Genomic DNA, 126829 nt, shown 5'->3' with positions numbered 1-126829 from the left:
ACTCTCTCCGGCTTTCTCCCACTTCACCCGGATAGTGCCGGAGGACGATCGCGCGTAGAAAGATACGGATATTTTCTCGAATCTCTTCAATCCAACCATCATTTTCTCTGAATGATTCTGAAACACTGCAGAAGCTAAAACAAAAACAATCAAAACACGAGTGTTCAAACGTGAAAACTGAGAGTTAATAGTTCAACATTTTTATTCGTTTTGTTTTTATTGCCTTCCATTGGAAGACAACTTGAACAGCATTCTAATCTTTATGAGGGTGCACAAGTGTTTAGCGAACTGTCAGTAAACAAAACGACATTTAAAACCACTATATATAGTACAAAATGTGACATTCAGAAATATGAGTTTGGAGTTTCGAGAACTATTTTTGTCGTCAAATGTAAAAATCGTTCCATTGTGCCGTGTGAATGATGAAAAATGTGAGGCAACTGAGTACAGACTAATTTACTAATCACCTCTTTCTATTTAAGAGGCACATATGACAACTATTTCCTCTATGAATTTCTCCAGATCACACAACGTTCAGACTCTCAATGTTCTCTTTCATTCATCTACTGCAAATAGCTTTTCATGACACATTTTACAGGCCCCCATTTTACAGTGAATGGGATCAAAAATAGGCGTGTGTCATCTTTAACCTGTTGCATTATGCAGTTGATTTTTTTTCTACTTTCGATGATAAAAGAGTTCGAACTCAAACCTCCTGTTTTGATTAATCTCAAAATCACAAGCGATAACAAGTTCTGTATGCCATGTTTGTTTGATTGATTTATTTATTTGATTAATGTTTTACGCCTTACTCAAGAATATTTCTCTTATACAACGGCGGCCAGCATTATGGTGGAAGGAAACGAGGCAGAAAACCGAGGGAAACGCACGACCATTCGCAGGTTGCCGGCAGACCTCCCCACGTACTGCTGCCGTGTTCGTTTGTACGGCGTCGTTTCTTTAGTTTGAGTGACGTCAACATGTTAGTTTGTGTGACGTCATTATGTTAGTTTGTGTGACATCATCATGTTTTCTGTGTGACACCCCTTACCTCGTGCTGAAAAGTCTCAGATGTGACCGATCTTCTATGGCGGCTAATGTTAGAGAGCTGCCAGTGTAATAAAAATGAAGATAAAGGAAAGATAAAGCACACTTTGAGCATGCAAGACTTCCATTAAACGGGGTTATGTCATACAAATCATACAACACTTACTTAGAGGAGCTATATAGAGCTGCTCTGTTTGGGAAGACTTGACGCCGTTTGTCGCTGAACACACGTAATCTCCCGTGTCTGTGTACGTGAGTATCTCAGGCAGAGTGTAGGTGACGGAGATCCCGTTTGTCTGGGTACCCAGACTCTGTATGTGGGTCGCTCCCAGGCGATGTTCCCACGTACTGAAGGTGTGGACATTAGGAACACCCTCGGCTGTACAGGTTATGGTATGGGCGCGCTGGTCATACGCTACTTTTACATCGGATGGGTCTGAAGTATTGACAGTTTTATATCGACATATAGATTCTTGTATAGACAAGGAAGTACAAACGCTGGAATTTATTCCCCGTTTAATGGTATTTGTTATATTTGTTTAAGTAAATACAAACGTCGAAGCTGTCTAGCTGTCGACTACAATATGCATACTTACACTGTACAATGAGCTGTACAGCCGTTTGTCGTGTCCCGACACTGTTATTGACGTTACACGTGTATTCGCCGACGGCTGCCCTCAGTACATTCTCTATCCTGTAATCAGCTGATGAACTCTTGACCTCTGCACTCCCTGACTTTCTCCACTCAATCGCGGGTAGGGGATTCCCTTGAGCAGAGCACCGTAAGGTGACTATTTCGTTCTGTATTACCACAACAGGAGTGGCAGTATTTGGTGAATCCAAGACTACGACACAAAAGAAAATCTCATATAAATACTTTCAACGGAGTCAAATAAAACATAACAGGAGAGTTGGTCTGGTTTTTAGAAAATACATGAATGTAACTCAGCATAGAAATCCCGTCAGGGCTCCTGCTTGTATGTCGAGTGAAGAAAACATATGTCTGTATGGCAAGTGAAACAAAAACATAACGTATCTGCCATGTATATATTACAAGTTTGAGAGGAACACCGGCAGCAATCTGAAAACTTAACTCTAACCACAAATTTACACCGCCTCCGATATTTCCACTTGGAGTACATGGGAATTTGTAAAATAATATAAATACAAAGACAAAATCATTGATACATGTAAAGGGTCGGTTCAAACTGGCAACATGAGACATCCAACCTATGATCCAATCTTAACAGATATTACACCTTTGCAACACGTAACACCACATGGAAACTTCGAGAGTTCAATGCAGACTGAGGAAAAACGGTGTTTTTATACGAGTTACATATTAAAAGATAAAATAATGTGCCGAATATATTATCACTGAATTCATTCTTGGCTTTTAACTATTTAGACACAAGTCTAACTTACAGAAGACATTTAGTGTTACAGTGGCCGTCGATGTGCTCAGGACACTCCCATTACTGTACTTGTTTATGGCTGTACAACTGACGCTCCTCATGGATCTGTCTGCTGTCAGATTGTAGCTTGATCCCTTCCCAGATCCACTGCCATTATCCAACGTCCAGCTGTAGGATGGAGCAGGGTTAGGCCGTCCAGTCACCGCACATGTTAATGTTTTAGGTGTCCCCTCTGTCAGAGTTACCTGCCCCTCACTGGCCTGCTCGATCATGGCCCCTGTGATCCTGACTGTTTTTAGTGGATTGATTCATGACAAATGTCTATTTTAGAACCAAGATACCAAAGACTGAAGTACAGAAAGTATTCAAGACGCTATACCGGAGATTTTTTTTTGGCAAAGAATCTATATGTGTTAATCAATAAAATTGTCTGTATTTACTCAAAGTAGTTGAAATTATTACCTTTCTGTAAAAATCAGACTCGTCCTTATAATCTTTATTGTGCTAAAATGATTCTAATGGCTGAAAACGGCCTTAGCAATTGTGAACTGTAAGACGCACACAGAGAGGACTGATGTTTTATGAAAGAAAATTATATGGGTTATTCTACAAATGTAGCAACGATTTCACCGGGTTTGCTGTGATGAATTTTTTTTTTTGGCCCCTTTAAAGTTACATTTGAGTAATCAGAAAAAGGTTTAAATTGATACAGACAGGGAGTGTTTAGAGCAACACATTGGTTTTCAATGATATAAGATGATTTTACCAACATGCTGGGCAAGAACTGTCACAAGAACATCCAAAAATTTGTAGAATAAAGATTGTTGATCAATTTTTAATTTTCAGTCACCTAACACCCTGACAGTTGTCCTCTGTCTACCCCTTTCTGGTCCTGTAGCGTAACACGTGAACGCCCTGCCGTCTTCTCTCTGACGACTGAGGGAGCTGATGCGCAGGTTATTGCTGCTCCCCACAAGGCTAATTACATCCTTCCAGGGATGTTATCTTTGAGGACTTGACCATCGGTTCTGGTTAAGAGGGGATTATTAGCAATACTCCACCGCAGATTCCCCTGTATACTGACAGTACAGGGCAGGACCACCGCCCCTCCCTCAAACCCCTCCACGACCCTGTGAGCCAACGCCATGTCCACGGTAACTGAACACAGTACTGTTTAAACATAAGGTTAATTGTATCATCTTTAAAGGAAAGTTACAAAATATGACAACTTTCTTCAATCGGACAAGCCAGAGGTATGCATAAACACACTTGTATTTGAATTGGTTGTTAGACTTTTGAACATACACAGTTCAATGTATGTGAGTGTGTGGATGCTGTGCTGAGAAATACTAACCATGTAACCACCGTTTAGGTCCGCTCACCTCACAAAATGTTTTTACTTGAAAGAAAACATCAAATACAATAGTAACAGTAATACGTACGTAAGTGATGTAAATCTGTAGATCAGTAGAAAAAGAAAAGTTGAAATAAAAACACATAAATACAAAGATTTACTCCAGCTCAGTTAGATGTCATTCACAAATTAGGTGTAATTTTTTAAACGTAACGATTTTTGGCCTCGTCAGCTTTACCGTGTACAGCGCAGGCAAGCTTCGTACGTGTACCAAAAATCTACGTCATTTCTAATCTGTAAGCTCAATTTGTTGGATATGTGTTACCAACGAGTGTTACCCATTACACATTTGCACCCATGAGGCCTTGCACAGAGCCCATTGATCAGAAAAAGTCAAGGTTATCAACAGGTTTTCACCCAAACCATACGAGCTTACTACTGATGTGCTTATGACATCAGACTGATTAGAGCGCAGGAATGGGTTAATAATATCTTCTCACGTTCGGCCGGAGAAGAAGCCAGCATAAACTTGACTTGAATTCAGAACTACCGCATTGGTGAGAGGCTCGCGGGTCATTGCGACGCGGTGACATGCTAACCACCTCGCTCACGGAGGCTACGGACATACACCTAATGACTCTTCGTTGTACTTAAATTGTTAAGTACGGTGTGAACTTTCAAGAGTACGTACATACGTACATGCCTTATTTGAACATCTTAAGGAATGATGAGCTGAGTTAGTAAATTTGCCCTAGGTTTTCACAGTGAAAGGATGCCTTGGTTTGAACAAACCGAACGAGGCAGCAAAGTGCCATTTTCGTCAAGTCTCATTTTTTGTCATATTGTCATATTTTTGTGCTCTTTTTGCGACATTCGTGGTGCGTTAATATAACATATACTGATACACCATATAGCTACATTCTATAGTTTACGGACGTATTGAACATAACAAACTATAATTACGGTAACCTAAAACATTAACCTCACATCTTGTATACATTCACCAAACCAAGTTTAACGAAAAATCACCGAACACCGACACCTTCTCAGGTGATATTCACCAGGCCCAGAGCTAACAAAAGTGATTATTGTAAATGCCCTAAAGGAGGATAATTTAGCAATAAATATAAACCTTTGTTGAGCAGGTAGGAATTTTTGTGAGGATATGTCGGCAGAACTGGGTGTATAGTATCAAATGGGCCTCTAAGGCCTAGTGGTTAGTTTCCTAGCGGAGCAAATGTACAATCACCTTTCACCAATCTGATCGCTGTGAGTTCCAGCAATTGTCGGCTTCCTCTCGATTGTCGTGTGTTTCCCCCGGGGTTTCTCCCCAACATAATGCTGTGCGGCGCGGTATATGTGAAATATTCTTAAATAAATAAATATACCTCAAAGGAGGTGATTTGATTTTATTTATTGATATGATTGGTGGTTTACGCCGTACTCAAAAATATTTCACTCATACGACGGCGGCCGGCATTATGATGGGTTGAAACCGATCAGAGCCCGGGGAAAACCCACGACCATCGGCAGGTTACTGACAGACCTTCCCACGTATGGCCGGAGATGAAGCCAGCATGAGCTGGACTTGAACTCACAGCGACCGCATTGGTGAGAATGGTCATTACGCCGCGCTAGCGCGCCAACCGACAGAGCAACGGAGGCCCCGAGGTGATTTGAAGTGTAACAGGGTTCATTGGTTACACAGGGCTAGACAACATAAGCATTGCATGCGAATTGATTTGATTACCCGCCCAGCTTTCCCGTACAGACGTGCCGCTAACAATGTCTCGTGGGCATCCACAAGACACTCCGCCGCCTCAACAACCATTCCGCAGTTCACCAAGTACAACTTTGCAGCCGTGAGGAATTCTTCTCTCATCTTGGAAGGGTTGGCCTGTAGTCCACGGGCCCGGCGGGACGCTGCGTGTGCCATAGCCACGTGTTCTTGAGCTCGATCCCCAGCTTTCTGATAACATTTGATGGCCATGTCATATGAATGGCGCTCCATGAACTGGTCGCCTCTCCAGGTCCAGTCGGCCGAACTGGACATTTGTGCGAATGTTTCTTGTTCAGAATCTGAAAATATTTTTTGTGAGTAATTACAAATGTTGGTTAGGTGAAAAATTGGGGTTTTTTTGGCATAAAAAAGGGCCATTTCAACCTTTTCTTTCTAAAAACAAATGTAACTTGCACATTCCATGTATACATAGCTGAATTTGAAATTTGAGGAGTATACCTTCGGCTGAAGTAATCGTTCGCACCAAGCCTCTCGCTTTGAAGTAATCGAAAACCGAGGCACGACTTTTCTCGTCTTCATCGTAAATCCACAGATTGACACGGGCCCGGGTTATCGCTGTGTACAGCCGCTTGAACTCCGAGCACAGAACCCTGTGCTTCATAGGGTTAAATGCCAGTGGTCGGCAAGCTGACGTCTGTATTGCTTCTGAAAACCAGCGGTAAAAACATATTATTATTATTATTATTATTATTATTTAGTATATTGATTTGAATGCTGCTTGTCGATTTTTGGTTTTGCATGCACTAGTAATGCTCGTGTTAATTGTTATGTACTAATATTTTATTCAAATAAACTTACGGCCAAAAGAAACTTTACAACTCCGTGAGTTAACTTTAACCAGACTTTTTAGGAAATTAATACCAAATTATTGTAGGAATGTGCGACAAGCGTCATATACACCCACACGAATTTGTTTTGAGACAACGAAGAAAGTTGAAAAATCACGTAACCCATATATGGCCGCAATTTCACATGTAATAAGTGTATAAAAACGTTATACACGGTGGGCTGGATTTCCACACTGACTAAAAACCACCAAAGTAATGCCTCGATTGACTTCACAACAACGCAAAGGCCCTGGGTGTGGTATCCATGGGAAACACCCAAGCCCACATTGCAAGGGCCTTTGACTGCTCTCGTGTAACTGTGTTAGACTTGATGCAAAGTTACAGACAGACAAAGCAGACATCGGAGCGGCCAAGAACAGGCAGGCCTAGTGTAACTACACCCAGAGAGTGAGTGAGTGAGTGCTTGGGGTTTAAAGTCGTACTCAACAGTTTTTCAGTCATATGACGACGAAGGAATCCTTAGGGTGCATGCACGTGTAATGTGCCTCCTTGTTGCAGGACGGATTTCCACCGCTCTTTTATTTAGTGCTGCTTCACTGAGACGACTTACCGAAGGCAAGTAAGCCGCCCCGCCCGAGCCATTGTACTGATATGGGTCAACCAGTCGTTGCACTATCCCCTTCATGCTGAACGCCAGGCGAGGAAGTTACAACTTCCTCTTTTACAGTCTTAGGTGTGACTCGATCAAGGATTGATCCTGGATCTACCGGTCCCGAAGCGAACGCTACGCCCAGAGAAGACGGGTAGCTGCGCACCTTACACCTGAGGAACCGCTTCTTAACAGTGCCGTCATCGTCAGTCAGCGCCTTAGGTCACTGGGTCAGTCAGTAGACCGTGTCCAGGAGACTCATGGCTCATGGAATTAGGGCCTATCGACCATTCAGTGGGCAGTTCTTGACAGCCGAACATTGTTGCCAGAGACTGCGATGGCTCGATTTGTACGCCGTTGGCAGCGACGTCATTGGCAACATGATGTTTTCACGGATGAAAGCCGCTTCGGTCTGTTTCGAGTCGATGACAGACAAGGAGTTTACCGTCGAAGAGGCGAACGAACGGCTGCATCATGCATTTAGGAGGTGGTACCTGGTGGCGGCAGTGTGATAGTGTGGGGTGGGATTTGTGGAGAGGAACGGACACCACTGGTCATTATCTACTGGAACCTAACGGCTCAACGTTACGTGGAAGAAATTTTACGTCCTGTTGTCCTGCCATGCCTTCAACAGCAGCCCCGTGGTGTCCAGTATGCCAACGCCAGACCCCATACAGCTCGAGCTGTGCAGAACTTCCTGGACGCCAACGACGTCAAAGTCTTGCCGTGGCCTGCACGTTCCCCAGATATGCCCCCCATAGAACACCTTTAGGATATCATTGGTCTTCGATTAAGATAGCGGCCACACCTTGCAGCCAACAGACCAGAACTGACGTTCGCTCTCAAAGATAAATGGCAACGAATGCTACGTCATCTCATAAGACAACTGTCTTTTTCTCTGCGTCGGAGAGTTTTCCCATTTATTGAAGCAAGGCGTGGCCACACGCGATATTGATGGTTTTGATATTGACTGATTTTAAAAAATAATCAACTTTTTGTATACTCTGCCCATTGTTAACCAAGATGTAATGGCTATTTTTTTTACCCCTGCTCTGTTTGTTTACTTGTGAAATGATTTGAAGGCTGCTTTGTCCGTTCTTACTCAAGACTTTCAATATCTGAAGTCATCGGTCTTTTCGATATATTAAGCTTCAGTCATCCTGTTTTTGGAATGGGCAAAAGTAATTGATTTGAGCTCTTTGTAAAGTTTCTTTTGGCAGTTTAATCAATTGGTATAGCGTAATAATTACTCATGGATTAAAGAAAAGCTATGACTGTTTCCGAAATTAAATGGTCAGTGAATGAAAGCATGCAGACCTAAAGCATGGAAAAGCTATGTTTGTTTCCGTGTTACAGGTTAGTAAATACAAGCATGCAGATCTAAAGCATGGAATCTAACATGGGACGAATGAAAAAGATCTGGTATCTACAGACTACCGTGGATTATAGTAAAATTTCACCATTTGACATATACTGTAAAACATGACCCTCCTATATTACATTCGTCTTACCGCGATTAGATAGTCGTATGAAAATAGAACAATTATAATTTATTTCTATTTCGTCAGCAAAGCGTTATGTTAAACTCTACATATTGTTCTATTTGATCGAACTGTGAAAACAGGGTTGGAAATAAATATGAAAAAATACCATTCTTTAAAACGATACCTTGATCGATCTCTACCGGTGCAGGTGTACTGGGCCCAGCGGCCTGGGGTTCGTCTCTAGCAGTCGCCAATCGGTGCAAATACGATGTGACAATTCTCCATTCATCGTTAGCCTGGTATTAAAAGAAAGTAGGCAAAGAAGAAATTATATTTCTACTTCAATATGTCGATTGCTCTTGATAAAATGATATTGCACTTTATTGTCATGACGTGATGTACGTCATGCAAACATGTACGGCGTGTCAGGTGGTACGATATAAGTGTCCACATAGCTGTGACTGTAGGAACCAGTGTCTGTCTGTCCATCATAGTTTTCTTTGCAACCGTTGATCTGATCAGATATATTCTCCATAGACGTAAAACAATTAGTCAGAACAGTACTCATGTCAGAATCTTTAGAAAGCTTGAAGAGGAGAATGTCGCCAAATTCCAGACCCTTGGCCTCTTCACTGGTCAGAGCTATGCCAGCTCGTGGCATGTTACGGTATAAGTGTCCATTTAATGATGAATATAGGAACCAGTGTCTGTCTATCTTATAGGTTTCTCTGCAACCGTTGATCTGGTTGATTTCATAATTGGCATTTTTTAAAGACTAGAAGAAGTGCACTGTCGAGTATCCGAAAATTCCGCAGGCAAATTAGGCATTGCATTCAACATGCTGGCTTTAAGCACAAAACCTACGTTCGTCAGATCTTGAAAATGGCATTGTGATTTGCAAAGGGTTGTCGCGTTTCTACACAATAACATGCTTCCATGAGGTCCCCAAAAGAGTTTAGTCATGGTAAAACAGTTTCTGACACAGATATTCTGCAGAGATGTAGAACAATTATATAGACCAGTACTCACGTCAGAATCTTTGAAAAAGTTGTAGAGGAGAATGTCGTCAAATTCCAGACCCTTGGACTCTTCAATGGTCAGAACCAAGCCAGCCCGCAGCTCTTCTGGAATGCTCGAACGTGCTGCTTCATTGACAACCACGATTGCTTGGTGTGCTCCAAACTCTATGGCTGATGTCAACCGCTGGTTATCCTTTAGTAAAACCGCCAGATCTTTGGAGCTGCAAAATTCCAGAAGAATCGGTGAAGGACCAGGAAACACACCCTGGTCTCTGTCCAAAAGATCAACTGATTCAGGGAAGAAGTCGACCATGAGATCAACAATGCTGCTAGCGAGAGAAAGGATTCCTTGGTGGGAGCGATAGTTGTCTGTCAACTGGAACACTTGTTTCGGAATTGTCACGCGACTTGAAGGTAAGGCGTCGTGGGTGTGGTAGAAAAGTGATTTGAGGTCAGCGAAGCGGAAGGATATCCCTCGCATGATGGCCTGGGCTGTGTCACCTGACAGAAACATATTGTTAGGACTATCACAAAGCCTAATAAGAAGGCTCAGTTCTGCTTGAGTGAAATCCTGCGTTTCATCAACGTACATCTCATCGACTTTCCAACCAAGCACATTCTTATCTAGCCTCCTGTGAAGGTTAAGTATGAGATCGCACTCGTCGAACAATCCGTTTCGCTTCCTTTCTGTCTCGTAATTTGTAAATATTTTGTAAATGTCACCTCGATTACCTGTAAAGTTTGGGGCACATTTTCTGCCTACTTCTTGGTATTGTGCTGATGTTAAATAACCTTTCTGGCTGAGAAGGGACTGGAATGATCCCTTGATAAACGTGAAGATTTCTGTCCATACCAAAGATGGTTGGAATTTTGACTTTGCCCTGATCTTCGGCCAAAGTTCTACTACAAACACATCGTAAGTAACAAGTCGCTTACTGATTTTGCCCAAAGACGTTGCGTTACCAGAAGGACGGGCTTCCAAAAGACATGGTGATGAGCTCTCAGCACCGGAGAGACACACGTCGTCTGCCGCTGAGGTACCATTCTCTGATCTCTCAAAGAAGGTCTCCCCAGGCAAAGAGGCATCTAACATCAAAAGGAGTTTGCCTGACGTTACAAAGAGTGGGTACTTGCGACTGGGTATATCCTGCAGTTTATTCGACAGAAGACTGTCTGGTCTGCTATAAAGACTGTTTAGATCACAACCGTTCCTCAGTTCATTGAACTTCTTGTGGACTTCTGAGAGCAATATTCCATTCTTTGTGACAAAGAGCTGCTGAAGATGACCTAGAGTTTCATGATGTGACGCTTGTTTGGCGAGTCCGCTGCTAGAAGCACTATTCTTCATATCGACTCTGTAGTTAGCCGTTGGCTTCAAAGAAGAGCCGCAACCTTAAATAAGCAATGAGATAATGGGACATTAGAATCGAAATATGATGTACAAGGGTATTACACTAAAACAAAGCAGCCATGCGGTCACGAAAAAATAACCCACGTATACGAGGCAACAGTCAACGACAGCGTTCAACGACTACGTGCGATTGTTTCACTGCAGTTACCCTGTTTAGTGGGATCTTTTGACGTTAGCTTCTTTGTTTAGTAATTACCCGAACAATGGCTAGCCACGCTAACGGTGTGCACATCATGCGATTTATAGTACCAATAAAGACGCACATATTTTGCACGATATAATAAAACATAAAATGTATGATGAGACATGGGATATCAAGATGTGTCACCGGACTGGTTAAACATCATTTCCCTCGAGCTGACAATTCCTGACTTCCCGCAGACCTTCTTCAGCATGCACTATCTGCATAATACAGCGTTTATACTTATTGGTATCGTTCCATGACTGTACTGGCTTAGTTACACTCTTCTAAAAATAAGGTCGTTAGGTTACGCCGTCATCTGTTTTACTCTCCCACGCTTCAGTCAAATGTAACAACCTAAGCGTCAAATCTGACACCCGCAACCCACACGTGAACTATAAATGGCATTCCAAAGGAATAATGCGCAAATAGTTAATCCACTAGGTAACGTGTCGGGAAGAATAGTTTTCCAGGATGCAATCGGTCGAAATTCAAGGCACGGCATTTAATTCAAATTTTAAAAATTCAGTAAATAATTCCCCGGTCAAATGCAAATATATATTTCTCTGTCGGGTTTGGAATTCAAGTGTGCATAAGAGCATCACGTTGATGTAATAAACAGCATTGTGTACAGAGCCAAAATAATTTACCCGGTATTCAAAAATGGGAGGAAAATTTGTCATACCTGAAGCTTCCGCTGGATTCCCCCGCGGAATAAGGGGTTCTTCGCAAAGTGCCTGGCTCCAGTATGCTTTGTAGCTATGCCAAAGACGGTACAAACAACATGTTGTTTTCCCTGTCCCGCTGCGTCCTGCCAAGAGAAGGACTGATTCCGGACGGAGACTGATAATATTTTGTTCAACAGCTGTTACTTTAAACGGAAAGTCAATGTTTTCATTCGTTTGCTGTAGGATTCGACGGACAACATCTGATGAGAAGTCGTAGAATTTTAGTACATTGTACTCGTTGTCGTTCGGATTGGCTGCAGGTGAAAGGACCACTTCTGCGCATTCTTCCTCTGGCGCTTCCGTGAACCTTTGCGGAAGACGATACCTAGTATTGTCTGTCTTAGACGGTCGTGACGTTGGTACGCTCACAAGTTTCGGCGAGCGGAGGTACGTTTGTCCCTTTCTATGAGACTTTTCCACTCGCCGGATCCGATGGGAGAGCTTGTCGTGATCCAGGACAATATCCCACACTCGAATAATCTCTAAATAATAGGGCTTTTGCTCGTGTGAAAGCCTGGGCGAAAAAGAAATTGCCAACTCCCAAAGAATGCGGGCGTCTTTGGATATCTTAGCCTCGAAAAGTTTGAGATCTGCAGATACATACTGGACGCGTTTAGATAAGGAGTCAGTCCATTCACCTTCACCCAAGCGCTGAATTGCATCAATAGCTTTCTTTTTCAACCCATAGGGCCATTTTCTGTCTTGAAAAGTTCTCCGAACCTCAGCCGTGCATTCCACTTCCCATGCCAAGTGATCAAATACTCTGGTGTCAAGTTCAAAATCTGTCTCCAACTTTAGTGGTTTATTCGTTTCGTTGTCGACCATTTCTGCATTGCCTTTTTCAATTTTGTGGGCAGGAAGCGAAACAATGCTATTCCCTGAATGTGCCTTGTAATCCAAATATGATCTTTTCTTCTCCCCTGCTAGTGGTTCATCTTCTTTTGTCCAATCTTCACTTTCTCTGTTAATAAAGTCTATAATAACAGTTTTTGACGATGAACTGGCGTTTGGTTTGTCTGCAGCTGACTGCCTTGCTTTTACGACCTTGCTTTGAGCTGTTTTGATGCCTTTTCGCAAAGTTGTTGCTCTTGAAACCATGGTTAATCTGTCCCCTTGCACAGGCGACATCGTTGGTTGATCGTCACCCCTGGTTTGCGTCCAGCGCCTCAGGAGATCGACAGCCCGTTCTGTATGGCAGCTGGTTCCGTACTTTCCTATCACATCTAACAACGTGTTGCCATGTTTATCTGCAATTGACGGACTAATGAGCTGTACGCCGGACCACCCTGAACAAACAGCTCCAGAAGCTTCTCGAATAGTTCAAAGTAACCTGAGGACATGAAAGTGAAACATTTGAGGGAGGCGATCGAGCAAATAAAACAGGAAGGTAAGTTAAAGGACAATAGTTGTCAATACACCAATAATTACTTTTTATGATAACAGTAATAATAGTTTTTTTGGACATTGCGGACAGTGAATCAATTGATCTTACAATATCCGTGGAGTGATAACATCCTTGGTCAAAATTATTCAGAGTATCTTAAACAAACTCAGATAAACAAATTTGAATCTAAATAGCTACATGTAGCAAAATTTGAAAACGCCACTTTAATATCTTCTCTGACGTTTTTCTAGATAATGGAGTAATGTGAGACCTGTGGGCTTTGTTTCATAGCTGTGTCTGTGACTGTTGGCCAACCATCACACTGTCGTCACGGCACCAGATTAGCTCTGTGCTGAAGCCTTTTACTTTGTTTCATAGCTGTGTCTGTGACCATTGGCCAACCATCACACTGCCGTCACAGCACCGGCTGAGTTCTCTGTGCTGAAACCTTTTACTTTGTTTCATAGACATCCAGTAGCTCGTGTGGCCATTTGCCAGGCATTACTCTATCGTCACTGCCTTAGTTTGGTTCTGTGTTTTGTTTAATTTTTACATTATTACGTCTAAGTGTAATGCAAGATGATTGGAAGCGGAAATGTTTGCTTCATCAAATCTGTTCGTGCCTTATGACAAGTTGCAACTCTCCTTTCTGCATCAGATAGGTTTAGAGTTCGGAAATATTCTGTTTTCTTCGGGTAAGGAATCTAAATAATGGTAAGATTCACTCGATACATGCTTTTTTGTGACAGTAATCGTTTAGAATGTAACTTCACTCGAATCTTTCTAAACAGTTTTCGGTCACCTAATTTCATTTCCCAGTTGATTTCTTTGACATGTCACCTAACGGACAGTGACGTCTAATAAATTGCAATTAACATCACTTCTTTATTTTACCACATTCTCCTTAAGTCATGGTGCTAGAGGGCGTGTAATTTGCTACTATTAATACATTTACATGAACGGTTAGAATAAAACCGTAACTGAGTTAAATTGATAGGAGGTCGTATTTCACCGGTAACGTTTGAAAATTGGCCAACTGTCACATTAACGTCGCTGCTCTGAATTTACTCTCTATGCCGTACGTCCTTTAGGGAGTATATGGGAAGTATAACTATCCCCATATCATTGTCGCGCCTTTGCCATATTATCGTTTAACTTTCATGTTCATTTTGCACTTTTATCTGTGAATACCTATCGTTATATACATGTTCTATATACTACTGTTATCAATCAAGTAGGTTTTTTAGCCTGTTGGCTCGGGATAAGATCAAACAATCAGTGGTTATGAGAACAGCTTTCTTTGCAGTGATGGCTGGGTAGGTATGACGTATGCCTATTAAGCGAGCTATTTCACATCAATTCCTATATTCTTGGACAAGGACTTAACAATTAGCAAATTTGCATGCTGTTCAGTATAAGTGTAGAAGTCAAGTGTTGATCTGCCATGTGTAGCTTTTCTCCGAACATTGCACGTTGCCTAGCATAAGTGTAGAGGCCAAGTGTTGGTCTGCCATGCGTAGCTTTTCTCCGAAAATTGCACGTCGTTGAGCATGGCGTATGGGCCAAGTTTTGATCTGCCATGTGTAGCTTTTTTTCGATCATTTAGACTGCACTTTGTCTTTGATTTCAAACAATTGAGTCAAATACAGCAAGTTGCTCCACTGTACCTTTATCCCAGTCCAAAGCCACCTTCAGAGCCACATGTAGTGGAGGGTCCCCTGTGCTCCATTGGATGTTTTTCGGGCTTAAGCTATGATCAAGCAAAACGGAAATGACCCGAAATTCTTTCCTCTCAACGGCCACACTGACTGGCTCGTCAGCTCCCTTGCGTGATGGCCTCAGGCGGGCTCCATTGTCAAGCAGTACCTGAATGACCTTGTATAAAGACCAAAGGGGCAAAGCAGTTTAAATTTAAGTGTAAAGTGTAGAGCATTTTCTTTGTTTCCAATTTTATTGTAATAATAATTTGATAAGTAACTCTATAAGTAGTTGAACCGCTTAGGTGGCGTATTGGTTAGAGTGTACGTCTTGATGTCAGTACACCCGGACTCAAATTTATCAACGTCTTAAGACTTAAGTGAACAATTTAAACACCGCTGCGACGGGCAACTCGTAAAGCCTTCTCCCACCTCTAACAGTACGGTTCTAAGCTATGAACCCTTTAGTCCCTCCTTTATTACGTCACAATTATCGGTGCATGTCTGCTCATAAAAAAAAAAATGTGTTCTTCTGCGATTTGGACATTTGTTCTAGCTCGTCTTCGAGTCTACAGGTTAAAGATTTCGCTCCAGAAAGTTATTAACTTGTACAGTGATAAAAAACAATGTATAAGTACCAACCACAATACGAGTTCTTGCTTGTTCTGAATCTGACTGTTTAAAGCACTTGCAAATTATGATTGAAGTCTTAAGTTGTTTGATAAACATGAGCCCTAAGAGCAACTATATCGAGCATCTTAAGACTTAAGTGAAACATTCAAACATGGCTAAAATTAAAATGCTTTGCTTTAGGAAGTTTATCTTTCCCTCTTCTGAGTTTAATTGTAATTTGTAATTGTAATTTTTTAATTTTTAATTTGTAATTGCCTGAAATGTATGACTTAATCCTAGAGTCGTTTTATAAATACGAACCTTGGGATCAAACCCGAATCGGGCCAAAGACTTAGAAAATGATACCGGTTGCAGCCTAACTTGGCGCAAAGTGCTTAGAGGTTAAATAAAAGAAACGGGTCTGTTTGACCACATCGATCACTTTGCATATTTTCGTAACTATTGCATTTGTTTTGTTTGACATGAACTTACCTCAGATTTCATTCCTGACCTCGTGAACAAACTGTTAGAACTAATCACGTTATTAATGTAAAGTTCCTCGGCCATGGTTTCACTTCCTGGATTTGCCTGCCTCCATGCCCTGATGAGATCAGCCACGATTTGCCACCGGTAGCTCTCAGCCATCTTATAAACCAACCTCTGAACTACATTACGCGATAGTTGGGTCATACAGTATGAGATATCTGCAGGGAACAGCGAGGAGATTTAATTCTAAAAACGTAATCTGAACACCGCCATGGAAATCAAAACAAGAAAAAGAATAGAAATATATATATATATATATATCTATTTCAGTGTATCAGTGAAAAAAATGATAAGGTAAATCTTTAAGCCAAATCTTAGTATTATCCCAAAAAGTTATTCTGAGTACAATGTAATACTGTGTCGCCAATTTGAAACTTATTTCAACTGTAATTTTTTTAAAATTTTGAAGAAATTCAAGAAGTCGTATAGATATATACCTAGCCAGAATACACATCATAACTAAATTGATTTAGTGAGCATCGCATGATACGTCCAGATCACTTCAGGCTGACTACGATTCTGTGCTTAGTGACAGACCGGTTGGAACTGAATCGTTCCAATTTGGGTATATTTGGCCGAAACAAGCGCAATTGTACACAGCTGGTATTTAAATAAGGTGAGCAAATGTGAAGCAAGCGAGGGCAACAGCAACGAAAGTAGATGGGAATACGTGACCTGGTGTTTAGCATGTTAGCGCAGCGCCATCACGCAGAAGCCTCCCACCAATGCTGTCGCTGTTAGTTCAGGTCCATCTCATGTTGTCTTGGGAAGTTCTCCCAACAACCTGCGAATGGTCCTGATTTTCCCCCGGGCTCTGCCTGGTTTCTTCTCATCATAATGTGGCCGTCGGCGAATAAGTGAAAAATTCTTAAGTGCGGCGTAATACTCCAATCAAATAAATAAATAACCATACAAAGGTAGGCAAATATAAGTGTTGCTAGCATTCATTCGATTATGACTGGTACATAGATTGATGAGTGATCAACACCATAGTCAAGAAATTTTCCTTTATATATATATATATATATATATATATATATATATATATATATATATATATATATATATATATATATATATATATATATATATATATATATATATATATATATATCTGGTGGTCAGTCCGAGTTACAAATTACATATAATATAATAAATTTTGAACTTGCCCAGGTGATTATTCATTCGGATAGGTTATCTCCCGATGTTTTCTCTGTTAAGTTCAGATTTGATTTTATGAATGAAGTACTGTTCTTTGATTCCTCTGGTTTGAGCGTTATTCACCGATAATTTAAAGAATGGCATTATGTGGAACTTGGGCCCACTGTGTAGGTTAGGGGTACATGATGGGATATACTTGGTTACAGGTAAAATCTGTAATCTTGGCGTGTTAATTTGTTGCCAATGTACCCTAATTTGATTCCTTAATGAATCACCGGTTTCGCCAATGTAGAATTTGTTGCAATTAGAGCAGGTTAAGACATACAGTAGATTTGGGGAATAACGGTTTATATTAGCTTTCATACGGAAGTTAAAATTGGTAACATGAAACAAAAAATGACTGCTTGTTATTAAATGTTCACATCATTCGCATCCCGGGTATCCACACTTGGAATTTGTATAACTGGCTTCTATTAAGTTCGTAGTAAACCGAGCCTTTGTTAGAAGTTAAGATTAGGAACCCGTCTTTAACCGTTTATAATTTTGGTTTGATGAAAAGTTTTTGTGAGACGATCATTTAGTTCTAGTAGTGGTCGGTTGTTGTGGATAATAGGAAAGAAGTTGGCATTGTTAGGGTTATGAGCGCTTACAAATGAAAGCGTATCGGTGTTAAAAATCAGTTTGCTGGTCCGTAAAACTGAAATATCAATTTTGTTTGCTTCGTCAATACCGATGTCTACTACTTCTTTTGGATAATGCCTCATTAATAGAAAAGTTTTTAATTCAGATAATCTGATATTTTGAAGTTATTTGTTAGGTACGATTGTACAAATTCGTCTCGCAAGAGTAAAAGGGACTGGCTTTTTTGTTTGACGCGGGTGGCAGGATATATAAAAAAGATATATAATTCTGGGTATATATAATGTATTTGTGAGTAATTGGACTCGACTGTACTGGTCAATCGGCTAACATTGTCTACTTCCATACCCGACGGGGTCAGCTTCTCCAGAACAACACTCAGCATTTCTTCTGCCTCCTTACACAGGCTGCTGTGTGTTTTAGACTCATGGGACCTCTCGGATACTATTTTGCATAGAACTTCCATGACCATGGAGAAACGACCTTTCCGATGAAGTTCTTTAGCCGAACACAGACGAGACCTACATAAGTCACAAACACTTTGCCTGGTATTTAGGGCTTGGTCTGAAATACAAATGAAACCGACTACCCAAAAGTAAGCCATTTTATTTTGTCACAACTTAAGATAAAGCTAATGTGCTACGTCAAAAAAATAGATAAATGGGTAAATATGAAAAAAAGACATCTTTACGTTTTATGAAAAATAACACTACGACGTATAAAGTCGATCAAACATTTATGAATGTATTCATTTAATTCATTTGATTAGAGTATAACTGTACTTCAGTTATACCAGAGCAGTCAGTGTGATGGTACAGAAAACCCGAGTAAACCACTGACCCCTTTTTTAATGACTGCGGTATGATGGCATATAGATTTTCCCACGCTTTTGGTGAACGGCAAATGATACTCAACGAACCTCATGTTAGGCGACAAGAAAAACCCTGCGAGTTCTGTGGACGGTTCATGACCATGAGGTTAAGTAATTGGCATGACAATGGCATCAGTTACTTGTCATAACTATGAGATTGGCTAACTGTCATCACTAGGCGATCAGCTGCCATGACCATGAGATCAGCTACTTGAGATGACCACGAGATTATTTAACTCCCATGACCATGGCATCAGTTAATTGTCATCATCATGAGATAAGTAAATTTATTCCCTCTCCGATGCTGAGATCTCTCCGCATATTTTTGTGCATGTTTACGTGATCATACTAATTCGATGCTAATGATACTCTTTGAGGGACACTCTCATCACAGATCGAAATTACAATCGAAAAGTTTTATTTAAATGCGTCAAAACAGACATCTGTAACAGCCGTCAACCAAGGTGGACATTTTAGGTCAGAAACATACCTGCCTGTGGCTGTTTCTTTAGTAGCAAATCGTACACCTCATAGGTGGGGTTCAGATATTCAATAGGCAGTTTCCCATATCTGTCTGGGATGTGCAGTCCTACACCGTGATCCAGGAGTAGAGTGATGGCTGACACTCCAGCAGGCGTGTCCGCCATGCCAGATTTCACCACGATGTGTAACGGTGAATCACCAGAACCATTTAGGTATTGTTTTTTCGTGTTGGCTTTATCACCAGGCTCCTCCAAAAGAAACTCAAGAAGACGAAGAGAATCTACGAATGAGAATTATAAGAATAAAAACAGATACACGACAAAATGGAAAAAACAATTAACTAATATGTCAAGGTTTAAGGCCAGATAAATGTGTGACTAAAGGACCAAGTCAACTGTCCAAACCAAGTCTCCTTAATTAACTTTCGTTTAGAATTGGTTTAAACGACAAAAAAAACCTTAATTAAAACTCACATCCCCATGTAAACTTATAATATAATAAATAATATATATATATATATATATATATATATATATATATAAAATATGTAATAATTTTTTATAACGATGACAATAGAGTTGATCTTTTATGGAGTCTGAAAGCTGAAACTCGAGGGCAAATTAATGCATACCTAAACAATATTTTGATATTCTGAACTATCTCAGCAGCAGTTGAAGAATCAGTTAATCGGATATTTTGCCAAAGGAAGTTCAGATTTTGGAGTTACTTCAGCTAAATACAAAAATGAGTTGCACTTGACACCTAACTAAATCTTTTGGCCTATATTTTCAGACGTGCGTGGGAAGTCTTGCAGTAATCTGCGGATTGTCGTGGGTTTACCCCAGGTGCTGCCTTCTTTTCTTACTCATAATGCTGACCGCCGTCGTATAAGTGAGATATTCTTGAATACGGCGTAAAACACCAATCAAAAAATTTATTTTCCGAAAAACTTCTACTGAAAGAATTAGAAGAGTGAAATCCGTCAGTGGTCCATTATACCCTCCGCCCATCGAGATTTGCAAATGAAGTATTATCGAGATTCCCACAATTCACCGTTCGCTGCTGGATCGCACATGAAGACAATATGACAGATTGAAAGCGAATAATAGGTCTACTAAACTTCCTTCCTTTCTATCGACCACGTATTACATAGTATTCGTATTTCTCATTGGTCTGTAGACAGTACCGTGTCTGGCATTTGACTTTCACTGAACATATCTAGTTGTCTACACTACAAAAGAGAGGTGACCCTGTCAAAACAGTCAATCTTCCGCCATCTTTCTAAACAAAAAACTCAAGATCCGATTGTCCAAAGTTAGATATATGTCTCTAATCTGTGTTGATGACGTTCAAAATAGCAGCACATTTTTTTGGTGGTTGGCAAAATGTCTCTTTAAAAAATTCCCCAGATTGCCAATAAATAAACAACCAAACCTTATTACTTTCGTCAATTTCAGGTTACTCACCTGTCCGCAGTCCATATTTTAGAGCCAAGTGGATCGGTTCAGAATCGTTCTTAGTCCTTACGGTATCTACAGACGCCCCTCTTCTCAGAAGGGCCACGGTCACATCCAACCCCCAGGAACTCAAATCCTCGTCAGTTAGCGCATATAAGAGTCCTTTGATATCAACATCGGTGGCACAGCGGCCCTTAGCTGCGCCTGACAGGGCATTGCGAGGTGGTGGAGACCCTCCTACAAGATGGCGAATCGCGTTCCAGTTATTTTCCTCTGACAGTTTCTTTAGGAGCTTCTTCCAGACAGGTTCTGGTCCGTCGATAGATAATCGACAAGGGTCTGGAGTAATCAAGAAAACAGTCCGAAAACGTAAGATAGACAGCGGAACACTCTGTTTCGTTTTATTTATTTTTCTTTTTTTAATATGGTGTTAAATGTATGCAAGTACTAGAAATTAATTGTGGGTCATAACGGCATTTAAGGCTGTGTTTAGATTGGGGAGAACGTATTGTGATGCCAGAGTACTTAAACACTAAATGAGTGGTACGAAAAGTCACCACAGAATTAAAATATCTCCTCAGTCGTTCTTAAAAAAGAAATGACAACTTTTTTCAACCATAGGCATTAGTTGTCTGTCTGATGAAGGTTACTTTGTTTGTTAGCTTTCTTAAAAGTCAACAAAATTGGGCGAGTATCTAAAATGAAAATACACGAGTGTCTGGATGAACAATTGACGAATGTCTGGATTAGGAAAAGCCATTAGACAAGTGTCTGGATTACGAATAGACATGAAATCAGTGTCTGCATTATGAATAGACCGGTTTAGTAATAGACACTGGACAAAAGTCAGGACTAGGAATAAACATTGGAGACTGGATGAGGTTCTGAATAAGGAACGCACTGAACGAGTGTCTGAATTTGGAAAAGACATTTAAGGAGTATCTGGATTAGAAATATAGATTGGACGAGTGAATGAATTAGGAATGGACATTGAAGGAGTGTTTGGATTAGGAATATAGATTAGACGTGTGTCTAGATGAGATATAAACATTGGACAAATGTCTGAATTAGAAATGGCCATCGTATGAATGAATGTAATACTAATAAAGAATAGACGAGTCTGGATTAGTAATGGATAATTCCACAACTGTTTTCAATAGGAATAGACATTGGACGACTGTCTAAATGAGGAATAGATATTAAACGTGTTTCGTGGATTAGGAATACACACTGGACGAGTGTCTGGATTAGGAATTGACAATGGACGAGTGTCTGAACTGGGGATAAAGACTGGGCCAGTGTTTGGTTTAGAAACATACATTGGACAAATATCTGAATTAGGAATGGACTTAAGTCTAGATTACAAAAAAAAAACGTTGGATGAGTGCGTGGATAACAGACAGACGTCGGACAAACGTCTGAAATGGCCAGAATGGAGTGTCACAGAATGTCTAGAATTGGAATACGAAGAGTTGACGAGAGTCTTGATTAGACATGGATGATACACGAGTACTTTCATTAGGAAAGGGACTGAAGGAGTGCTTGCATTAGGAAAAGACTCTGGACGACTGTCTGGATTAAAATTAGACCTTGTACGAGTCTCTGGAATGGAGAAAGATATTGGACGAGTGTTTGGTTGAGAAACATACATTGGATGAATGTCTGTAATAGGAATGGACATTGGACGAGTGTCTGAATTAGGAATAAATGTTGGACGAGTGTCTGAATTAGGAATGGGCATTGGACGCGTGTCTGGATTAGGAATGGGCATTCGACGTGTGTCTCAATTAGGAATGGGCATTGGACGTGTGTCTCAATTAGGAATGGACATTGGACGTGTGTCTCAATTAGGAATGGGCATTGGACGAGTGTCTGCATTAGGAATACATATTGGACGAGGGCCTGAATTAGGAATACATATTGGACGAGTTTCTGAATTAGGAATGGGCATTGGACGTGTGTCTCAATTAGGAATGGGCATTGGACGTTGTCTGAATTAGGAATGGGCATTGGACGAGTGTCTTAATTAGGAATACGTATTGGACGAGTGTCTGAGTTAGGAATACATATTGGACGAGTTTCTGAATTAGGAATGGGCATTGGACGTGTGTCTGAATTAGGAATGGGCATTGGACGTGTGTCTGAATTAGGGATAGACATGAAATGAGTGTTTGAATTAGAAAGATACTTTGGACGAATGCCTGAATTACGAATGGCAATTGGGCGATTATTTGAATTAGAAACGGACATTGTACGAGTGTTTGGATCGGGAATACACACGGGATGAGTGTCTGATTTAGGAATAAACATTGCACGAGTGTCTGAACTAGAAATAAATATTGGACGAGTGTTTGGATCAGAAACATACATTGGAAGGGTGTCTGGAGTAGGAGTGCCTGGTTAACATAGACATTAGGTGAGTGTCTGCATTTGTCATACACTTGCATCTTGACGGTTTCACGGCTGTGGAGCATTTATCGAGGTGAAACCACCCGACTTGTAAGGGTATGGGGCATATGACCAACCACCGGGCACAAAAGTGCAATTCTCGGGATATTGGCTTGCAACAAAAGGTATTCCATAGACAGTTTGGTTAATAAAGGCTCCTAGTTACTTCATATTTGAAGTGGAAACAAACGTTTCGTCGAGACAGAAGAAACAGCACTTACTGGGGCATGTGCAGACGAACCGTGGTTGTGTTTGGTACAGGATGAGGAGAGCTTGGAGATTCTGCAACAATTCTTCCTGACATTCCAAAAGAGGAAGGCTATTAAAAACACTGTTGGCAAAATGAAGTTTGTGCATAATCATGTGGACTACGTCTTCCGGAATGTGTGCTGAATAAGCCGGATTGACTGCCAGAAGGTTTTCTCTCAAGGCAGGGATATGAGCTATATCTCTCGTAAAACTCCGTTGACCTACGAAAAACAAGGCGCAAAATTTAACGTATAAAGTTCATTTATAAGTGTCTTATTATTGAAAGCAATGATAATTTCTAGGCGTTGATATGTCAGTAGAATAATTACTTTTGGTTGCGGTGATTATTATGGAGAGACGCCCATTTATGAACTATGGTTCCTTCATGGAGTTACACTCTTTGGTGGGTCACAGCAGTGTGTTGTCATTTATAGGGTAAACATAAGACACTTAGTGTGACCCGGCTTCAAGAAAAGAGAACCGTCAGGAACCTGAACAATTAATGAAGACTTAAACTTGTGTAAACGGAACATGCCCGGTACCTCGAAAAAATGTCGGTTTAGACAAGATGTCGGCTTTGCGACGTTCCACGTGCAATATTCTACCCCGCTGTTTGTTGCAGCCCTGCTCAAATATACATATTAAACAGAGACGACCTTTCAAACACGACCATATAGCCTTGCCAGTGTTAGGTCATTTCATGGATTTGCCCGTTCACACGGTCAAAATGAAGCCGGTTTAGTAATTACGACGTCATCCTGACCTCCACGTACCCAGACATTTAATATATTTACTGTTCACACGGCACAGATAAACCAGCTCAAGCCCTGAAGATGGCTTAAAGCAACGTCGCTAGCTGGGGCAAACAATTGAGGATTAAATGCCCCCACGTCACATTGGCGACATCAAACTAGCTCAAAGCCACTGTCGCAGGCTAAACCAGTTTAACTTTGCTCTTGTTAACGGCGTATATTACGCAATATCACTATGTGATGTTTATGTCTAAAATTACATGCTGTGGATCTGAAGCGGTGGCCCGTTCCACGTGTCCAGCTGTAGCGGTGTCTGCACCACGTGCCCTGTTTAGAGCTGTGGCGGTTATCTAAATCCTGTGTTCTGCTGCAGAGCAACGTGGACAGAGTAACAGCATCTCCCTCTCGGTTGTCGTTATTCGTACACATAACAATGGTGCAAAGTGCACCTATTCGGATTTTCCAGGCTTTCTAAGTTGAGAGTAGGTACAATATAGGTAACTAGGCTTTCACGTGTTACAACATTGAGATTTCATTCATAGTAAATTTGTTTACCTTTACACTGACAAGCTTTCCAAGCACCCTGCTGATACAGAATGGTCAGTTGGCTCAAGACGCTGCATGTCTCCTCATTGTGGATGTCAAAACACTTAGTCAATATAATGTAGGCAGTCTGGAATAGATGCAAAGCCAGGTGCAGTCGTCCGTGCATTTTCATCTGTTCTCCATAAACGCGGCATTGAAATGCCACCCCGAACCTATTGTAACCTGGTAATAAATTTGATAAGTGTATCAGAAATTAGTTAATACGTTGTATTAAAATACACGCTTACCCGCTGTTCAAAATAGCCACGCTTCGAAGTGAGTTGCACAGCTATTTCATGGAGTCTGAGCATTGGACTCAAATCACAATCAAAGGCAAAGAAAACATTATTATAAAAGTGAAATTAGATAAAAGGTCATTAAACACCGTCCAGGGAAATAAATTTTATTTGTTGTTTTAGAAATCATCCACGAGAGTAAAATAGTTTTAAAACATCCGATTCTATTGTGGTCTGTAGTTAAGCGGAGAGTATCAGTGACGTCATTTTGAATGATGACATCTGGCAGCCTGTGTGTCAAGTGACATCTGATGTGACGTCACTGGTCCCAACAGGTTGGGAAAATCCACCGTAGAATCAAACATTTCAAAGGCATTTATTATTTGGGAAAAAAATTCTATAAAAATAATTCGAGCTATTTTTCTGGACAACGTTTAAAGGTCTCTTGTCTGGCATGTAAATCAAATCGATGATTTCTTTGCCTTTCATTTTCCATTTCAGTTACACACCAATAAGTAGGTTCCAAATTCAAGAACACCAAGCTGTCTTGGCCTGTTGTTGTCCGACCTCTCAGACACTAGTGTTAAAAATGACTGATGTTTTTTTCGCCAGAGACACGCGACAAGTGTGAAGTCAGTTTGACATCGGGGATACTGACAGTTTACAACATTTTCCCAGTATGTGGATCGGCTCATATTTCAACTAATACCCCTCAAAACACACCACAGAGTAAACTTCAAGGCTACTTTTCAGAATGATTGTGACGACAACACAACATTTTAAGTAATTCTAGAGCTGTGAGTTTTATAAACTGCAGTAAACATTAAGTATTTTATTACCTTAAGCCATTGTTCTAGGGGGTGAGTAAATCGCTATCATTTATGCATTAACATGAACAGTTAAAATAAAATAAGGCAATTGACAAGAGACCGTCTTTACAGTTTACGTGTGACCATTTTCCCGCAATCACACTGTCGTCACTGGGACGTTTCATTCTCTATGCTGCAGGTCTATCACATTGTGGTCGCTGTTCTTGTTTTATTCTCTGTGCCACATGCGTTTAATTATATTCAGTTAATACTTACCAAATCACATTATACAAGAAACTTCAAAGTCTCTTCTACAAACGAAAGCATCTGCACCAAGTTCAGGAACGGACAAACAGTTGCAAAGATTCCTTTCCCAAATATAATCCAAACAAAATATTGCTAAAAAAAGCCTGGAACGTTATGTAAAATTGGTAGGATTTTGCCAAAGTAGTAAATGTTAAGCGTGATGTGTATATGTATCCAGGCTTTTATAAATCTTAATTACATGCTCTCTAAGTTACTTTTGGGATAAACAGTGTATTGAACTGAGATAAATCTACCCCCAATGCTCTTAGTGAAAATAGCAACGTTGTCCCCGTAAATACCCATTTTCATCAGACGCAACAACAACAACTGCGAAGCGTAGTGACATTTGAATAGAACTCTAATGTTGAGAATTTTTTAATTTCGAGCCGAGGAAGTTTGGCTACGCCAAACATGGAAACGTTGAACCGACTGCATTTCTTATGTAACTCTATGGTAGATACATGCACAACAAATTCATCCTGTGACTCCGTAGAGGAATGCAAATATAATGTGCAGTTGTGAAGGTCTTCACCGATTGGAATAGGCCGACCGAACGTTTAATTGGCCTTTTTCGATCAAAATATCGCTGTAAGCGCGACAATAAAATTTATTTATTCATTTGGTTGGTTTTTTACGCCATACTCAAGAATATTTCACTTATACGACGGCGACCAGCATTATGAAGGGGTGAAGGGGTTGCAAGTTACCGGAAGACCTTCAAAGGTACGGCCGGAGAGGAAGCCAGCATGAACTCACACCAACATTATTGGTGAGAGACCCCTATGTCATTACGCTGCGCTAGCGTGCTAACCAACTGAGCGACGGAGGCCCCACGACAATAAAAGGTTATCAAGCATGTACATGTACACAAATATTGCATGCAGTTTACAAGTAGGCCCAATAAGACAGACATCGTCTTAACATGAATTTTGTGACAACATTATTTAAGAAATAAGGATATTTGTATACTACGTGTGGTAAGGTAGAAATATTAGAATGGGGCTCAGTTACAACATCCGTGTGTCCGCTGTCACAAATTTCGCGAGCCTCAAAGGCAGATCAACTTCTCACTCGAAACAAGCCGGTAAAGCATGTTGGCGTCTATTATACATTGTTGTTCGATTTTTTCTCAAACTTAGTTCCTAATTAGTTCCTTTCACTTCCGTATGCCCCATGTTATCTTGTGTTTTTCTCTCCCCCCCCACCCCCCCCCCCTCCTCCTTCGCAGCCAAAACACACTCACCCTCTGGGCGCCTTACACCAAGGCCCCATTTACAAAACCATCTCCTCACTAACTCCTTCCAATGATCCCATGAATGTAAGATGGCTAATAATTCTGTATATTTAGGCCATCTATCTCCTCCCAGGAGCACAGTCGACAAGTTTACAAGAACTTGAGAAAATTCATCGTCATAAAGTTCGAAGGGTAGATGACGAAATAGCCAGAAACAGTCTGTCAAGACTTCTACTGCTCTGTCAGGATCTCCCTGTATCATGTGAACTTCACCTATCCTCGCAGTTGCACGAGCTTTCCGCAGGATGCACGGATGGCATGGACACCCTGACAATACTGAAAAGAAAGTTCATCTTCAGGTTAATGGTGAAGGAAACGTAAAATTGAAGTAAAACTCACATGAAAGATGTTGTTTTCGTATCGACAACTCGAAGGACCCCTTCCTAAACATGTAGCAAAGCAGCGTGAACGATGATTTTACCAGTAATGCAGTCGATGACGTAACTAGGTTATAAGGACGCTGCGTGTTATAATGGATAATTATCTCCCCTTGGTTTGGACCTCTTGGTTATATATTTAAAATGCCCGAAGATTTTTTAAAATACATTCACAAGTCATAAACCTGACAGAAATATAATGCACCTTTACATTTATAATGTTAAATCTAATTAGAGACTGGCCGAAGGAAATATATCTTTTTAAAACGTTTACGTTCGTTTGAAACTGGAGCGACAGAGGGTCGTTTTCGAAAGTTATGCCCCTCAATGGACCGGGCACCTGACGTTGTATGCACGTCAGTAACTTATCCAAGGCACTCTGGTAGTTTACGTCAGGCTCTCCGGTTTTCTCCATCGCTATCGTATAAGTGACAAATTCTTGAGTATGATATTAAACCTCAATCAAATTCAAGTATATACAATGATAAAAAATCGTAGTATATATCCAGAGAATTATCAGTTTCCTTTCACAACTTCTTACCCAGAACAGAATGTAGATACCGCCGATAAGCCATGATAGAGTCACCAAGCTGTTATATCTGTAACTATTTCAATAAAAAACACTGTTACTAAAGATACAAACTTTGCTTTTGTAATTCATGTTTCAAAAATGGAGTTTTTGTAATTATTGATTAGAAATACTCAAGATCTACATTTCAAAAATCAAGCGCTGTTTAGGAATTTCATTATCGGCCAGCTCGTGGGGAAAACTGAAGGAAAAAAAATGTAAACAGTCAGCTGATAAAACTGAAAAGCTTATTGGAACGTCGGGAACAGAGATTTTGTCAGTCAGTGAAATAATTCTATTGTAAGTTTATTTTGAAATCATTCTTGTTAGCATTGTTGGTAATTCTTGTTAGCATGCCAGGTGTTGAATTTAAGTAGCACTTACTACTGGTAATATAAGTTCCTAAACTAAAAAATGAAGTTCAGTGGACATAACTTTTCTGTACAGTTTAATCTATGGTGATGATACATACGCTAAAGGATGAGATTAATTACTGCTGTAGAAAATGTGTACTGTGGAACGTAAGTGTCAAGAGAGAATTGTTTTACAGTATATTATACTGGGTGTATAGTTTTATTAAGAGTAACTGGTCAGTCTTATTGGTAAAATGATAATTCATATTGCATTATTTTGTATGTTGGAGTTGACAAATTCTGTTTGTTGATTTTACTTGGGAATTCACTGTATTCGTATGTCAAAGGGAGTAATTTAGTCTTAAAGCATGCTTGCAATAGGTAGCGGTAATACTGGTAAAAGTAGAGACTGTTAGTGTTCTAAGAGTGTTGTAAAATAGGAACGACTGTTTATTACACAAAGACAGATTTGCAAGTCATCAACCATTCTTAAATTGACTATGCTGTAAGGGACACTTCCAACGTTCAATACAACTCTTCACATCAAATGTTGTTAGATCGTCGCCAATTCCCTCTTCCAGGTCAAAACGCCATTAAAGTCAGTTCTGACCGGGTTACACTGTCACCGTTGGCAGATTGGCAATTGGCATGAGTGACGATGGGATATAAGCGACAATTTGCCATTGAGTTGCACTGGAATCTTTAATGAATTGATCCCTGGCCTAAGGCCAAGATGTGCACAAATTTCATCACAATGCATACATGACTTATTTCCTTAATGACACATCCACAGAAAGAAAAAAAAAACGTCGGCAATACATACCCTCCCCTTGGCATTACTGGCAAAATGATAACTCATATTGCATGTTTTTGCATGATGGATTTGACAAATTCTGTTTGTTGGTTTTATTTGTAAACTCAGGGGATTCATATGTCAAAGAGAGTAATTTAGTCTTATAGCATGCTGATAAATGCAGTAGGTAGCGGCAATACTGTTTTGAAAAAAGTAGAGACTCCAACATCGTTTAATTGTCGTGCTGGTGGCAATCTGCAGTCAATACAACGAGTATATCGTGCTTGATGGTATGACATGAAGCTTATAAAAGATCCACTTACCACCTATACATTCAGCATACACCTTGATCACGTTATTCTGTGTACGATGTTAGTAGTCATGTTTATCAGTAACCTGCATGCCAATGGCCGTTGAGTACTGCGTGGCGACTCGATAACAGTCAAACCCAAAGCATCGTGACAAGAGCAGCTACTGTACCATTACTCTATATTTCAAGTGTGTGGGTTGTTTTTAATGCGATGGCTCAAATCCATTCAAACAAATGTCTATACCGCTATGTCCATCAGCATGTATTTATTTTTGCTCCAGGTTTTCAGCTTTAAAAATGCTTTTCGGATTTAAACTGAATTTTATGGGATTTGTTCAGCTGACTTAGCTGACAGCATAAGTTTTGCTTTTGTTCTGCTTTTGGGTGTTGCCATTTAATATCTAGTTCTAACACTTTTCATAACGATCTGGCGTTAAACTCTAATTACTTATTATTTTATTATAGTTTATATTTCAATGTAGATTTACAATTCCTTCAGTTCCTATTTCAATCCTGTTACTGCTATTAGCGTAACCCTGGCCTTTGGGTCAAGGTTGTTTTGTTCAGAAAAAAACTTTTTTATTCACAATATATATTTCCGCGTTAATACTGGTACCAGTGTACTCTTTTGTGTGCGCTTGTGCAGTAAAAGTAGCTTAAATATCAGTTTTAGCAAAACTCTGATATGTCATGTTGGCCCCTGTTGATATCCGGTATATCTTGTTGGACCTCTTTTGGTATCCGCCTTCGTCATCTGTGCTCAGTTGTGTCTAAAAACAGAAACATTAAGCACAGTGAAAATTACACTCAAACTCAAACATTAATCTGTTAATTTCAACAGAAAACTTTTCTCCGGCCGTAAGTTGGAAGGTCATTCAGCAACCTGCGGATGGTCGTGGGTTTCCCCTGGGCTGTGCCCGGTTTCCACCCACCATAATGCTGGCCGCCGTCGTATAAGTGAAATATTCTTGAGTACGGCGTAAAACACCAATCCAAGAAATAAATAAATAAATAAATCAACAGAAAGCATGTTGTCTGCGTGATGCTAGAGTGTATTCTGTTATTATAACACTATGTTCTGTCATATGCAACATAATATCCTGTTATTCTAATAGAACCTTTATGTTGAATTAATAGAATATGATTGTTATATCTAACAGAACAAGCTGGTGCAATAACTGAATACATTATAGCATCACCCAGACAACAGATCTGTTAAAATTAGGTGTAATTTTTTTTAATGTATACATACTGGTGGAAAGAAGTTGCAGGTGGTCTCCAGAGAACTTCTCGTAACACTTTCTGTTAAAATTAATTTTTAGAATGTAACTGCCTGTGAATGGACCTGTAATAGACAGATGATTTAAATTATGTTTGGCGACATTTTGTTGAAAGAAAATTAAGAAATATGGAAAATGTTGCAAAGGGATAAACTGAACAAGACGAAGTGGAAACTCAAAACATCTAGTGTTTATTAATGGCTACGTATTCGAAACCCAGTGAAAGACTGAATGAGTTCTCACGGAAAGGATGTCGCCTCAAAATAGACAACATCGTTTTGGTAGACCACAAAACCTTTACGAGAAAATAAGCAGTGATATTTATATTTTCATATATTTTTATTGTGTCTTAAATTTTTGTAAACCTCGGTAAATTTGACAAATTTTGCGCACTATAAGGTAATCTTTGTGTCCTCACTGACCTGCTTATCAAAGCCGTCCCAAATTGCTTTTAAACAGTTTTGTACAAGGGGTTTCCAAAACATAGTTTCGAGTCGAAAAAGACATATAAAATATTTTAACTCATCTAAATACTAAAATACTCGCCAAAATCATCTCAATTTGCAAAACAGCCGTAAACAGATTTGTGCTTTTGTCTGTCACCCGCATGACATGTTCTGAGCATGCGCTCAATTCTTGATGCACCTCTCGAAACAGAGTTCTGGCTTACAAAGCTACTACCCATCATTTATACTTCTTTAAAATGTATTTTTTGTACATTTGACGATTTCGCTGTAAGATATGGTGCGAATGTCACCAGAAGGATATTAACAAGAATATAAACATGATGAGAATGTAACTATGCTGTGTCCGTTTTTTGGGGGACGAAACAAAATAGACCAGTGGTGTATTTGTATTCTGGGGCTAAAGGATGAGCGATGGACGTATTTGTTAGCACGTACTTGTTATGTTGTAAATTGCCTTGGCTTAAATTCCAAAATTCCAGGAATTCTATCCAAAACGTTGGCAGTTTTCTTACGAACGATCCCTGTTTATACTTGTTTTAGATCGTGTTACAGCGCAGGCGCCATCTGCACCCTACTTTCTCTGCAATACATGTGGGAAATCCTTCACTCTAAGAACAAGCCTATTCCGTCATCAACGTACGATTCACGCGCCGATGACGTCATGCAACTTGTACACATGTCATATTTGTGGGAGAGTGTTTCGACGAAAGGACAACTACCGCAAGCATTTAAAAACAAGACATAAACAGTCATTGCGGTGATAGATGTGAAGGAGAGATGTACCAAACCCCTTTGATTACAGCCACTCAGAGCATTTTTAATAGCGGATTCCAAAATATTTCACATAGAGAACGGCGTTCATTTTGGGCAAAGAAACCCGAAGTAACGTCAGTACACCTGGCGAACTTCTTGACGTTACCGGACTGAAAACGAGGCTGTATCCACATGAAGCAGAGAGTGACCTAAATGTCGTTGTAAATAAAATTCATTTGTGTTGAATAGGTGTACTATTTTATCGGCCGAGAAATGCCACACAGTTTAGAATTTAGTACTCATAATGTGCTTGTATTTCTGTAATAAGTAGGTTTTCATTTTCGCTGTTTGTAATGCGATTTTGTACGTTGGCATTCCGGTAAAAGTAAATATATGCTATGCGAAGCAAAAACAGATTGTGGTCCCCCCCCAATCCCCCCCAGTAGCAAATACACTTCGATTTACGTGGACAGTTGCGGTATGCTCGGAATGAACGACAACTGATTTTCCAAGTGTCAAGCATCGTTTACATGTATGATGAAAAACTGTAGTATCACTAGTTATGTGGGCATGGAATTGATTCTCATACACATAGCATTACAAGTGGTATACGAATGTTGGAGTTCGTTTTATCTTTTATCCTGTTGTCTTTGATATTTAATACCGATATAAACTAGACATTTATTGCTAGACTAAGCATACCCGATGCAAGGGACCGTGTTTATCAAACGTCTTAAGGCATAATTCAGAATTTCAAACACAGCTGCAATTAAAATGTTTTACCTTAGGAAATTTAGTTGATTCTTTACGGCAGAACAATATACCAACCAGAGAAATGAACCCACCACAGTTTGAGTTCTTTCCTGGTCTGAGTTTGGCTTTTCAAGCACTGACGATTCATAACTTAAGTCTTAAGTTGCTTGATAAATACGGGCCCCTTGTACGCATACTGTTTATCAAGTTCAGACTCAAGTCATGAATTGCAAGTGCTTGATTTGAAGACTGCCTCGCTTGGCACTCACAACTTGGGGACTAAAAACATTACAAGATTGACCGGACCGTTGTTAGTATAATGTGACTGCGTGTGGTGTCATGTCTGGTGTCTTCGGCAAGATACTTCAGTGGCGGCAAGGACTCAGTGACATAGACTCGCACTGCCATACAAAGACACATTATATGGAAACTTACTTAATAACTCTTCGTCCCCATATGACTACAAATTGTGAGGTACGACGTACGAAACGTACATGCAAACTTTTAAGACTGTGTTGTTGTTGGCCCTACTTGCGGCAGTATTTATCACGTTTGCGATATTTTTTTTTTGTATTGTTTGTGTGCAGATTCCCATGCGTGTCTTTCTTGTTTAAGACTCCCATGTTAATTATTCTACATATTCCGATGTACCACATTTTAGACATTGTAACCAAAATTTTAACAAAAGATAATTTTTTTTCTTTCTGTGTATTTTACAGATGTTCGTAGTCATTCTCGGACACAATTTTCCTGCCATTTCTGTGGCAAAAGTTTCACTCTTAAGCAAAACCTGCGACGTCATCAACGTATTCACGAGCCAAAGACGTCAGCGAACGTGCTCACGTGCGAGGAAAGCGGGAGGGAGTTTTTCCGTCCTGACACTTATAAAGATCACATGATCGCCAAGCACCGACATGCCCGGCGATGACCTTTGGCAGGTTAAAGCGGCCTAAACGAGAATACCTGTTGGTAACGAAATTGACGACCGAGTGTGCTAAGACGACTTTTCTGTACTTCTTACCCAATGATTGTCAAGGTGTTGCATTTGTAATTTTCCATGTTATATTTTTAAACTAAACTTTTTATTAATACTTACCCCTGCACAGATTATGCCGTGATTCGTTTTATTTTAATTGTTTGATATTACGTAGTCCAGCCTATTCCTAAATGCTGAGTGAAACTTGAATCCTTTAATTGGAGTGTAACTGTTCTTTAAAGGAAAAAAACCTCTGAAAATCGAAGCAGACATCTCTTAATAGATCACTGAAAACTATGCATGAATGTGCTTTTATTTTTTATTTTTTTTAACTTGTTTGAAGAAAGTTAAGGAGCTCAAACGTTTGAATTCTACGGTGGGCTTTATTAACCATCCTATCAGCGGTTAGGAACTCTGACGCCAAAGGAAGTTTATCCAACCCTAGGTATGACACTGGATGTTGGAATAGCTCTTTTTACCCATTACTAAACGATAACTGAAATAATGACTCATTTCTGCTGGTGAACATCAGGAAAAATGGTGATGTGACGTCAGAGTTCCTAGCTACCATATAGACCACCCATGAATTAAAATATGGGAATACCTTTACTCTTAAAAAATATAAACGAAAGTATTTTTACTCATAGTTTTCACTTGTATGTATAATGTACCTTACTTTATAGTGTAGCTTTCTTTTACTTTAATACTCAGGGAAGCTGTTAGTTTATTTTGAGTTAACCTACCCCTTAATATTCTGTGAGCGTTGATTCCTTTGTTTGGAGTGTAGCTGTTCGTTAATATTTAGTCAGCTTGTTCGTTTGTTTTGAGATGACCTATTCTTTAATGTTCAGTGAACGCAAATTCCTTTTGTTAGAGAGTAAGTATTCGCTAATGCTCAGTGAACATATTCGTTTATTTTGAGAGAACTGTTTCAGTGAAAATTTTGAGGAAAACTATTAGTTTTAAGGGGCCTCTGTTGCCCAGCAGCTTCTCACCAATTGATCGCTGTTAGTTCCAGTCCAGTACATGCTACTTAGGAAGATCTGACATAAGCCTGCGGATTTTCATGGGTTTCCCTTGGCCCGGTTTTCTCCGACCATATAATGGTATTCTTGAATTTGGTGTAAAACACAAATCAAATACATGCAAATAAATAATCATAACGTATATTCGGCTTTTTTCAGAGGACCCATTCCTCAGTACTGAGTGAAGCTAATTTTTTTTTCTTAAATGAACCTATTATTCTGTCTTGAATGAACCATTTCGTTTGAGACAATAGGTAAAGAAGTTCCAAGGAAATTTGGTACTTTTCGTACCAGCACAGCAGTTAATCATATACCGCTTTTAATTTATGTGCGAGGTCCTTCATGTAAGGAGGCTTGTTGCTTCGCGGCAGTTCTCTTTCCTCTACCATATAAATGTATAAAGATATGTAGAAACCTGCTTTGATGTTTCGCCAAAAATCTTGATATTTTAACACATTCACAAAAGCTTACATAACACTAGTAAATACTGTATTAATTCTCTTGAACTGTGTTTCGGTTTTATAGTTCATTATGACTGTTTGATAAAAGTCTCAATGTCACACTGTAATGCTTGGGTATTCACTTTTGTCAAATACCCACAAACAACGTTTGGCAGACAAAGATAACGGTGAAAGGAAACAAGCTTTTCAGTTTTATATTATATACTTATTTCCTCACTAATCAACATGTCGGTGTATTTTGCGCGGTACATGTTTAAACTATTAGTGACAGTCGATTTGCTTGTATTCAGAATTGCAAGGTTTACCATACAGCCAGTTTTATCATGCAGAAGTAATACTCTGGTATGTTCTTTGGTGTGCGGAGGACTACAGCATTAACCGATAGCTGTTGTCATGGATGTAAATGTAATCATCTAACATTAAACAAATTGTGTTTATAATATTATATGTGCGATGTATAATGTAGAATGTCATAATGGTTACAGACATATTGTATAGCTAATCTACCACAAATAATCCGCTGAAACTAGAAAAAGCATGTTTTATTATTAGATTCTGTATGGCCAATGTGCATGGTTTATTAAAAGAAATGAACACATTTATACAAACTATTCATTAAATGAAAGAGCTATACAAAATGTGCGGAATTCTGTTGTTTGTTTGTTTTTTTTTTGTTTTTTTTATGTGGGGTGGAGAGGGGGGATAAAGTATTCGCAAGAGAGAAAAAACTTTTTATACATTGTCATTTTCTATAAAATCCACCGATTCGAGGTACATTGAAGTCCCGCCATGTTTTAAAACCTTAAATTTAAGCCTTAAGCACATTGACGTGTTAATGAATTCTCAAGAAGAAAGGAGTCCTTTCATGGGACAAGCCGCCTTTCTTCTTGAATATTCATTAACACGTCAAGGTGCTTAAGGTTTTCCTCCCGCATATGATTAATGTGCATTTCCGGTCTGAGCTAAATGCGTACGTATATCGTGATAACCGTGGATTGTAAGTCCTGTGAAAGCCAACTCTAAAAAGGAAGAGTTTGGGATGTACTAGAGGATCACATCATGCCCACATTCGTGGCTGTTTTCTGCCGAACTGTGTCTGGAATGCCATGTCCTGATCGTCTACTGGGCAAAGCTAAGCCGGGTGACGTATGTAATCTGTTCAAATGGCGGTGTAAAGGAAACTTCTGAGCCTTTGATGTTTAACTGTTAAATACTCAAAAAAAATGTTTTTTTTAAGGTTTCATTTAAGGTATAAGTTGTATAAATGTGTTCTTTTCTTTTAACTCAATTTAAATTTTATAAAGGTTGACTGTTTTTAATTCTGTAAAATATATTCTTAACAAACGAGTGTTTCGAATTATATTTCTTAGGAAGGTTGCCTACACTTCACATCTTTTTCCACGGTGTTGTATTTCCAGTGCAGTCTGAGTGATGTTAACTAACTTCTTGACATTAATAATCTTTATATCCATGTTTATAGACGTATTGATGTTAGCTTTTAGATAAAAATAGCAAAGACTAGAGACTGATTCAGTCCATTCTCACTAGTCAGATCTGGTAGCCTACACACAAAAAAAAAACAATTTTGCTGATTCTTGGTGACACTCGGATTTAAGCTGTCCTACCGAAGAGAAGCCTGAGAGTGAGCCTCTCTAGCATCACTCAGACTACAGACTTTCTGTTCATGTTCCCGGGAAACAACATGGAGCAAACGCGTAACCCAGGAAAGGCCTTAGTCGTTGTTACAGCTCACAATAACTTAAATTATTAATTTATTGAGCACATCGGGCAATTTCGCTAAACACGTGACATGCAGGTCCCGATATAGTACGGATAATTACGTAACGCAGTTCTACTGTAACAAATGTTTGCATCTTTAAATCAACTGCGCGACTTCTTGCAATCCTGGTGGTTGTAAAATTCACCTTTGGAAGTGAAGTTCGTTCTGCAAGTACACTCAAAAACTTATTCTATCATTGGTCTTTTAACAAAATAGTGTGTTAAACTCAATATAATATCCTGTTAGTTTAAATAGAATCTTTATGTTGAATTAACAGAATACATGTGTTATACATGTGTTATGTGTTAACAGAATAATCTGTTACAATTGCAGAATACATTCTAGCATCACTCAGACAATAGGCTTTCTGTGCAGGGGTAAAATTAATCGAATACATGTGTTATATTTAACAGAATAATCTGTTACAATTGCAGAATACATTCTACCATCACTCAGACAATAGGCTTTCTGTGCAGGGGTAAAATTAATAGAATACATGATTTATATTTAACAGAATAATGTGTTACAATTGCAGAATACATTCTAGCATCACTCAGACAATAGGCTTTCTGTGCAGGGGTAAAATTAATAGAATACATGTGTTATATTTAACAGAATAATCTGTTACAATTGCAGAATACATTCTAGCATCACTCAGACAATAGGCTTTCTGTGCAGGGGTAAAATTAATAGAATACATGTGTTATATTTAACAGAATAATCTGTTACAATTGCAGAATACATTCTAGCATCACTCAGACAATAGGCTTTCTGTGCAGGGGTAAAATTAATAGAATACATGTGTTATGTGTTAACAGAATAGTCTGTTACAATTGCAGGATACATTCTAGCATCACTCAGACAATAGGCTTTCTGTGCAGGGGTAAAATTAATAGAATACATGTGTTATATTTAACAGAATAATCTGTTACAATTGCAGAATACATTCTAGCATCACTCAGACAATAGGCTTTCTGTGCAGGGGTAAAATTAATAGAATACATGTGTTATATTTAACAGAATAATCTGTTACAATTGCAGAATACATTCTAGCATCACTCAGACAATAGGCTTTCTGTGCAGGGGTAAAATTAATAGAATACATGTGTTATGTGTTAACAGAATAGTCTGTTACAATTGCAGGATACATTCTAGCATCACTCAGACAATAGGCTTTCTGTGCAGGGGTAAAATTCACATATTATGTTTTTGAGTGTAATCTATTCAACGCATTATCTTTTGATAACGTATGTACAACTTTTTTCTTCACGAAATAAGAATGTGCATTACAAAATAGACAAATATGCAGCCCTTTAACTTTATCACATAGAGTTATCAATTTATCCGTCTTTACCCAAGATAATATCCATCTCACTATCACCTCACATCCGGTCGCGTTCTAGAATTGTCCACAACAGGCAAAGAATTTTGCACTTTAATTGCGTTAAATATCCGATTGCATTAAACAGATGAAGTGACGTAGGAAGACGTCCTTTTCGTTCGTTACGGCAGTAGATATGATCTTTCTTAGGCTATTTGATTGGTGTAGACCAGAAAACTCTCCACATATATGACTACTGACAGGTTTATGAGTGGTGGAAACTGGAGTGATCGCAGTTATCTACCGCCGTTTGTCAGGTACCTTACAAACCTGCTTGACTGAATGCCGCAGCCGAACCGTCACTAGATGGATTTGAGCGTGTGACTGATCCAATGCATTAGATTACTGAGCCAGCGCGGACTGCCAAATATGAATCTGCGTACATGTAGATCTGTTTAGAGCATTCTGTGTGGCTCTGGGTTGGGTGGCTTCTTGACGTGACATAAATAGAGTATACAGTAAAGATGTGCTTTTGTTTTGTTTGTTGTACATGTGTACACAAAATTATTCAGCCAAATTCAATGAATCGTTATCCTCAGACGTATTAGTGAACATCGCAAATAAATTTCGTCCACAGATAAAAACGTGACCGCCGTAGCGGATTAAAATGAAACATTCTTCAGTATGGCCTTAGAAACCAATTAGACTAATAAGCAAATGACCCACTGTCTATGGACAGGTTTCAAACCTGTATTGTTGTATCTCCAAAACTACAGATCCATTATCAATGACAGTTTATGCCGGGATCCATTGGCAGCTTTTATGCATGGTATTTCAACTAACATTTGTTCTCCACTCTGAGCTCAGAATTCATACTTACCATAGAACGTTGTATATCTCCAAAGCTACAGATCCAGATTCAGCGTGTGGGTCTTAAAGTTCACATTTGGCTCGTTTACCTTTTTCAACATTCTATATATCCAAAACCAGGCAGCTAAATTCAGTGAAAGTTTGTGTATGAATTTACTGGTTCCTCTTCACCCTACACCCATATCGCACCAGACTTTGTATAACTGGTTTTCGATCAAAATCTATTTTCTCAGAACAGAGTTCATGTTCAAATCAACGGCATTATCTGTCCATAACCATGGAGTAAAATGCAATGAAACTTCATATGTGGTTTTACTGGCGTGTCTTCCGGAGCTCACATATCAGAGTTAAAAATTTGTCCCTTGAGATTTAAGCTTGTGTAAATACTGTGTCTAAAATGAACATGGTATTGAAAAGGGTATAAGCCTTTATACCGGTATTATATTATATGGAGAAGAGTTTAGCGAAGTTCAGCATTCAGTGTACGTGCAGTTGTGAAAAGCACACGTGTTAAAGCAGCAGATTTAATTCATATGTATTTCATATACAGTTACAGATCTTTATTATTTTCTGTGCTTAATACAAAATTGAAGATTGGGCGGTGTGGAGAATTGTCGAGCTGCACTACATTTCTCAATAAGAAAGTACGAGGCGCAAAGCACCGGGGACTCAACGTGACTTATTCTCCAGGAATGTACAGTTACCAGGTCTTTCTCCCACCTAAACGGTTGCATTAGTGCCACATAATAAACGATTTTTTGTGTTTAGCGATGAGAGTGGGGATACTGAGCGCGCAGATAGCACTGGCTGTTTTAGTTCTTTATGTGTGGCGACATGGCCAAGGCAAATTAAGGAAAGTACGGCTATCGCACTTTCCCGAGTTAGAAATTACGGATTCTCAACAGAGTGACCCCACAACTAGCGTCAAATAAAGGTTAAGCCTGACATAAGGCCTTTAGAAAGTTTTGAACAACCAGATCCTCGTTAAGAAGGTATATCAAATCTCTGGTTGGGGGAATGAACCAGAGAACCTTCGGACTTTCTGCAGTGCAGTTTTGTTGATCTCTTAGCTCCTTTTCCAATTCAATCGATATGTAAATTGAAAAAAGCTATATGCATAGCCACAGTATCTTAAATGAGAATGCAGAGGTAATTGTTTTTGTATACTACACTTCCAATGGGTTCTTTTGTCAGCGAAATTATTGCTTTCAAAAATGAAGAAAATATGTCTTCTTGTAAGTGATAAGTACAAAAACACAGAGGTTTTAAGACTGCTCATTGTTTTGTCTTTCTGCTTTATTGTAGGTATGGGTAGTTTCGCTCGGGCAAAGTTTTCCTGCCAGGTTTGTGGTAAGACTTTTACTCTGAAAACAAACTTACGACGCCATGAACGTGTTCATAAACCTAAGACGTCAACAAACGCCAAGACGTGCTAGGAGTGCGAGAAACAGTTCCTCCGTTCGGACTGTTACAAAGACCATATGGCCGCCAAACACAAGCGATGACCAACCTGGTTGCCATGATTACGTCTCACAAACTGTGCGTAAGGTTACCCCTAAGTATAATTGCCATACTTATACGGTGTTGGCTATTATGGCAGTTGAAATGACGTTAAGTAAATATCTTTAGCTGGTCTACAGAAATGTGACGCACAGAGAGAACTGCGTTTGCTGGTAATTAAAACCATGTACCATTTGTGCTTAACACTTTGCTATGACGGCATGATTTCTGCAATGCACACGCTCTTTTGACGTTTGGCACAGCGGAATTCTAGAACAGAGGTCCAGTGTAAACTTTTGTAATATATATTTCGAAAAATATTTGGGCAAAGAAACCCGAAGTAACGTCAGTACACCTGGCGAACTTCTTGACGTTACCGGACTGAAAACGAGGCTGTACCCACATGAAGCAGAGAGTAACCTAAATGTCGTTGTAAATAAAATTCATTTGTGTTGAATAGGTGTACTATTTTATCGGCCGAGAAATGCCACACAGTTTAGAATTTAGTACTCATAGTGTACTTGTACTTCTGTAATAAGTAGGTTTTCATTTTCGCTGTTTGTAATGCGATTTTGTACGTTGGCATTCCGGTAAAAGTAAATATATGCTATGCGAAGCAAAAACAGATTGTGCCCCCCCCCCCCCCCCCCCCATCCCCCGCAGTAGCAAGTACACTTCGATTTACGTGGACAGTTGCGGTATGCTCGGAATGAACGACGACTGATTTTCCAAGTGTCAAGCATCGTTTACATATTTGATGAAAAACTGTAGTATCACTGGTTATGTGGGCATGGAATTGATTCTCATACACATAGCATTACAAGTGGTATACGAATGTTGGAGTTCGTTTTATCTTTTATCCTGTTGTCTTTGATATTTAATACCGATATAAACTAGACATTTAATGCTGGACTAAGCATACCCGATGCAAGGGACCGTGTTTATCAAACGTCTTAAGGCATAATTCAGAATTTCAAACACAGCTGCAATTAAAATGTTTTACCTTAGGAAATTTAGTTGATTCTTAACGGCAGAACAATATACCAACCAGAGAAATGAACCCACCACAGTTTGAGTTCTTTCCTGGTCTGAGTTTGGCTTTTCAAGCACTGACGATTCATAACTTAAGTCTTAAGTTGCTTGATAAATACGGGCCCCTTGTACGCATACTGTTTATCAAGTTCAGACCCAAGTCATGAATTGCAAGTGCTTGATTTGAAGACTGCCTCGCTTGGCACTCACAACTTGGGAACTAAAACATTACAAGATTGACCGGACCGTTGTTAGTATACTGTGACTGCGTGTGGTGTCATGTCTGGTGTCTTCGGCAAGATATTTCAGTGGCGGCAAGGGCTCAGTGACATAGACTCGCACTGCCATACAAAGACACATTATATGGAAACATACCTAATAACTCTTAGTCCCCATATGACTAAAAATTGTGACGTACGACGTACGAAATGTACATGCAAACTTTTAAGACCGTGTTGTTGTTGGCCCTACTTGCGGCAGTATTTATCACGTTTGCGATATTTTTTTTGTATTGTTTGAGTGCAGATTCCCATGCGTGTCTTTCTTGTTTAAGACTCCCATGTTAATTATTCTACATATTCCGATGTACCACATTTTAGACATTGTAACCAAGATTTTAACAAAAGATAATTTTTTATCTTTCTGTGTATTTTACAGATGTTCGTAGTCATTCTCGGACACAATTTTCCTGCCATTTCTGTGGCAAAAGTTTCACTCTTAAGCAAAACCTGCGACGTCATCAACGTATTCACGAGCCAAAGACGTCAGCGAACGTGCTCACGTGCGAGGAATGCGGGAGGGAGTTTTTCCGTCCTGACACTTACAAAGATCACATGATCGCCAAGCACCGACATGCCAGGCGTTGACCTTTGGCAGGTTAAAGCGGCCTAAACGAGAATACCTGTTGGTAACGAAATTGACGACTGAGTGTGCTAAGACGACTTTTCTGTACTTCTTACCCAGTGATTGTCAAGGTGTTGCATTTGTAATTTTCCATGTTATATTTTTAAACTAAACTTTTTATTAATACTTACCCCTGCACAGATTATGCCGTGATTCGTTTTAGTTTAATTGTTTGATATTACGTAGTCAAGCCTATTCCTAAATGCTGAGTGAAACTTGAATCCTTTAGTTGGAGTGTAACTGTTCTTTAAAGTAAAAAAACCTCTGAAAATCGAAGCAGACATCTCTTAATAGATCACTGAAAACTATGCATGAATGTGCTTTTATTTTTTATTTTTTTTAACTTGTTTGAAGAAAGTTAAGGAGTTCAAACGTTTGAATTCTATGGTGGGCTTTATTAACAATCCTATCAGCGGTTAGGAACTCTGACGTCAAAGGAAGTTTATCAAACCCTAAGTACGACACTGGATGTTGGAATAGCTCTTTTTACCCATTACTAAACGATAACTGAAATAATGACTCATTTCTGCTGGTGAACATCAGGAAAAATGGTGATGTGACGTCAGAGTTCCTAGCTACCATATAGACCACCCATGAATTAAAATATGGGAATACCTTTACTCTTAAAAAATATAAACGAAAGTATTTTTACTCATAGTTTTCACTTGTATGTATGATGTACCTTACTTTATAGTGTAGCTTTCTTTTACTTTAATACTCAGGGAAGCTGTTAGTTTATTTTGAGTTAACCTACCCCTTAATATTCTGTGAGCGTTGATTCCTTTGTTTGGAGTGTAGCTGTTCGTTAATATTTAGTCAGCTTGTTCGTTTGTTTTGAGATGACCTGTTCTTTAATGTTCAGTGAACGCAAATTCCTTTTGTTAGAGAGTAAGTATTCGTTAATGCTCAGTGAACATATTCGTTTATTTTGAGAGAACTGTTTCAGTGAAAATTTTAAGGAAAATTATTTGTTTTAAGGGGCCTCTATTGCCCAGGAGTTTCTCACCAATTGATCGCTGTTAGCTCCAGTCCAGTACATGCTACCCAGAAAGATCTGACATAAGCCTGCGGATTTTCATGGGTTTCCCTTGCCCCGGTTTCCTCCGACCATATAATGGTATTCTTGAATTTGGTGTAAAACACAAATCAAATACATGCAAATAAATAATCATAACGTGTATTCGGCTTTTTTCAGAGGACCCATTCCTCAGTACTGAGTGAAGCTATTTTTTTTTCTTAAATGAACCTATTATTCTGTCTTGAATGAACCATTTCGTTTGAGACAATAGGTAAAGAAGTTCCAAGGAAATTTGGTACTTTTCGTACCAGCACAGCAGTTAATCATATACGGCTTTCAATTTATGTGCGAGGTCCTTCGTGTAAGGAGGCTTGTTGCTTCGCGGCAGTTCTCTTTCCTCTACCATATAAATGTATAAAGATATGTAGAAACCTGCTTTGATGTTTCGCCAAAAAATTTTGATATTTTAACACATTCACAAAAGCTTACATAACACTTGTAAATACTGTATTAATTCTCTTGAACTGTGTTTCGGTTTTATAGTTCATTATGACTGTTTGATAAAAGTCTCAATGTCACACTGTAATGCTTGGGTATTCACTTTTGTCAGATACCCACAAACAACGTTTGGCAGACAAAGATAACGGTGAAAGGAAACAAGCTTTTCAGTTTTATATTATATACTTATTTCCTCATTAATCAACATGTTGGTATATTTTGCGCGGTACATATTTATACTATAGTTGACAGTCGATTTGCTTGTATTCAGAATTGCAAGGTTTACCATACAGCCAGTTTTATCATGCAGAAGTAATACTCTGGCATGTTCTTTGGTGTGTGGAGGACTACAGCATTAACCGATAGCTGTTGTCATCGATGTAAATGAAATCATCTAACACTAAACAAATTGTGTTTATAATATTATAAGTGCGATGTATAATGTAGAATGTCATAATGGTTACAGACATATTGTATAGCTAATCTACCACAAATAATCCGCTGAAACTAGAAAAAGCATGTTTTATTATTAGATTCTGTATGGCCAATGTGCATGGTTTATTAAAAGAAATGAACACATTTATACAAACTATTCATTAAATGAAAGAGCTATACAAAATGTGCGGAATTCTGTTGTTTGTTTGTTTTTTTTTTGTTTTTTTTATGTGGGGTGGAGAGGGGGGATAAAGTATTCGCAAGAGAGAAAAAACTTTTTATACATTGTCATTTTCTATAAAATCCACCGATTCGAGGTACATTGAAGTCCCGCCATGTTTTAAAACCTTAAATTTAAGCCTTAAGCACATTGACGTGTTAATGAATTCTCAAGAAGAAAGGAGTCCTTTCATGGGACAAGCCGCCTTTCTTCTTGAATATTCATTAACACGTCAAGGTGCTTAAGGTTTTCCTCCCGCATATGATTAATGTGCATTTCCGGTCTGAGCTAAATGCGTACGTATATCGTGATAACCGTGGATTGTAAGTCCTGTGAAAGCCAACTCTAAAAAGGAAGAGTTTGGGATGTACTAGAGGATCACACCATGCCCACATTCGTGGCTGTTTTCTGCCGAACTGTGCCTGGAATGCCATGTCCTGATCGTCTACTGGGCAAAGCTAAGCCGGGTGACGTATGTAATCTGTTCAAATGGCGGTGTAAAGGAAACTTCTGAGCCTTTGATGTTTAACTGTTAAATACTGAAAAAAAATGTTTTTTTTTTAGGTTTCATTTAAGATATGTGTTGTATAAATGTGTTCTTTTCTTTTAACTCAATTTAAATTTTATAAAGGTTGACTGTTTTTAATTCTGTAAAATATATTCTTAACAAACAAGTGTTTCGAATTATATTTCTTAGGAAGGTTGCCTACATTTCACATCTTTTCCCAAGGTGTTGTATTTTCAGTGCAGTCTGAGTGATGTTAACTAACTTCTTGACATTAATAATCTTTATATCCATGTTTATAGACGTATTGATGTTAGCTTTTAGATAAAAATAGCAAAGACTAGAGGGGGGCCTCCATGGCTCAGTCGGTTAAAGCGCTAGCGCAGCGTAATGACCCAGGAGTCTCTCACCAATGCGGCCGCTGTGAGTTCAAGTCGTTCCTTCATGCTGGCGGCCGTACGTGAGAAGGTCCCGCGGCAACCTGCGGATGGTCGTGGGTTTCCCCCGGGCTCTGCCCGGTTTCCACCCACCATAATGCTGGCCGCCGTCGTATAAGTGAAATATTCTTGAGTACGGCGTAAAACACCAATCCAAAAAAAAAAATCAAAGACTAGAGACTGATTCAGTCCATTCTCACTAGTCAGATCTGGTAGCCTACACAAAAAAATAACAATTTTGCTGATTCTTGGTGACACTCGGATTTAAGCTGTCCTACTGAAGAGAAGCCTGAGAGTGAGCCTCTCTAGCATCACTCTGACTACAGACTTTCTGTTCATTTTAATATTGATTTTTTGAGAGTATACTGGCTTGTAACCAGCTAGAGGTGAACGAAGGCTCACTCGCAGGCACCTCTTCGGTTAGACAGCTTAAATCCGAGTATCACCAAGAATCGATATTCCAAGAACAGTTAGAATAAATACAAGTGAGGTAAATTGACAAGAGGCCGTACTTCACCGGTTACGTGTGACCATTTTAATACCATTTATTACACTTTCTCTGGTTTTACTCTCTATGCTGTAAGTCTTTTGTTATATTATGTTTCATTCGTTTATTTCATTGATGCTCAGCATCGAACTTGTGAAGGTTTGACCTATGTGATTGCGATCAACTTTGTGAAGGGGAGAAACCGGAGTCACGAAGTAAACCCCCCCGCCCTTTGCCAGGCAACTAAAACACCTCATTTAAAGCAGCGAGCGCTGCATTCGAACTCATTACCACATTGTCCCGGGAAACAACATGGAGCAAACGCCTAACCCAGGAAGGGCCTTCGTCGTTGTTACAGCTCACAATAACTTAAATTATTAATTTATTGAGCACATCGGGCAATTTTGCTAAACACGTGACATGCAGGTCCCGATATTGTACGGATAAATACGTAACGCAGTTCTACTGTAACACATGTTTGCATCTTTAAATCAACTGCATGACTTCTTGTAATCCTGGTTGTTGTAAAATTCACCTTTGGAAGTGATGTTCGTTCTGCAAGTACACTCAAAAACTTATTCTATTATTGGTCTTTTATTTTAACAAGATAGTGTGTTATACTCAGTATAATATCCGGTTAGTTTCAATAGAATCTTTATGTTGAATTAATAGAATACATGTGTTATATTTAACAGAATAATCTGTTACAATTGCAGAATACATTCTAGCATCACTCAGACAATAGGCTTTCTGTGCAGGGGTAAAATTAATAGAATACATGTGTTATATTTAACAGAATAATCTGTTACAATTGCAGAATACATTCTAGCATCACTCAGACAATAGGCTTTCTGTGCAGGGGTAAAATTAATAAAATACATGTGTTATATTTAACAGAATAATCTGTTACAATTGCAGAATAGACACTCAGACAATAGGCTTTCTGTGCAGGGGTAAAATTCACAGATTATGTTTTTGAGTGTAATTTATTCAACGCATTATCTTTTGATAACGTATGTACAACTTTTTTCTTCACGAAATAAGAATGTGCATTACAAAATAGACAAATATGCAGCCCTTTAACTTTATCACGTAGAGTTATCAATTTATCCGTCTTTACCCGAGATAATATCCATCTCACTATCACCTCACATCCGGTCGCGTTCTAAAATTGTCCACAACAGGCAAAGAATTTTGCACTTTAATTGCGTTAAATATCCGATTGCATTAAACAGATGAAGTGACGTAGGAAGATGTCCTTTTCGTTCGATACGGCAGTAGATATGATCTTTCTTAGGCTATTTGATTGGTGTAGACCAGAAAACTCTCCACATATATGACTACTGACAGGTTTATGAGTGGTGGAAACTGGAGTGACCGTAGCTATCTACCGCCGTTTGTCAGGTACCTTACAAACCTGCTGACTGAATGCCGCAGCCGAACAGTCACTAGATGGATTTGAGCGTGTGACTGATCTAACGCATTAGATTACTGAGCCAGCGCGGATTGCCAAATATGAATCTGCGTACGTGTAGATCTGTTTAGAGCATTCTGTGTGGCTCTGGGTTGGGCGGAGTATACAGTAAAGATGTGCTTTTGTTTTGTTTGTTGTACATGTGTACACAAAATTATTCAGCCAAGTTCAATGAATCGTTATCCTCAGACGTATTAGTGAACGTCGCAAATAAATTTCGTCCACAGATAAAAACGTGACCGCCGTAGCGGATTAAAATGAAACATTCTTCAGTATGGCCTTAGAAACCAATTAGACTAATAAGCAAATGACCCACTGTCTATGGACAGGTTTCAAACCTGTATTGTTGTATCTCCAAAACTACAGATCCATTATCAATGACAGTTTATGCCGGGATCCATTGGCAGCTTTTATGCATGGCATTTCATTGTGGTCAGTATAACTAACATTTGATCTCCACTCTAAGCTCAGAATTCATACTTACCTTAGAACGTTGTATATCTCCAAAGCTACAGATCCAAATTCAGCGTGTGGGTCTTAAAGTTCACATTTGGCTCGTTTACCTTTTTAAACATTCTGTATATTCAAAACCAGGCAGCTAAATTCAGTGAAAGTTTGTGTATGAATTTACTGGTTCCTCTTCACCCTACACCCATATCGCACCAGACTTTGTATAACTGGTTTTCGATCAAAATCTATTTTCTCAGAACAGAGTTCATGTTCAAATCAACAGCATTTTCTGTCCATAACCACGAAGTAAAATGCAATGAAACTTCATATGTGGTTTTACTGGCGTGTCTTCCGGAGCTCACATATCAGAGTTAAAATTTGCCCCTTGAGATTTAAGCTTGTGTAAATACTGTGTCTAAAATGAACATGGTATTCAAAAGGGTATAAGCCATTATACCGGTATTATATTACATGGAGAAGAGTTTAGCGAGGTTCAGCATTCAGTGTACGTGCAGTTGTGAAAAGCACACGTGTGAAAGCAGCAGATTTAATTCATATGTATTTCATGTACAGTTACAGATCTTTAATATTTTCTGTGCTTAATACAAAATTGAAGATTGGGTGGTATGGAGAATTGTCGAGCAGCACTACATTTCTCAATAAGAAAATACGAGGCGCAAAGCACCGGGGACTCAACGTGACTTATTCTCCAGGAATGTACAGTTACCAGGTCTTTCCCCCACCTAAACGGTTGCATTAGTGCCACATAATAAACGATTTTTGTGCTTAGCGATGAGAGTGGGGATACTGAGCGCGCAGATAGCACTGGCTGTTTTAGTTCTTTATGTGTGGCGACATGACCAAGGCAAATTAAGGAAAGTACGGCTATCGCACTTTCCCGAGTTAGAAATTACGGATTCTGAACAGAGTGACCCCACAACTAGCGTCAAATAAAGGTTAAGCCTGACATAAGGCCTTTAGAAAGTTTTGAACAACCAGATCCTCGTTAAGAAGGTATATCAAATCTCTGGTTGGGGGAATGAACCAGAGAACCTTCGGACTTTCTGCAGTGCAGTTTTGTTGATCTCTTAGTTCCTTTTCCAATTCAATCGATATGTAAATTGAAAAAGCTATATGCATAGCCACAGTATCTTAAATGAGAATGCAGAGGTAATTGTTTGTGTATACTACACTTCCAATGGGTTCTTTTGCCAGCGAAATTATTTGCTTTCAAAAGTAAACAAAATATATGTCTTCTTGTAAGTGATAAGTACAAAAACACAGAGGTTTTAAGACTCATTGTTTTGTCTTTCTGCTTTATTGTAGGTATGGGTAGTTTCGCTCGGGCAAAGTTTTCCTGCCAGGTTTGTGGTAAGACTTTTACTCTGAAAACAAACTTACGACGCCATGAACGTGTTCATAAACCTAAGGCGTCAACGAACGCCATAACGTGCGAGGAGTGCGGGAAACAGTTCCTCCGTTCGGACTGTTACAAAGACCCATATGGCCGCCAAACACAAGCGATGACCAACCTAGTTGCCATGATTACGTCTCACAAAACTGTGCGTAAGGTTACCCCTAAGTATAATTGCCATACTTATACGGTGTTTGGCTATCATGGCAGTTGAAATGACGTTAAGTAAATAGCTTTAGCTGGTCTACAGAAATGTGACGCACAGAGGAGAACTGCGTTTGCTGGTAATTAAAACCATGTACCATTTGTGCTTAACACTTTGCTATGACGGCATGAATTTCTGCAATGCACACGCTTCTTTTTGACGTTTGGCACACGGAATTCTAGAACAGAGGTCCAGTGTAAACTTTTGTAATATATATTTCGAAAACGTTTAAATCGCACATTGATCAGTGGCTCGCTGGTTGTATGTGAGAAAACGCCGTAGTGCAGGAGTCAGTCAACAAATTAAATTGAAATAAACCTGTTATTGTTTCGGGAGCCGACTACATACGGCCCTCGTACACATAAGTGTTTTGTTGTATTACTTAATCTATTACTAACACTTTGGTATATGTGTATGAATATTATATAGTATTATCATTGTACACATCCATATATCACAGTTCTTCTTTCAATGATACCGATTCGTGCATGTAGCTGCTATACATCTAATGGAGGCCTATATATCACAGTATTGTTTTATTGGTCTTGTACATACTATACGTCTTACGGTCTTCTGCATACGAGTGTCGTTTTACCGGTTTTCAGCATACGACTGTGGTTTACTGGCCCTTTGCATACGACTGTCGTTTTGCTGTTCTTCTCCACACGACTGGTCGTTTTGCTGGTCTTCTGCACATGACTGTCACTTTACTGACCTTCTACATACGATTGTCCTTTACTGGTCTTCTGCATACGAGTGTCGTTTTTACTGGTCTTCTACATACGACTCTCGTTTCTGGCCCTAAGCATACGACTGTCGTTTTGCTGGTCTTCTGCACTAGACTTTCGTTTTTGCTGGTCTTCTGCTTACAACTGTCGTTTCACTGGTGTTCTAAATACGACTGTCGTTTTCCTGGTCTTCTCCACACGACTGTCTTTTTGCTGGTCTTCTGCATACGACTCTTCTTTATCTCGTCCTCTGCATACGACTGTCGTTTTTACTGGTCTTCTGCATATTACCGTCGTTTTACTGGTCTTCTGCATACTGTTATCGTTTTGCTGATTTTCTTACAAAGAAATACTAATTTGGCCGTCGGCTTCCTCCAGGCTCTGCCCAGTTTCCTCCTACCATACTGCTTGCCTCCATCATGTATGTGAAATATTTTTGAGTACGGCGTAACACGCCAATCATATAAATAAATCAATAAATAAATTACATTATCGAAAGAGCCTTCACCGGTGAGGTCACGTGTTCGAATCCAGCTTCTACTAAAACCAAATATAAACAAATATAAAAAAGTCTGCATCAGAAGTCTTTATCTTTTAAGAATGGCGTTCAGCAACAATCAATTTAATTTCAATTACCAACCACTAAAAAGAATGTCATCACATAAAATGAATCACAGAATATACGTTACTCCACACAAAAACACATGTGTGGACACAAACTTGTGTTTCTATCCACCAAAAGCCTTGTGTCACATTTAAGCAACTCTATCTTGTGTGGAATTAACACAAGGACTTGTGTTGAAAGAATTGAATACAAGATATGCTGGATGTTATACACAATATGTGTTGCAAAATACACAAGTTTTTGTTGTATTGAATAAAATACCTCATTCTGGTTCAAAACAAAATTGTGTTTTTTTTTATTTTGTAACTCAAACGTGTACTTTATATTTTTAACATATGTTTGTGTTGGGTAACACATGTTTGTGTTAGAGTAACACATTTCTGTGTTGGGTTAACCTATTTTGGTGTTGGGTTTACACATGTTTGTGTTAGAGAACACATTTCTGTTTTGGGTTAACATATGTTGGTGTTGGTTATAGATGTTTGTGTTAGAGAACACATTTCTGTGTTGGGTTAACATATGTTTGTGTTGGGTTACACATGTTTGTGTTAGAGAACACATTTCTGTGGTGGGTTAACATATGTTTGTGTTGGGTAACACATGTTTGTGTTAGAGAACACATTTCTGTGGTGGGTTAACATGTGTTGGTGTTGGGTAACACATGTTTGTGTTAGAGAACACATTTCTGTGTTGGGTTAACATATGTTTGTGTTGGGGTTACACATGTTTGTGTTGGGTTACACATGTTTGTGTTGGAGAACACATTTCTGTGTTGGGTTAACATATGTTTGTGTTGGGGTAACACATTTCTGTGTTGTGTGAAAACGACACAAGATATTGTGTTAAATTTCAACACGTGTTTTGGTGTGTCGGAGTGATTTGACGCTCGATTGATGTCATAATATACGTATATGGACAATAATATTTCAGTGCACTTCACTTGTACGGCGGCGGCAAGCTTATCGTGGGAGGAAACAGAGCACAGGCCGCGGAAAATCATCAACATCCGCAGGCAGGTTCAAATATGTCAGAGTAATAAGGTGCATAGTCCCCTGTACATCATTGTATTCATGCATGCATGCGATCAACCTAGAGGGCTAAGGGCGATGTTTCCGAATTGTTTTCTAAGGTCACATAACGAGCGCAAATTCCGTGTCTGGAGTAGGCGCTAGATGGTAAATATTATGTTTTACAGAGACAGCCGTGTGCCAGCGTAAATTGCGTATAACGTAATATAGTAATATTATTTTATCCAGATGAAAGAGTTTTGAATATGTCGAAGTGATAGCCTGTTGTACGTAAACATAAGTGGTACATGTATAGATTGATTGTAATCTCCCGATTGGATACAGATAGCTATGGATAGACTTTATGTCTTCGTAATAGTGCTTTGTGTCAGGTCCAATTAAGGATCTTTTTCAGACGCAGCTAGTTGACGTTGTCCACTGTCATGGTTCAGGGTTGGGCATGCCGGCTATACATAGCTGGTGCGGAATTCCCCTCATTGTCTGTAGAGCCTTTCAGTTTGTTCGATTTCAGCTTCGGCTATTGTATAAGTTTCGGCGATCTCAGTGAAAGTGTCCGCACAAGGTACAGGGATTTCATATCCCATGCATTCGTAAATATCCAAGACCGTCATAAATAAGGTCGGCATTTCTTCGAACAGGGAAATGTTTTGAGACCCGAGGTCCGAAAAGATTTCAATTAAAACCACGGCACGTATAATCGAATGACGTTGAGCTGTATAAATGCGTCTAGTACACTCTCGTTGTTCGGTTATTTTTGGGGACATTAATGCGATTGCTTAGATACATTCAAAAAGGGCTTAATTAGAAACAGAATAGGCATATTATAATTTGACCAATTCTTAAATTTGCGTATATTGAGCGACAGAAGCAAGTGTCGAGCATGCAAAGGAAATGTACGCCAAAGGACAAATTCCTTCCAGAGTGGAACCAACGCCGCGCATCCCCGAAGCGAAAAGGAGCGGGTTCGGCGCCCGCGGTGTCAGCTGGGCTTTCCCCCTATCAGTATAGTACACGGCGGCCTGCCGAACCTGCTCCTTTTCCACTGACTTCTTAACCCATCACTGAAACATCACTGCATTTCTAACCCATCACTGACAAAGTACTTATTTTTTAACCAATCACTGACATACAACTGACTTATTAACCCATCACTGACAAACTACTGACATTTTAAACCACCACTGACACACTAATGACTATTTTAAGCCATCACAGACATATTACTGACATATAAATCTACAACTGCTGATTCATAAACCCACTACTGACGCACTGCTGATTCGTGAAGCCACTACTGACGCACTGCTGATTCATGAACTCTCTACTGACGCACTGCTGATTCATGAACACTCTACTGACGCACTGCTGATTCATGAACACTCTACTGACGCACTGCTGATTCATGAACTCTCTACTGACGCACTGCTGATTCATGAACTCTCTACTGACGCACTGCTGATTCATGAACTCTCTACTGACGCACTGCTGATTCATGAACACTGTACTGACGCACTGCTGATTCATGAACTCTCTACTGACGCACTGCTGATTCATGAACACTCTACTGACGCACTGCTGATTCATGAACACTCTACTGACGCACTGCTGATTCATGAACACTCTACTGACGCACTGCTGATTCATGAACTCTCTACTGACGCACTGCTGATTCATGAACTCTCTACTTACGCACTGCTGATTTATGAACACTCTACTGACGCACTGCCGATTCATGGACACTCTACTGACGCACTGCTGATTCGTGAAGCCACTACTGACGCACCGCTGATTCATGAACTCCCTACTGACGCACTGCTGATTCATGAACACTCTACTGACGCACTGCTGATTCATGAACTCTCTACTGACGCACTGCTGATTCATGAACACTCTACTGACGCACTGCTGATTCGTGAACTCTCTACTGACGCACTGCTGATTCGTGAAGCCACTACTGACGCACTGCTGATTCATGAACTCCCTACTGACGCACTGCTGATTCATGAACTCCCTACTGACGCACTGCTGATTCATGAACTCCCTACTGACGCACTGCTGATTCATGAACTCTCTACTGACGCACTGCTGATTCATGAACACTCTACTGACGCACTGCTGATTCATGAACTCTCTACTGACGCACTGCTGATTCATGAACACTCTACTGACGCACTGCTGATTCATGAACTCTCTACTGACGCACTGCCGATTCATGAACACTCTACTGACGCACTGCTGATTCATGAACTCTCTACAGACGCACTGCTGATTCATGAACTCTCTACTGACGCACTGCTGATTCATGAACCCACTACTGACGCACTGCCGATCCATGAACTCTCTACTGACGCACTGCTGATTCGTGAAGCCACTACAGACGCACTGCTGATTCATGAACACTCTTCTGACGCACTGCTGATTCATGAACACTCTACTGACGCACTGCTGATTCATGAACTCTCTACTGACGCACTGCTGATCCATGAACTCTCTACTGACGCACTGCTGATTCATGAACTCCCTACTGACGCACTGCTGATTCATAAACTCTCTACTGACGCACTGCTGATTCATGAACTCCCTACTGACGCACTGCTGATTCATGAACTGTCTACTGACGCACTGCTGATTCATGAACACTCTACTGACGCACTGCTGATTCATGAACACTCTACTGACGCACTGCCGATTCATGGACACTCTATTGACGCACTGCCGATTCATGGACACTCTACTGACGCACTGCTGATTCGTGAAGCCACTACTGACGCACTGCTGATTCATGAACTCTCTAGTGACGCACTGCTGATTCATGAACTCTCTACTGACGCACTGTTGATTCATGAACACTCTACTGACGCACTGCTGATTCATGAACACTCTACTGACGCACTGCTGATTCATGAACTCTCTACTGACGCACTGCTGATTCATGAACTCTCTACTGACGCACTGCTGATTCATGAACTCTCTACTGACGCACTGCTGATTCATGAACTCTCTACTGACGCACTGCTGATTCATGAACTCTCTACTGACGCACTGCTGATTCATGAACTCTCTACTGACGCACTGCTGATTCATGAACTCTCTACTGGCGCACTGCTGATTCATGAACTCTCTACTGACGCACTGCTGATTCATGAACACTCTACTGACGCACTGCTGATTCATGGACACCACTTTCTCGAGAACCCACTACTGACACACTCCTACTGTTTCATGAACCCACCAGCGAAGCACTACTGGCTCATTATTCATATCCATTGCATTAACGTTACACTTGTAATATCTCATGTCAACGGACTAAGGATTTTTTGTTCTGTCCGCGGATCAGTACTGATATATGCCGGCGACTTGACGTTATTGAACAGCGGATCTAGAAATCTTTCACATAGGCTTACTCACAATACAAGGCTGAATTATATCAAATTATCAGTTGGACGTAAATATTTATTTACAAAGGCGTACAACTAAAGCCAACATTAACCATGTACCATTAATAACTTGAAACAAGAATGTCAGAAAATATCATAAAATATACCTATATCAAAGGAAAAATATGTTATGTAATATCCGTGCTATTTTTGGATTAAATTTCCTGTTGGGTCATACAACATGCTCTAAATAGGCAATCATGGTACATTCCTGGTTTATCTCTCAGGGGATAAGGGAATGAAGATACATACAATATGAAAATACTGTATTTCATTATACGCAGTGACAATTATTATTTTAATTGAATAGACGTATTTTCGCTTATATTTAAACAAAAAGCGACATGGTAATTAGCAAGTTGCGGTAGGGAGCGCTGTTGTGGAGTCAAACAGCTCGTCACATTAACTGTTTGCTTATACACGACTGTTGCCTACATAGTTGGCTTCCCTTACATAGATAGGATTGAAATATATAACAAAATTGTTTTAAAAATCCTATATACAAGTAGCCATTGTTGACTTTTTCCTGTTAGCTACATTTTTCGTTACCAACATACAAACGACGTCAACGAAAATTGCAATCAAAAAAGTGAACAATTTAAAGAAAAGCCGCTCGCCCAAAAAATAACACTGAATATATGTCATAAATAAGATTAGACGAAAGTAAGAATTTGTAATTTAAGTACTAGTAAGGGGAGGTGTCAGCTTGAAACAAAGACAAGGTGTGAAGGACAATCCGTGATTTCATGCTTGCGACCTGATTCCGGTTACACATACACGCACACGCACGCACACACGCACGCACACACGCACACACACACTCCAATGGTGTTGGTCAAGTGATACAGAGCGCAAATGGAAAACACGTCCATTTTTGTGAATGTTTGTTTCGACATTCGAAACATTTTGGACGAACCTTCCATCATTACGTTGAGTTTTTCCAGTATTTAACACACATGCTGCTTGCACTCAACAAAAACAGGAACTTATCCCAGACTGAAACGTTGTGTTTATGGAACGTTTCATGGTGTAAGGCATCCAATAAAAAAGGAAAAGAGAAAACATGTAGTGAAATTCAAATTCAGTGATAAAAATGGTTTTACACTTTAAGATTGACTCAATTCTTTCTTTGGAACAATCTGTTCCAAACTCTGCAACAGAACGAAGCAAACGTGTCCCAACTTACGCTCTTCACGGCTTTTCGATCCATTTGTAATACCATGTCAACTCTTCCCAACCATTCGTCTGTGTCAAACTTTTCAGGCATCCCAGTTAGGTGGACTTCCGCAATGGATTCCATGTGCAAGCCTTCTTTTATCGATCTGCTACCATCCTGCCATCGACAAACCAAAAGCTCTTCCTCGTTTTGTCCCCTAAGGATCATCGCCAGTTCTTCGACAATATCTCGCTGTCCATAGCAACGAAATGTTCTCTCAAGAGCAGAGACCAAACGGTGCGGCCATTTTATCTGAGGGAGCCGGGTGCAGACCTCGTGTACAGCAGATAGGAGATCCTCTTCACAGGTCTTTGGTTTCAGCAACGACATGTTGCTAAGAAGAGTCAATGACATGACCCAGCATCGTTCCGCGGCGCATGCGTCAATGTCTGATGCCATAAACGTTTGCCGAAGTAAACCAGGGGACCTCTTACCGCCTCCTTGCCTTTTCCCCAAGAGGATGTTCGTTAGGCTATGAACGGTACTGCTGAGAGCGATATTGATGTCCCCTACCTTTGAAAATGCTACTATATATCGAAGAGACTTCTTTTTCGCAAACCATTTGTCAACAAATCTCACAACAGATATGTAACGGGATGGAACTATGAAGGCCAACTTCGCATGTTTAGCTCCTAGATGAAAAATAACCATCAAGTTGAACTCCATGAAGAATAGTAGCTGTTCTGTGTGTTGGATGTCGGTGGGGTCATCCAATGACGTTAAAAACTTTTCATACGCTGCAAGACTCTCCAACGTATCCGACCCAGGGTGATAAAATTTACGCACTGCCTCACAGAATATGCTGAAATTATTCATCAGTGTTTCTTTGTTTTCCTGTTTCGTTGCTGTCGTAGGAAATGACGGAAATGCTACACTTCCCATGGACAGATTCGTCTTTTCCATATTAGACAACGTGACCAATCCAAACAGAGATTGTTCTGTGAGTCGAGAAGTGAGTCCGGATGTGAGTCGGATGCCGTCTTCCACAAACCAAGATTGCCACAGTGACAAACCCTCGCGCAAATCCGCTTGACAAAGGTTGTTGAAGACAATGTCCACAAGATGTGTATCTCTAGAAAATAATTTCCAGTGCATCCCAAACTTGAGCACGAAGCAGATGAGGTTGGAGAAAGACGTACTATTCTCCAATGGGAGAAGTCGTCCTAACTCCACTTTGATGTCGTCATCCTTCATGTAATGATAAGCTTTCATGACGATGACATTTATGTGTACTAAAGTGAGGAGAGAGTAGAAACACTCCAGAAAAGTTTCCTTTGTGTACGGTTCGTGGAGATGTTTGCATGAATGCACCCGGTTGCACGACCTCCCTTCGGTAAACTCTGGACACTGGCTGCTGAAACTTTGAACACTTTGTACCGTGGATCTGATGACGGCTACCCAGTCGTACGCCAGATTCAAGAGATACCGTTGAAACCGCTCCGCAGCTCTGTAGATAGAAATCCTTACAGTAGATTTTTGACTGTGTCTCTCCAGAAAGATCTGGCACTTTGGTGAATGTTTCGGATGATACATCACAATTCCATTTTCTTCATCCTCCAACCCGTAGTACCTCAGATACATCTTCACCTTTTCCTCCTCGGCGTCACCATCGGGGTTATGACTGACTTGTAAAGCTTTGAGAAGACAGGCCAGGTCTTGGCTGGCAAATCTGTAGCAAGCTTTTGCGTTGTGCCTCAGGCTGGTTACTTTGAGCTTTGCCTTTGAACACTCCACCTGACCTGCCTCGTTAGACTCTGAACCCAGGCCTCCAAACATTCGCCAAGCATTCTCAATGGCATCCACATCTTGACTGATCTGTCCAAGTAGAAGCTGGGCTTCACACGCCTCAGTAAAATCCTTGACATTGTTGAAGTAAGCCAGCAATAGACTTAATGTTTCAGCGACGGTACCATCATCCATCACTGGTGTGTTTGTTAACTCGAACTGAAAGATTTTCTTCTTACAAGAAGCCCAATGACAATGTCTGACTAAGTCACTGTCTCCCGCCAGTCTGCTAATATCCACGGCTTCCTCAAACTCGCCGTTCTCCATTAAAACTGTGGCAGCGTAATGGTAGTCCCCTGCAAGTAAGCAAAGTGAAATTTGAATGAATAAATCAACAAATTGTTTAGAACAACTGTTAAAATATCAGCAGGCCTACATGTAAATCATAATTGTCAGACTTTGTAGAACACTAAGAATTTTTAATCTGTAGTAAAACGAACATTATGTGGAACATTCTCCCTTGGAGACGTACTCCTACATTTTTTGTGAAAACGCCTTCCAGAGAACAGGTCCTCTCGTTACATATACGGCGATGTGTAATTTGCTAAAGAGTGACGATCATGTGACACCAGACAGCCAGCAAATATAGAAGAAAGACTTCCCCACCAACAGTCACCTTCTAACTCCAAATACCGAATATCATGAATTTTAGGCCAAGCCACGCTCCCTGTTAGGATATTTTTCAGCTTCCTGGCGTTTATTTTTGAACCAGTGGGATATAAAATAAGTATATCTTTGATCTGTTTCAAATACTTTGGTAATTTCTGGTCACTGAGACCTTGGTCTTGTTATAGAAATAACAAAAGAAAGGCTGAATAATACTGACAGTGCTCTAGTAAAATGAGGATAAACTTTCTCAAGTACTTATCCACCTTTACTCTAATATTGTTACTCTTTCAGAATTATGTCAATAGTTGTCTATATGTGATTCAACTGTTATACGTACCAGACTCTGTTAGCGACTTTACAGCTTCTGGGATCAAACCCTGCTCCAGGAGGTGGTTCACGTCCGGTTTTGCACAAGCGCTTTGGCAATTCTTGTCTTTTAGATTGATCCTTCCTGCTTTCTGACTCAGCTCCTCTCGTGAATACGCTGGTTTGTTCTCTAGTATTATCTGAGGTATGCGATGTCCCTTAGAGGCGTACTCCTATTACCCACAAATGAGAAATATAATGGTTTTAGACTTTTGGGAAAAATATCTGCAAAACACCAGTGAAGAAATTCAATGAAAGCGCCTAGGAACTTTTATTTATTTATTGATTTATTATATTTATTTACTTATTTGATTGGTCTTTTTACGCCGTACTCAAAAATGTTTCGCTTATACGACGGCGGTCATCATAATGGTGGGTGGAAACCGGGCAGAGCCCAGGGAAAAGCCCAGGGTTGATGACAGACCATCCCACGTACAGCCTGGACTTGATCTCACAGCGACCGCATTAGTGCGTTATCATCTTAGGTTTTGGTAAGAAGTAGCATACATGTTGCAGCCATTTAACATTTTTAAACTTTTAATATTTTTATTCTGCCTGCCGACGACAGAGTGTAGATGGGCCCACTGGGTGAAAATTATTTATTTGAAATTGACCCCGATTGGCGTTACTTGAGTGTCTATGGCCTTAGGGAAAAGTAATAGTATGTCCTCTCTTTACAGTATGTCATTAGACGTTTTTAAGGTCTAGAAATGCTCTCGGGCCTATGGATTTAAAACGCCATGTGTTATGCTGACCAGAGAAAAGGTACTTAACCACATAAACTGCTTCCTCCGAGTGTACCACTTTTACCACGGAGTATTTACATGCATCACACAATATTGGAAAAACAACTGCTGTTTTCTTTTGAGGGATGAGACCAATCAAATAGTCGCATTTGGCAGTGCTCACCATGACACAATAAATAGGGAACACCATTCAGATATACCTTGATCTTGGCCTTAAATACAGTGACCTTGATCTTATATATTGTCATGTAACATTACATTGTATGTTTATAGTTGTACATTTCCTGGTGCGGTCGTCGTCATATGACTGAAAAATTGTTGAGTACGACGTTAAACCCCAAGCACTCACTCACTCCTAGTGCGACTTAGTCACGTGACGTTTCATTTCAGGCGCTGCCGGGTAGTCTAAATACAGAACATCGTGTAAATCGTGTAGCCTGTCATTTTCGACTGACCGATGCTTCTGCAAAATGACCTTGTTTATGTTTTTTCTTTGTTCTTCCTCGAAGCTTTGATTATAATACTTAATCATTTAATCAACCCGGACAAATCCCTTTTCCCGTGCAGGATACAGGAGTGTTCATACTATAATCATTAAAGACAGCCGACCGATGTGTTTTCTGTATAGTAACTCTGACTGTACATGCGTGTCTACTAATACAAAAGTGCGGTCTGCTGCCGTAACTTACGTAATAGCAGATAATATGTACGCTACTCCAACACAAACTGCTGCTCAATGTCTCTCTCTAAAACACTTGACTTGATCAACAATATTGTACATGTATATATACATATATCCATATATCTGCATAAGTAAGCCCGAAAAATTTAAAAAATTTATCTGATAGTTAAGAATATATAAATGTATATATGCATTTAGCCATGACACATTAAATATTCCAGTTGAATTACCGGATAAATTCCAAATTAAACTACAAATATTAGGGAACAATAAATATATGAAGTGGACGGGAAAATGACGTCATTATGTTTGTGTACCAAGCTACAGGGTACCAAAAGTGAAAAGTCACGGTTAACAAAACGTACAATCTATTTGGTATTGTCTTTGACCAATTTTCAGTATCCTTCCAGTGAGCCCAAATCGTTGTTTATCCGATAAGTAGATAAATAATTACCATTCAAAACTATACGGAAGATTGGCCCTCATTTCTGATTAATAGTTGTCTCCTTTAGGCAAATCCCAATTCTCAATATATGAGTTGAAAATACTCACCTTAGTGATAATATTTGTAAACAAACTCTCATTGTTAATAACTTCCTCATGATACTTTATTGTGCCAGTAACCCACCTCTCCCTATACGCTTCTGTCTGGGACTGATGCTTCTGAGGAGGTACTATGTACGCACCTTTACACCTCATATTTTTTGTGATTTATTTTGAAATTCTTACTTGTATGTACTGAACTATGTTACACGTGATCTTACCGAAAACTACATGCGTAATAAACAAAAATTCGAGCTGTTATAAAGTGAGTACGATGGTAACCAGGCTAGAACATGTGCTTGTTTCGTTCTTAAATGTTGTTACGTCATGGATTACCTGAGTCAATATCGTGTGGCAATCGGGACTTGGTATAACTTTGTGTGCTGTAAAAGTAGGGTACACCTAATCAAACTTATAAACTTGCTGAATGGATTAACAGTGATTTGTAATGCTACTGACTCTTTACTATTTTGTGTTATTATAGGTATTCTTTGTATGTTAAACAACTTGAATTACGTTTTAATTGTCAATATCTCATTAGTGCTGCGATGCGGAGATATACATAAAAATCCGGGACCACCAAGCTCGCATAACTTAAGATGTTGTCATTTTAATGCTAGGAGCCTTCTGGCTCAGTCTGATGATCAAATGTCATCATATTCTAAGTTAGACGAAGTCTCGACCGTACTTGTAAAAGAACATGATTACGATATTATTTGTGTAACAGAAACTTGGCTTAGTTCTGCCATACCAGATGAAAGAGTTAATATAGAAGGGTACTACATTATAAGGAAAGACGGAGATAGGCATGGTGGGGGTGTTGCCATTTATTGTAAGTCATCATTGAATATCACACGCAGATTAGATCTTGAAAATGGAAATGAAATGCTATGGATTACAATTGAATTGTTCAATAGAAGTGTATTAGTTGCTGTATGTTACCGCCCTCCTAACTAATCAACGGAATCACGGGATCTTTTTATTGATAACTTTGATTCTACTCTCACTTCTGTTATATCAGAAAACCCACATGCTTTACTAATATTTGGTGATTTTAACGATCGCTGCACTGACTGGAATAAATACCATGATAAGAGTGAATTAAAAATGAAACTTTTCGACCTTTTGGCTGGAAAAAATTTATTTCAAATACTGAATGAGCCGACAAGATATACGGAAGATACTGCTTATTTATTAGATCTAATAATCACTGACAATATGAGATATGTAATAGATTACGGAGTGGCTTGTCCCATGGGTAATCTTGACCACTGCACGATCTATTGTAAACTGGATGTTCTGTGCAATGATAAACCTAAATCTTTCAAAAGACATGTATGGGACCTTAAATGTGCTGATATAGACCGTCTACGTAACTTACTGTCTGTCTCACCCTGGGATATATGTGACGTTTTCACTGATATAAATGACAAAGTGTATGCATGGTCAAATCTTTTTCTGTCATGCTGTAAGGAAGCTATCCCAAATAAAGAATTTACCGTGAGACCTCGCGACAAGCCCTGGGTGACCAATGATGTGTGATATAAGTTAAGAATTCGAAATAGATGCTTTAAAAAGTATAAAAGATCTAAAAATGAAAAAGATAAATTTCGCTTCTATATAGCCAGAAGGGAGGCCAACACAGCCAAAAAAGAGGCAATTCGTCGCTATGCTACACGTCTAAAGACCAAACTATCTGACCCAAATCTAGATACCAAGACTTACTGGTCTTCAATGAAATCACTGTTGGGTTCTAAAGCAAAACCTCCAATACCATCACTACTTGTAAATGGTAAAAATGTGTCCAGTGATATTGATAAGGCCAATGCTCTCTGTGCATTCTTTGCATCACATTCTGACCTTCCATCTCCTGTCCCAAACTTGCCGGACTCCTTCGTTACTACAACTCGTTTAAACAGTATACAAATAACTGAAAAGGAAGTTGGTCAGTGTCTCAGTTCGTTAAATACAAGGAAGGCATCAGGTCCGGATGGGATCAGTAATTTTATGTTGCAGAGTGCAGCAGGAAGTATAGTACCCTCGCTTACTAAACTATTTAACTCTTCATTACAAAACGGCGTCTTTCCGTCCGCGTGGAAAAGGTGCCGCGTTTGCCCAGTATTTAAAAAAGGTGATCGACATTGTATTTCTAACTACAGACCAGAATGTCTTCAACCATCGATATGCAAAGTATTTGAAAAAGTCGTCCATAAACATTTATATCAATATCTTACGATAAACAATATTCTTATTCCTCACAATGTAGGATTCAAAAGTGGTGATTCAACTATCTGTCAACTAACTAAAATCGTCCATAATATTTATAAAGGTTTAGACAACGGTAATGATATGTGTTTGGTATTCTTGGATGTGAGCAAAGCCTTTGACAAGGTTTGGCACACAGGTTTACTATTTAAGTTGAGGCAGATGGGTATTGGAGGAATGTTAGTGGCGTGGATAAATGATTACTTATCTGATCGATCAATCTCTGTTTGCCTCAACGGTAAAGAATCTAGCTCGAATCCTACATACTCAGGAGTTCCCCAGGGCTCTGTACTTGGTCCTTTGTTGTTTCTTATCTTCATAAATGATATAAATACTAATATTGAATGTGACATAAATATATTTGCTGACGACACATCCTTGTTAGAAGAAATTAAAGAACTACCAGTCTCAGAAACTAGACTGAACCGTGACCTTAACAAGTTAGCATCGTGGGCAAATCAATGGTGTGTCACATTCAATGCTCTTAAGACAGTTTATTTACTTGTATCATTAAAGGGAAATCCTTCCTATCCCAAACTGTATCTTAATGGCACGGAGGTGAAGAGCGTTCAGTCCCACAAACACCTTGGGATCTTTTTACAACACAATGGGAAATGGGACGAACACATTAGAAATTTAGTTAATAAATGTAACAAAAAAACTGAGTATTCTCAACCGATGTAAGAAATGCCTTACCCGAAAATGTTTGAAAACTCTATACTTCAGTCAAATAAGATCTACCATCGAATATGGTGACATCCTGTTTGACAATTGCGGTATAGTGTTGTCTCAAAAACTTGAAATAATTCAGCGAAGAGCTGCTCTTCTCTGTTCTGGGGGCCTACGTCGGACAACGTATAGTAAATTATTAAATGAACTAAGATGGGAACCGCTTTATGTGAGACGTAGATCCCACAGAATTCTTCTCTTCCATAAAATTATAAATGGGCTATCGCCTCCTTATTTGAAAAAATTACTACCATGCGGAAATGAAGCTGTTGCCAGTACATGCAATCTACGAAATAAGCACAACATCCGTCTTCCCAAAGGTCGTATCCAGTTGTACATGTCGTCATTTATTCCCCAAACAATTAAAGATTGGAATTCAATACCTCTCCACTTTCGTCACGACTCTCTAGAAAAGCTTAAATCCTATCTCAAACCTAGTTTTGTTGACAGCATTACTATTTCCGTACTGTACGATTCTTTTGTCACATTTTCCTCGATACTGCATTGTAGGATGCGGATGGGACTGAGCGCTCTTCACGCAGACTTATTTACCAATCGCCTTTCAGATGACCAGTCTTGTCATAAATGTAATTACAAATGTGAAAATTCTCATCATTTTCTTATTGAATGTCCCGCATATGCCGCTCAAAGGAAGAACATGTTCGACAGGTTTACTAAAACGATTTCTCCAAATGCTCACTTATCTATTTTCCTTCCGCATTGCTCAAAACATATCTCAAATATTTTACTTTTTGGATCAAATGACCTATCTCTTAAAGACAATAAAACCATATTCTGTTCTGTGCACAAATTCATTCAAGATACTCGAAGATTTATCCATCGTACTCACCAAGTAGTTCAAACAAGCTGCTCTTAAGGCACAAAGTGCTAAGACTGAAACTCATTCTTAAATCTGTTATATAATCGGTACTTAATGAAGTATATGAGTGTGTGCAGTATTGGACGCCTATGTGTATTGTAAATATGTTATTCTTCACTATCAAGTTTTGATTATATAAATGTATCATGTATATAAGTTTGAGGAGACCCCCTAGTGACCCATGGGTTGTGGGATATCCTCAGTAAACAAATAAAGAATTAAATTAATATGTAAGGCGGCGGATTTGTAGGCTTAGAGAGAGTCAGTCAGTGAGAGAGTCAGTGAAGGGTCAGTGATACACAGAGGTAAGATAGGGATATGACAGTGATATTTGGAGAGCAATGAGGTGTCTTTCACGGAGTTACGGACGATACATCACAGCTATAGTGAGAGGAAATCGTTAGTAACTTTAGAGCGGAAAAGCTGGTGTAATTTGGATTAGCCGGACTAGGACTAACAAGTTATTGTTGGCCGACATTCTACCATTTGTGAACTGTAACTATCGTATATGCTTGCTGGAGGTTTTGTTTTGTTTTGTGCTCTCAATATCAGAAGAGTATCAACCTCCCTTCGTAAGACAAGTCGGAGGATTCAACCTTGTTGTGGTTTGGGGAGATATCAACACACTGTGCCAGTAAAGAGGAAACGGACGTCCAACCAGCAGGATTGGAATATTCCAGGGCCGAGTGGACAACGAAGGAAAGTCAAATTAAGGACTGTAGCGTAACTCAGATAAGAAGTATTTATACATACTAGTAGGCTGCCGCCATTTATTGTGACCTTTATATATATATATATATATATATATATATATATATATATATATATATATATATATATATATATATATATAGATAGATAGATAGATAGATAGATAGATAGATAGATAGATATAGATATATATATATATATATATATATATATATAACCTGTGCATTGATATTTGTAGTTTAATTCATTATTTTCTTTTCTGATTTATTAAATAGTTAAACCAACCATTTTAGTGTTTAAGAGTGTTACTCTGTTTGACCCAGGCTAGTCTCATTATCGGGAATTGATTTTGGCTTATTATGCCGATACCCTAATAATATCATAACCTCACGTTTACATGCCTTGACATTGAACGTACATATCGTTGGCCGACATACATTGATCTTACGTGGACTTTGGCCTTACATACTTGGATCTTGGCCTTACACGCCCGAGATCTCTTGCACAACGTGATCGTAGCCTAAGGTGACTACAATGGCAGCATATGCCTTTATCATATGTCGCCTTATTGGTTATAACCAACTTAGCCAACGATTTCTCCGCGCGGGAGGCCCCTGGAGCTTGGCCTCACACACCATCAGCTTGAGTTTACAATCCCTGAGCTTGGGGCGACATAGGTTGACCTTGAACTTAAACACCTTGACATGGTGTGAGTGAATGCTGGGTGTTTAACGTCGTGCTTTAACAATTTTTCACATGACGACGAAGGAAACCTTAGGGTGCATGTACGTGTAATGTGCCTCCTTGTTGCAGTACAGATTTCCACCGCTCTTCTTTATAGCGCTGCTTTGTTAAGAAGAATAACCAAAGGCAAGTAAGCGGCCCAGCCCGAGCCATTATACTGATACGGGTCAATCAGTCGTTGCACTGTTCCTTTAATTCTGAACCCCAAGCGAGGAGACTACAGCTTTCTCATTTATAGTCTTAGGATTGACCCTGGATCTACCGTTCCCGTAGCGGACGCTCTACCAACCATGCTATCGTGTCCCTTTGACATTGGCCTCACATTACATAACACATACGTTACATACCATAACATGAGGTTTACATGGCTTGACGTTGACTTTATATACTTTGACCTTGGGTTTACGTACCTTGACCTTGCTGTCGTATCTTTCCACGACATCAATGGCTATGTCAAAGCTGTTGATATCACACAGAGTCTGGACGGCCTTATTGTACAGCCCTTGTGATTCAAACTGCCAGCTCTCATAATAATGGTGATCACAGAGTTTGTACAGTTCACCAGCCTTTTCCATCTGCAAGTAACACGTGTGTACTCGATTTCACGTTCTTTCAAAGAAGACACATTGTATGTATTTATTTGATAGGTGTTTTACGCGTACCTAACAATATTACTAACAATATTAACAATATCTTCTCACGTTCGGCCGGAGAAGAAGCCAGCATAAACTTGACTTGAATTCAGAACTACCGCATTGGTGAGAGGCTCGCGGGTCATTGCGACGCGGTTGCATGCTAACCACCTCGCTCACGGAGGCTTCGGACATACACCTAATGACTCTTTGTTGTACTTAAATTGTTAAGTACGGTGTGAACTTTCAAGAGTACGTACATACGTACATGCCTTATTTGAACATCTTAAGGAATGATGAGCTGAGTTAGTAAATTTGCCCTAGGTTTTCACAGTGAAAGGATGCCGTGGTTTGAACAAACCGAACGAGGCAGCAAAGTGCCATTTTCGTCAAGTCTCATTTTTTGTCATATTGTCATATTTTTGTGCTCTTTTTGCGACATTCGTGGTGCGTTAATATAACATATACTGATACACCATATAGTTACATTCTATAGTTTACGGACGTATTGAACATAACAAACTATAATTACGGTAACCTAAAACATTAACCTCACATCTTGTATACATTCACCAAACCAAGTTTAACGAAAAATCACCGAACACCGACACCTTCTCAGGTGATATTCACCAGGCCCAGAGCTAACAAAAGTGATTATTGTAAATGCCCTAAAGGAGGATAATTTAGCAATAAATATAAACCTTTGTTGAGCAGGTAGGAATTTTTGTAAGGATATGTCGGCAGAACTGGGTGTATAGTATCAAACGGGACTCTAAGGCCTAGTGGTTAGTTTCCTAGCGGAGCAAATGTACAATCACCTTTCACCAATCTGATCGCTGTGAGTTCCAGCAATTGTTGGCTTCCTCTCGATTGTCGTGCGTTTCCCCCGGGTTTTCTCCCCAACATAATGCTGTGCGGCGAGGTATATGTGAAATATTCTTAAATAAATCAATATACCTCAAAGGAGGTGATTTGATTTTATTTATTGATATGATTGGTGTTTTACGCCGTACTCAAAAATATTTCACTCATACGACGGCGGCCAGCATTATGATGGGTTGAAACCGATCAGAGCCCGGGGAAAACCCACGACCATCCGCAGGTTACTGACAGACCTTCCCACGTATGACCGGAGATGAAGCCAGCATGAGCTGGACTTGAACTCACAGCGACCGCATTGGTGAGAGGCTCCTGGTCATTAGGCCGCGCTAGCGCGCCAACCGACTGAGCAACGGAGGCCCCGAGGTGATTTGAAGTGTAACAGGGTTCATTGGTTACACAGGGCTAGATTTTTTTTTTTTTTTTTTTTGATTGGTGTTTTACGCCGTACTCAAGAATATTTCACTTATACGACGGCGGCCAGCATTATGGTGGGTGGAAACCGGGCAGAGCCCGGCGGAAACCCACGACCATCCGCAGGTTGCTGACAGACCTTCCCACGTACGGCCGGAGAGGAAGCCAGCATGAGCTGGTCTTGAACTCACAGCGACCGCATTGGTGAGAGGCTTCTGGGTCACTACGCTGCGCTAGCGCGCTAACCGACTGAGCCACGGAGGCCCCCACAGGGCTAGACCACATAAGCATTGCATGCGAATTGATTTGATTACCCGCCCAACTTTCCCGTACAGACGTGCCGCTAACAATGTCTCGTGGGCATCCACAAGACACTTCGCCGCCTCAACAACCATTCCGCAGTTCACCAAGTACAACTTTGCAGCCGTGAGGAATTCTTCTCTCATCTTGGAAGGGTTGGCCTGTAGTCCACGGGCCCGGCGGGACGCTGCGTGTGCCATAGCCACGTGTTCTCGAGCTCGATCCCCAGCTTTCTGATAACATTTGATGGCCATGTCATATGAATGGCGCTCCATGAACTGGTCGCCTCTCCAGGTCCAGTCGGCCGAACTGGACATTTGTGCGAATGTTTCTTGTTCAGAATCTGAAAATATTTTTTGTGAGTAATTACAAATGTTGGTTAGGTGAAAAATTAAATTTTTTTGGCAGAAAAAAGGGCCATGTCAACCTTTTCTTTCTAAAAACAAATGTAACTTGCACATTCCATGTATACATAGCTGAATTTGAAATTTGAGGAGTATACCTTCGGCTGAAGTAATCGTTCGCACCAAGCATCTCGCTTTGAAGTAATCGAAAACCGATGCACGGCTTTTCTCGTCTTCATCGTAAATCCACAGATTGACACGAGCCCGGGTTATCGCTGTGTACAGCCGCTTGAACTCCGAGCACAGAACCCTGTGCTTCATAGGGTTAAATGCCAGTGGTCGGCAAGCTGACGTCTGTATTGCTTCTGAAAACCAACGGTAAAAACATATTATTATTATTATTTAGTATATTGATTTGAATGCTGCTTGTCGATTTTTGGTTTTGTATGCTCTAGTAATGCTCGTGTTAATTGTTATATACTAATATTTTATTCAAATAAACTGACGGCCAAAAGAAGCTTTACGACTCCGTGAGTTAACTTTAACCAGACTTCTTAGGAAATAAATACCAAATTATTGTAGGAAAACATTGTACGAAGCATATTCCCATGTGCCACAAGCGTCATATACATCCACACGAATTTGTTTTGAGACAACGAAGAAAGTTGAAAAATCACGTAACCCATAGATGGCCGCAACTTCACATGTAATAGGTGTATAAAAACGTTATAACGGCTGGTTTCCACACTAACTAAAAACCACCAAAGTAATGACTCGATTGACTTCACAACAACGCAAAGGCCCTGGGTGTGGTATCCATGGGAAACACCCAAGCCCACATTGCAAGGACCTTCGACTGCTCTCGTGTAACTGTGTCAGACTTGATGCAAAGTTACAGACAGACAAGGCAGACATGGGAGAGGCCAAGAACAGGCAGGCCTAGTGTAACTACGCCCAGAGAAGACGGGTAGCTGCGCACCTTACACCTGAGGAACCGCTTCCTGACAGTGCCGTCATCGTCAATCAGTGCCTTAGGTCACTGGTTCAGTCAGTAGACCGTGTCCAGGAGACTCATGGCTCACGGAATTAGGGCCTATCGACCATTCAGTGGGCAGTTCTTGACAGCCGAACATTGTCGCCAGAGACTGCGATGGCTTGAATTGTACACCGTTGGCAGCGACGTGATTGGCAACATGATGTTTTCACGGATGAAAACCGCTTCGGTCTGTTCCGAGCCGATGACACACAAGGAGTTTACCGCCGAAGAGGCGAACGAACGGCTGCATCATGCATCCAGGAGGTGGTACCGTTTGGTGGCGGCAGTGTGATAGTGTGGGGTGGGATTTGTGGAGAGGAACGGACACCACTGGTCATTATCTACTGGAACCTAACGGCTCAACGTTACGTGGAAGACATTTTACGTCCTGTTGTCCTGCCATGCCTTCAACAGCAGCCCCGTGGTGTCCAGCATGCCAACGCCAGGCCCCATACAGCTCGAGCTGTGCAGAACTTCCTGGACGCCGATTAAGATAGCGGCCACACCTTGCAGCCAACAGACCAGAACTGACGTTCGCTCTCAAAGATAAATGGCAACGAATCCCGCGTCATCTCATAAGACGACTTTCTTTTTCTCTGCGTCGGAGAGTTTTCCCGTTTATTGAAGCAAAGCGTGGCCATACGCGATATTGATGGTTTTGATGTTGACTGATTTTAAAAAATAATCAACTTTTTGTATACTCTGCCCATTGTTAACCAAGATGTAATGGCTATTTTTTTTACCCCTGCTCTGTTTGTTTACTTGTGAAATGATTTGAAGGCTGCTTTGTCCGTTCTTACTCAAGACTTTCAATATCTGAAGTCATCGGTCTTTTCGATATATTAAGCTTTAGTCATCCTGTTTTTCGATTGGGCAAAATGAACCGATTTGAGCTCTTCGTAAAGATTCTTTGAGCAGTTTATTCAATTGGTATAGCGTAATAATTACTCATGGATTAAAGAAAAGCTTTGACTGTTTCCGAAATTACATGGTCAGTGAATGAAAGCATGCAGACCTAAAGCATGGAAAAGCTATGTTTGTTTCCGTGTTACAAGTTAGTAAATACAAGCATGCAGATCTAAAGTATGGAAGCTAAAATGGGACGAATGAAAAAGATCTGGTATCTACAGACTACCGTGGATTATAGTAAAATTTCACCATTTGACATATACTGTAAAACATGACCCTCCTATATTACATTCGTCTTACCGCGATTAGATGGTCGTATGAAAATAGAACAATTATAATTTATTTCTATTTCGTCAGCAAAGCGTTATGTTAAACTCTACATATTGTTCTATTTGATCGAACTGTGAAAACAGGGTTGGAAATAAATATGAAAAAATACCATTCTTTAAAACGATACCTTGATCGATCTCTACCGGTGCAGGTGTACTGGGCCCAGCGGCCTGGGGTTCGTCTCTAGCAGTCGCCAATCGGTGCAGATACGATGTGACAATTCTCCATTCATCGTTAGCCTGGTATTAAAAGAAAGTAGGCAAAGAAGAAATTATATTTCTACTTCAATATGTCGATTACTCTTGATAAAATGATATTGCACTTTATTGTCATGACGTGATGTACGTCATGCAAACATGTACGGCGTGTCAGGTGGTACGATATAAGTGTCCACATAGCTGTAACTGTAGGAACCAGTGTCTGTCTGTCCATCATAGTTTTCTTTGCAACCGTTGATCTAATCAGATATATTCTCCATAGACGTAAAACAATTAGTCAGAACAGTACTCATGTCAGAATCTTTAGAAAACTTGAAGAGGAGAATGTCGCCAAATTACAGACCCTTGGCCTCTTCACTGGTCAGAGCTATGCCAGCTCGTGGCATGTTACGGTATAAGTGTCCATTTAATGATGAATATAGGAACCAGTGTCTGTCTATCTTATAGGTTTCTCTGCAACCCTTGATCTGGTTGATTTCATAATTGGAATTTTTTAAAGACTAGAAGAAGTGCACTGTCGAGTATCCGAAAATTCCGCAGGCAAATTAGGCATTGCATTCAACATGCTGGCTTTAAGCACAAAACCTACGTTCGTCAGATCTTGAAAATGGCATTGTGATTTGCAAAGGGTTGTTGCGTTTCTACACAATAACATGCTTCCATGAGGTCTCCAAAAGAGTTTAGTCATGGTAAAACAGTTTCTGACACAGATATTCTGCAGAGATGTAGAACAATTATATAGACCAGTACTCACGTCAGAATCTTTGAAAAAGTTGTAGAGGAGAATGTCGTCAAATTCCAGACCCTTGGACTCTTCAATGGTCAGAACCAAGCCAGCCCGCAGCTCTTCTGGAATGCTCGAACGTGCTGCTTCATTGACAACCACGATTGCTTGGTGTGCTCCAAACTCTATGGCTGATGTCAATCGCTGGCTATCCTTTAGTAAAACCGCCAGATCTTTGGAGCTGCAAAATTCCAGAAGAATCGGTGAAGGACCAGGAAACACACCCTGGTCTCTGTCCAAAAGATCAACTGATTCAGGGAAGAAGTCGACCATGAGATCAACAATGCTGCTAGCGAGAGAAAGGATTCCTTGGTGGGAGCGATAGTTGTCTGTCAACTGGAACACTTGTTTCGGAATTGTCACGCGACTTGAAGGCAAGGCGTCGTGGGTGTGGTAGAAAAGTGATTTGAGGTCAGCGAAGCGGAAGGATATCCCTCGCATGATGGCCTGGGCTGTGTCACCTGACAGAAACATATTGTTAGGACTCTCACAAAGCCTAATAAGAAGGCTCAGTTCTGCTTGAGTGAAATCCTGCGTTTCATCAACGTACATCTCATCGACTTTCCAACCAAGCACATTCTTATCTAGCCTCCTGTGAAGGTTAAGTATGAGATCGCACTCGTCGAACAATCCGTTTCGCTTCCTTTCTGTCTCGTAATTTGTAAATATTTTGTAAATGTCACCTCGATTACCTGTAAAGCTTGGGGCACATTTTCTGCCTACTTCTTGGTATTGTGCTGATGTTAAATAACCTTTCTGGCTGAGAAGGGACTGGAATGATCCCTTGATAAACGTGAAAATTTCTGTCCATACCAAAGATGGTTGGAATTTTGACTTTGCCCTGATCTTCGGCCAAAGTTCTACTACAAACACGTCGTAAGTGACCAGTCGCTTACTGATTTTTCCCAAAGACGTTGCGTTACCAGAAAGACGGGCTTCCAAAAGACATGGTGATGAGCTCTCAGCACCGGACAGACACATGTCGTCTGCCGCTGAGGTACCATTCTCTGATCTCTCAAAGAAGGTCTCCCCAGGCAAAGAGGCATCTAACATCAAAAGGAGTTTGCGTGACGTTACGAAGAGTGGGTACTTGTGACTGGGTATATCCTGCAGTTTATTCGACAGAAGACTGTCTGGTCTGCTATAAAGACTGTTTAGATCACAACCGTTCCTCAGTTCATTGAACTTCTTGTGGACTTCTGAGAGCAATATTCCATTCTTTGTGACAAAGAGCTGCTGAAGATGGCCTAGAGTTTCATGATGTGACGCTTGTTTGGCGAGTCCGCTGCTAGAAGCATTATTCTTCAAGTCGACCCTGTAGTTAACCGCTGGCTTCAAAGAAGAGCCGCAACCTTAAATAAGCAATGAGATAATGGGACATTAGAATCGAAATATGATGTACAAGGGTATTACACTAAAACAAAGCAGCCATGCGGTCACGAAAAAATAACCCACGTATACGAGGCAACAGCCAATGACAGCGTTCCACGACTACGTGCGATTGTTTCAGTGCAGTTACCCTGTTTAGTGCAATCTTTTGACGTTAGCTTCTTTGTTTAGTAATTACCCGGACAATGGCTAGCCACGCTAACGGTGTGCACATCATGCGATTTATAGTACCAATAAAGACGCACATATTTTGCACGATATAATAAAACATAAAATGTATGATGAGACATGGGATATCAAGATGTGTCACCGGACTGGTTAAACATAATTTCCCTCGAGCTGACAATTCCTGACTTCCCGCAGACCTTCTTCGGCATGCATTATCTATATAATACAGCGTTTATACTTATTGGTATCGTTCCATGACTGTACTGGCTTAGTTACACTCTTCTAAAAATAATTTCGTTAGGTTACGCCGTCATCTGTTTTACTCTCCCACGCTTCAGTCAAATGTAACAACCTAAGCGTCAAATCTGACACCCGCAACCCACACGTGAACTGTAAATGGCATTCCAAAGGAACAATGCGCAAATAGTTAATCCACTAGGTAACGTGTCGGGAAGAATAGTTTTCCAGGATGCAATCGGTCGAAATTCAAGGCACGGCATTTAATTCAAATTTTAAAAATTCAGTAAATAATTCCCTGGTCAAATGCAAATATATGTTTCTCTGTCGGGTTGGAATTCAAGTGTGCATAAGAGCATCACGTTGATGTAATAAACAGCATTGTGTACAGAGCCAAAATAATTTACCCGGTATTCAAAAATGGGAGGAAAATTTGTCATACCTGAAGCTTCCGCTGGATTCCCCCGCGGAATAAGGGGTTCTTCGCAAAGTGCCTGGCTCCAGTATGCTTTGTAGCTATGCCAAAGACGGTACAAACAACATGTTGTTTTCCCTGTCCCGCTGCGTCCTGCCAAGAGAAGGGCTGATTCCGGACGGACACTGATAATATTTTGTTCAACAGCTGTTACTTTAAACGGAAAGTCAATGTTTTCATTCGTTTGCTGTAGGATTCGGCGGACAACATCTGATGAGAAGTGGTAGAATTTCAGTACATTGTACTCGTTGTCGTTCGGATTGGCTGCAGGTGAAAGGACCACTTCTGCGCATTCTTCCTCTGGCGCTTCCGTGAACCTTTGCGGAAGACGATACCTAGTATTGTCTGTCTTAGACGGTCGCGACGTTGGTACCCTCACAAGTTTCGGCGAGCGGAGGTACGTTTGTCCCTTTCTATGGGACTTTTCCACTCGCCGGATCCGATGGGAGAGCTTGTCGTGATCCAGGACAATATCCCACACTCGAATAATCTCTAAATAATAGGGCTTTTGCTCGTGTGAAAGCCTGGGCGAAAAAGAAATTGCCAACTCCCAAAGAATGCGGGCGCCTTTGGATATCTTAGCCTCGAAAAGTTTGAGATCTGCAGATACATACTGGACGCGTTTAGATAAGGAGTCAGTCCATTCACCTTCACCCAAGCGCTGAATTGCATCAATAGCTTTCTTTTTCAACCCATAGGGCCATTTTCTGTCTTGAAAAGTTCTCCAAACGTCATCCGGGCATTCCACTTCCCATGCCAAGTGATCAAATACTCTGGTGTCAAGTTCAAAATCTGTCTCCAAGTTTAGTGGTTTATTCGTTTCGTTGTCGACCATTTCTGCATTGCCTTTTTCAATTTTGTGGGCAGGAAGCGAAACAATGCTATTCCCTGAATTTGCCTTGTTATCCAAATATGATCTTTTCTTCTCTAATGCTAGTGGTTCATCTTCTTTTGTCCAATCTTCACTTTCTCTGTTAATAAAGTCTATAATAACAGTTTTTGACGATGAACTGGCGTTTGGTTTGTCTGCAGCTGACTGCCTTGCTTTTACGACCTTGCCTTGAGCTGTTTTGATGCCCATGGTTAATCTGTCCCCTTGCACAGGCGACATCGTTGGTTGATCGTCACCCCTGGTTTGCGTCCAGCGCCTCAGGAGATCGACAGCCCGTTCTGTGTGGCAGCTGGTTCCGTACTTTCCTATCACATCTAACAACGTGTTGCCATGTTTATCTGCAATTGACGGACTGAGGTAGCTGTACGCCGGACCACCCTGAACAAACAGCTCCAGAAGCTTCTCGAATAGTTCAAAGTAACCTGAGGACATGAAAGTGAAACATTTGAGGGAGGCGATCGAGCAAATAGAACAGGAAGGTAAGTTAAAGGACAATAGTTGTCAATACACCAATAATCACTTTTTATGATAACAGTAATAATAGTTTTTTTTGGACATTGCGGACAGTCAGTCGATTGATTTTACAATATCCGTGGAGTGATAACATCCTTGGTCAAAATTATTCAGAGTATCTTAAACAAACTCAGATAAACAAATTTGAATCTAAATAGCTACATGTAGCAAAATTAGAAAACGCCACTTTAATATCTTCTCTGACGTTTTTCTAGATAATGGAGTAATGTGAGACCTGTGGGCTTTGTTTCATAGCTGTGTCTGTGACTGTTGGCCAACCATCACACTGTCGTCACGGCACCAGATTAGCTCTGTGCTGAAGCCTTTTACTTTGTTTCATAGCTGTGTCTGTGACCATTGGCCAACCATCACACTGCCGTCACTGCACCGGCTGAGTTCTCTGTGCTGAAACCTTTTACTTTGTTTCATAGACATCCAGTAGCTCGTGTGGCCATTTGCCAGGCATTACTCTATCGTCACTGCCTTAGTTTGGTTCTGTGTTTTGTTTAATTTTTACATTATTACGTCTAAGTGTAATGCAAGATGATTGGAAGCGGAAATGTTTGCTTCATCAAATCTGTTCGTGCCTTATGACAAGTTGCAACTCTCCTTTCTGCATCAGATAGGTTTAGAGTTCGGAAATATTCTGTTTTCTTGGGGTAAGAAATCTAAATAATGGTAAGATTCACTCGATACATGCTTTTTTGTGACAGTAATCGTTTAGAATGTAACTTCACCCGAATCTTTCTAAACAGTTTTCGGTCACCTAATTTCATTTCCCAGTTGATTTCTTTGACATGTCACCTAAAGGACAGTGACGTCTAATAAATTGCAATTAACATCACTTCTTTATTTTACCACATTCTCCTTAAGTCATGGTGCTAGAGGGCGTGTAATTTGCTACTATTAATACATTTACATGAACGGTTAGAATGAAACCGTAACTGAGTTAAATTGATAGGAGGTCGTATTTCACCGGTAACGTTTGAAAATTGGCCAACTGTCACATTAACGTCGCTGCTCTGAATTTACTCTCTATGCCGTACGTCCTTTAGGGAGTATATGGGAAGTATAACTATCCCCATATCATTGTCGCACCTTTGCCATATTATCGTTTAACTTTCATGTTCATTTTGCACTTTTATCTGTGAATACCTATCGTTATATACATGTTCTATATACTACTGTTATCAATCAAGTGGGTTTTTTAGCCTGTTGGCTCGGGATAAGATCAAACAATCAGTGGTTATGAGAACAGCTTTCTTTGCAGTGATGGCTGGGTAGTTATGACGTATGCCTATTAAGCGAGCTATTTCACATCAATTCCTATATTCTCGGACAAGGACTTAACAATTAGCAAATTTGCATGCTGTTCAGTATAAGTGTAGAAGTCAAGTGTTGGTCTGCCATGTGTAGCTTTTCTCCGAACATTGCACGTCGTTGAGCATGGCGTAGGGGCCAAGTTTTGATCTGCCATGTGTAGCTTTTTTTCGATCATTTAGACTGCACTTTGTCTTTGATTTCAAACAATTGAGTCAAATACAGCAAGTTGCTCCACTGTACCTTTATCCCAGTCCAAAGCCACCTTCAGAGCCACATGTAGTGGAGGGTCCCCTGTGCTCCGTTGGATGTTTTTCGGGCTTAAGCTATGATCAAGCAAAACGGAAATGACCCGAAATTCTTTCCTCTCAACGGCCACACTGACTGGCTCGTCAGCTCCCTTGCGTGATGGCCTCAGGCGGGCTCCATTGTCAAGCAGTACCTGAATGACCTTGTATAAGAACCAAAGGGGCAAAGCAGTTTAAATTTAAGTGTAAAGTGTAAAGCATTTTCTTTGTTTCCAATTTTATTATAATAATAATTTGATAAGTAACTCTATAAGTAGTTGAACCGCTTAGGTGGCGTATTGGTTAGAGTGTACGTCTTGATGTCAGTACACCCGGATTCATATTTATCAACGTCTTAAGACTTAAGTGAAAAATTTAAACACCGCTGCGACGGGCAACTCGTAAAGCCTTCTCCCACCTCTAACAGTACGGTTCTAAGCTATGAACTCTTTAGTCCCTCCTTTATTACGTCACAATTATCGGTGCATGTCTGCTCATAAAAAAAATGTGTTCTTCTGCGATTTGGATATTTGTTCTAGCTCGTCTTCGAGTCTACAGGTTAAAGATTTCGCTCCAGAAAGTTATTAACTTGTACAGTGATAAAAAAACAATGCATATGTACCAACCACAATACGAGTTCTTGCCTGTTCTGATTTTGACTGTTTAAAGCACTTGCAAATTATGACTTAATTCTTAAGTTGTTTGATAAAGATGAGCCCTAAGAGCAACTTTATCGAGCATCTTAAGACTTAAGTGAAACATTCAAACATGGCTAAAATTAAAATGTTTTGCTTTAGGAAGTTTATCTTTCCCTCTTCTGAGTTTAACTTTGTAATTGGCTGAAATGTATGACTTAATCCTAGAGTCGTTTTATAAATACGAACCTTGGGATCAAACCCGAATCGGGCCAAAGACTTAGAAAATAATACCGGTTGCAGCCTAACTTGGCGCAAAGTGCTTAGAGGTTAGATAAAAGAAACGGGTCTGTTTGACCACATCGATCACTTTGCATATTTTCGTAACTATTGCATTTGTTTTGTTTGACATAAACTTACCTCAGATTTCATTCCTGACCTCGTGAACAAACTGTTAGAACTAATCACGTTATTAATGTGAAGTTTCTCGGCCATGGTTTTACTTCCTGGATTTGCCTGCCTCCATGCCCTGATGAGATCAGCCACGATTTGCCACTGGTCCCTCTCAGCCATCTTATAAACCAACCTCTGAACTACATTACCCGATAGTTGGGTCATACAGTATGAGATATCTGCAGGGAACAGCGAGGAGATGTATCAGTGAAAAAAATGATAAGGTAAATCTTTAAGCCAAATCTTAGTATTATCCCAAAAAGTTATTCTGAGTACAATGTAATACTGTGTCGCCAATTTGAAACTTATTTCAGCTGTAATTTTTTTAAAATTTTGAAGAAATTCAAGAAGTCAGAATACACATCATAACCAAATTGAAAAAAACTTTTATTTAGTGAGCATCGCATGATACGTCCAGATCACTTCGGACTGACTACGATTCTGTGCTTAGTGACAGACCGGTTGGAACTGAATCGTTCCAATTTGGGTATATTTGGCCGAAACAAGCACAATTGTACACAGCTGGTATTTAAATAAGGTGAGCAAATGTGAAGCAAGCGAGGGCGACAGCAACGAAAGTAGAGGGGAATACGTGACCAGGTCTTTAGCATGTTAGCGCAGCGCCATCACGCAGAAGCCTCCCACCAATGCTGTCGCCGTTATTTCAGGTCCATCTCATGTTGTCTTGGGAAGTTCTCCCAACAACCTGCGAATGGTCCTGATTTTCCCCCGGGCTCTGCCTGGTTTCTTCTCATCATAATGTGGCCGTCGGCGAATAAGTGAAAAATTCTTAAGTGCGGTGTAATACTCCAATCAAATAAATAAATAACCATACGAAGGTAGGCAAATATAAGTGTTGCTAGCATTCATTCGATTATGACTGGTACATAGATTGATGAGTGATCAACACCATAGTCAAGAAATTTTCCTTTATAAAACAGTATATATATATATATATATATATATATATATATATATATATATATATATATATATATATATATATATATATATATATATATATATATATATATATATATATATGGTGATCAGTCCGAGTTACAAATTACATATAATATAATAAATTTTGAACTTGCAAAGGTGATTATTCATTCGGATACGTTATCTCCCGATGTGTTTTCTCTGTTAAGTTCAGATTTAATTTTATGAATGAAGTACTGTTCTTTGATTCCTCTGGTTTGAGCGTTATTCACCGATAATTTAAAGAATGGCATTATGTGGAACTTGAGCCCACTGTGTAGGTTACGGGTACATGATGGGATATACTTGGTGACAGGTAAAATCTGTAATCTTGGCGTGTTAATTTGTTGCCAATGTACCCTAACTTGATTCCTTAATGAATCACCGGTTTCGCCAATGTAGAATTTGTTGCAATTAGAGCAGGTTAAGACATACAGTAGATTTGGGGAAGTACGGTTTATATTAGCTTTCATACGGAAGTTAAAATTGGTAACATGAAACAAAAAATGACTGCTTGTTATTAAATGTTCACATCATTCGCATCCCGGGTATCCACACTTGGAATTTGTATAACTGGCTTCTATTAAGTTCGTAGTAAACCGAGCCTTTGTTAGAAGTTAAGATTAGGAACCCGTCTTTAACCGTTTATAATTTTGGTTTGATGAAAAGTTTTTGTGAGACGATCATTTAGTTCTAGTAGTGGTCGGTTGTTGTGGATAATAGGAAAGAAGTTGGCATTGTTAGGGTTATGAGCGCTTACAAATGAAAGCGTATCGGTGTTAAAAGTCAGTTTGCTGGTCCGTAAAACTGAAATATCAATTTTGTTTGCTTCGTCAATTCCGATGTCTACTACTTCTTTTGGATAATACCTCATTAATAGAAAAGTTTTTAATTCAGATAATCTGATATTTTGAAGTTATTTGTTAGGTACGATTATGCAAATTCGTCTCGCAAGAGTAAAAGGGACTGACTTTTTTGCTTGACGTGGGTGGCAGGATATATAAAATAGATATATAATTCTGGGTATATATAATGTAATTGTGAGTAATTGGACTCGACTGTACTGGTCAATCGGCTAACATTGTCTACTTCCATACCCGACGGGGTCAGCTTCTCCAGAACAACACTCAGACTTTCTTCTGCCTCCTTACGCAGGCTGCTGTGTGTTTTAGACTTATGGGACGTCTCGGATACTATTTTGCATAGAGCTTCCATGACCATGGAGAAACGACCTTTCCGATGAAGTTCTTTAGCCAAACACAGACGAGACCTACATAAGTCACAAACACTTTGCCTGGTATTTAGCGATTTGTCTGAAATACAAATGAAACCGACTACCCAAAAGTAAGCCATTTTATTTTGTCACAACTTAAGATAAAGCTAATGTGCTACGTCAAAAAAATGGGTAAATATGAAAAAAACATGTTTACGTTTTATGAAAAATAACACTACGACGTATAAAGTCGATCAAACATTTATGAATGTATTCATTTAATTCATTTGATTAGAGTATAACTATACTTCAGTTATACCAGAGCAGTCAGTGTGATGGGTACAGGAAACCCGAGTAAACCACTGACCCTTTTTTAATGACTGCGGTATGATGGCATATAGATTTTCCCAGGCTTTTGGTAAACAGCAAATGATACTCAACGAACCTCATGTTAGGCGACAAGAAAAACCCTGCGAGCTCTGTGGACGGTTCATGACCATGAGGTTAAGTAATTGGCATGACAATGGCATCATTTACTTGTCATAACTATGAGATTGGCTAACTGTCATCACTAGGCGATCAGCTGTCATGACCATGAGATCAGCTACTTGAGATGACCACGAGATTATTTAACTCCAATGACCATGCCATCAGTTAATTGTCATGATCATGAAATAAGTAAATTAATTCCCTCTCCGATGCTGAGATCTCTTCGCGTATCTTTGTGCATATATCTTTAATCACGTGATCATACTAATTCGATGCTAATGATACTCTTTGAGGGACACTCTCATTGGTCGCAACAACACTTTCGCCCTGCTCATCACAGATCGAAATTACAATCGAAAAGTTTTATTTACATGCGTCAAAACAGACATCTGTAACAGCCGTCAACCAAGGTGGACATTTTAGGTCAGAAACATACCTGCCTGTGGCTGTTTCTTCAGAAACAAATCGTACACCTCATCGGTGGGGTTCAGATATTCAATAGGCAGTTTCCCATATCTGTCTGGGATGTGCAGTCCTACACCGTGATCCAGGAGTAGAGTGATGGCTGACACTCCAGCAGGCGTGTCCGCCATGCCAGATTTCACCACGATGTGTAACGGTGAATCACCAGAACCATTTAGGTATTGTTTTTTCGTGTTGGCTTTATCACCAGGCTCCTCCAGAAGAATCTCAGGAAATCGAAGAGAACCCACGAAGGAGAAATATAAGAATAAAAACAGATACACGACAAAATGGAAAAAACGATTGACTAATATGTCAAGGTTTAAGACCAGATAAATATGTGACTAAAGGACCAAGTCAACTGTCCAAACCAAGTCTCCTTAATTAACTTTCTTTTAGAATTGGTTTGAACGACAAAAAAAACCTTAATTGAAACTCACACCCCCATGGAAACTTATAATACAATAAATTATATATATATATATATATATATATATATATATATATACATATATATATATATATATATATATATATATATATATATATATATATATATATATATATATATATATATATATATATATATATAAAATATGTAATAATTTTTTATAACGATGACAATAGAGTTGATCTTTTATGGAGTCTGAAAGCTGAAACTCGAGGGCAAATTAATGCATACCTAAACAATATTTTGATATTCTGAACTATCTCAGCAGCAGTTGAAGAATCAGTTAATCGGATATTTTGCCAAAGAAAGTTCAGATTTTGGAGTTACTTCAGCTAAATACAAAAATGAGTTGCACTTGACACCTAACTAAATCTTTTGGCCTATATTTTCAGACGTGCGTGGGAAGTCTTGCAGTAATCTGCGGATTGTCGTGGGTTTATCCCAGGTGCTGCCTTCTTTTCTTACTCATAATGCTGACCGCCGTCGTATAAGTGAGATATTCTTGAATACGGCGTAAAACACCAATCAAATAAATTTATTTTCCGAAAAAATTCTACTGAAAGAATTAGAAGAGTGAAATCCGTCAGTGGTCCATTATACCCTGCGCCCATCGAGATTTGCAAATGAAGTATTATCGAGATTCCCACAATTCACCGTTCGCTGCTGGATCGCACATGAAGACAATATGACAGATTGAAAGCGAATAATAGGTCTACTAAACTTCCTTCCTTTCTATCGACCACGTATTACATAGTATTCGTATTTCTCATTGGTCTGTAGACAGTACCGTGTCTGACATTTGAATTTCACTGAACATATCTAGTTGTCTACACTACAAAAGAGAGGTGACCCTGTCAAAACAGTCAATCTTTCTAAACATATTGATATCAGTGAGCGGATAGTCTAATGTAAACCAAGGAAAAAACTCAAGATCCGATTGTCCAAAGTTAGATATATGTCTCTAATCTGTGTTGATGACGTTCAAAATAGCAGCACATTTTTTTGGTGGTTGGCAAAATGTCTCTTTAAAAAATTCCCCAGATTGCCAATAAATAAACAACCAAACCTTATTACTTTCGTCAATTTCAGGTTACTCACCTGTCCGCAGTCCATATTTTAGCCCCAAGCGGATCGGTTCAGAATCGTTCTTAGTCCTTACGGTATCTACAGACGCCCCTCTTCTCAGAAGGGCCACGGTCACATCCAACCCCCAGGAACTCAAATCCTCGTCAGTTAGCGCATATAAGAGTCTTTTGATATCAACCTCGGTGGCACAGCGGCCCTTAGCTGCGCCTGACAGGGCATTGCGAGGTGGTGGAGACTCTCCTACAAGATGGCGAATCGCGTTCCAGTTATTTTCCTCTGACAGTTTCTTTAGGAGCTTCTTCCAGACAGGTTCTGGTGCGTCGATAGATAATCGACAAGGGCCTGGAGTAATCAAGAAAACAGTCCGAAAGCGTAAGATAGACAGCGGAACACTCTGTTTCGTTTTATTTACTTTTTTTTTTGAATATGGTGTTAAATGTATGTAAGTACTAGAAATTAAATGTGGGTCATAACGGCATTTAAGGCTGTGTTTAGATTGGGGAGAACGTATTGTGATGCCAGAGTACTTAAACACTAAATGAGTGGTACGAAAAGTCACCACAGAATAAAAATATCTCCTCAATCGTTCTTAAAAAAGAAATGACAACTTTTTTCAACCATAGGCATTAGTTGTCTGTCTGACGAAGGTTACTTTATTTGTTAGCTTTCTTAAAAGTCAACAAAAGTGGGCGAGTATCTAAAATGAAAACACACGAGTGTCTGGATGAACAATTGACGAATGTCTGGATTAGGAAAAGCCATTAGACGAGTGTCTGGATTACGAATAGACATGAAATGATTGTCTGCATTATGAATAGACCGGTTTAGTAATAGACACTGGACAAAAGTCAGGACTAGGAATAAACATTGGAGATTGGATGAGGTTCTGAATAAGGAACGCACTGAACGAGTGTCTGAATTTGGAAAAGACATTTAAGGAGTACCTGGATTAGAAATATAGATTGGGCGAGTGAATGGATTAGGAATGGACATTGAAGGAGCGTTCGGATTAGGAATACATATTATATATTAGGAATTCACACCGGACGAGTTTCTGGATTAGGAATTGACAATGGACGAGTGTCTGAACTGGGGATAAAGTGTTTGGATTAGAAACATACATTGGACAAATGTCTGAATTAGGAATGGACTTAAGTCTAGATTACAATAAAAACCGTTGGATCAGTGCGTGGATAACAGACAGACGTGGGACAAACGTCTGAAATGGCCATTGGAGTGTCACAGAATGTCTAGAATTGGAATACGAAGAGTTGACGAGAGTCTTGATTACACATGGATGATACACGAGTATTTTCATTAGGAAAGGGACTGAAAGAGTGCTTGCATTAGGAATAGACTCTGGACGAGTGTCTGGATTAAAATTAGACCTTGTACGAGTCTCTGGAATGGAGAAAGATATTGGGCGAGTGTTTGGTTGAGAAACATACATTTGATGAATGTCTGTAATAGGAATGGACATTGGACGAGTGTCTGAATTAGGAATACATGTTGGACGAGTGTCTAAATTAGGAATGGGAATTGGACGCGTGTCTGGATTAGGAATGGGCATTGGATGTGTGTCTGAATTAGGAATGGGCATTGGACGAGTGTCTGAATTAGGAATGGGCATTGGACGATTGTCTAATTTAGGAATGGGCATTGGACGTGTGTCTGAATTAGGAATTGACATTGGACGTTGTCTTAATTAGGAATGGGCATTGGACGTGTGTCTCAATTAGGAATACATATTGGACGAGTGTCTCAATTAGGAATGGGCATTGAACGAGTGTCTCAATTAGGAATGGGCATTGGACGAGTGTCTCAATTAGGAATACATATTGGACGAGTGTCTCAATTAGGAATGGGCATTGGACGAGTGTCTGAGTTAGGAATGGGCATTGGATGTGTGTCTGAATTAGGAATGGGCATTGGACGAGTGTCTCAATTAGGAATACATATTGGACGAGTGTCTGAATTAGGAATGGGCATTGAACGAGTGTCTCAATTAGGAATGGGCATTGGACGAGTGTCTCAATTAGGAATGGGCATTGGACGTGTGTCTGAATTAGGAATGGGCATTGGACGTGTGTCTGAATTAGGAATGGGCATTGGACGTTGTCTTAATTAGGAATGGGCATTGGACGTGTGTCTCAATTAGGAATACATATTGGACGAGTGTCTGAATTAGGAGTGGGCATTGAACGAGTGTCTCAATTAGGAATGGGCATTGGACGAGTGTCTCAATTAGGAATACATATTGGACGAGTGTCTCAATTAGGAATGTACATTGGACGTTGTCTCAATTAGGAATGAGCATTGGACGAGTGTCTGAATTAGGAATACATATTGGACGAGTGTCTGAATTAGGAGTGGGCAATGGACGTGTGTCTAAATTAGGGATAGACATGAATTGAGTGTTTGAATTAGAAAGATACTTTGGACGAATGCCTGAATTACGAATGGCCATTGGGCGATTATTTGAATCAGAAACGGACATTGTACGAGTGTTTGAATCGGGAATACACACGGGATGAGTGTCTGATTTAGGAATAAACATTGCACGAGTGTCTGAACTAGAAATACATATTGGACGAGTGTTTGCATCAGAAACATACATTGGAAGGGTGTCTGGAGTAGGAGTGCCTGGTTAACAAATAGAAATTAGGTGAGTGTCTGCATTTGTCATACACTTGCATCTTGACGGCTACACGGCTGTGGAGCATTTATCGAGGTGAAACCACCCGACTTGTAAGGGTATGGGGCATATGACCAACCACCGGGCACAAAAGTGCAATTCTCGGGATATTGGCTTGCAACAAAAGGTATTCCGTAGACAGTTTGGTTAATAAAGGCTCCTAGTTACTTCATATTTTAAGTGGAAACAAACGTTTCGTCGAGACAGAAGAAACAGCACTTACTGGGGCATGTGCAGACGGACCGTGGTTGTGTTTGGTACAGGATGAGGAGAGCTTGGAGATTCTGCAACAATTCTTCCTGACATTCCAAAAGAGGAAGGCTATTAAAAACACTGTTGGCAAAATGAAGTTTGTGCATAACCATGTGGACTACGTCTTCCGGAATGTGTGCTGAATAAGCGGGATCGACACCCAGAAGGTTTTCTCTCAAGGCAGGGATATGAGCTATATCTCTCGTAAAACTCCGTTGACCTACGAAAAACAAGGCGCAAAATTTAACGTATAAAGTCCATTTATAAGTGTCTTATTATTGAAAGCAATGATAATTTCTAGGCGTTGATAGGTCAACAGAATACTTACTTTTGGTTGCGGTGATTATTATGGAGAGACGCCAATTTATGAACTATGGTTCCTTCATGGAGTTACACTCTTTGGTGGGTCACGGCAGTGTGTTGTCATTTATAGGGTAAACATAAGACACTCAGTGTGACCCGGCTTCAAGAAAAGAGAACCGTCAGGAACCTGAACAATTAATGAAGACTTAAACTTGTGTAAACGGAACATGCCCGGTACCTCGAAAAAATGTCAGTTTAGACAAGATGTCGGCTTTGCGACGTTCCATGTGCAATATTCTACCCCGCTGTTTGTTGCGGGCCGTGCTCAAATATACATATTAAACAGAGACGACCTTTCAAACACGACCATATAGCCTTGCCAGTGTTAGGTCATTTCATGGATTTGCCCGTTCACACGGTCAAAATGAAGCCAGTTTAGTAATTCCGACGTCATCCTGACCTCCACGTACCCAGACATTTAATATATTTACTGTTCACACGGCATAGATAAACCAGCTCAAGCCCTGAAGATGGCTTAAAGCAACGTCGCTAGCTGGGGCAAACAATCCGGATTAAATGCCCCCACGTCACATGGGCGACATCAAACTAGCTCAAAGCCACTGTCGCAGGCTAAACCAGTTTAACTTTGCCTTGTTAACGGCGTATATTACGCAATATCACTATGTGATGTTTATGTCTAAAATTACATGCTGTGGATCTGAAGCGGTGGCCCGTTCCACGTGCCCAATTGTAGCGGTGTCTGCACCACATGCCCTGTTTAGAGCTGTGGCGGTTATCTAAATCCTGTGTTCTGCTGCAGAGCAACGTGGACAGACTAACAGCATCTCCGTCTCGGTTGTCGTTATTCGTACACATAACAATGGTGCAAAGTGCACCTATTCGGATTTTCCAGGCTTTCTAAGTTGAGAGTAGGTACAATATAGGTAACTAGGCTTTCACGTGTTACAACATTGAGATTTCATTCATAGTAAATTTGTTTACCTGTACACTGACAAGCTTTCCAAGCACCCTGCTGATACAGAATGGTAAGTTGCCTCAAGACGCTGCATGTCTCCTCATTGTGGATGTCAAAACAACACTTAGTCAATATAACGTAGGCAGTCTGGAATAGATGCAAAGCCAGGTGCAGTCGTCCGTGCATTTTCATCTGTTCTCCATAAACGCGGCATTGAAATGCCACCCCGCGCCCATTGTAACCTGGTAATAAATTTGATAAGTGTATCAGAAATTAGTTAATACGTTGTATTAAAATACACGCTTACCCGCTGTTCAAAATAGCCTTGCTTCGAAGTAAGTAGCACAGCTATTTAATGGTGTCTGAGCATTGGACTCAAATCACAATCAAAGGCAAAGAAAACATTATTATAAAAGTGAAATTAGATAAAAGGTCATTAAACACCGTTCAGGGAAATAAATTTTATTTGTTTTTTTAGAAATCATCCACGAGAGTAAAATAGTTTTAAAACATCCGATTCTACTGTGGTCTGTAGTTAAGCGGAGAGTATTAGTGACGTCATTTTGAATGATGGCATCTGGCAGCCTGTGTGTTAAGTGACATCTGATGTGACGTCACTGGTCCCAACAGGTCAGAAAAATCCACCGTAGAATCAAACATTTCAAAGGCATTTATTATTTGGGGAAAAAATTCTATAAAAATAATTCGAGTTATTTTTCTGGACAACGTTTAAAGGTCTTTTGTCTGGCATGTAAATCAAATCGATGATTTCTTTGCCTTTCATTTTCCATTTCAGTTACACACCAATAAGTAGGTCCCAAATTCAAGAACACCAAGCTGTCTTGGCCTGTTGTTGTCCGACCTCTCAGACACTAGTGTTAAAAATGACTGATGTTTTTTTAGCCGGAGACACGCGACAAGTGTGAAGTCAGTTTGACATCGGGGATACTGACAGTTTACAACATTTTCCCAGTATGTGGATCGGCTCATATTTCAACTAATACCCGCCAAAACACACCACAGAGTAAACTTCAAGGCTACTTTTCAGAATGATTGTGACGACAACACAACATTTTAAGTAATTCTAGAGCTGTGAGTTTTATAAACTGCAGTAAACATTAAGTATTTTTTTACCTTAAGCCATTGTTCTAAGAGGCGAGTAAATCGCTATCATTTATGCATTAACATGAACAGTTCAAATAAAATAAGGCAATTGACAAGAGACCGTCTTTACAGTTTACGTGTGACCATTTGCCCGCAATCACACTGTCGTCGCTGAGACGTTTCATTCTCTATGCTGCAGGTCTATCACATTGCGGTCGCTGCTCTTGTTTTATTCTCTGTGCCATATGCGTTTAATTATATTCAGTTAATACTTACCAAATCACATTATACAAGAAACTTCAAAGTCTCTTCTAAAAACGAAAGCATCTGCACCAAGTTCAGGAACGGACAAACAGTTGCAAAGATTCCTTTCCCAAATATAATCCAAACAAAATATTGCTAAAAAAACCAGGAACGTTATGTAAAATTGGTAGGATTTTGCCGAAGTAGTAAATGTTAAGCGTGATATGTATATGTATCCAGGCTTTTATAAATCTTAATTATAAGCTCTCTAAGTTACTTTTGGGATAAACAGTGTATTGAACTGAGATAAATCTACCCCCAATGCTCTTAGTGAAAATAGCAACGTTGTCCCCGTAAATACCGATTTTCATCAGACGCAACAACAACAACAGCGAAGCGTAGTGACATCTTAATAGAACTCTAATGTTGAGAATTTTTTAATTTAGAGTCGAAGAAGTTTGGCTACGCCAAACATGCAAGCGTTGAACCGACTGCATTTCTTATGTAACTCTATGGTAGCTACATGCACAACAAATTCATCCTGTGACTCCGTAGAGGAATGCCACTATAAAGTGCAGTTGTGAAGGTCTTCACCGATTGGAATAGGCCGACCGAACGTTTTATTGGCCTTTTTCTATCAAAATATCGCTGTAAGCGCGACAATAAAATTTATTTATTTATTTGGTTGGTTTTTTACGCCACACACAAGAATATTTCACTTATACGACGGTGACCAGCATTGTGGTGAAGGGGTTGCAAGTTACCGGAAGACCTTCAAAGGTACGGCCGGAGAGAAAGCCAGCATGAACTCACACCAACCTTATTGGTGAGAGACCCCTATGTCATTACGCTGCGCTAGCGTGCTAACCAACTGAGCGACGGAGGCCCCACGACAATAAAAGGTTATCAAATATGTACATGTACACAAATATTGCATGGAGTTTACAAGTAGGCCCAATAAGGCAGACATCGTCTTAACATGAATTTTGTGACAACATTACTTAAGAAATAAGGATATTTGTATACTACGTGTGGAAAGGTAGAAATATTAGAATGGGGCTCAGTTACAACATCCGTGTGTCCGCTGTCACAAATTTCGCGAGCCTCAAAGGCAGATCAACTTCTCACTCGAAACAAGCCGATAAAGCATGTTGGCGTCTATTATACATTGCTGTTCGATTTTTTCTCAAACTTAGTTCCTAATTAGTTCCTTATACTTCCGTATGGCCCATGTTATCTTGTGTTTTTCTCTCCCCGCTCCCTCCTTCGCCGCCAACACACACTCACCCTCTAGGCGCCTTACACCATGGCCCCGTTTACACAACCATCTCCACACTAACTCCTTCCAATGATCCCATGAATGTAAGATGGCTAATGATTCTACATATTTAGGCCATCTATCTCCTCCCAGGAGCACAGTCGACAAGTTCAAAAGAACTTTAGAAAATTCATCGTTATAAAGTTTGTAGGGTAGATGGCGAAATAGCCAGAAACAGTCTGTCAAGACTTCTACTGCTCTGTCAGGATCTCCCTCTATCATGTGACTTTCACCTATCCTCGCAGTTGCACGAGCTTTCCGCAGGATGCACGGATTGCATGGACTCTCTGACAAAACTGAAAAGAAAGTTCATCTTCAGGTTAATGGTGAAGGAAACGTAAAATTGAAGTAAAACTCACATGAAAGATGTTGTTTTCGTATCGACAACTCGAAGGACCCCTTCCTAAACATGTAGCAAAGAAGCATGAACCGTGATTTTACCAGCAATGCAGTCGATGACGTAACTAGGTTATAAGGACACTAAGTGTTATAATGGATAATTATCTCCCCTTGGTTTGGAGCTCTTGGTTATGTATTTAAAATGCCCGAAGAGTTTTTAAAATACATCCACAAGTCATAAACCTGACAGAAATATAATTCACCTTTACATTTATAATGTTAAATCTAATTAGAGACTGGCCGAAGGAAATATATCTTTTTAAAACGTTTACGTTCGGCTGAAATTGGAGCGACAGAGGGTCGTTTTCGAATGTTATGCCCCTCAATGGACCGGGCATCTGACGTTGTATGCACGTCAGTAACTTATCCAAGTCACTCTGGTAGTTTACGTCAGGCACTCCGGTTTTCTCCAACGCTATCGTATAAGTAACAAATTCTTGAGTATGATATTAAACCTCAATCAAATTCAAGTATATACAATGATAAAAAAAATCGTAGTATATATCCAGAGAATTATCAGTTTCCTTTCACAACTTCTTACCGGGAAGAGAATGTAGATAGCTCCGATAAGCCATGATAGAGTCACCAAGCTGTTATATCTGTAACTATTTAAATAAAAAACACTGTTACTAAAGATACAAACTTTGCTTTTGTAAATTCATGTTTCAAAAATGGAGTTTTTATAATTATTGATCAGAAATACTCAAGATCTACATTTCAAAAATCAAGCGCTGTTTAGGAATTTGATTATCGGCCAGCTCGTGGGGAAAACTGAAGGAAAAAAAATGCAAACAGTCAGCTGATAAAACTGAAAAACTTATTGGAACGTCGGGAACAGAGATTTTGTCAGTCAGTAAAATAATTTTATTGTAAGTTTATTTTGAAATCATTCTTGTTAGCATTGTTGGTAATTCTTGTTAGCATTGTTGGTAATTCTTGTTAGCATGCCAGGTGTTGAATTCAAGTAGCACTTAGTACTGGTAATATAAGTCCCTAAACTAAAAAATGAAGTTCAGTGGACATAACTTTTGTGTACAGTTTAATCTATGGTGATGACACATACGCTAAAGGATGAGATTAATTACCGCTGTAGAAAATGTGTACTGTGGAACGTAAGTGTCATGAGAGAATTGTTTTACAGTATATTATACTGGGTGTATAGTTTTGTTAAGAGTAAATGGTCAGTCTTATTGGTAAAATGATAATTCATATTGCATTATTTTGTATGTTGGAGTTGACAAATTCTGTTTGTTGATTTTACTTGGAAATTCGCCGTATTCGTATGTCAAAGGGAGTAATTTAGTCGTAAAGCATGCTTGCAATAGGTAGCGGTAATACTGGTAAAAGTAGAGACTGTTAGTGTTCTAAGAGTATTGTAAAATAGGAACGACTGTATATTACACAAAGACAGATTTGCAAGTCATCAACCATTCATTAATTGACTATGCTGTAAGGGACACTTCCAACGTTCAATACAACTCTTCACATCAAATGTTGCTAGATTGTCGTCAATTCACTCTTCCAGGTCAAAACGCTATTAAAGTGAGTTCTGACCGGGTTACACTGTCACTGTTGGCAGATTGGCAATCCGCATGAGTGACGATGGGACTTAAGCGACAATTTGCCATTGAGTTGCCTTGGAGTGAGTGAGTGAGTGCTTGGGGTTTAACGTCGTACTCAACAATTTTTCAGTCATATGACGACGAAGGAATCATTAGGGTGCATGTACGTGTAATGTGCCTCCTTGTTGCAGGACGGATTTCCACCGCTCTTTTATTTAGTGCTGCTTCGCTGAGACGACTTACCGAAGGCAAGTAAGCCGCCCCGCCCCAGCCATTATACTGATTCGGGTCAACCAGTCGTTGCACTATCCCTCTCATGCTGAACGCCAAGCGAGGAAGTTACAACTTCCTCTTTTAAAGTCTTAGGTGTGACTCGATCAAGGATTGATCCTGGATCTACCGGTCCGAAGCGGGCGCGAGTTGCCTTGGAATCTTTAATGAATTGATCTAATTGACCTAAGGCCAAGATGTGCACAAATTTCATCACAATGCATACATGACTTATTGCCTTAATGACACATCCACAGAAAGAAAAAAAAAAAAAAAACGTCGGCAATACATACCCTTCTTGGCATTACTGGCAAAATGATAACTCATATTACATGTTTTGGTATGATGGATTTGACAAATTCTGTTTGTTGGTTTTAGTTGTAAACTCAGGGGATTCATATGTCAAAGAGAGTAATTTAGTCTTATAGCATGCTGATAAATGCAGTAGGTAGCGGCAATACTGTTTTGAAAAAAGTAGAGACTCTTAGTGTTCTAAGAGTATTGTAAAATAAAAATCACTGTGCATTAAACATAAGACAGATATGCAAGTCACCAACCATTCTTTAATTGAGTATGCTGTAAGGGACACTTCAAGCGTTTAATAAAACTCTTCACACCAAATATTGTTACATCTTTGGCATTTCCCTCTCTCCAGGTCAAAACGCCACTGAAGTCAGTTCCGACCGGGTTACACTGTCACTGTTGGCAGTTTAGCAATTGGCATGGGCGATAGTGGGACATAAGAGACAGTAGGACACAAGAGACACAGGGACATGGGCGACAATTTCACATTTAGTTGCAAGGAATCTTTTAATTGATCCCTAAAGGCAAGATGTGCACAAATTTAATTCGAATCTATACTTATTTCCTTAAGGACACACCCACAGATTTTTTTTTAGAAAAACGTCGCCAAACACATAACCTCCTTGGCGACAGGTTGGAGGCGTAAATTTCTTTTCCCACGAGTATTCTGTGTTATGTGCACGACTGCTGTCAGTTTCTAAATTTAGCTTGCCACTGTTTACATACACTAGTTCAGCCCCTGCTGTCTGCCTCTACCTTAGAATATTCCAGAATGCGCTCAGTTTGGTGCCTGTTTGTTTACATCAAGTGTTCAGGAATTTCCTTATTCTGGACAATTCCACCAGGCTATATAAGACCTATGAAAGCAGGTCAAAGGGAGAACGGAGAGACGAAGAGAAAGGAGAATTATTGAGAGCTTGGATGCTTTTGCTGTGTATTACTTTAGTAGGCTTTTTGTGCTGAATTTTGGTGTCTTTATAGCCTCTGGCTTTGTTATATCTCCACCGATCACTTGTTCAGTCTGAACTTGTATGTTTAATTTGTGCTCTACTATACACAGTGCTTATTAGTACACGGGCCCTGTCTGTGGAATTTTGTGTATATTTCGTCATACACTCAGTTATACTGTGGATTTTCCCTCTTGTGAATTTGCCTCTGAGCATTTATGCCTGTGTGGTATATATTATGGAATATATGCGTCCGTTTGGACTTGACACCGTAAGTACTTTAGTATTTGTATAGATACTGCTATCCTTTCTTGTTAAACTTAAGTACTTTAGTATTTGTATAAGTTATTATCTGTTCTTGTTAAAGCTAATAAATTGTTGTAAAATAAAATCTGCTGGTTTTGGTTAGTAGTAGGGGGAGTATAGGTTCTGGCACACCCTCCATTTAGCAAATTGAGGCTCCCAGCCCCTATTCCCGGCGAGGTCCAGAAGTTCTAGTATACACACTATAGGTTCTGGCGCACGCCCCCCTTGGCCCCCCCCCCCCCCCAGAACAAAATAGAGGCACCCAGCCCCTTCTAGGGTTCTATTAGACATACCAATTGCACCAGGTATACTTCGATAAATACAACAACAACATGCCAAGGGGTTGCAATTACTATTGCGCATTTTTTGCGATGGCTACGCCAGTTTCGGCTACCTTTTGTTGCCGTGGGTAGGGATACCCCGCATACACACAGTTGCAAGGGACACCCACCATACACACGCCAGAATACTATAGCGCATTTTTGCGGATGGTACCCCAGTTTCGGCTACCTTTTGTTGCCATGGGAAGGGATACCCCGCAACGTGCACAGCAACAAGCCAAGGATACATGGTATGTGGCAGAGCAAGCACGAGCCGAAGCCAAGGAAGACGCAGAGCAAGCACGAGCAGAAGCCAAGGAAGACGCAGAGCAAGCACGAGCCGAAGCCAAGCACGTTGCAGAGCAAGCACGAGCCGAAGCCAAGGACGACGCAGAGCAAGCACGAGGCGAAGCCAAAGACGACGTAGAGCAAGCACGATCGAAGCCAAGGAAGACGCAGAGCAAGCACGAGCCGAAGCCAAGGACGCCGCCGAGCAAGTACGAGCCGAAGCCAGGGACGCCGCCGAGCAAACACACAACCTTGTTGTAGAGCCCCATAGCCTTGCCATTTGCCAGGGGAAAAGTGCAGCAGTTCGAGAGCCTGCGGAAGCACAATCGGCCCGTCTAGTCTTGTGGGCACAACAGGAAGAGAATAACCGACCAACTCCGCCGAAGGCGGTTCCGCAAGCGGCACATCTACAATGTAGTTGCAAAGCAACGCAGGAAGAAGTAGGTGCAGCAACAAGAAGACCATTTTCGCGTTGCCCCAAATTTCCAATTAGACAGATGGTAGCCCAAGACATATCGAACAACCGAAGCAATACCCAACAAAGTAGAACTACCATACAAGCAACGTGGCAGTACAAGCAACGTTCCAGACCATAGGCCTGCGGTCCGAAAAGGCCGTGGCTGCCCATCTTCTCCTAGAGAACATGCACGAGAGCAATCTTGTGCCCGATATCGCCCGGGTCGACTACCTAGCCGGCAACCTGGGCCGCACACAACTGCGCCCCCTCCCGGGGCTTCCGACGTTCGTTGACGACGTCTACGTCTTTGGCTATCTGCGCCGCGAAGACCGTGTAGCCCACGCCGAGCGCCTCTATTGCACGACCGGGGAGAACAGCGCAGCGAAGGTCGTCGTCGCGCGGATATCCACTGCCGTGCGCGACAGCAAGGGGAAGGCCCCCGACGGCACCACCCGTGGCCATATACAGACAAACATTGTTCACACATTCGCGACCCGAGAAACCACCGAGGGGAGTGCCATCCTGTCGACCATTCTATTAGACATACCAATTGCACCAGGTATACTTCGATAAACACAGCAACAACATGCCAAGGGGTTACAATAAGTGCCGGTGGCTACCCATCGGCTGCACGGAGCTCTGTGGTAAGAGCCGTCTGGGGGAGTACTGCGGGATTCATTTAGCCAGTCTGTGGAAGGGTCTTGGCACCCAGCCATGTATTAGCTGTGGTCGGGGCGTTAAAAACCAACTTCGGCTTTGCATGGCCTGTGGATATCATAATGCCCAGATGCGGGAAAGGTGGCAGAGGCGCAAGGCTTTCTTGGACGAGTTCAACCGGCTGGCGGCTATAGAAATTTACAGTTAGAGAAACAGCACCACCAGGCAGATATTGGCGCTCGAAATTTAGAGTTAGAGAAACAGCACCACTAGGCATACGACGCGTACAATGAGGCACCATCAAAAAGCGCGAGCACTACGGGGGGAAATTGAGACGCTCCTAGGTGTGCGGCCTAAGTACCCACGGTCCCGCAATGCCTTGGAAGAATTGCAGGGGATCCTCGACAGGCATAAAACGGCTGTGGCTGAGTTGAACTCCCGAAGCAACGAGGAGTTAAAGCAAGACGTCAAGAACCCGCCCAGTAACGAGGAGTTGAAGCAAGACGTCAAGAACCTCCTTAGTAACGAGGAGTTGGATCAATTGCTCGGCGGAATACAGGGTGAAAAGAAACTAGAATTCATTAACACCGGAAGGGCCATAAGGAATCTCCTCCGGGCCTGGCAGATGAACGCACCCGAAGGCGTTTGAACGGACCCAGTAGCCTTCTTAGAACAAGTTCGAGCCATTATTCGCCAGAAGCTAGAAGAAGAGATCCTGGCACTCAGCGGGATTAAGTTCCAACTAGGCTTCAGGGTTCAGTTGCGAAAGGGCAACGCCGATGGCAGTGAAGAGTATACCAGCCCAGTACTCCACACCAAACAGGAGGCCCTCTTAGAGGTTGGTGACTTTGAAGGGGCTCTAGATAAGGCCTTCAGCACCATCCAGGAGGTGCTGGAAAAATGGACACAGCGAGGGTCAGGGTGGGTTGTCAATAGCGTGCAAACACTCTGGCTTGACATTGCAAGTTATCAGCCACTGAGAGGCGGGTCCTACATCCCCCTACCTGCAGCTGTGAGTAACAAGAAAGCAGTCATCAACGTGAAGAACAAAGACGACGACTGCCTCCGATGGGCACTCCGATCTGCCTTATTTCCAGCCGCCCGGGACCCTCAGAGACCAACAAAGTATCCCACCAATGATGGTCTTGACTTTAGTGGGATCGACGCCCCCACGCCCATCGTTCATCATATATGCCGACTTCGAGGCTCTGACCAGAAAGGATGAAGGCCCGCCGTCGTCACCTACAGAAAGCTGCACTCTAAAGACTCAGCACCACGAGCCCTGCAGTTACTGCTATGTTGTGGTGCGTTGCGACGCCCCGTGGAATACAGAGGCCCTAACGCGACGGAACACTTCCTCAGAGCTCTCCAACAGGAGGAGCGGGAAATCAAAAATGTTCTAGCCAACCCTATAGCCATGAATATGACTCTCCAAGATTGGCAGGCCCACAACAAAGCCGCAACCTGCCACGTGTGTGAGAAGCCTCTAGGCGCCGATTCTGTGCGCGACCACTGCCATATCACCGGCAAGTACAGAGGCGCGCACATAACGCAGGCAACCTAAAGTTGCGGTTGGGTCCCAAGACAGCCATACCAGTAGTCTTCCACAACCTACGGGTCTACGACGGGCACCTCCTGATGCAAGCCATAAGTAAGGTAGAGGGCCGCATCTCCTGCATCGCCAACAACACGGAAAAGTACATCGCCTTCGTGCTGGGGCAGTAACGCTTCATCGACAGCGTTCAATTCTTACCGACTTTCCTTGACAACCTGGTTGAGGCCAACAAACCTGAGGCTTTCCACATCACAGCCCGGTATGAGCCCGCCGAAGAAAAACCAAAGCTACTCATGCGCAAGGGTGTCTACCCCTATGAGTATATGGACTCCTGGGAGCGCTTCGACGAGTCCAGCCTCCCACCCAAAGAGGCTTTCTACAGTAATCTCAAAGTCGGAGGCATTAGCGATGAGGACTACATCCACGCTCAACAGGTATGGAAGGCATTTGACTGCACCAATCTGGGGGACTACACAGACCTTTACTGCCGCACAGACGTGCTCCTATTGCCCGATGTGTTTGAGGCCTTCCGGAAGACTTGTTTACGGCAGTATGGATTGGACCCTGCTCACTACTTTACAAGCCCAGGTCTCTCGTGGGATGCGCTGTTCAAGAAGACCGGGGTAGAGCTGGAGCTGTTGACCGACTACGACCAACATCTCTTCATTGAGAAGGGGTGGCGAGGAGGTATCTCCATGGTAAGTAAGTGATACGCCAAAGCCAATAATCCGCAGATGGAGGGATACAACCCCGAAAGCCCAAACAGCTACATCCAATACCTAGACGCCAATAATCTATATGGCTGGGCTATGAGTCAGTTTCTTCCAACGGGCGGCTTCCAGTGGGTAGGTGACGCGCAGCGTCTCGGTGAAACGATTGCTACCCACCCCCACGACAGTCCTTCTGGTTACATCCTCGAGGCCGACCTTGAGTATCCAGCCGACCTACATAACGCACATAACAGCTACCCATTAGCCCTGGAGCGTCTGGTGGTCCAGAAGGAGTGGATGTCTGACTATCAGCACAGCCTTCTAGGCAAGAAAGGGCCTACTGAGGTCGAAAAGCTGGTCCCCAGCCTCCGCAACAAAGAGCGGCACGTCCTGCACTACCGGAACCTACAGCTGTATCTATCTCTGGGAATGCGCCTGACAAAGGTTCACCGGGCCCTGAGATTCGCCCAGAGCCCTTGGATGGAACCCTATATCAGGATGAACACCGAGCTCCGAAAAACGGCCGCGAGGAAATTCGAGAAGGACCTGTACAAGCTAATGAACACCTCGGTCTGCGGAAAAACCATGGAGAACCTCCGGAAGCGTGTGGACGTCAAGCTGGTACGCTCTGGAGAACGACAAGCTCCGACGCTTGATAGCCAGCCCGAGCTTCGCACGGGCAAACACATTTGATGATGACCTCGCAGCGATTCAGATGCACAAGACCCGTCTAGTCCTAAACCGACCTATCTACGTGGGCATGAGCATTCTAGATCTCTCCAAGCACCTGATGTACGACTTCTACTACAACCACATGAAGGCCCAGTACGGATAGCGCTGCCAGCTCCTCTACACTGACACGGATAGTCTGCTACTCGAGATTCAGACTGAGGATGTTTATAGGGATATGGCTGAGAATGCAAACCTGTACGACACCTCAAATTACCCACAAGACCACCCCCTGCACAGCGTAGCAAATATGAAGGTCTTGGAGTGCGCGGGGCGGCCGATCGCCGAATACATTGGTCTGCGCCCCAAGATGTACTCCATTCTGGAGGCCGGCGGAGCCAACATTAAGAAGGCCAAGGGCGTGAAAAAGGGAGTTGTGGAAAAGTGCATCCGCCATAAGCAGTACAAAGAGGCCCTCTTCGAGAAGATCTTCCGACACGGTATGGACGTGCTGCGATCAGAGCGCCACCATATCTATGGGCAGCACCTGAATAAGGTCTCACTGTCCACCTTCGATAGTAAGCGCTGGATCGCCGAAGATGGTGTCCAGACCTTGGTTTACGGCCATAGAGATGCGGCACCCGCAGGATGATGGGCAGGATGAGACATCCTCTTCGAGGAACTTCTAGCGCCGTAGAACCCTATCCTAGGGAAGCTGAGTATCGGGAGGCACTATAAGCAACTCCTCACGAACGAATCCCCGTCGCCGGCCATCCGACGTATCGTCTAGATAGCACAGCACGGGTTCATTAGGTTTTGTGACAGAGCGCCCAAGCCGATATATCTCTAGAGACCACACAGGATCAGTCGCGCGACGGCGGCCGCCCTCCAGCTCTCCAGGCTGATAGAGATAACGAACGCCAACACTCTCGGGGATCTTCCGCTCATTAAGTCCAACGGGACGACCTGGAACCGTCGAGGAAGGCTTATGGGGCACCCTTTTTGCGTTGATGGCGTCTTTCGGCTTTTTACAGATCAGTCTCGTTGTCTCGTTATTCAGAGCGGCCACAACAGAGGGAAGCCGAGCCACCCATTTAGTAGACCGGTGTTCGGGAGGAAGGCGAATCTCCTGGGCGTACTAATGTCCAAAGAGCCGCTCAGCCAGAGTACGGTTGAAACGTTCCACTATGCCTTGGTCTCGGTGGATATCCACGCGGCCTCGGCATCGTGTTTGGCCAGCAGTTGGCTCACCGCACCCATAAACTGGCGCCCAGGGTCAACTTGGAGAAGCTTCGGCCATCTCAGGGGTGCTCGCTTGTAAATGCGAGAGAGAGCATCAGCGACTTCTTTGGAATCTTTAATAGCCAGAGGTTCCGCCTCCTTGTAGCGAGAAGCGACATCAACAACTGTCAGCGCGTACTTATACATCTTCCGGCCTCGCCGATCATGTGGTAGAAATGGAAGATCAGCTTGGTGGATGTCATTCGGCGTGGAAACGTCGAACATAGGCCTCGGTATTTTTCGGGGACGAGGCAGGTATATCTGCCAGATAGCCTGCTTTTTCAGCCAGTCCCGGACCACATCTTTGGAGACTTTAGCCGCAGTGGCAAGTTTCTGGATGGCCGCGCGGCCCTTCCAGTACCCACGAGGGCTGTAGTAGATATTTGCCAGGCGAGCAGACACCTTACTAGCCATGTCATCAAGGTATTCTAGCAGCCCTCTAACAGATTTTCGACGAAAAAGATGTTAATCGTCGTGGCGCAGAACCACCTCACTACTAAGATCGTGCCTACCATACGGCGAGAAGCTCGATGGCGAGTCAGGCACAGTCAGTTCGGATTACTTGGTGAGTTTTGCGATTCCGTAACTCACACCCCCAACCACACACATCCCCAAGATGACGAAGGTCATCTCGCGGTGTTTTTGATCTTCACTAGGCACATAGAAATCGGAGAGCTGTGGCTCTGAGCCCAGCAGCGCCTCGCGTGCATCGCGTGTAAGAGTTTTGCCCGTGACCCTAGAATACTCGCGGATTGCAGCGTCGACATCCCGGAACGTTTGGACAGCTTGGCCCTGGCGGCGGAGTTCATCATTGATCCAGTCCAAGCGCTCAGTGCGCTTTCGGGCCCATTTTTCCTGGGCGGCTTGGAGCTGCTCTACAGCGCGGTCATGGCGCCTCCGCTCTTCGTCGACACCAGAACTCCTCAGCATCGAAAACATATAGTTGCTCCCGCTGAAGGCCAAAGCGTTTACGAGGGCGCCGCCCATCATCATTGCGATGGAGGCCATTACTACTTGATTATATTGGGAGCAAGGTGCCCTTGTTTAATTAGCAGGTCCTTCGAAAACATGGCCAGGCCTACATCTGCAATGACCATGCCGACGTCACGGGGTGTTAAGTCCAGCTTCGGGAGGGTTCCTTTCCGGAACATCTTGCCGAGACGAGTGTACCAAGTAGCCAGGAGAGAGACTACACCGGCGTGATGGGCCGTGTTGACTAGCACTTTTCCGTCACCGGATGGAGTAGACATGCTGATCTATATAGAAAGGGTCGCGACGTGTATTCAAATGGGGATTATTTTCTTGCGGCGTGATATCTGCATGCGGCGTAATATCTGCATCTCGTGCATGCGGCGTAATATCTGCACCTCGTGCTGTATAGCGGCTGCGCCACGGGCGTAGCAACACCAGCACTGCAAGGCCCCCAACGCCTAATAACGCTAGGGGCGCCCTCCAGCTGGTGATTTGGTGTGCATTCGTAGAATCCGGTTCCTTCGCAAAATCTGTGGCTCCCCCTCCTTCGTAGAATCCGGTTCCTTCGGCTGTTTCTTGGTGGAATCAGCTGCGCCAAGCAAAGCAGCCTTTTCCTCGCGAATCTCGTCCTTGAGCTTTTCAGCCTTGGCCTTTTTCGCTGCAGCACCCGCTCGACCCGCAGCCACTCTTTTGGGATTCTTCGCAGGGCCGTCATTCGTAGAATCCGCTGTCACCCCCTCCGCTTCCTTCGGGCCTTCCGTATTCGTTGTACTCATGTTCCTCTGGATCATCATTTTTAGGAGAGCAGTGGTGTTTAAATGAGCAGTGCTCAGTAGTGGTTACCGCCATGGTTAACGGTGCCAAGTACTTACCATAGCAGTAGTATAGCCAGCAGTTAGCACTGCTAAGCGCCTGTTCAACAAATGGGTCGGTGGCGAGCTGTGCCATGAGCATTGGTCGATTCTCGGGTGGGATTGGTAGGAGCAAGCTGGCTGCCCTTACATATGATCTCAAGAATATACCTCCGAGATCGTCAACCATCCGCGCACCGAGCTTAGCCTCGTACCTGGAGTGCAGCCTTTCAACGTCTTCGTCGCTCATGGCGTGGATCTCAGCGGCTGTTACGTCTTTTCCCAGATATTGCTTGACCTGCCCACCCACCGCAAGTGCCGCCAGCCTATCCCTGAGCTGCTGTGCATGTTTGCTGGGCTGTTGGCTGGGCTTCTCCTCCTCCTCCTCCTCTGCGCCCAGAATATCGTCTATAAGCTCGTCGGTATCCATTATTAATATGTAGGGGCGACTACGTCTAATATATAATCTTAGATGTGGCGGGCGTATCAGTCATTAGCAGGAGCTTAGAATGCCGATTGTTCTTGAGCTTCTTTCGAACCTCTGCCTTTTCGCTCTCGGCCTCGATGATGTGGTTCTCCTCCAGGCATTCGTTGAACGAGTGCCGATCTTTGCAGTGGAATAAAGCCCCCCACCTTGTCTGCTCGCAAAAGTCTTTGAGGACGGCGTTGTATTTCTGAGTGAGGACCCGGATGCTTTGCTTTGCATGACGGCCCGAGAAAGCCATGAAGGACAGCATTTTTTGCTTCTTCTTCATCGCCTCTAACGTGCTACAATCATCGATGATGTATAGTGTGGGCTCCCCCTTAAACAATCTGTAGAAAGCTCTCAGGCAGTCGTTGAGCCGCTCGCCGGGATCAAAACAATAGACCTTAGGTTCAGACAGAATCCATCGCCGCCGGTACGCCTCATTATGCTTAAGAGTGGGGCACAGGATCACAATGTGATGAAAGAAACCGCGGAAAGGCCCGTCAAGTAGGTCCAGCACGAAGACTGTTTTGCCGCAGTTCGTCTGCCCACAGATAATCGCGCAGTGGGCGTCATCAATAAAGCGCGCTAACGAATCTACCATTCTCGATGTGCAGCTTTGCGTCCATGATCACATAGAGATATACGTTCAACACGCCGGGCTCTTCTGTCTCTTTTCTCACCTGTATCGTAATCCCCTCGCTGGCGTTCAGAACGCGCCTCCCACTGCCATGCAGCTCGTCATCGTCGCTTGACCGAAGGTCAAGCCAGAAGGCGTGCTTGTGCGTCAAGAACTCTTCCAAAGAGACGTCTGCCAGGCCCAAGTCTTTAAACGACCCTGGCACCTCAGGGTCCTGCTTTCGTAGGGGTGAGCTGGCGAAGAACCTCTGGACCTCGCCCCACTGTTGGTACGCCCGCATGCCCTGGCTGTACAGCTGATTGGGGACCCCTTCTATTGTGACTTCTACTTTGGTGATCTTCGGGTTGTAGAAGGATTCCGACCTGCTCTTCCACGGGGTTCCTTTAGTCTCGAACAGCATGAGGATGCCCTTTATTTGTCTCGCGGGCGTGTTCAGGTTTATGTTCCAGAGAGTATCAGACATGTCCTTCACAAACTTTCGGTGGCGGAGGACGCGATTATACAGAATGGAGACGCCCCCGGCAAACTGGGTGCGGATCTGTCTAGCGAGCTCCTCTTCGGTGACCATATCGAACTCCAGGCTGATGTTGTCGATGGTGTAAGTCGCGTCGTCATCGCCTGTTTTCTGGACGACCCGACTGTAATCGTTGAACGTCAGTTCGTACTCCAGTCGGTCGGCCAAGGCACTCTGGTAGAATGGCATGTGGCTATCTAGAAGCTCAAAGTCTAGCGGGATGTGGAACCGGCTGCCAAAGGCGCGAGCGATGGACTTTTCTCCAGCATCGGCGTCACTTGCGCCCTCCGCTTCGACTCGAAGTTTAAGCTGCCGATGCCTTGGTAGGCCGCATTCCGCCGTTCGTTTTTGGTCATCCATAAGTCGCCATAGCAATGAAACACATCAGAGTCGTCGATGGACATTACCTCATTCCCGCTGATTCTGATCGTGGTTTTCTTGACTACTGCGCGTCCGAGATTCCCGACCACTGTGGCGTTCGGGTCGGATGAATTGATCGTAATCGAGAAGGCCAAGCGCACGGTACCGGGCACAATGACGTCATTTGCGCCGAGGTTGGGGAAGCGGACCAAAAATTGTTGATTCTGGTCGATCGTACTCGGGTTGTTGGTGACGACCAAGGACTGCCGTACACCTTGTACCCCCCGAGGCTTACGGAGTGTTCTGAAAGGGTTTAGCCTGCGTCCGTATGCATCCATTGTGTGTATTGAAGGATTATGGCACACTTCGACTTTGATAATCCCGCGTTCGACGACGCCCAAGAGGACAACAACATCGACGACGAACAGACCACTCTCCTTGCAGGTGATAATGTTCCCGAGCAACAAAGCCGGGGTGCGTCCGCCAGAAACCTTCAACAAGAGCTGACGCAGGCCGCCATGAATGATTATTACGATGCCTTGGCAAAGGTGGATCCCAGCCTTACCCCCCTCTTTCGCGATTACACGAAGTTTAAGGTTGTCCAAGGGCGTCTGCGACTCGCGGCCCACCCCAATCTACACATCATCAACAAACGAACAGGTGAACCGCTAGCCCTCTCAACAGTTGCCAATAAAGGAGGGGTTAATGTTGTTAGGGGGGAGGGGGGCTGGGCTTTATGGACTGGAAAAGAAAAAAACAGACATCGTTGCATCCGGCAGCAGTCGCAGCCCTGGAGACAGCGAGTTCAGAACTCGGTGCAGCGGCCAGCGAGGCAGATACCATGGAGCTCGAGGAGTTAAGCCAACCAGCAATAAAGGCCGCTGATGCTGTCCACACACTGGAAACAAGCTTGACGGATAGTGAGGTCGGGCGGGCTCTTGAAACGATAAACTACCCTTCCCATGCGAGAACTTCTGGGGCTTGACAAGGCACTGCAGACCTCGGAAGGCGAACACGCGAATAACCTCGCCAAGCTGTCAAGTCTCGATAAGGACATCGCAAAAGAAAAACGGAAGTTGGGGGAGGGCCCTGATGAATTCTCCCGGAGCCGGATGGAAGACCGGACAAGGAATCTCGAGGACGAGTTTGTGGCCCGGCTAGAAGCAGCCTCTTTAACTGCCGAAGCCCTGCGCACGCAAATACGCCGCATCAAGCAGACGGTCTATTGCATCCTACACAAGGATACCAGTCTGGCCGAGCGCGTCCGCACCCTCTTCCGGGAGCAGGGAACAACCGTGGTCTCCATTCACACGGCAATTGAGATGGCGATCTCGACACTGGGGCTAGCGATAAAGTTGGCGCTGACTGGCGGGTCCGGCGGGGGCATCCAGCCAACGCCACCTCCATCCGACGGGCGTGGTCTTAAAGAATGGGTGAAAAAGCATCTTCCGTTCCTTGGCGCGCGCCCTTGGCAAGCTGGCTGGGAAGGCTGCCGCTGCGATTCCGGGTATTATTGGCAGTATCGTGGCCTGGCTATTGAACCTTCTCGGGAAAGCGGCTGGGTGGCTGGCTGATAATGTCTGGGCTCTAGTCGTCGCAGTAGGTGGCCTAATGCTCGTGGCTGTTCGCAAGTATTTAACGCATAGTCCACAGCAGCAGTAAGCCGATACCAACCCCAGCGACGACGATGGCTGTCTTCTCGGCGTCGTGATTCTTTTGCTTTGGAAATAGGGGTTCTTGTTTGCCTCCGGTGGCAGCGACATGCTGAACGCACGCGGTGGGTGGTGAGACGCTTTCTTGTGGCTCAACGATCCCGTGGGAAGGTGCGCGCTTGTTCAAAGTGGGCGGCACTTTAGCGTTCACACCCTCATTGGCGCCTAGCTTCTGGTCCTCTGTGGCCACGACGATTTTGTTGTTGTAGTTCGCCACATGGCCGATCTGCAGAAGCATGTCGCTCGGGGCCATACATAGGCCTATGCCATACACAAAGTCTACAGCGCTCCCGGCATACTGTAGCACGTCCTGGTAGCGTTTGATAGCAGACGGAAGGTCGATCGGAGAGGAAATAGCGTCTTCAACGTTCGCGGTAAACTGTATTTGCGCGTGGAAGGCTGAGCCCGTGCCTAGAATACGCGCCCTTGTTTGCGCTTGGGCGCCTAGAATAGCCCACACGTATGTCCGGATGGAATCGTTTAGGCGCTCTACGCCCGGCTGCGTGAATCCTTGGGATGTGTCGACAATGAACACCGCCCAAGCCTCCTCGTCGTCCTGCTCGATGTAGTCGACGTGGAGCGCTGTAGGCTTTCTAGAGAACGACATCCTGCTCGGGTCGAAGGTCCCGTCGCCAATGGGGCTGTAGCCCGTTCTCGTGACATAGTAATATGCCACTCCGAGGCCGTGATTCACCCCTTGCGCCTCCAGTCTGTGTGCGCATCTACGCGGAACTCCCAACAAATCCTCTCATAGGCCCTCTTGTCGTAGGGGTTTTCGAATGTCGCCCACGCTCTGTCTTGCGGCAGGGGGGCCTGGATCTCTTCCAAGACCCGCCTAACTTGGTAATACACATGGAACGTGTACAGGGCCCTTATTCGTTGGTCGGGGGCGAGAAGATGGTCTTTTGCAGAGACGCCACAGCCCGTGGTTGCGCACCAGACCGCGAAGTTCACTTGATTCTGCCAGAATTGCATAGGATTGGTGTTCCAGGCCCAAACAATGAAATTGCTGGTTATCTTTGGCAGCCGGTACTTGGCCAACACATCTGTGAACTGGACTGGAAAGGCCTTCTTTTCATCGATGTAGATGTCAAATCGCGTGAGCTGCTCTGCGTGGGTTTGGATACTATGAAATGCCCCGGCCTTGTAAGTTGCCTCTCTATTGAACCTGTAAGCCTCGCTGTTCATCGTGGCTAAAATGTTCATCACATTGACTTACATTCTAAATGGGGCACAGCACACGCTGCCTCATGCCCTTAACAACCTCGACGGCCGCCTTAAAACCGCCCTTCGCGAGATAACATTCTACCTAGCCTGGGTGAATATCCCCTCCGGATCGGGCTTCTTGCTTGAGGGCAAACGTGTTGAAGTGCCGACGAGCTACTACAATGTCTGTACGCTGGACAAGGACATATTCCGCCCGCATGGGATTTCTCTGGGATTGAATGAAGCCACGGGTCGCTTAGTCCTTACTCTCCCTAGAAACGTCTTCATAATACCCCAAGAGCTTGCCACCATCTTAGGGTTCTCCAACGGGATTGCGCCCATAGGGGGGACTATGGAGGGTGAAAATCTACCTAACTTGGTCACACACAAAGAAGTCTTCGTGCATTTGGATGAACTGAGCACCTCAGAAAACGTGAGAATAACCTCAGATTTCGGTGGCGGTTCAACACTACTTCAGGCCATCGCCGTGACTGGTGAAGGGATAAAGTGCGGGAAGACGGTTTCATTTTCCAACCCACAGTACAAAGCCTTGCGCGCCGACTATATAACGCACTTGACCGTGGCACTTTTAGACAAAAACGGCAAGTATATTAATGTAGAGTACCTCAGTGCTACCCTAGAAATACAATGAGTATGGTGGACGCAGCCGGTCCCAGGTCTGCGTGCCTGCCTTTAAGCGACTTGGCAGATGTGTCGGAGTTCGAACTTCAAGGCCAGGAAGGTAAAATCTACGCCTTCCAGTTTCAAAGTGGCCAGTACAGCCGCAAAAAGATTAAGGGGGGGGGGGGGGCAAGCAGAACCTGCCACGTTTGCTTCCCTTCAAGATGCCTCATCCTCTGTAGAGCAAGAGCGCAGGTCGGATTCTGAGGTGATTGAAGAACAAAAACTCTCATTAATTCGCTTTGAAGACCGCTTTGTTCTTGCCAGAGCTCGCGACCCCGATTGGTTTATAGATGTGAAGGTGACCCCGATGACGGTCCAAGCCGATATGACCAAGGTGAAAAAAGTTTTCAACTCCGGAACCTCTTTCGTGTCGTGGGTACCAGTCAGTAAAGTGTTATCTAGCTAAGTGTGTAAGAGGTGGCTTAGCACTGTCTGCGGGCGAAGGTGTAGATTCTGCACTTCTTATAGGGCAAACAAGTATATCTTTGTCCATGATAGAAATAAACCCTGGATCTATACTTATCTTCAACATCATACTTGGCGCGGGCTCTCAGCGCAGTGCCTCCTTGATTACCGGTGTGAGACTAAAGTGGCCTGATGAGCACAATGGAAAGGAGCTCAGATTTATGATCAAATTACCGGCCCAGGGCGACCCAGTCATCCGGAGCTCTCTCGAGGATATACGGGTCTTTGTAGGGAGCTATGCCAAACTCGATTACATCTATTTAGAGTCCGGTATAAAACTTATAAGCTTTCGTGTTAGTATTCCCGATGACGATTTAGAGCTTACCGACGTTGTTAATTCGTAGGACGGACAATATGGGACGACTGTACCCAGCGATCACGGATGAAGAGCCGACGGATGACCATCCCTTGACCCCGAACGCGCCGATGGTTAAAAGCCCCCCGGAGGGCGTGGCGCACGCCCATCGCCTGCAGTAAATCAGCGAAATACAGAGGCAGCTTGAATCTGAGCGAGATCTCCGCCGGGCCCTGTACAAAAAGTACGGGCGCGGTGTCTTAGCCGCCGAGGCCCTTGATTCGGCCATGCTTACGGCCGGTTTGGGACTAGGGGTTGCAAGTGTGGGACTACTCACAACAATAATTGCAGCCACTGCTGTCTTGGCCATGGATGCTGCGGCCCTAGCTTGCGGTGTCTTAAATATCGCCGGAAAATTCGTTAGCCGCCGACTTCACGCAAAGGCCAAGAAACATAACAATATACGGCTATTGGCTGAGGCTAAACTTAACAGCATCCGTGCGCAGGTATCTACGGCATTATCTGATGGTGTTATTTCGGACGTAGAGTTCAAGCAAGTCCTTCAGGAGCTCAACAACTACTCTGATCTGAAGCAGGAGATACGCGCTAAGTCTCGTAAGGCATTCAACGCCGTAGAGATCGATGAAAGCACGAAAAAACAGCTTATAGATCGCGGCCGAAAACTAGCTCGGCAAGAGCTGAAAAACGCTCTTTCCGAATGATGTTCTGGGGAGATGCCCGGGGGGGAACTTGTTACACTACTTCACATGCAGCGGAACCAAATCAGAATACAGCATACATCGCTCTGAGAACAGGCAAAATTATCACCACTGAATCTGTGACTGTCACTCACTAAAAGAGTAGTGGCACCGTACGTTTTGAGCACCTAAGTCACAGTAGGTAGAAATAAAATTTGTAAAATACAAAAAACAGGAAACAATTCGAATACATGTACTATCTATGTCGAGAAATTAACTCTGGGCACAGTAGTGCATGTCAAACATCATTTCTGTCATCTGAATACATATATGAGTACACTTTGTAAACATACATGTTAGAAAAATATTCAGAATCTAGTATACATACATATAATATTAATACACTTTGAAAGAGTGTACTGGTCTGTGGGCTGTTGATTCAAAATTTTACCCGTCAAAAATACCCCCTTTGGCTGGATTGCCCGTCCAACTGGACGGATGTTTGGCTAGCCTGGTGCGCGAGGGTAAAAAAAAATTCTGCCCGGTGTGGGGTTCGAACCTATGGTCGAAAAAAGCAAAAGGCCTGGTTTATAGCTCAACCTGTTACCAATTAACCACCACCCATGCTGTGGGTGACTTCTTTGTAGCCTCGCAAGTCTTGCACCGTGCCGACTAACTTCCTCCAAATAGGCTGGCTGGTCGTTTCCATCGTGGGAGATCCCATGATTATTCATTGTATTCGCTCTATACCTAATAAGAAATTTCGATAGCCATCAGACCCTCGGCTGGGGCTGGGGCCTCTATTTTGTTCTGGGGAGGGCCCCAGGGGGAAGGTGTGCCAGAACCCTCCTTCCCTATACTACTAGTATACATACATATAATATTAATACACTTGGAAACAGTGTACTAGTCTGTGGGCTGTTGATTCAAAATTTTACCTGTCAAAAATACCCCCTTTGGCTGGATTTGGGGTAAAAAAAATTCTGCCCAGTGTGGGGTTCGAACCAATGGTCCAAAAAAAGCAAAAGGCCTGGTTTATAACTCAGCCGTTTACCAATTAATCACCACCCTAACGGGCTCCGGATTTTTTGCGCTAGCGACCCACCGTTAGAGGGGTTAATTGGGGCTGACACATCCCACTACCTTTGGGCCATCTACAACACCCCTTGGTAAGGTCTCTCTGCCTCCGAAACTGTCGAAAGTTGCAGAGATTCCTTAGAAGTGTGTAGAGCCCGGCGCCATATGCAGGTAATGTATTCATATACTACATATACAGGAGACCAAATCCGGATTTGAGCTAGCAAACATCCCATTATACATGTAGTACATGAATACGCCCCTTACACACAGCGCCTTTCCCACCTCTGTCAGCCGACTGAGCTATATCTCACGACCCACGAAACATAGGCTAAATTGGAAAGTCTATCCTGCATAAACAAAATATTTCCAAATAATTCTCCTAAAAATACTGGATCTTATCAAACAAGACACGCTGAAAAAGGCTGTCACATTTATTTTTTATAAAAATCCGTGGTTTAAGCCCTATAGTGGGGAGAAAATCAGCTGAATCACCCTGTTGTGCAATACAGCCAGCCTATATATATATATATATATATATATATATATATATATATATATATATATATATATATATATATATATATAGACTATAATCCTTATGTATTAAATGCCAACTAGGTCGCCTCATATCAATGTGTGTGTAGGCGAGGCTTGTAAATAAGCGTGTATGCCTTGGCTGGGAAGGCGCCTAAGGGGGGGGGGGGGGGGTTATGGGGATGCAGAGAAAGGGGGTGGGGCCTCTATTTTGTTCTGGGGAGGGCCCCAAGGGGGGCGTGCGCCAGAACCTATAGTGTGTATACTAGAACTTCTGGACCTCGCCGAGAATAGGGGCTGGGAGCCTCTATTTGCCAAATGGAGGGTGTGCCAGAACCTATACTCCCCCTACTACTTGGTTACTTTTTTGTGCGGCTAAACTGTCGTGTATTTCGAACAAGCCATCTCTTTATAATACAGACAGTTTGGGTCGTAACATCTGGTAGTGAATCCATTGTGTATTTAAGTAAAAGATCTTTCTTCTTATGTTTTTCTGTTTGCATGTGTGTTATAGATTTGTAAAAGTTTTGTTGATAAGTGGGTGTAACCAACCTTTGGTCATCAAGGCCGAGGTATATTTAATTGCTTCTCTTTAGCCGCTGACACGGTTATTTTAGGAGGATCAGTTCTTGTTCCTAAATATTGGAGAAATTGATTTAGGTTTTGGTTAGAATAATGGTGTACACACTCTAGATGAAGAGAATGCATGTGCATAAATTATTATTAGAAACAACGGTTAAGACGGGTTGTTTGCGTTTTATGACATCACTTCCTGCCTCATCATCGTGATCACAATGACCTCCGCGTTGTTCAAAATTTATGTACAAAATTTGCTGTTGGTGACAGTGATCTAGAGTGAAAATTAGAGAGCAACGAATGGACTGTAAGAAGTATGCGGCTATGGAGATATTCAGTATTGCATTTCGTGAAAAAAGTCCTTTTTAAATGCCAGAAGAACAATTTCCAAACTTGACATACGTCGTTCTAGTCCATAGCTACATACAAAATAATGTGCAGCAGTCCAGTTATAGGATGAGGTCCTACACGATCGATGCTACAAATTTGATCAGCTGGCTGCTCATGCACCTATTGAATAATGCTACACACAGACATTACAGGTTGTTTCTACATGTACGTGTGCACCATAGCCTTTTGAACTGTTGTTTTGCTCTTAGTTACCATATGCCAGAATTTTGTCTGTTTTTGACAGAACTGTAGACTTTTTGCCTAGGGTTTCTTACCCCTATCCCTGCCCATTTGAATCGATGTTACCAAAGTGACAATGTACGACTGCTTCACTTCCAGCAGTACAGCGCGAAGACATTGTGCTCAAGCTATTTGGATTTTTGGTATGTTGCAGAGAAAACTGCAGGCTGCATGTCGTAGTATGTTATGGCATCGAAGTTTTGTTGGCACATATATTTTGTTGGTTGAATTTAAATAATTTAGGCCTACTAGATACATGTAAATAGGAAGGAAAATGAATGCGCTCACGTGTACATGTGATTAGTCCCTCAGCATGTCTAGAGTTCAATCTCTTCCTGTTTTAAGTTCCAAATCAGGAACGACAACTCACTCAATATGACGCTAAATCACCAATAAATATATCAGCAAATGTGTGTGTACACAACAAAAACAGTGAGCAAACCACAATTTGGTTTATATTTATTTATTTATTTGATTGGTGTTTTACGCTGTACTTAAGAATGTTTCAAGTATACGACGGCGGCAAGCATTATCGTGGGAGAAAACAGGACAGACCTCGGTGGAAACTCATGACCATCCGCAGGATGCGGGCAAACCTTCTCAAATGCGGTCAGAGAGGAAGCCAACATGAGGTGGACTGGAACTCAAAGCGGCCGCATTGGCGGGAGGCTCGTGAGTCATTGCGCCGTTCTGGCATGGCAACACACTCGACCACGGAGGCACCCGATTTGCTTCATAGAAACCACCTCTCTACTGTTATTTACGTCAGGGGTAGTGCCGGACTCAGTTTCAGGGAGCACTCATGGAACTATGTTTATATATACCGTACTACGTATAACATACCGATGTCTTCACTGTTAACGGTAAGAACGTGAGCCTTTCTGAGGAGTTTTTACACGTATTTTGTTAAAACAAATTATGAAGCTTTGTCTACTAGCTTACCTTACGTGACAATACGAACGTGGGCCTCTTTCGAATGGTCGTACACTTATGTTGTTCATAAGTATGTCTGTCAGCTTGTCTCAAATATCTCTTAAGGTCAACAAATGTATAGGTGCTCCGTGGATGCTGTTCTGTTTAGTAGGCTGAACGTATGACGTACTTACGCATAAATGTTAGTCCATTCCATTCTCTGCCGCATTGATCTATTTATTATATTATACAATAACCTATGCAAGGACGTGTCAACCTCTTTAAAAGCAACAGGCCTGCTGTTCGCTCTCATCTGATACCTTACTAAGCTGACAGCTGTGCGCAGGGCGACGCCCAAGCTGCACAAGCCTCTAACAAAGGAGAACTTTCCCGACATAGCCAACATGTGAAATACATAAAAGTCTATATGTAAGTGAGCAAACATATGTGTCAAGTCATTGTCTAAATTCTGTGTATTGGTATACTACATATACGCAATACCTACATTGCGAAGACATTTCGCAACGTATGACCTACTTACGCATAAATTTCAGTCCAATACGCCTGGTCCCTTCCCATTTTCTGCCGCAGTTATCTGTTGATTGCAGGGTTATATTATATAATAACCTATGGAAGGGTGCGTCAACAGCTTCAAAAGCCGCAGACCTGCTGTTCCCTATCACCTTATACCTTAGTAAGCCGACAGCTGTGTGCAGCCTTCAATACATAGAAAATGAAACTAAACTGCACAGGCCTCTAACAAAGGAAAAATTACCCGCACGTGAACAATACGTGAAATGCATATAGGTCTATCTGTAAGTGAGCTAACATATGGGTCACGTGATTGTCTAATTTCTCTGTGTTGGTGTCCGATATATGCGCAGTACCTACATTGGAATGAGATTTTGCGTTTTCATGGCATCGTTTAAACGAATTATTTAAATTATATCTTTATAAGTACCTGGCAAAACAAAGGTATATATTGTAAGTTAGACTAATTTATTACTTTCGTCACGTCATGTACAGGTTAGACTTATGAAATTTATAAGGTTTGTGCTAAAACTGAATAATCACATAATAAAGATAACAAAACATTCACTATACTCAGACATGTCTAATAATAATAATAATAATTTCTGAGAATAATAATTATGAATAAATACAGACAAAAATGTGTGAAAACAGCAAAAATGCCTATACTTCGCGAAACAGTTTGCCCGTGTCACGTAGTCTGGTAAGTTTTCTTTAACTGAGCACTTCTGGGAAAATCGAACTAATAATCATATGATTTAGTATTAAACGAAAGGTAAAACTTTTATGTGTATGTGTGTGTTTGTATACAGTATTTTGACCGTATGTACATCATAGGCGTGATGTGCCAGAGTCTGAAACTGAGATATAAACCGCATATGCATGATTCTTATGACTACGCAGAAAGGTGAAATTACTCGCGTTTACTTGAAAATGCATATGAACAATATAATTTCCATATTAAACACTGGTTAAATGCTTTGTTTTGACAGAATACAATTCAATTTGATACAGATTAAGATTTTGGTACCAAGGCAAGACGACTTAATTTAGGTCCCAGTTAGACACTACCATGCAGTGTATAAATTTAGACCTTTTGTACGGCATAAAACACCAAACATGCATAGACCTACTTTATACTGTACTAGAGACAATGTATTGCAATAGCAAGCAAAGAGAGTGGAGGCAGACAGAACAGTTATAACTTTTATTCTATAATACATTTACATGTGCGTTGTATTTCCAAATTTTCCCAAAATGCTAGATCATATGCTGGTTAAAAGTGCTAAAATGTACATGTTCTTACAACTTTAATATTATGGGGAGAGCGTGTTGTATAAGATGATCTAATTCGAGTTATAAGTGGCGCATTTATTCTAATATTTTTAAACCATTGTAAAATTTCAAGACAAACAAGATTGTTTTGCACACAGCAAGGATAAGGCTTTCATTGTAAGGTACCAAAGTGGTGAACTTTGCGAACAATGCATGTCCTTACGATTTCGGTAATTCAGCTGTAGTTTTACCATTAATTATTTATTTCAACCAATATTTCTTCGAATGCCAAATTAGTATTAAGTGACATCACGTCGCAGGCAAACAGCAGAATGCTCTTAATAGTCGGACTCTATGGTGAATTGTACAGAATATAGCTGTTTCACTATATAAGTATAAACGTACATGTAGTGAGATAAATGTGTTTGTATCAAACTCAGACATAATTTCCGTTTGTTAATAGCGGCACATGTCTGGCAGATTTAGATACAAGTTTTTCATGGAGATGTTTCATATATGAGTCCGGTCCTACCTCTGTCTTCGTCCAAAGTTTCCTTGATGTTTTAGCATGCGATTATGCATATTAGGTGGCGCTATAAACCTCAGTCATAAGGCTGGTATCAGCAACTTAAAGGCCATGCAGTCTGAGACGTTCTCCACACATTACTTATCAGTTCCCAGATTATAGATATGTACATCATCTATCTGCCTTGGTTCATGAACCGCTGGGGCTACGTGGAAAAAACGGGTTTCTTAGACTCTTAGAAGAAACAGTGAGGGAGTTACTAGTGGACAAATGCTTGTAGACGATCCATGGCTTTTTGTCACGCATCTTTGATTGGTCGGGGGGAAGTAAACAATCATACTGCTGATTGGTTTGTCAACTGTAGATAATTTCATAGATAATACTGGTGGCCTTTTGACTGATAGTGCGAGGACAACTCGAGATTAGAAATAGTCGACAAATATAGAACACAATGTCGAGGGCTGACAACAGACAATATCAGTACACAAATGACATAAAAGTGCAATGTATAGTACTAAAAGACAAGAGACTGTAGCTCCCGTAATACAGTAAAATCACAGTACAGCACTGATCCCTAGATGGCCGGTCATGCTTGTAGAAGTTAGAGCTGGGAATACATGTAGGTTTGGACATGTACTTCTACTTTATAACTGCGCTACTGTAGTTATGCGTGTTATTGCAGACAGGGTAATGGTGAATCCTATCTGAAGGAGAAAAGAAAGATGAACATGAGTGCAATAGTACCTTATGATTTAGCCCATGAGGAAAGGCAGGTATAAAGTACCTGTGAATACACAAACGTACACTTACTATCCATGAACACAGATTCACCTCCCAGTTGATTGCACCACAATGTGATATAGACGCTACATTCATGACCATAACTTCAGGCCACAATTGGTAAGACCCTACATTACATACACATATATTTGTTTATCTATTTAACTGGTGCCACACTTGTACAACGACGACCAGCCTTATGGTGGGAGGAAGAAGGGCAGAGCCCGGGATAAACTCACGATCATCCGCAGTAACGTTAAAAAATGTAATCAGGTGCATAGTTCCCTGTACATCATTGTATTCATGCATGCATGCGATCAACCTAGTCGCTAACGGCGATGTTTCGGAATTGTTTTCTAAGGTCACACAACAAGCGCAAATTCCGCGACTAAGGTAGGCCCTATAGGTAAATAAACTGACGACCAAAGGAAACTTTACGACTCAGAGTTAAATTTAACCAGCCTTTTCAGCAAATTAATACCAAATCATTGTAGGAAATCATTGTACGCAGCATATTCCCATGTGCGACAAGCGTCATATACACCCACACGAATTTGTTTCGAGACACCGAAGAACCTTGAAAAATCAGGCCACCAGTGGATGGACGTAACTGCGCATGTAATAAGTGTGGAAAAAAGTTACACACAGTGTGCTTGACTTGCACACTGATTAAAAACCACCAAAGTAATGCCTCGATTGACTCCAAAGCAACACGAGAGGGCCCTGGGTGTGGTATCCATGGGAACCACCCATGCCCACATTGCAAGGACCTTCGGCTGCTCTCGTGTAACTGTGTCAACCATAATGCAACATTACAAACAGACGGCGCAGACATCGGACAGACAAAGAACAGGTAGGTCTAGGGTAAATACGCCCAGAGAAAACGGGTACCTTCGCACCTTACACTTGAGGAACCACTTCCACACAGTGACGCCATCGTCAATCAATACCTTAGAAAAAAAACCAAAAACGTCGGCTATACATACCCTCCTTGGCATTACCCGTTTCATTCCCACCAATAGTCTAGTAGTGAATCTATTGTGTATTTAGGGAAATGATCGTTCTTCTTGAGTTTTTTGTTTGCGTGTTTGTTGTAGATTTGTAAATGTTTTGTTGATAAGTTAGTGTAATCAACATTTGCTCTTGAAGGCCGAGATATATTTAATTGCTTCTCTTTCACCGCTGACACTTGATTTCAAGAGATCAGGTCTTGTTCATAGGTTTTGGAGATTTGCCTCCACAAGGGATTGGTGTTTTACGCCGTACTCAAGAATATTTCACTTATACGACGGCGGCCAGCATTATGGTGGGCGGAAACCGGGCAGAGCCCGGGGGAAACCCACGACCATCCGCAGGTTGCTGGAAGACCTTTCCACATACGGCCGGAGAGGAAGCCAGCATCTAACAAAGGAGAACTTTCCCGACATAGCCAACACGTGAAATACATAAAAGTCTATCTGTAAGTGAGCAAACATATGTGTCAAGTCATTGTCTAAATTCTGTGTATTGGTGTACTATATATACGCAATACCTACATGGTGATGTATCATGGGGAAACAAGGGTAAGTTAGAATTGGATTCAGGAGATATTCACCCTATACTGAGGTTGCTATACATGTTGCTGACATGTACCTTATTGCTATATGCAAAAAGCTATACTTACATTGCTGTTCTCATGCATGCTGTGTATTCTCATTACTGTTATAATCACATTGCTATACACAGACATATACCCTGTGGCTAACTGAAATTATTATACTGAGACATGTACCGTGTTTCTGTACTCAGATTGTTATACTAAGACACGTATCTATTGCTATGCTGAGATTCTTATACTGAGACATATACGTATTGCTATACTCAGGTTGTTAAACTGTAACATGTACCATATATAGATATAGCATCTCTGAGTATAACAATTTAAGTACAGAAACACAGTAAGGTCTCAGTATAATAATCTGAGTATAGCAACAGGTACATGTCTCAGTATAAATATCTGAGTATAGCAACAGGTACATGTCTCAGTATAAATATCTGAGTATAGCAATATGTATATTTTTCACTATAATAATTTGAGCATAGAAATATGAGTTGTATATCTGAACTATCAAGCACTTAAGTTGGCTAAAACGTACTCTTAGGCTGTCAGCCTACAGTTTTCATACAGCCCATGGATAACTCAGTAATGTTTATGTATGAGTTTCACCTTCCCCTCTGCTAAAAGCCCTTCTTAACGATCGCCAAACAATTCTCAGTACGCTTTTCTGAGCAACGCTATATTGATTTTACTATGTACAATTGAACATCTGCTCTCTACTGTATACTCTACTGAGACATCTGTGGACTCTTTAGCGTAGACAGAATGAAGCTAGGCATAGACGGTAGTTTAATGTCCAGGTCAAGTGAACCCGAGTGTGGCGTCAAACCCTAACCGCTCGTCTATGCCAAATAACGACACGACTCAACAAGTTGTAATCCGATCACTACGTGAGGGTCTTTGGCCGCTTGCACGTAGCCATTGTCATACTCACTACACTTTCTTCGCTCGCTTTACACCACTGCCATCAGTAGACATGCTTGACCTTTGGAGCGTGTGAAAAGCACGTAGGCTTGCTTAGGCTTAGCCTCGCCACTGGTTTCCTCGCGCAGGACTATTTAATCAGCAATTATAAAAAAATGTTCATGTTTTGGTTAGAATCATCTTGTGCAAACTTTTGGTGAAGAGAATGCATGTGTATAGAAGATTTATAGACCCAAATGTCGAGAGAGTTTTTTTGTATTTTCTGACACATCCTGCCTCATCACCGTGACTTCATGAAGTGACAAATGGGTTGCTGATTTTGATGTGGTGTATCGATTTCTGCCGATATTGATTCTTTGACTGATCCATTCATCTTAACAGTGACACTTCAGAAGTATCTTTTTTTCAACTGTAACCATTGCATGTAGTTTTTTCACATTTTATGTATTCGTGTACAGCCCATGATCTTAGATGACACCCTGTCATCCGGGACACTGATGTATAGTCTACCTTGTTTGGTCTTGTCCATCTGAGGGTTTGAAGAACCTTAAACATAAATTCACCCTTTGTTTCTTTATATTTCTCTTTGTCAGTACACGCTGTCCTAAAGCAGTATTAACAAGCGTTGTTGTTTTTCCACCTGGTGGTCGTGTTTGTGACGACCATGCTGCTGAAGAATGGTTAGAACGTAGTTGATGGGTTCGGGCCTAAATTGCAGTCTACGTTTGGTATGGCTGTTCCTACACTTGTCCATACGTTGAACGCTGACGGAGACCAGTAGAACCGTGGCTGAAGAGCCTGGGTGGACAACAACTGGCTTTGTGGTATGCGGATGGTCATGGGCAACAGTGTTTTTGTTGTAGTTTACGTTTGTTATGGCTGTTCCCACAGTTGTCCATAGGTTGCACGTTGACCGTAGCAAGTGGACCAGGGTGGATGTCAGCTGGCTTTCTGGCCTGGGGGTTGGTCAGTGACTACTAGTCTATGTTTGTACTCTATACATTTTGTGTGGCTACAACAATAGTGTCCATAGATTACTCGTTGACGGAGAACAATAGGACCGTGGTTAGAGGGTACGGACTGTCAGACGCAATAGTGAACCGGAGTTATTTAATTTGTAGGGAATCGGCTCCAAGGGTTTCCTAGACAAGATCAGTCTATTAAAACACAGTAAAACTTAAGGGGAGCTTGAAGACCTGGGTAGAGGTAATCGATGGCGCACTGAACTTCGAAAGAGGTTAACTCCGTTCCTGGGGACTCCAGAAAATTTGTGCTCGTTCTCGGAGAAGGATCACCATGTCAAGACTTGGAACTTCCTTTAAATTTACATCTGAAAGTGCTGGCAAGCTTAAGACCAGTGAATCTCTTCGTAAAGTATGTCTACAATACCGATGTAAAATACATATACAGCAACCATCAATTTATATCCATGGGTATATTGGTGAGAATCACCAGAGGCCAATTACAGAGGAACGAAAACATGTGAACAAATTGCCGGAAGTAGTTTGACCCTAGTACGCCTTGTCAGTGCGCTTAAGGAAATAGAGGGTGTGTTATGGTCACATATTAACTTACTGTATTTTTTTTAACCTTCTGGGTATGGAGCTCTTAGGTAGTCGTGAAAAATTTGGAAATAGCCGCAGAATAGCGGTATACCGGTAATGTGTAAGTTATCAGACGGCGGAAATGCCATTTCACCTTGACTCCTTGTGTCCCTACCCAATAGTAGATCTCCCCAACCGCGTGAAGGACAACAAACTTATACAAAGTTTTTCACGAAATTGTGTGGAATGGGGTCTAAATTACATTTGCTGTGTGATGAACATTTGGATATAATTCTGAAAAAGCTCGAAAAAATTTAGACAGATTAGCTAGTTGCGAGGGTGTATCTTTTCCAAACTCATTTCGATTGGTCAATCGCTATGCAACATTCACGTGATCGTTGAGCTTCGCAGTTATTCTAGCCAGTAGGCCATCTGCGTGGCTGAAAAGTACGTACAATGTAAGTGTTGGGAAGATTTGATTGTTAAAGTTTCCATGAACAATTAGACATAAATGATTAGTTATCGTGAACTAACATTGTTTGTATTAGGCGTAATGTTACTTCAAAAACCTTAGTTTTTTACTTATGTTCGCGCAGTAATAGTCTTGACGAACTCACAGTTCGAAAGTGAAACAGACTTTTTCAAGATGGCGGATAGCCCTCGAACCTTTTCCTTAAGTGTCCTTGTGGTATACGTGTTACAAAGGTGTATATCTGTTGGATGGATCACTTATTGGTTGTCTGGTATTGTCTGTTTGAACCTACCCTTTACATGTATCAATGATTTTGTCTTTGTATTCACATTATTTCACAAATTCTTATGTACTCCAAGCGAAATATCTGATGTGGTGTATATTTGTGGTTAGAGTTAAGTTTTCGAGCTGATGCCCCTGGTCCTCCCGAAGGTACAAGATATACATGGCAGATACGTTATGTTTTATTTTTTGTTTTTTTTTTGACTTGCCAAACAGGCATGTGCCCTGTTGATATTTTTATGCTGTGTTACATTCTTGTAATTTGATGAAAACCAGACCAGCTGTTCTGTTACGCTGTGTAGAGTTCCGTTAAATGTGTTTTTGTGAGATTTTATTTTGTTTTGTAGACTTGGATTCGCCGAATACTGCCAGTCCAGTTAAGATAATTCAGAGCGAAACAGCCACCTTACCATGCTCCGCTCATGGCAATCCCTTATCCCTTATCCTTAAAGCTGTCAATATTTCAGCTCGATCCGATGTGAAGGTGGAGTATGACCAACGCACTCACACATTAACCTGTACAGCCGAGGGTATTCCTAATGTCCACACTTTCAGTCCGTGGGAACATCGCCTGGGAGGGACCCTCATACGGAGACTGAGGACACAGACAAACGAGATTTCTGTCACTTACGCTCTGCCTGAGACACTGACGTACACAGACACGGGAGATTACGTGTGTTCAGCGACAAACGGCGTTAAGTCTTCACACAGGGCAGCTCTATATAGCTCCTCTAAGTAAGTTTAGTATGATTTTATGAGATAACCCCGTTTAATGGAAGTCTTGCATGCTCAGAGTGTGTTTATCTTGACTCTGTCTTCATTTCTGTCACACCGGCAACTCGTTGACATTATTGGTCAATGAGGATCATATTTGAAACCTTTGGTCCAGAGAAAGAACGGCAATACTGCATTTGCAAGGGTCGTCACACGGAAAACATCATACAAACTAACATGATGACGTCACACAAACTAAAGACACGACGTTGTACAAACAAAAACGGACCACAGAACTTGTCATCGCTTGTGATTTTGAGATAAATCAGTTGAGTTTCGAGTTCGAACTCTATTATTATTGAAGGTAGAAATAGTCGGACTGTAAGATGTGACAAGTCAAACATGTTGGGCACCTAAGTTTTGATCCCATTCACTATAACATGGGCGTCTGTATGAGGTGTCATAAAAAGTCATTTACAATTGACGAATGAAAGAGAAAATTGAGAGTCTGCACACTTTGTAAACCGGAAAAGTTTCTAGATGAAAGGTGTCTATATTTGCTACTGGATAGGGGAGCCTAGTGATAGGTATATCAGTTTCAACTAGGTTGTCTAACGTTTTTCACCATTCACATGGTAAAATAGGACTGCTTTTACTTTTAAGAAAAAAAGAGTTCACAGATCCCCTGCTTGAGCGTTACAGATGGTACTGTAGACAGTGGTTTCAGTCGTCATTTTGACAGTTCGTTGAACAGTTGTAAACACTCATGTAGACTGAAATGCTGTTAAGGTTCCTTTGCGATAAAAGCCAATATAAACAAAACAAACAAAAATGTTGAACTATTAATGCTTAGTCTTCACGTTTGAAACTTGTTTTTCTTTGTTTTTCTTTTTAGCTCCAGCCGTGTTTAAGAATTATTCAGGGAGAGTGACGGTTGGCTTGGAGAGATCCGTGACAATATCCGTGTCTTTTTACGCACGATCGTCCTCCGGCACTGTCCGGGTGATGTGGGAGAAAGCCGGAAAAAGTGACACCCTACAGTCTCACCGGAAAGAGGCCATTGTGGTCAGTCTGGTGGTGTATGGACAGCTGATCAGTCTACTGGGGACAGTCACCATACTGAAACTGACTGATGTCCGCCAGGCGGATGAGGGCAACTATACCGTGACCGTCACCTCTGACATCAACGGAGTAAACCAGATGTCAAGTGCCAGATTTTATGTTGACGTCATTGACAAGTCATCGGGAAAGAAAGGTTTGTGCATTATTGTTCCGTTAAAACAAGATGTAAAGATAGTAATTTTAAATCTTCAGAACCCTAGTGTCAAAACAGACGTCTTTGTGGTAGTTAAATACGTCAAGACTCATTTCCAGAACAGCCTGAAACACCAGTTCCCATAGTAATATGTACGAAAAAGTAAATACATTATCAATAAAGCTGGTAACATGTTTTAAATGACACCAGCGCGAATCCGTAGGACGACACCTCACTTCACCCTGTAGTCCACATCGGTAAATCTCAATCAAATCAGTTGTTAAGTTTTATTGGCTAGTCAGCATTTCAACAGGCTGGCAAAAGGCTTCACTTGGTTAAAGGGGCTTTTGATCAGTTGTATGAAATGCTAAAACTGCCATGGTTATTTGCCTGTCCATTTCAAATGTGGAATCTATATAATAGAATTGCAAACAACTATGCTGGATTCATTAAGTACTTTAACTGTTCCAGTAATATTGAGTTTGTTTCCTGAATAATCTTTAACTATCCATATAAAAGCCCGACGTTACTCAACTTCCTAACATATCTTAAACAAGTTAAAGGATAGTGTGTTATAACTCTGAACACGGGATTGATTCAATTAGTTACTGGAGTGTTGCAAGGTGTGGAAGGATTACAACTGTTCTGCATTATGTGTATTTCTTACTTGCTTCAAATAATGTAATTATGAACAAATGGCGTCTGTATATTAACATGTATATATGGGTTTAAATACAGATTACAATTACGAGTCGCTCGCTCACAACATCGCCAGAAACCCAGGATCATGTGACGTCCATTATTAGCCCATGACGTCACCCCGTAGTTCTGGTGACAACACGTACGAGAACACGGAAGGTGCTGAGTCTAATGCAAGAACGAGACAGAGTGATGACTGGGCAGACTACCAGAACGTCCAGTGTAGTTCGTACTCTTCACAAGTCATTTAAAAACCATCACTTTTATGCTTACCAATATTCATTTTTTTTTAGATATACGTAATGTGTATGTGTAAAGCATTTTATTACAGTTCCTTTATCAACTTGATGTGTTGTTTCACCATAGAAAGCTGCAAAGCAATGTCGAGTCTCAGGCCATGTATTCTCCATTCTCGACAAAAATTGTCGCTGTTTTCAATATGTTTTGGGCTTACATATTTTTGGACCATTTATAATACAGTTCATCATGCTTCAGCGAAAGATAAATGTCTTCACCATAAGGAGTTACAGATTATGTTGACGGTGCGAGTCGTTTCACCATTTTGAACGAAAATTTCGTGAGTTTGATCTTGATGAAAATATTCTTCTGACAGAATTCTGCGGTAGGAGACGTGCTACAAAAGCAACACTTGTACCACATATATCTGTTTCACATATACTTGTTCCTCACATGCTTGTGCCAGATACACTTGTACCGCACATACTTGTACCACATATTACAATAGGTTAATAGATATTTTATATTCTGTTTGTTATGGCATGTGTATTCCTTATACAAAGTTTTGTCATCTGAATATATTTACATATGTCATCTGGATATGTTTACATAGGCGATTGTATGTGGCACATAAACATGTATATATGTGGTACATAAACTTCTGATATTCATCTCACATGGGTTTGTGAGATACCTTCGTGAACTGCATACTTAAGTTCAAAGTTTCAGTGATAGGTTGCTTTTTTATAAAACTGTTTACTCGCATGATGACATGTGAAATGCGCATTAAATTGTTTGCTGCTATTTTTACGACTTTCTAACCTGTATTTGAAATGTATTACGAAAACAACCCTTCTAGAAAGATTGTCACGCGTGCCATTATACATTCATTTGGTCTGATATTGTTTGTTTAAATGTTAACAAGTGAATTATGCATGAAACTGTTTATTGCTCAACATCGTAAGCATCGTGAAGATATAACTGGCCTGTAAAGATCGTAAGCTGAAAAATTGCACTTCCCTGCCAGAGTACGAAGGTTTGTGGTCACGGACAAGTAGATGGAAGCACTATTGGTATTATGAATGGATAACATGAAGAACTCGTACTTTGCTTTCAGGCCCGTGCCGGGTTGATTTTGTTCGTCACATAATAGTTTAGAACCAGAGGTGAATAGAACACATACATTATTCAGTTCTTACTTTATTCTTAGCTGAGTTTATTTTTCTGTCTTTAAAAAAAAATTGTTCAACATATATGTATACATAAGAATTCTACTTAACTTAAACCTATTCTATAATAGCCTGAAATAAAAATGAAAGCATCGAAAATGTCTGTACACAATGCTGTTTTATCTTACCAACAATGTGTCGTAATAAATGATTTGGGTCGCACCGGCAATATTTTAGCCATATCGAGGCAAATCTTGTGTTAAAGATCACTTGTCTTCCACCAACGTCATGATCAAGGGCGTTTATTTCTGTTCGTCAGACGTGAGAAAGCTTGTCAATAAGTTGCTCGTGATTTGTGGTTTTCGTCAGGTATTCCTGTTTCGACCACGCATAAAACTGACCGCCATGACATAAGTGAAAAATCCTTGGGAATGACGATCAACAATAATCATATAAATGGCTAAATAAGTTACAGAAATGGAGAAATAAACCTTGATTTCTCTAGTGTTTCTTTAGAACAAGATTTAAAGTATAAAAAATGTCTAGCACAGCCTCTATGGCTGACCTGTGGGGTAGAATTAAGATGAATCATATTTCTACCAGGTGATGGAATAATACTCTGCCCTAACAGCGGTGGGGTTCCTAAAATTTACCATACCTATACTGTTTACATTGTACATACTGACACGCATCGTGATTTTGAAAGAATATCTTAACGCATAGATCGCCTTACTTCATGACCTGCCTGCGATGTGTAAAGCAGACTGTATGTGTACCTATACGTACATCGTGTGAACAAGGAAGTGCACGTAGTCTCTCGGTGAAGCTGATCATGGCGGGCCGGTTCTTGGACTGGATACGTCTCTGTGTTGGTGAGTTCTGGCCAACTCTGTATCTGGGAGCAGGGGGGATACGTACACGTCTCTGTGATTTAGATGAATGAATATGGGGCCTCCGTGACTCAGTCGGTTAGCGAGCTGGCGCAGCGTATAGACCCAGGAGTCTCTCATCAATGCGGTCGCTGTGAGTTTAAGTCCAGATCATGCTCGTTTCCACCCACCGTAATGCTGGCCTCCGTCGTATCAGTGAAATATTCTTGAGCACGGCGTAAAACACCAATCAACATAAAAATAAATAAATAGATAAATGAGTAACGGGCTTCCTGTGGTATACAGGTCCTCTGACGTCCCAAAAAGTTTTTTTCTTTACACGGACGCACGTGCAAATATTATTCTGACATTTGTGGCAGGTGATTGTTAGACCTATCTCAACATGAAATGTTGTGTTTAGAGTATGTACAGAAATTTGTGACGTGAGAGTACCCAAGGACTGGCTACAGTATTGTTGCCATTTGGGGTAATTCTGTCTAAAATAGGCATAGGGTATTGTAAGATAGAGTCCAGGTGGCTCACATGTATTGGCGATTTGGTGACACACCCTTAGATTGCTGGTTAGAAAAACGGGGTAGTCTCAGCAAATATTCAGCCCTCGAATCTGTGCTGTATATAGACATTGTAGTTACTGCAACGATCATCATGTTAGACTTACTAAG

At 41.5% G+C, this 126829-nt stretch overlaps 2 protein-coding genes across 2 annotated transcripts; both read right to left on the bottom strand.

Annotated features, from left to right (window-relative positions):
- Window positions 1–5509: 5509 nt before the first annotated feature.
- LOC135463965 (TPR and ankyrin repeat-containing protein 1-like) lies at window positions 5510–85722 on the bottom strand. Its single transcript, XM_064741435.1, has 11 exons — window positions 85569–85722; window positions 84136–84404; window positions 82500–82752; window positions 18265–18480; window positions 16063–16274; window positions 14929–15136; window positions 11835–13163; window positions 9568–10949; window positions 8723–8834; window positions 6056–6262; window positions 5510–5895 (listed from the first exon to the last, which is right to left on the bottom strand). Exons 1-11 carry the CDS (start codon window positions 85720–85722, stop codon window positions 5510–5512), a joined length of 4728 nt encoding a protein of 1575 aa, XP_064597505.1.
- On the bottom strand, window positions 69646–79651 carry LOC135463905 (TPR and ankyrin repeat-containing protein 1-like). The gene is made up of 7 exons (XM_064741369.1): window positions 79348–79651; window positions 78249–78447; window positions 75248–76594; window positions 72982–74363; window positions 72137–72248; window positions 69918–70099; window positions 69646–69699 (listed from the first exon to the last, which is right to left on the bottom strand). The coding sequence occupies exons 1-7, from the start codon at window positions 79543–79545 to the stop codon at window positions 69646–69648; spliced, it is 3474 nt and encodes a 1157-aa protein (XP_064597439.1). The 5' UTR covers window positions 79546–79651.
- Window positions 85723–126829: the final 41107 nt, after the last annotated feature.

The sequence above is a fragment of the Liolophura sinensis genome, chromosome 3 (genome assembly GCF_032854445.1).
Source record: "Liolophura sinensis isolate JHLJ2023 chromosome 3, CUHK_Ljap_v2, whole genome shotgun sequence".
Lineage (NCBI taxonomy): Eukaryota > Metazoa > Mollusca > Polyplacophora > Chitonida > Chitonidae > Liolophura > Liolophura sinensis.
The sequence above is the reverse complement of the archived record's forward strand: the minus strand, read 5'-3'. Positions and strand labels throughout refer to the sequence as shown.

Bases quoted from the DNA above. Each gene is read 5' to 3' on its own strand.
- LOC135463965 (XM_064741435.1), bottom strand. From the start codon at position 85,722: ATGCCCATTCCTAAATTAGACAATCGTCCAATGCCCATTCCTAATTCA. The intron at 10,950-11,834 runs GTATGACAAATT...TGCTTATTTAAG, and splicing joins GAATCCAGCGGAAGCTTCAG to GTTGCGGCTCTTCTTTGAAG. The intron at 8,835-9,567 runs GTGAGTACTGGT...TTTTAATACCAG, and splicing joins ACTTTTTCAAAGATTCTGAC to GCTAACGATGAATGGAGAAT.
- LOC135463905 (XM_064741369.1), bottom strand. From the start codon at position 79,545: ATGACCCAACTATCGGGTAATGTAGTTCAGAGGTTGGTTTATAAGATG. The intron at 74,364-75,247 runs GTATGACAAATT...TGCTTATTTAAG, and splicing joins GAATCCAGCGGAAGCTTCAG to GTTGCGGCTCTTCTTTGAAG. The intron at 72,249-72,981 runs GTGAGTACTGGT...TTTTAATACCAG, and splicing joins ACTTTTTCAAAGATTCTGAC to GCTAACGATGAATGGAGAAT.